Here is a 144179-nt window from a genome sequence, read left to right as displayed (position 1 = left end):
CCCTCCTTGCAGTGTTGGACCCTGAACATTAATAAGCAGCAGCAACTCAAGTGTACACCTGCGTACACCTAATAACAAAGCATGTCTCTGACTCCTCTTCCCTCCATCCGCTGCCCTTATTACCATACAATCTGAATGCTGAGAGCGGCAACAATGGTGAGGTCAGTGCCGCTGGATGGGGTCAATTCTGAGGACGGTTTGGCAACATGCTCTGTATGTGTCTTTGCATACTGTAGGAAATCTATTGCGGTGGGAAGTTAAGTGGCGGTGAATGCCAATAGTAGACCTTCCAGACTGCCTTCTTGAAAATACAAAGCATGGCCCCGCCAATGGCGTTCTGCTCCATTTTACCTTTTGAAGAGGCAATCCAAGAGTTTAACCCCCAGAATATTATCTTTCTCCCTCTTCTCCTATGAGCAGAATGGCCAGCACTCATCACTTAAAAAAAAAAAAAAAAAAAAAAAAAAATACAATTTTGTTCTGTCAGTCTGGTCCAGCCTGCGATAATCCGAATCCACTTTTAGAGTACTGATAAGACAACCTATTAAATGTAATTATAAAACGGGTGGTACAAATTGTTAGTGCTGTAGCTATCTTCAAAATGTCTTAATGTCTTGAAATGGCCCTGGCGATTTAAATCATTTTAGCATTTCCTTGCAATTAGCTTTCACATAATAATACTGAAGCTAATTTCTGCACCACGTTTGACATTATAAATGTAATTGGCTCCCATTCACATCCCCGCTGTGACACATCTATCAAGCCTCACGGGCGACATTTATGCATGTGTGTGTGTGTGTGTGTTTTGCTACCACACACACACACACACACGCACACTAACTCTTCCATGTGAGCCACTTTGCATCTACCATAAACAGTCACCTTTTTTTTTTTTCCTCCATATATTTTTTTTTTCCACCCAAATCTATCACCCCGCATCGTTATAACGACTCGCCATTGATTGCGCTCCCTCTTTCAATTTAACGCTCTCAATAAAAATAAGAATCCACATTGCATTCTAATTACACTTCTTAGGTGACCTATGTAATGACTGTTTCCCAATGAAGGCTCATTAATTGGCCTGTCACAGTTCAGTTGGAGGCTATTGTGGCACTGTCCTTTTCATAGGCATGCCGGCATGACCAGCATCACTGAATGCTCATATATAAGAGCCCCAATAACAGTTAAAATGCTATTAAAGTGGATGAGGCACAGCTATGCTGCTGCTCCCTCTAATTTGAGACACTGACTGGAGGGCTGTGTGGAAGACTCTCTGGGGAAAAACTATTCCCTACTGACTCCAACATATGTTGTGAGTGCGCACACACACACACACACAGTATACACGCACACAAGCAGACATCCTAATTGCCAGTGGAGTGTGAACTGTAGCTGATAATGTTACGGTCATAACAATCTTTCTCTTAAACAAATATTCCCAAGCGTTTGCACGCTCTCATGTGTACATGTAAACACAGTGTGTATAGAAGCAAAGCATTTTGTTTCAAACTCTCTCAAAACAGCACAACAGCAGATTCATATATTATATTAATAAAGGACACGCTGAAAGAGGTGAATAGACTTACGAGTGTATTCATATACAGTAGCTTTTGTTATGTGTTGATAGGCGGCCATTAATGGTTCAGGGACGGCACAAATTATGGGCTTCTCGTGAGTAAATAAGTGATTTTGCTCCACACTTTCAGCAATTTTTATATCTTCCAGTTTATTATTCTAAAGAAATGAATGGTCAAATAATGCAGGCAAATTTGAATACAAGACAAGGTAAGCCTTTGATACAAGGTAGAGCTCTCTGAAAAGCTCTTGATGGATTATTTGGTAATTTCAGACCACTGTGTTGATAGAAGCTAGCCTTGCGAGAGATAACAAAGCGGCGCTTTTGGCATATGAAAATTATTCAGTTTAAGGGCAATCTGTGACCAAGTTCTCGAATAAAAAAGAATAAGAGAACAGAAGGTTGTTTCTCTTGGATAGTTTTTCCAGTTTTCAAGAAGCACTCCTTGCTTACCAAAGTGCCATTCTGAAAGAATCGTCCTTTATTTGTCATTTGAATGAAGCTCAATGGGTGGACGTCAACCAATTGATTTTAACCAAAGTCCATACATAACTTGCTGCATACAGAATGACAAGGAGAAGAAGTTGTAAATGGGGGGGAAAAAAACATGAATAAATTTACAGTTTGTGATAATAAACATTAAAATCCAACCATAGTCACACTCATATTTCTCTCTCAAAACACACAGAACAAACTAATTATTTTTAATGTGTATATGCTTGGTCTCATTTCAGTATCATCTTTTAATAACACAGATTTAATGGACTGGTATTTAGAAAAAAAAAAAGGCTACTCCATACATACTTAATACCATTACTGACCAAATTAACCTTGAGTAGATCTTAATTACATTTAGTTCCATTTGGTTGGTCATGCAATGCACATAGCCCGGGATGTTACAAATGGACACGGAGACGGGTTGTTTTTTCTTCTTGTTGTTCCCCACAAAGTTTACTTTCTACTCATTCTATTGTGAATTTCACACGGAAAAAAAAACATGTCTTTAAGGGTAAAGTCTGGTCAATATTTCTCTTAGTCAACAAATCCCATGAGCAGACTCAACACACACATCAATGAGCGCGCACACACCGTCATTTATTTAGACTCAATCCCACACACACATACTCAATAGAGCACCAAACGTGGATTAATCCACCACTGAAAATAGTCCCCAGCCAAAGCACCTTTTCCATTTTAAGTAATGTTTGAAAGACTAAAGTGTCCAGGAAATTATTTTAATTAAACTATATATTTGTGACCCATAGGGTTGCTATCTATTTTAAATAGCTTGGAGTAGTTGGAGAATTAATTGTTAGTGGGACTCTGAAACTTGTAGTAAATACAGAATAAACCAAGGCTAGACACACACCTGTGGGATTTGAACACACATGCAGACTTGTTTTTTAATTTTTATTCTTTACTTTTGATAAATTCAAATTTGAACAATGCAAAAAAAAAATCAATTTATATGCAAAAACGCTGATTATGAGAGACTTGTAGCTGGCGAACCTCCCTTTGGAAATATGACGTTATGAAAATGAACTTAACCAAAGCCACAGTCAGATAACATATCTTGCACAGTGCTAGGTCAGCGATCGCTATCGGTGCGTCAAGAGTCTCACTTGGCAATAAATGGAATGGAACCTTAGTTGATGTCTAATGGTTGCATCCTCTGTAGGAACTGTTGGGTACATTTAGGATTTCTTAGCAATAATGACAGAATAATGGCAGTCCTTTCTTTTTTTAAAGGGTACTTAAAGAGTAGAGGAGGTTTCGTGAACCTCATTAATGTGCCGTAAACTCCTTCTAAAGATTATCAGACAAAACAGGAACACGCAGTTTCAGTGGTCTGATACGGACATCAATTTCTGCCTGACAGCGTCCCCTCGTTTGATTAAAATTCACTCCATGACGAGCTCTCGACTGCCACTCACCCAGTCATCTGTCAGCGTGATTCACTACTATACGATATTATTCAAAAGCATACTTGAATCCTAATGAGAATCCCATTGACAACTTATTGCCAGAGCCGCTGATGAACATTGATTGAAAAAGGGGGTCCGGTTTGGAGTGGAGCCCCCCTCCGGGTCTATAACCTGAACTCGAAACAACAAGCGCGGAGCGGGCGACGCCGATTGTCTGAGGGCAAAAAAGAACAGCCATCGCTATGATGAGTGCATCAGAAATCCTCTCTGTGTGAGAACCGGGGCTTGATGGGATCAATGGTCTGTCCACCTTGTAACATTTACAGATTCAATACTGCTGTGGTGCTCACTGTTCTTCCCCTTCATTAACTTCCATTCAGGCTCGTTATGCATGAGGAAAAAACTTAATTGCTTAACTTTCTTAATCCAAAAGTATCTTAGTGTCACATGTCTGCATCTGTCTCACTCCGCCTGTGTATTTGCTTATAGCTTGTTTATCTGCCCACCAGAACAGGGTGTGTTCTCATACTTATGGCCCCTCAAAGTCCAAGGCTGGCGTGCAATAACGAAGACAGCACTTTCAATAACCTTGACAGACAGATTAAAACGAGGATTCAATAGCTACTCTTCCCCATGAGCACTCCATCACAGAGGCCGCTATCCTTTAACGCCGCTCCTCTCTCCCTTTATCGTCAGCTCCTGTCAATCATTCGGTGGCTTGGCAAAATGGCCTCTGCTACTCCTGAGGAGCCGCTACTGTGTTCTCTCTTATCCACTAGGTTGTGGGTTAGAGAGGCACAGCAACAGCACGATGAGCCTTATCGTTGAACTGAAGGGTTGGCGGCGTGTTGCACGCCAGGATATCACTCCACTTACCACACACTAGGGGGGTCTGATGATGTTTCTATGAAGAGGTCTCACATTGGTGCACATCATGTCCTTACCCCGTGTAAAACGTTCCCGTCTGTCCCAGCAGACCGTCCTTCCCTCACGTGGGTGGCCTTGTCAATCCCCATTGCTACCCGCATTTTTTTTTTCCACGGTTTCTAAAGAACCACAGCCTCCGCCCATCCACCATCCCCTTTCAGCCGCAGAGCTCCCAAGCTCGCAGGCTTAAACCCCCCCTCCCTCCACCTCCTCCAAGTTTTTTCGCCGCAGCTTTACTCACAAGCCTTTGAAAGTTCACAGCCTGGCTCGGAGGCAAAGAGAGGAAAATCAAACTGCTCAAGGCGGGCTTGGATCACAGGTGAAACCCGGGGAAGAGAAAAAAAAAGAGAGAAAATCCTGATGTAAATTCAGGAGACACATTGCCTGAAGATGGGGCACGGAGTTGAAGAGTCTCTCTCAATGCCAGGCATCGTCTCCGAGGTTCGATTACTTATTTGTTATTTTCCTCCATCATAATTTCTAACAGTGTTATGTCATTTTTGTTCAGCTTTCTGGGCTGGCGGAGTTAAACAGTGGCTGGCATTTATTAGCTAAACCTAATAGGGATATGATGAGGAGGGAAGATTGTTCAGAGGTTATTTCTAACCTTATAGTACACAGTCAATAGTGTAAGTGATATATCAGCTAATTAATGGTTCCAACTGCTTCCTAATTGCTGTGCCCCCTGACCTAGTGTTACCTCCTAGGAGCTGGTCTCCGCCCCAAGGGCATCGGAGATGCCTGTGCTTACGCACACACTCCCAGACACACATCCACGCGCACAGCGAGCTACCCCTGTGATCCCTGAATGTCAGGCTAAGGGCATCCAGAGGCCAGCAGTCCTCTCAGCCGAGCATACCAGGAGTTGATAAAGAGCATGAAAACACACAGTGGGCAGTTTAGCCACTATAATCTTGGGGATTACAGGTCAAAACGATTCCAGACACAAGAAAAAAAACAGATTTGAGACACCCTTCACTACAGAGAATGAATATAATGTGTGCCGCCACATACTTCATCCCCATCAGCGGTTATTACTCACCAAAGCTGTTCTTCATGATCAAGTCAGACCTGCAAATGGATGACAACAGAATATGTGCCCTTGGTGATGCATTTAGTGTTTGTTTTTTTTGAACAATGGATCAGATGATTATGTGTAATGTGAAAGGTGTCGCCGGCAGCTGTACCGTTCTGCTTTTCGGTCTCGGCACTCTCATCAGCCCCCCATGTCCACCAGCAGCAGTCAGCTGTTTCCAGCAAATAAACCCACTGTACACAACCGGCCCGGCACCACATACCAGACAAAGTCAGCAATCAGCTTGAGATCATCGTAAAAACATTGAACTGCTAAATGAAGCCAATATCTTTTTCAGGAGTTGCTAGATTGAAGAACAGAGCTTGAGTGAGAATGGACGCTGGACATTTGTTGTGTTGGCAGAACACCGAACGAATTCTAATGCCGTGCTACTGTGTCTGCTGAATGTGTAAATAGGCGACGCATTAGCCATATCAATTTCATACGGTAATGATATCTACATGTTATGCTCATCTCATTGTGCCGTGCCAAGTAGCCAATAAAGAAATATACAGTATATCAGGTAGCGTGGCTAGTTGTAGCTAGCTGGCTTCGTCTGTCTGCTATTCTAAAGCTTTTTGAAGTTGTTGCACATTATTTAACTGTAAATTTGATCTTTTATATACCTTTTTTTTTTATAAATATATATATATCTAATTAGCTATATATCTTATTATTCTATATTATATATAATATATATATATATATAATATATATAATATATTATATATATATAGTAGATGTTGTGTGTTTTGTATATGTATGTATGTATGTATATATGTGTGTATGTATGTATGTATGGTATGTATGTTGTATGTATGTATGTAGGTATTGTATATGTATTGTATATATATGTGTTGTGTGTTGTGTGTGTGTTGTTGTTATGTATGTATGTATGTAGTATGTATGTATTGTATGTATGTAGTATGTAGTGTATGTATGTAGGTATGTATATATATATTTATATTTGTTCTTAATAGATGGTTACTTGTTTACATATGATGTTTTTGTTTGTTATAATTTGTATAATTTCCCCCTGGGATTTTAAAGTATTTCTGATTCTGATTAACAATAAACATGTTTCCTCTATGTCATTCTCCTCTGTAAAAATAAGACTTCAGGAATTTAATATTATAATATTTCCTGACGTCTTATTTTTATTATTATTATATATATATATTATATCTTATATATATAGTGTGTTAATTACAGTGCTGTTAAATCTGTACCCTTGGATTGAACCAGGCTAGCTGTTTCCCTCTGTTCCCAGTCTTTATGCTAAGCTAAGCATGCTAGCTACGGTTTCATATTTAGCACAGACATAAGAGTGATGTGGATAACTCTCTGCAACAAAGTGACTTTCTTTATTATTTCATTATTTCTTTAATGTCTATTAATAAACTGGAGGACAAAGTGCATTTCTTTTTTTGCATTAAGGCACACTATTATCACCAATTTACTAAAACAACAAGCAGTCCAGCTGAAGTACATCAAGACATTTAGTGCAGTGTTTAAGATTAGGCTCCTGGCGTTGAAAATGTAGATGTCTGTGTCTATTTTCAACCCCATTAGATATCACCGACTGATTATATTCTGCTGTTTATTAGAGCATTCATGGGATTCAATGCATTAAACCATCCCTTCAAAACTTAATCTATCGCTTAATTAAAGTTGTCCAATATGAAAACAGAACCAGCCTACTAAGAATTAACTTCAACCCCCCATTGTCCCTCCATCTAAGCCGCAGACACTTGTGAACCGGCTAATGAAGATGTGTAAAGATACAGATTCGTGTCCATTTGCATGCAATTACAGCACGTCGCTTAAACGCCAGAGCTGTCAGCATCCATGCTTCCGCGTATCCTGCATATGCAGTTCTCTGGAGAATTACGAACTACCCCTCTTTGCCGTTTCGCCAAAGTCATTGCTCTGCCTCTGCAGTTTTGTGGCAAATGGCTGTAGTCCATTCAAACGTGTGAAATTGCAATCATAGCTGTCTCTAGATGGGTGTAATTAATGTGCTCTATCACAGAGATTTTGATGGCCAGTGTGGAGTATGTGGGGAGCCAAGCCAGCGAAGGACATCGGCTAAATGATGTGCTATTATATGGAGTGTTTGGTCATTTGTAATAGCATGCGGTGTGGAATGCATGATGAGCAAAGAGGAATGTCCTCCTGGTGCTATCATCATTGTGTTCATTAATTGCATTGTTGATGGTAGTTGGTAACACAGCAGGTTGGATGCGATGAGTGTTTATGCGACGGAAATACCTCACATTGTGGCAAATTTGGTGTTGCTACAAACTGAGAGTGGTATTTGTGGAGGATGTCTGGTGGGAAATTTACCTGCTATGTTTTCTAACAACTTCAGAATTTTACTTTTATTGCTCAACATCTCCCTGGGTGTCTGCGCTGCCCGCGGATTGATTGATTTTACAACACAGTCATTAGTTGAACAGATATTAGAGGATGTTGTTTTTAACTGATGGTGTCACTAAACAAGAGGCTGACGCCGAGATAAGAAACAGCAAACGAGAGAGCCGGAGGAAGACTGATAGGGCGACATGCGTACAGCGGCGTATCCCATCAGTCTGTGTGTCGGAAGCGTCTCCGCTCAGACAAATTAGGATTTGGGATGTGGGGTGGGCACCCTGAGACAGAATAAATATATCTCCTCCTTTGTGATGGATACATCACCCACGGGTGTACACACAACGAGGGAGCATTAGTGTCATGAGCGCTAAAGTGGGGATAAAGAAGGGAAGGAGTGATGGAGGATGGTGTTCAGCTGTACTGTGCATGTGCTGGTGGCAGTACCCTTTAATAGGCTATTCCTGATATGCTACAATAGATGTTGAGACTAAGTATAAATTGATTCCTGATTGGAGATTAGAGAGTTTACAGTTATACAGGGTTAAAATATATTAATATATTTTTCCAGTTAGTAGTGTTATAGGAGTTGTTGTCTGGTTATTTCTAGTAGACAGGGTGGCAAATATACAGTTAAAACATTTTTAAAGGCTACACAGGGTGCCTTAGATATTAAAGTGCCAGGCACGAACCACAGTGTCCACAGTTTGCTCTTAAACAAAGTTAATAGAAGGCCCTAGATGGCTGAGCACTGTAGCTTTTATCAAACATTGCTAACACAAGAGAAAATACTGCATTTGTTGGGGACTATTTTTAGCGGTGGATGGATCCACATTTGGTGTTCTAGGGTGGTATACGTGAGGTTGAAATAAACTACAGTTTGTTGTACTGGTGACATGAACACACAGTGTGACTCACTGGTGTGATGTGTGCTTTAGGATTCTGTCTGCACATTGGATTTGTTGAAAGAAAGAAAAAAATCTTCGTGTTTCTGTAGCTGATGATTTGAACCATCAACACATCATCCCCTATAAGGACACACTGAGCGCAGCAACCTGTTATGAGAAATAAACAATAAATGAATCATTCAAAATAAAAATTTCATCACTAATCCAGGGATGTCCATACAAAATGCCCCAGATAAAAATCATTTTATTCTTTCAGACATTCACAACTCTGCTCCAAAGTTCAATTCGAGTTGACTTAGAAGTTTAGATGTAGCAATAGTGATGTCACCGTAGGGCTGCGTAGCTACTTTTTCTCAGCTTTCCCCGCCAATTCAACTTCAGTTATTGATTTCCTACATTTCCCCGGATGATTTTCAGCAGCACTGCTGTGCTCGAGCTGTGAACATACCCACAGGTGCAGAGCACAACAGCGTTTAGTTATCACGATTGCAGCAGCAGCAGCAGAGCAAGAAGTCCTCTAGTCCAGTTCAGTCTCAGAACATGTCTCAGGGCTGTGTTGCATGCTACATCACAGCGGCTGCACTCTGTGGAAACATTTCATCTCTGCCTCCTCTCTGATGTATTCCTCACTGTGTAATTGTCCAATGCTTGTGCAATGAAAGCCACAAGTCTTTGATTCTGAAGGACTGATACCCAAACCTGACATTTACTGTTGATGTCAAGATTGATGCAACGTTATAAACCGTAGCAGCGCTGGAAATATCTCAAGGTCTGCGTTTGGTCGGGTGTCTGCAGGTCGAAGAAAAATACAAATGTGAAATAGCAGCGGTAAAAATACAACTGACCAAAAACACCTGTCATCTCTGCTGTCCACTGAAACCTCCGGAAGAAGAACTTCATCCTTTCATTCAATAAAAATGACCAATACAGGAATGTAAAAAATAAAGGTCCTGAAATCAGTATCCTATTAGAGTTAAGGTGCTTGTTTGGCAGTAAAATGTCTCCTGTGACTGACTGTATAGGACATATTATATTTCAAGTACTGGTGCATACAATTTAAGCAGTATTTTACTGTTGTAGCAACTCGTGGTGGAGCTAGTTTGAACTCCTAACTTAACTTTACATAAAGTCCAGTGCTTCCCAGTCCAAGGGCCCTTTCAAAGGGTCACAACATACATTTGAGGGATGGCGAGATGATTAATGGTAGAGGAAAGAAGTTGGGGGAAAAAGTCCTGCCACAAAACTGTGTTCAATTTTTTTTTTAGCTATTTCCTTTGCTTTTTGTGAAATTCTGGACAATTTGACCTCTTTGAGCATCAAACGGTGATTGAAATGAAACCATGTGAGAAGTTTAGAGGGAAAATGTCTCTTTGGTGGAACTGCTAACAACTGAAACGTGACAAACCTACCCATATACTCACCTGAAAACACAACACACAAATACACTAGGGAGAAAGTAGTAGTAGTAACAGTCTTAGTTATCAAACTACAAGCTCCCCTTGCATCTCATTGTGGGTACCCATGACCACAGAGACAATGACTCATGCAATATGAATGCATTCAAGTGTTTTTGCTTCTAGAAACAAATATTACAAAACAGTCGGTATCGATGGTACCAAATTGGTATTGACATTTCAGTCATTACTATTCCACACTGAACTGTTTGCGATCTATCCGAGCACCTTAACAACAGGCTGAACTGTGTTCCACTGCCCTCACTGACTCAAAGTTTGGAGTCTGTTTCACCTCCGACCACATCTACACCTGATTTGTTTGCACCTGTACCAACACCTAGCAGTGATGTCACAGCGTCTTGGAGTCTCTTTCCACTGCATACTCAGGTATTTATGTACTATGTTTTTATGTGATTCTGTTTTGATATTTTCTGTGTCTGTGTCCTTACCTCTGGAATGCTGAACGTACCCTTGGTTATTAATATAGAACCTTATTGAGGCTTGGACACTCAAGGACAAAATATTGTATGACTTAAATTAAAGTAGTGGACTATATGGACCAAAGCAAATCCTTTTCTGACCACCCAAAGAGAAGAAACTAAGGTGAACTCTTTCCTCAACAGTTTTAGCTCCTGCAGTAACAAGTGACACGTATATGGCAAAGGCAATTAGGATACCTGATCTCAATTCCGCTAATAAAGACGGTCTGCAGAGGGTATTTAGACGTCAGTGGGATTAGGGAGATCTTTGTCATGTAGATCTCCAGAATGCCCCTGGCGTCCGAGATAAAATGAAGACGAATCCTTAGTAGAGGAAGAAGAATAAAACAGAGGGAAGGGAGTGGAGGACACAGAGCTCTCAGCTAATGACAGGGCTACTCTGCATCACTGCACTGACTAATGAGCACTCCAACAAGGGTGAGCTTAAAGACCAGTGCATGTGTGTGCGCAGGAATGGCGTGGTGATACGTATGTGCAGTCGTACAGGGCATAGAGTATGGGTAAGGATTGTGTGTTCATGTGATGGTAAAATAGGGGGACTTACACGAGGAAATGAAGGAAGGAAGCAAAAAAAAAGGGAAGGAGGGAGTGTATCTCACCAAGCTTGGGCTCCGTGGTGCGTGACAACGGAGGAAGCTCTTAATAATTCACATGATATTGATTTAGTTACCTTACTTCCTACTTCACTCCCATGCCCTGGGAGAGAAAGCCCACCTGTAGGTTCCCCGCTCCCCCCCCCCCCACTGATGCGAGACTGAGAGCATATCCACCATAATGAACAGGAGAGACAAAGAGACTGCAATCAGCTTGATGACCTCGGACGACTACGAGGATTCTTCAAATTGCACCTGTTTGGGTACCGCCGTGTAAGAAAATGACAGAATAAGTGGATCATTCCAAACCATCATTAGGGTGATGATAATTATGTGTACCGTGGTAGTAATCATTTAACGTGTCACTTATGAGATTAAAAAAAAGAAGGTTTAATGACATCTTTTGGTGTGAGAGTGTGATTTAAATAGGTTGTGGTTTAAAAACAAAGCAAAGCGGCGTCAAATCTCAACTCTGTAAACTCTCCTGGTTAAATATTCATCATCTGATCTTCTTCCTGTTTTATAATTCAGATGAAGCCACAGTTGAATTAGTTCCCCCCCCTCTCTATGAACGCGTCTCTCTTCACACCCGATACAGTTTAAAGAGGACTTAAAAAAGGTATCATTTAATTCAAGCATTAACAGCTACTTATTACATCCACTCCTTAATCACACAGGAAGAGATCAGGCATGGGTTTTATACTTGAAAACATCTTTTATCATTCTGTTTCTCACATGTAAGAGAAATGAAGCAGCTTCACTCATGGTGGCGGTGTGGACTGTTTCCTGATATCTATCGCCACCTTGAGGGCATGCCAGGTAAGACTTTATAGCTTTATAGAAAAAGGCCTTTTCACACTAGAAAAATCAATTCACACGGATTCATGCAGTGTTACACGGCCGTGTTTCTCTGAAAGCGACTCTGAGATTCAAACTGACAATTTGAACGTCTTCAAAATGTTACACGACGTTGACTATTGATGCTCTTCACTGCAGACAAAGCCGCAGTGATCTTTGTTTGCAGAGGCGTCAATAACACTCTGCTCCATGGACAATTAAAGGACTATTATGTACATTTGGATCAGGGAAGCTGAAGTAAAGTCCTCTAACACACTGTCCTGAGAGTTAGATGACAAGCTAGAAAGCAAATTTTAGTGTGCATTATTAAAGGGTTAGTAACAGAGAGAGCGAGAGAGAGAAAAGATTCAGTTTGTTAATAATGCAACAGCAAAAGTAACTATTTGTTTAATGTGTTTGATGTGGAAACTGCATAATATGTATATTTAATAAACTGATAATGGTTATGATACAATTTATTTATTGCAATTATTATTTCTTTTATATAGAAAACAGTTGCCACTAAACTCAGTATAACAATTTTAATAACATAACATTTGTATAATAACTTGTACATTATGTAAAGAAAGTTATATTATATATAATACTGTTATTGTTTATTACATTATTGGGGGAATATTACATGGTCAGTTTTTTTTCTTTACATTCTGCACACTTATTACACTATCTGTAGTTATTACATGATTTTCTGCAGATGCCTGTAAAGAAGTGTTTCCAAATGAGCTGTCATTAGATATTTAAAAACGTCTGTATTCTATTTATTTAGGTGAGCTGGTTGTGTTTCTGTGCATGCTGTCTCACTGTTATAGCATATACAGTATGAAATGATCAATTTTAAAACTTGATTCAAAAAATATGCAAACTTTATGAGATGGAGCAAATAACATGTGCACTAAAGCTCTAAAACCTCATGTTATTTTTATTATTTTCTTCATTAGAAAGAGTCCTGTAATAAAATTGCTAATGCAATAAAGTCCTTCAATGTATTGCATACTTTCTTAAAGTAGTTATTATATCTTGTCACATCTTGTGAATGGTTATGTATTTATAGTTTATACCTACAGCTGCATTTAAATGTATTAAGTCAGCCTGATATTTATTCACTTCATTAGATGATATGGAGTTTTCTTTTTGTTTGTTTGTTTTGGTCCATCATGATATTCCCGAAGATCACAATGTGATTGAAACATATAGACTCAGAAAATATGGAAATACTTCTGAGAAAAAAGCAAATCACACATGCACCCACACCCAAAAACCTGAATGTATTAATAGGTCTAATGTATCTATATAACCTGCTATATCTTTTTTTAAATTATTATTATTATTATTATTATTATTGTGTTTTAGTGTCACTTCACGTAAGGTATCTTCAAGGTCTCTCTTCCACTCCAAAATCTGTTTCTTGTTCTTTCACTGTGACGTTTGACCTTCACTGCGCAGACTGATGTATGTGCGGAGTTTGTTTTCACATTCATCTGATGGAGGAGGAAAGTTTCTCTGCACTCACCATAAATCTGTTTAACACGCGGACGTACCACCAGGATTATGTCACATCACAGCTTTGATTTATTTGATTCCTAAAGTCGGTGGACAGGGGGCGATGAAAGAACAAAAAGAAATTCATCATCAACAACACCAAGATCACTAAATACACAAATGCTGCTACAGGATTGAAGGACTGACCTCTTCTTTAGTTGAATGTAATCTTTACACTTTGTGTCAGTTGTCAGTTAGGTCATAATTCTTGTGTGTCTTCTCTCCCAGTTAAATATCTTTTTGGTCAGTCTTTATCAAACAATCCTCCAGAACAAAACAAATGCACCATAAGAAAGCACCTCTGGATGGTCCAGACGTGTGTGTGGGATGCTTGAAACCAGCGCACAGATGCTGAAGATGGATGTTTAAGTGAAGCAGGAGACATCTTGCGTCCAGCTGTTAAACTTTTAAAAATGAACAACATCTGCATAATCACAATTTCTGGATTGCAGAGAGTGCATGTCAATTTAAACAGTTTATTAAACTTTATTTTGTGAAAAAGAACAAGGCCATCAAGTATTTTGTGAGGATTTTCATAAGCAGTGTTTTGGTGTCTGAAGTAGTCCGTTACAAGATGGCATCGTCGATTCTTTATCATTAATGCAAAAGGAGTGCCACCTGCTGGTACTGAATGCAATGGACACTGTAAAAACAAGTGCCAATCATCTCACACTTTCTATCTATACTTATCTACACTACACTTTTACTTTATGGCAATCCATTTAAATCATCATATTCATGCTTTTTTATATATATAGCTTTGTGTTTATGTCTTATTGTCTAATATGCAGCTCTGAATTCATCTTCAAAATAATTTAGCCTTACCTTATATTGGCCATGCTGTAGTGATCTGTATGTGATTGCTGTAAGGGGCAAATGTTAAGACATGTGTCACGGTGTTGTGCTAATATTAGATCCACTGATGTGATGTTTTTGATCTTACCTGCGCAAAAAACAGCTCTTTGCGTTTGTTCTATTTCTGCCTTCATCGTCTTAATTCACCCTTTTTTTTTACGATCCGTGACTGTTCAGATCAACTCAAACTAAAGCAACAGCGCTGCTGTTCTTAGATGGCATCCAGGGTTTAACGGTTTGCCTGATAAAAGAATAGAGTGGATGTGACAGGCCGACTGTGGAGCTGTAAAGTGATGAATCGTGTACTGTACTCTGCCTAAGTGGGCCTTGGTAATTCGATGAATATTGGTGTTTTATTGATAAGGGAGAGGCTGAAAGGAAACTTGGTCATTCTCCCCTTATAGAGTTTCCCTGCTTGTGTAGACGCATGAATATTTAAAAAACAATGAAGCAGATGTTTTGTTTTGTTTTTTCCGTTCAGCTCTTTTCCACTTTAACGCCTGCTTTATGGAACACGGATTAACACCTACGCTCCATAAAGGTGTTGAAAGTGTTAAATGTTTGCACGGTTTGCTTCCAGTTTTTTTAATCAGACAAACAAGGAGGACTATAGAGAAGACATAGAGTTTGCACGTCCACTCATGTGTTAAAATATTGAACTGCCCCATCCCCCCCATCAGCTCAACACGCCTCTCATTAACTTTAAGTCTCATTAGGAGAATCCCAAGGAAACCCAAACAACACCACGTGATAAGCCGGAGACTGGATTGGGTTGCCTTTCACCTCCCCGTCTCCAGAGCGGGCCTCGCTCCATTTGCCTGAAAGTGACTCCTGTCACCTCAGATCAATGGAAAGAGATCGGCCCACGTGAGAGTTTGATTGACAGATGCTGCTCCAGGTCTTTAAATCGAGCCCGGGCTGAAAATAGAGATGTTACAAAGTTCAGTACAGTAAGCATTCTTCTTGAAATCTTTAACCCCCAGGGCCACTTGGACGTAGCCTAAGGGTATTAGTGTCAGTAAACTTATAGCCCATATAAGGTGATGTGGGGTGGGGGGACGGAGTCAAGCGAGCTGATCCTGGAGCACAGAGCATGCACATTCACAGTTTGTTCACTTTCCAAGTGAAAATAACTGTAACACAAGAGGAGCTCGTTCGAGCCTGTATTGTCTTTCTAACTGTCAAGACAAGAGTTTTCCGCTTCAAAGGGCATCATTACATCTTTGTGTTTTACATACAAAGAAACAAAAAGGCCTCCAGTAAAGTCACACCACATCTTTGTCTCAGTTCATGCTGCTTCACAGCTCTATTGAGCCATCTATTCTTTTAGGTCTAACTAGCAATGACTTCATGAGATTCTTTAATGATGAAATTATAACTATTAGAAACAAAATCCATCACCTCTTGCCCTCGACAGGCATTGATCCGCATTCTGATACAGCAAGTTTGGAAACAGCTGTAAAACCGGATATGTATTTAGACTGTTTCCTTCTGTCTCCCATCGACCTTCATCAAATAACTTTAATAATTTCTTAATCTAAGCCGTCAACCTGTCTCTTAGACCCCATCCCAACCAGGCTGCTCAATTATGTTTTACCCCTAATTAGTCCTTATTTATTGGATATGATTAATCTGTCTTTATTATCAGGATATGTACCACAGTCCTTAAAAGTAGCTGTAATAAACCTCTTCTTAAAAAGCCCACTCTAGACCCAGAGGTTTTAGCCAATTACAGACCGATCGATCTCAGTTTGTTCACATCGATGATGAATCCTCCATGCATACCAAAGTTTGTCACGGAGTCCCACAAGGTTCTGTACTAGGACCACTTCTATTCAGTTTATATATGTATCCTCTAGGGAACATTATTTGGAATCACTCCATTTATTTTCATTGTTATTCTGACGACACCCAATTATATTTATCGATCATCTGATGAAACCAATCAACTCCAAGCATGCCTTAGAGTGAGCTCAAAGCAATAAGCTCAACAAGCAGCAGCGAGTGGTGTGGCGAGCGCTTTGCGTACTTGGACTTGCCCCGCGCTTCGCCTCTTGGGCTACTTACAGGTTGTTAAACTTAAAAAACGAAATGCAACCATGCTGGAACCAGCTAGTGCATTAATCAGGCCCCGTGCATTAAATATATAAATCATAAATCACCGCTGTGACTCACACAAGCCTGTTTTTTTTTTTTTTTTTTTGGTTGTTGTTCACTCTTTGCAGTGTCTGGGTTCTGTTGTATCTGCCACAACAAATCATTATTTTAGCTGAAGTAAATACTAGAGAACTAAATGTGTATTCATCCACAGCTCAAAATAGTCCCCAAACAAATGCACTATTTAATCCTGTTTTTAAAAACATTAGCTAAAAGCTACAGGGCCCCCATGTTTAGGAAAACGACTAAGCATTTTTTGAGAAATGAAAATATATAGTACATAGTCATCAAACTGTTTATTGAGAGTCACAGACGCACTAACACATTGTTAGTAACCACAGAATTTTTCCAGCCTTTTTGGCTTTTAACTCGAGTTTGAACATATGGGAATATGGCACGCTTATAAAAGGTCTGCTGAGTGAGGCTGAGAAAATAAAAAGCCATTAATAGCTCAACAACTGCAGACTGTGTCTATAAAGCCATTCTTTAAGAGGAGGTAGATGGCCTGTAACAGGCGTTGATACCTGTAAAGCTCCCTCAGTGTGACAAATGTGTTTTTCTGAGCTCAGCTGCTTTTTGAGAGGAGGAGAGGAAAAAAAAAAAAAAAAAAGCTGCACAGCGTCTCTTAAGAGGCTTTTGGGAATCGAGCTTGAAGGGTTGGAGATATAGTGAACTAACAGGGCACTTAGTCGCTATCTGTGGCTAAACAGGGCTATTCCAGGATCTTATTCTCAGCAGAATGCTGCGTTAGGATGTCTGAAGGGAGCTCAGACCACTGCTCATCCTCTGAGTGGTTTAGATCTCTCCAGACATGACAAGGCCTCTCATCTCAATTGGGTCCTGGTCTGGGTCTACGGTGCAAACGCACAAACACACTCAGACACGTATGTCTTCAGGCTGAGTCATGGAGAAAAAGAAGCAGGCACAGGGAGAACTGTGCGGACTGCCAGATGGGCAGGTGTATTACTCCTGGTTGGTGAAGTTCTCTCCTCCGATTTCATTCTGCTCCTGCTCTTACTTTAGTTGTTAAGTTACTGACAGCAAGCGATACTCGATACACTGGAAACAGTCCCAGGCCAACACCAGGTTTACTTAGACAAGGCGCGGTTAATGATTGATCGAGACACAAGTCATATCACGAAATCAAGCTTGCCACGAGCTGAGACCTTACAGCTGAGGTCAAGTGACACCTGTGATTGTGTATTTGTGCGAGCGTGCCCTTTCAGACAACGTGAAAGTCGTAGCTCCTCTTTCAGATGGGTCGCATAATAGCTTATTGTGTTCCCCCTTTTGAGAACAAGACTTGTAAACGATCGCAATTAATCAAATTACGCCTGTCCGGGCCGGTGAAGACCAGGGGCGGATGTGTTTGACTGCTTTCAGAACTTTTTTTTCACAGTCAGGCCAAACTGTGTGCTGAACTCAAGTCAGGTTTAAAGGCATCAAGGTGAAAAACTATGACTTCCCCCCATTGAGTTTTTTGTGTTGCCTTCGCTGGTGGAAAGTGCTTCAAGCAGTAGCTGAACCTTTTAGAGAATAACCTTATTTGCTTTCTTTCCAAGAATTAGATGAGAAGGTCGATACCACTCTTACTGCTGTACAATAAATACAAATCATGAGCCAGGAGCAGGTTATCTTAGCTTAGCATAGAGACTGGAAACAGAGGGAAACAGCTAGCCTGATCCTTCTTACAACATGTGTTTTCTATATGGTTCAACCAACTGAATACCACTCACCTCACCATCCTGTTTCAAGCATGAAGGATAAACTACAATGGCTGTGAAATTCATCTGGAGCTCTCTGTGGAAGAGAGTAATAAATACAAATAAATAAATGTAAGGTAATAAATACACAATGATTCTTATTTTCAGGTTAATATACACAAATAGAAATATAGTTATGTGTATTATATTCTGTTTCTACCAAGAGATCTCCTTAAATGTTACATACTGGACCTTTAATGGACAGAAAATTAAAGTGGTGTCATTCTTCTCATCTGACTCTTGGCAATAAAGTGAAAAGGCACACTTCCTACGAAATCTATTCTATTTTAAGTACAATTTTGAGCTTTTGAACATTGTTACTTCTGCTCTACCACCTTCTTCTGAAAGCTATTGTTCCCAGTTATATTGTAGATTTTACATACAAGTGCAGCAGTAGAAAACTGCTTACATGTTAATGCATCAATAATTACAGTGTGTTGTTGTAATACATTATATTAATTAACTAACAGAGGACATTCTGCTCCATAAAGAGTACATTCACTTTTGAGCAGGAGACATCTTGTCTAGTAGTATAAAATATTTGTACCTTCATATATTTTGGAAAAAAAGTGGATGTAATTTTAATTATTTTGAACAACGTAATCAAACTAGATGTGGAGAAAATGCATTATACACTGATTGTTATACCAAGCGGAGTGTCTTTATAAGTCGGAAAACATGTCTGGATGGGACCTTTTAAGTAAATCTGATCTGAGTACTTCTCTCACCACCTCTTGCTCGGTCATGGAACAGGATGCCATCCTGTTGGCAGGAGTCCAGTCTCTGACAGTTTACTGATTAAGTTTCAGGGTTGCTTTGCAGGAGCTGACCCTGACCTCTCACTTCCCTGTGAGGCCTCAGTGCACAGACGATAATAGATTTCTAATTTATGGATAAATAATAGATAGATAACAGATAAAATTGATAAAAAAATAATGATTGTGCCTGTCACATAATGTTATAGCAGATATATGATGGGTGTGTTTCAATAACATCGCCAACAGAGGGCGATATACACTTGTTGTTTTTCCATGAGATGAGTTAGAAATAATATGAGGAACACATTTATCACACTGAACGAAAGCAATTAAATTCCTTGTAACCATGGAGATTTAACATTTCAATTCACCGGTGACAACTGTGACTATTACTTCCACCCCTTCCAGCTGGATTCCTTCTTCAAACCAAGCCACACACATATATATAATATATATGCAGCTCCTTCATGAAATATTTAGAGTGCACCGCCATATGCATAACCACCCGGAGAGTTCTGTAAAAAACTGATTGCAGCTCACAAATCCATGAGATGCCATATAAAAACTCAAATGAATTTTTAGATTTGTATACTTGTGTAAAATCACCCAGGTGATTGTGCAGGTGACATCCTTTACCTCTACATAACTTTGTAGCTTCTAATGAGGCCAGCTGCTGTTGGAGGTGCCCTATAAGAGAAACTAAATCCTTCTGGAGCTGTTGCAGTCATTGTCTAAGTTTATAGGACGCTTCTATAGTTTCCCTTGCCCTCGATGGGCAGCAGGTGAAGGACAGGCTCCTGTTACAGCGAGGCCATATAAGGAGCACTGATGGCGTCACGGCATCAGCTGCTGACAGCTCTAATTATTTGTGTTTAATTACATCATTATAACTCGAGTAAACTAAGACTCAGTGTGAATGTCCTTGGTTACAGATTGCTGGTTGTTTTTCAGCCTTGTTTAACCGACACCAGTTTAGAGTTTACTTCGAAAACTAAGCGGAACAAACTCTCGCAGTGGCTGTATAGGGTAGAGAAAATAGTCCAGCAGTCTACAACCAGCTATGATTGGTTCATTTAGATCGGAATCAACCGACTGGACCACACATCTAGACTGACTGTGGAGTGCAGATGTTTACCTCTACTTCCAGTCTTTATGCTAAGCCAAACAACAAGCCTGGCACTGTCCAAATCTTTTTTTTAAAAACAGCATCTCTAATGCTGACTTACTTGTTGTATCTCATTTGTTTTTTCTGCCGATTTAAAAATGTCAGGTTGTGATTTTTCCCAGTGGAGTCACTTATGCTACGCTGTGCTAATTGTCTCCTGACTCTCACTTCGTACTTGGCAGACAGATGCGAGAGTGGTACCCACATTCTAGTTATTCTAACTCTCAGCAGGAGAAGCGAATCGGCGTATGTCCCAAAATATCAAACTACTCTGTAATTAGTGTTGATTTTCAGTGATGGTGTTTTGACTGGTGAGTTGTTTGTGCACTCACAGGGCCGATTAACTCTGATGGATTTGGACTTATACTTGGCTGAGTTGATATTTGCCTTCTCGGTATCGAACACTGACAAATAATCATTCCAGTCTTGCATCTATGGGCCCTGAGAAACAGAACCTGAGGCAGTCAGGAGGTTAACAATTCACTCAAGGACACATTTTCCTAACATTTGGAAACTTCCTTCTCTTCGTACACTCATATCTGTTTTCAGCTTGGTATATCAGCCCAGTGTTAGAAGAAATTCAATGTAATGTTATTCATATAGTGCTGTATCATAACCGAAGTTTTCTCATGAAACTTTCCATACAGAGCAGGTCCAGATTGTACTTTTTATGATATTATTTACAGAGACTCAACAGTTCCAACCATGAACAAGCTTTTCGGAACAGGGTGGTGGATGGGTCAACTTTCATGCAGGACACTACAGTTCATAAAATCATGAACCAGCTGTGAGCTGGTGAACTCCAAAGAGTAAAACAAGTGACAATACTCATATGTTAGCTTTCCTTTTGACTGTCCCTTAATTAGCATATAACCCTAATCCCATATCTGGAATGTTCAATGTTGTACTTAAAAACACTTGGAGTTGGATGCCAGGTCACTGAGGTGAAGGACCCTCTCCTTCCTCACTTCCCGGGATGGTGACAGTCAATCCCTTCAAGCGGGTGCTGCTGAAGACACTAAAGCACATTCTATATTCAGCCCTTTGTACTGTCAATTAGCTGGCAGGTAGCTTTACTGTCCGAGAAAATGATTCTCAGTCAGCTATCCGTCACTCGATACAGCGTGTCAATAAGCTAAATGTAGGAGCTTTTTGCAGTCATCTCTCAATGTCATTAGCCATAAATCAATGGAGGACATTGATCAGTGAGCAACTTCACCTTGTATGACATCTTTTAAATGGATTGTCCTGTCAAGATATTAGGCAGGGTCGATGATGTATGCATGTGTGTAGTAATGTGCACTGGCAGATTAGAGTTTGGGTTATTCAAAGAGTTTTCAGACGTGAGGAAACGTTTCTAGATTTAGCAAGTTTTCAGGCACCTCAGGGGACTTGATTTGTCAGGAGCAACCAGACACAAATTTAGCTGTTTTATTTGGACTGTGGAGAGCAATGTGTCAACTCCCAAAGCTTGTGGTGGTAAATTGGTGCAGCTGATGCCAGTGCACACACACACTCTGCAGTTGTGTCGTGTCTAATCTAAAGTGATGTGGTGATCACAGTGTTTTTAATACTCTAGTGTAGGCAGGTCTGTCCTCTGAGAGCTGGGCGCTGCAGAAGAATGTATTCATGTGAAAATGAATAACATCATCTGGCGACTTATCGCAACTCTTTGATCAGCCAAGAGATGCTCTCTTTAAAGCCTGGCAGCACTGGTTTGGAGGCAGAAGGAGACAGATTTTGGACTGCAGGTAGCAAACTTGAATTGCCATTAAAGGACAAAGGTTAATGTAAAAATCAATCACAATTCTGTGTACACTTTTTTATTAGTGGCTCTAAAAGGATGGCAATATTGATCAGTTGGTCCACCATTTCAGTCCAGACTAAAATACCTCACAAACTATTGGAAGAAAGGGTAACACAGTAATTCATTGTCCCCACAGGATGAATCCTACAAACTTTTTTATTGGTCCCCTAACTTCTTTTGGCAAAACAAGCAGGTCAAATATACCACAAAATCACAATAAAATATCTCAACATCTACTCAATCGATTGCCACAAAATTTGACAAAGTCTTTCATGACCCCCAGGAGACGAACCCGACTGACTTTACTGGTCCTCTATCTTCTTTTGGCAACAGCAACAGGTCAAATATTCCACGCACTATCACAGTGAAATATCGCAACATCTACTCAATCAACTAACACAAAATTTGGCAGACTCTCCTTGTTCCCAGAGGATGTGACCTAATGCCTGTGGCGACTTTTGGTTCCACTAGCACCACCAAGAGGTTGACATTGTGGGTTTGAACCGAATGTCTTACCAACTATTGGATGGACATTCCCCCTGGCCTCAAATGTACTTGCTGATTAGCAACTACAATAGTGAACATGGTCAAGATTATACGTGTTAAATAACATGTTAGCATTGTCATAGGTAGAATAGCAGTGCTTCTAGCATGACTGTAACCCCCCATCCATTCATCTGTGCCAGCTGTCTACTAAATTAGATTAGATACAGTTACTGTTTGGCAGTATGGCAGCTTGTACTTGGACTTGCTAATTATAAGCTGCAGGTAGTAGTTTCATAACATCAGCTACAGTACCTAACCCTTTCCCTTTTCAGCAGCCTTCACTGCAGTCTAATGTTGTTTTTCTGAAGGTTTAACTGATCCAGTGAGATTAGTTCTGTCTCTGGTGCAGCTCTCTCTCTCTGAGATGTCTAAAACTTTTATTTGTGTATGTGTGGACGGGTTTTTTATCTGCACGTAAAGCAGTACCCTTGCACGCGCCTGCTCGTGCATGGATGCACATGCAGCATTCACCTGTCAGAGATCCACAGATATCAACCCTCTCTCTACATCTTGGACAGTTTTAGATATCTATTTCTTGCCTGGAGAATCCAATCCCTGCCAAACACTGCCTTGCCAGTGGAGGAAGCATGATAGGAAATCCCACAAAGGCATGGCTCACTCTGGACCCCCACTTAAACAAGCCACAGCTGCCGTACAAAGCGTCATCTCCCCAACCCTGCTCACTTAGGGAAACAGAGATAAAGAAAGAAATGAGACAACAAAAACAAAGAAGAATCAAGAACTCTTTTCTTTTAGAGCAAAAGGCTGTGCGTGCATTGTGTGGAGAGTTTGAGGTGGTGAACGAACACAATCTAGGGATGATCTATCCAGCAATAGGGATAGGACAAGTTGCCACGGCAACCCTGGCTCCTGATCCCCAAGACCGGCTGGAGCTGGCACAGAATGAGAGCAGGCGAGCAAGAGAGAGACAGACCGGAGGAGAGGGGAAGGGGGGAGGCAAGATGGCTTTGGTGGGCTGGATTGCTGCCAGAGGTTTTGACAACAGTGCGGTAATGAACAGGAGGGATGGAGCCTCGCATTGGAAGTCTCCCGAGGTCTAACCTCTTAATAGTTAGGCCATCTGAAACCATCAGCCTTTCATGAACTGACAAGACTGTGCACACACACACGCACACCTGCAGGTACACGTATGAATAACATTCAAATTCCCAGTGGACACAGTGTGGAAGAACATTCTAGTTTTAAAACATCGAACATGCAGGCAATCAGCTGTAGGTGTGTGTGTCACACGCAGAGATATACACACAGATAATACACACAGAGGACACACACACACTCGCAGCAAATTAGATGGGCTGAGGTTGGTATCTGTTAACTCACATATTGCATCTTTGTTCGGGCAGCCACTTATTAAAAGGAACACTTTAACATTTTGGGAAATTAACTTTCTTGCCAAGAGTGAGATGAAAAGATTGATACCAGTCTCAGATCTGCACGTTATATATGAAACGACAGTCAGCAGACTGTTAGCTTAGCATTAAGGCTGCAAACCAGTGTAAAAACAACAGGCCGTGGCATTACAAAATTCAGAACTGTTCTCATCTTGTATTTTCCATTTTCTATTTTGTTTCTTCTTCGGTCAAACACTCAAAAGAAAAAAACTTTCAGCAGTGAGCATGTGTCTTCTGCAAATGCAGCCTTCTCTAGATATACATTTGTGTTGTGTTACTGTTACAAATAAACTCTGTAATTTACACACTAAAAAATGTCTGTAGATTTGATGGTAAAAATATTCAAAACCTTTATTCATGCACACTTTTCAGGGAATTTATACAGAATAAAACAGTATTATTTTATATTAGAGATTGTTAATTGTACAGTAAAACGCTGTAATAGTTATTGGCATATTTTACTTGCAGTCTTTTACTGTCACGGTTTGGCAGTTTTTCACTGTAGATTCTACAGATATTTTAAAATATGAAACAAAACGCCAACCATATACTTGAATTTAACAGTACTACTATCCTTCTACTGTAATATTAGAAAAGGTTATACCATATTAATTACAGTAAAATTCTGTCAACCACAGCTGCAAGTTTTTTACCTTTTAAAAACAACAGTTTCTTTTTTTACAGTGTAAGGCCCAGAGCTATATTTGGAGGTAATATTAGTGAATCCCATAGGGGTGTGAAGACAAATACGAGAAGTCACAAAACTATTATTTTTCATTATACTTTCACTTATTCTTAAAATGTGGTCATAAATATACTTTGCATCATTGTTTGGTATCACAAGTCTTGAAACTATCACTAGTACCTATGTTTCTAATGGATATTTGTTTGATTTGTATGCAATGTTAACCAAAATCAATGTCTGACCTTCAGAATAAAGTAAGTATTTCATCAGTAAAGAGTCATACCCTACATAACTACAGGGTGTAGCTATTATTAAATATGCAGTGTAACCATAACAGCTTTAAATTTCAGGGGCAGGATTTGGATCAACTACTGTACTCCATACCAATCATCAGGGGAAATACAAGGGATTACCAGGATAGTGAGTAATTCAATAGGCAAACAAAATCTAAAAATACCTCAGTCGCTGTGTGCTCTGTCAACACTGGGCTCAATGCATCATAATGTAGTGTAATCATGTCTGCGTGCAGTGTGCATTGCACCAATTTGATCTTCATTTTGATCTCTGACTCAGTCATGTACTGTTGACTGTTGTATATTTTACAAATGTCTTGAGGCGATGACGGTAACATCTAATCCTCCGGATAAACTGTTTCCAAGGTGAGCAGAGCTCACATTCTTCACTACAGTGACTACACAGTGGAACAAAGGGTGTGAACATTGCACACATTGCTTCACATTACAACTCTATATATATATGCACTTGTTTGATTATGTAGAAAGTCGTCTATATTTGATATTTCATGTTGCCCAGAGTAGTTTTGCTGCCAAGTGAGTGATATTTTTACAAGGCTTTGTTCCAATATCACTCCTTAGATTCAAACGCCAACTCACCATTGGTGCCAGAAGATGATTCATGTGACTTGTTTGTAATTCGGTAGCTGGGGAATATCCAGCTGCTCTCATAAACAGATGCAATTGTCACCATCTGTAATAGCAATCACTGCTTCATTTAATTACACACATAGGTGTATGATGAGTGCAAATCTCAGGTGTTAACACGTGTTTACAAGACAAGCTGTGTATGAGGAGGAGACTGAGTGAGGAGCTCTGTAACACTGGAGCCTGGCACCACCGCTGCACTTTCAGAAGTGACAAAGAATTTCATTGAGGTCTCTCGACAGGAGTCATTTTAGGGCAAAGTAATGCTAAATGCAGAAACAGGACTGAGCTCTGTGCTATGCTCATGGGTTTGGTGGTAGGAACTGGCACAAGAATCTGATCTGAGACCTGGCTTGGGATTTGTGTTAATGATGGACTGAAAAGCAACCGTGCACTTTATAAACCCATTAGAATTTGGACTTGCAAGGCATGTTGTGTGTTTTTCAGCAAGATTTCTCACACATATGGTGACGAAAATTCATATTTGGGAGCTAAACAGTTAGCAACTAAGATTCCTCTTAGTAGTAATTCATGATGGTGATGCTAAAGTATTTAATGGAAGGCTAAAATCGGCCTGATATAAAATTTAGTGTCAGCCTAACTTTAAGTTGAACTTTAATTCCCAACAAGACTAAGAATGCTGATGTTCAGTAGGCAGTCCCAGAATGCATCGACTATCATAGAAGCCTCCGGGGGCAATGGACAATGTTTCTACAATTGTTGCTTCAATGTTTCCAGTGTAGCCAGTAGATATCTAGAAATGGACAACGAATATCCAATCCAATACTGCCTACACATGAGAATGATGATAAAGACACCTTTTTTTCTAATCTCTATAAGCATGAATGCAGTAACAGACAATAGCTCATGTGTTCTCTGTTTTGTTCTCCTGTTGCAACCAAAGCTCACTTAAACACGATGGCCAATAATACCCTGACTACAAACTGAAACATTTCTGGTGCCAAAATCTTGGTCCCTTGCCTACAGATTCTACATTCATCTGTTGATATCACTTTATAGAGATCATTTAGCAGATAATAATAATAGGTTTTATGCAATGTGTAATCATGTTTATCCATCTTCGTTTAGCGTGTTAGAATACTAACGTTTGCTTACTACATGGGTAGGCTATAACTGCTTTACTACCTACAAGTATTTGTTCATAAATCAAACAATCGGACCAATTAAATGTTGCCCTGATGGTGGATGGACATCAATGTGGTGATGACTTCATGCAACAGTTGCTTTACTCATAAATGTAGTCCTGGCTTTAGACGAAAAGTCATCACCAAAGTCATGAGAATGCATCTTCTGGGAATCATTAATGTACACATTTCTAGCACATGTAGCAGATGCCAAGCTATTAAATCCGACAAGTTTCTGACCTGCTGGTGGTGCTAGATGAAAAGTCGGACAAAATCAAACAAGAATCGAGTCAAACATTATAATATCAACTAGACACTAGTTAGAACTCCTGTCCTGACAGGGTCCTTGTCCTTGTTATTATGTTTTATGTTTTTTATCCTCACACGGTGAATTCTATTAAATACACCGTTTCATTGAATTGCCTCCATCAAACTGAAACACAATACAATTGAGACCATGGTGACCTGGGTGCAGTGTGCACTGTACTTCATGGAGAGTTGGAAGTGTGATGGGCCAAACAGCTGATTTCTGCCCTGGGGCGCTGACCATGGTTACAGCTCCATGAAGAAGTGGGAACAGGCCAAAATGACCTCACTTTACCAAAATGGCCTCCGTCCAGTGGGCTGAAACTCAAATCTGTTCTCACAAGGGCACCCACACGTATACACACACAAAACAGATATGCACACACGCATATACACACTATCCTGAGTCAGAGTCACTCCAGTTTGGCACCTCGAGTGGACTAGCAAAGACACGGGGACATGTGCAGGGTGATACATCTCTAGGATGACACCTCTGTTTGGCGATGAGCTGTGTAGTCACAGGCATTTAGCTGTGATGGCGACACTGACAGAAGACAAAGCCACGGGTTTAGAGAGAGCCGCCGGCAGTATCTTGAAGTGACACGTGGGTTATCGTTGACATGCCAACACTGCATCCCTGCTGCGTATTTCCCATGAACTGCTGTGCTGAACTGCCCAGCTTTCGAAAGATAGCAAGACAGAAGATGAGAAAAGGTGAGACATTTATCTGTGGAAGGGGCCCGCTGTGGAAAAAGTCTGGGACAAAGTTGGAGGGGTGACTGCAGCGAAAACAAAAAGTCCAACCAGCAACATTGCATAACATTCTTGTCAGTCTAAATGAATAAATCCGTCCTACGTTTCACCTGCATCCACAATGTCGAGTTTTCTATTCTGCTTCACTTTGCCTGTAATCATTCAACTGTGATCTATCAACAGTCTTCTATTGTCTTTTCCTGGCTCTGAGCCAGAGTGGAGATCAAGGGCCAACAAAAGCAAGAACAGGCAGAAATAAACTGTGAGAGAATAGATAGACTGCAAGGGTCATTCCTGGATGTGGGCAGCCATTTGCCCTGGAGTGATCCATGGATTACGGGCCATGGCCTGGCTTCACGATCTAAATTGCTCCACATACTGAACAGATTAAGCTAAAAATGAATGGACCAACCGAGCTGGCTTACGGGGGGATATTCTCCTTTCAAAAACACTCCTAGCAGCAAGGAGGCTAAAGACCGATGTGAGATGGGAGAGAGGAATTTATTTTCTCACAGAGGAACACTGTGGCATGGGTATACCCTCATTGATGCTACTTATTTAGCAATATCATTATCAGCATCAAGATAAATAATCATTGTCAAGCTTGATGTCAATGTCATCATGATTATGCTTACCATCATTACCACTTCAATCAATATCCCCAGTTTAATTTCGTTTCACCACAACAGTGACGGCAGCTTGCAGCCATCCACCATGGCTCCATGGACAGCAACACCACTTTGTCTGTCCACAACTTTGGTCCACATTGAAACATCTATTGCAACTACAACAACTATTGCATCAGTTCCATGAAATTTTGAATAGACATTTGGCGATTCTGAGTTTTCTTTGAGTGCCACCATGAGGTTGTTTTGGTTCTCGACATCCATTTGGTACATGATGCCCAGAGGATAAATCTTACTGACTTTGGTGATCCCCTGACCTTTAAGTGCAACCAAAAGGTCAAGGTTTTCACTTATCTAGTGAAATATCTTTACATTTACATGGATTCACACAAAATATTCATGGTCCCCAGAGGACTAATCCCAGTGACTTTAGTGATCACCTGACTTTTCCTTGAGCTACCATGACAATGACATTTTAACTATTACATAGATTGGTGTCACGTTTGGCGCAAACATTCATGTTCCCATCCAAATGAACAACTAAACCATCAGGTCAAAATCAATACTTTGTTCAACCCTTTGTTTTTCGGCCATGCTAACATACTAAACTAAGATGGTAAACATTAAACCTGATAAACATCACTTTGTTGTATCCAGATGCTCCAGATACATATAAATACTCATACACACACATACACACCTACTATTTGGCCCTGTCTGTAGTCATGAATGAGCTGATGCTGAGTGGATTAGGCCGTGTGGGGTTTATTTAATGACTCCTGCACAGGATACAGTACACTGAGCCTCTCTCATGGGCTGAGGCCAGAGAAAAATGCCTCATAGTAATAGAGATCTTTTACAACCACCAGGGGAAATCACTTCTGGTTTGTTGGCAGCCCATGTAATTAACCATGTTAGCTTTTCTACACTCACAAAATCTAGAGAGTGATCCCCTTGTAGGTCCTAACCTCTAAATTCTGTGTCACATAAACTGGAGGCTATTTGACAGCGGGCAGCATCCCTAAATTCTGCATGACAAAGCCAATTTTAAATGATCTAGTGCTGTCAGTGGAGGGAGAAATGATGTGATAGTCTATTGATTGAAAAGGAAACTTCTCGTTTGGCTGAACATCTCAGGAGCATGTGGGAATTCAGTGTCTGCTCTTGTTCTAGGACAATTCAGCACGATGGATGTTTGCTGTCAAAGGAACTTGAACCCAGGTTGAAGGACAGTCTCACTTCTCACACTTTTTCTATCACTGTATCTAGCCACCACATGCAATGCATAGTCTGGACCTCTTTGCTACAAGACTGACAGCCTGTCAGGAGCTTGCGGTTTTTGGTATTAGTCTATCTAATTAGCAGGGCCCAGGGCAAGGTTACACTCTACAGTAATAACCATTTTTTCTTACTGCAATACATCATAATGATGGTGATGGTCCCAAAGGGCAGGGGAGTTGTAATCATTCACCTGCTGACTCAGCTCCAATTATAAAGTGATGGTTTTAGCTCTATCTTTTTTCAACTTAGGCATGTCCTACCAAAACCCAGAATAACATTCATCCTGGCCAAAAACAGGCCTTTGCACAAGATAAACTTTTAGTTTTTATTTCTTAAGCCACAAAAAGAAAAGAAGCATTTCAAACTACCAAATAAAAACATTTTGCTATAGGAATTCAATTAATTTTAACAGAAGTGTATCCATTAGGTTCTGTAGAATTCAACTTGGTTGCCACGCAAAATTGCACCACTGATCAATCACAAACTGTCTTAATAGTGCTGACCTTTGAGGAAATGCTGCTGCTGCTGTGCTGCTGTGGTGCATGTACTGTACTGAGGGTGAATTTACAAGTCACAATACAATACAATACAACACAAGTCACCTGTTCAAATGTTATTAAGACTTAAAGTTATGCAGAATTAACAACGTAACGTGGCTGCTTTGATTGACAGTTGGGTGCTGTTACAGGTGGCTTATTTGAGCAACCAGGCGTCATTCGGCCTGTCTCAGGTCCACAGATGAGCCACATCTTTGCCCATTTTTAGATCAACTGGGAGGCGAAATAGGCAGGACTGCCAACATGGCGGCGATCAGAGCCACATATTCTGAGCTTTAAAAGGGCTCTTTACTGTGCTGTCAGTGATGTTGGCTCGCTGGAAAGTCTCTGCTGCAATAAATAGAACTGAACGTTAATTAGCGTCATTGGAAACATCTGCTTTGACCCTACTATTTCATGTTAAAATGACTGCTGTGAAAAAGGTCTATGGAGAGCTGGAGAGTCCAAAATAGAGGAAACTATTGTAGCCTATTAGCGGTGTTGAAGCATCCATTTTTTATTTGATGTCCTCTTTCAGAGCATAAATAGCTCCACTGTTGCGGAATCATTTAAATACATGAGACAGCAGTCTCATTTGGTCCAAGTACAACATCTGAGTAGACCGTTAATGTATTGTCCTGTTAGCGAACAAGCTAAAAAGCTTTCATTGCAATGGCTTGGACGGTTTGTTGTCCCCCCTTAAATAACTTTTTATTATAAAAGATCATGCACATTTATCATGACTGACTAGAGTCGGTATTCTCCTACAGCAGCATGTTTGTGTTACTCACATTCAGAGTCTATAAGTAACTGCTTCATTATTACAGTTGCAGGCAGGACTCAATCACTAGATAGATTTCATCTGGCCATGAAATTGTTGGACAAAGTGACTTTCCTGATAGACAATATTTCCCAAGAGGGAAACGGTCTTATCATTTCAGTCTGATAGAAATGATCACTCGGTTGCACTTAATGGAATGCAGCTGAACTCATAACCACAGTAAATATCTCTTCTGAAATATTCTCAAACGCTCTAGCTTTACTTCAGGATTCCCTCATGTTTCTCCACTAAGAGCCTCATCCCTTCATGCATTGTTTAATTTCCACTTAATTATTCATCACACCTTTAAGCGCATCTTAGGGATAAAACTTAATTTCCTTCTCTTAGCATGACTCATAAACCCAGTCAGTAGGAAGTAGTCTCATAAAGAGCATAAACAGATAAGTGATGTTCCATATAAATAAAAAGTAAATATGGTTATTTATTTTGTCGAATGAAACCACTGCGCCTCCTTGCTGACAACATCTGGATAGGAAGATTCAAGAAACGTATGGATACAAGAAGTGAAAAAATATCGACTGATCATCCCAAAATGAACCTCTTATGAACTTGCACTTACCACTAAATAGTTATGATAGCTCGTTGAAACATTTTTTTTGTACATAACTAAACCTAATTGAGCCATCTCAGCCCAAAATAAATCCCCTTGATGCACTGCTGTTTTCAGAACCAGACCTTTTCATGTGGCTCGTCTCCAGGAATTTAGCAGCATAAAACCTGATCCTGGCGTGTGGCTTTTTCCATTGTTTGTTTGGATAAAATGATTATGTCAGCATCATTTTTTTGTGTTTTCAATGACAATAAGTGATGTATTAAAGCAAAACAACACATTTACTGTTACAACAGTTGTGCTGTTGCAGAACAGATGAGATCTTTATATTTCTCTTGGGGATCTTTGGCCATTTTTATTTGAACATTCATCCATTTTCCATAGCCGCTTGTACTTATCTGGGTTGCAGGGGACTGGAGCGATCCCAGTTGATACTGGGCGAGAGGTGGGGTCCACCCTGGACAAATTACTGCTTTATCACTGGGCTGACACAGAGACAAACAACCATTTACGCTCACATTCACACCTATGGGCAATTTGGAGTCCCCACAACAGAGCCGGTTGCTGTTGTTGTTCAAATCATCTTCGTGTGTTTTTCAAGTATTTTCTGACCCAATGATGGTGGCAAGGGTCACAAAAAAATGAATCTTAGAGGGTGGCATGAAGGTGTCCATCCAATCCATTCAATAGTTGTTGAGAAATTTAACTCAAAACCACAAATGTCAACTTCATAGTGGTGCTAGAGGAAATATCAGGAGATTGCCAGCGTCAGACGGATTCATCCACTGGGGATCATAAATGCCACTCATAGCATCCATCTGTTAGTTGTTGAGATATTTCAGTTTGGACCAAAATGGTGGACATCTCATGGGGCGATCATGGCTAAAATATATGTGTTGTTGAGAGTTCCCGAAAGGAGCTGACAAATGTACAAAAATAAAATGCTATCCAACTAAAGGCTTAAGTCAGAGGAGCTGTCCACTGTGCTGAAATGGATCATAACACTGTGTCTGTTTCCTCACAGCTTTTGTGTTGGGACTAATGAAATAATAAAAGTCTCTGGGTAGAACGAGATGTTAATGCAAACACACCTCTTCTAGATGAGGTTGAAATTGTGTTGTGTGTAGGTTGTGTTTATATCGAAGAGGGGGAGATTCCCATGCTGGTGTTGCATTCAAGACACTTGACTTCATCTGGTAGATGCATCCTGAATGCTAAACATGTGAGGTGTGTAAATACACTGTGTCCTCACAAGCAGGAACATTTCTACTTTACTGTACTTAAATATGATAATAAAGATTTTAATGTGTGTGTGCAGCAGCTACTTAAGTATTATGTTCTCCTCTCTGTCCATCATCACTAGCTGTCTATTCAGTGAGCATAATATGAACTAAAACACAATTAATTTATGTTGTCACTGCCTTTAATGTGAATGTGACTTAAGGGCATGCCTACCCTTTGCTGTTTCACCGCTGTGAGTTGGTGAGTCGTGCTCGCCGTGTGACAGAGACAGAGAGAGAGCAGGAAATGAGAGAGAGAGAGAGAGAGAGAGAGAGAGAGAGAGAGAGAGAGAGAGGGGAAAAAAGATTTGTGTGGTGAATTAAGTTGTTTTTTATGGATTCAAACATCATTATGGTGTTAAATGTGATGAGAAATTGGATGTGGGCAACAAAATGCAGATTGCAGCCGATAGATATGCTAAGGCAGCCAATAGAAGCCACAAGCCGCAGGGGGGGGAAAAAAAAGCTATTGTAAGAGCAGGACAGATGTTTCACTAGATGCTGGGTGTGTTTGTTTGCCTGCGTGCGTCTGAGAGCGAGACACTGAAAGAGACACATGGATGGGGGAATAAATTGAATCTGAAAGAAAAGTAGAACGAGATTGAGAGGGGAGAGAGAGTATTAAAATGTTTAAACCTCCCGTTCAGATTGCGTGTCAGAGGTTTGACATGAAAACAGGACTGTCTTTACACAAAATAAGCACTGCAAGTGTATTCTGGGAAAATATTGTACTTCGCTACATTTATCTGACAGCTATACTATTTACTATTTATGTTGCAGATTCAGACTATACATCCGAAACATAGGAGCCACGTATAAAATGATGCAGTAGATAAACTGGCTGCAACATTACAATGCATCACATATATTATAATATACTGTAAAATAAGTAAACACCCTGAAAGGATATAATCTGAATATTTAATACCTCTGCTTACTTTTACTTAAAGGACCAGTGTGTAGGATTTAGTGGCATCCAGCAACACCCTCATCTCACCCTCTCTCTTTCATATCATAAAGGAGAAACAATGGTGCCTGCAAAACGTGCAAAGAATATGAAAGGCCATAGTAAAGCCAGTGTAGAGGCTACGGTAGAAGGACCTGTGGCATCTGTAGGTATAAAATGCTTATTCTGGGGTAACAAAAACACAATAATTCTTATTTTGGGGTCATTACACTGAAATAAAATTTCAAAATGAAATGAAAACATAGTTATGCACACGGTTTAGACCAGTGGCTCTTAACCTGGGTTCGATCGAACCCTAGGGGTTCGGTGAGTCGGTCTCAGGGGTTCGGTGGAGCCTCCGCCCTGGAATTTGTTACAACATATCTTTGTGAGCAATCGTTTTCGAGGATGCTGGACATAAAAACTAAGAAAAGGAACAGACTTTGCTGTGAAAATGACATGAGACTGGCACTTGCCAAGGTGAAGCCACGCATATCTGAACTGGTCTCTCAAAGGCAACAGCAGAAGTCACACTGAGGTAAGTTGTTGTGAGTTCATGCACTGTGTTGGTTTTGTTATTTGAACAAGGTGGTGTTAATGCACGGTTCATTTTGTGCACCAGTAAAAAAAATCATATTTTATTTTTTACTAAAGAAGGGTTCGGTGAATGAGCATATGAAACTGGTGGGGTTCGGTACCTCCAACAAGGTTAAGAACCACTGGTTTAGACACAGTATATACATATTCTCACCCCCTGCATGAGACTGTGGGGTCTTAAACAGCTCCTTTAGCAACAGACTAATACTCCCACCATGTACAAAGGAGATCTACCACAGGTCCTTCATTCTTTAACACAGCATGACTTCATGACTTTCTATATATTACTTATTCATGAGTCATTTTCTATCAACCTTGTGTATATGAGCTGCTGTAACAAGTGAATTTCCAGTGTGGGATCATTAAAGTTCATCTTATCGTCCATTTCTGACTTCCTGCAAAGCCTTTAAATCTTACACACTGGACCTCTAAGGAAAGGATGTCTTCCATCATGTTCCTATAACAACAGCATCCAGTAAAATATCCTAATAATCATGGCTTTCTGCTGTAGGGTGGATTATGACCATGAAGCTTTTCATTTTGGGATTTTCTTTAAAACACTCAAACTCAGTTTACACAGTCCTGCTGAAGTGTCCTCTCACTTCTCCCTCTTTATAAGCCGCTTACAGAATGTTGTTCTGATACTCTGCTCTGAGGGGAAAGTGGAAAGCCTCGGCAGCACCATGGCCAGCGCCTGCTGCTCGTACGGCAGCGGTAGCGGCGGTGGGGCCTCGGCAGAGCCCGGAGAGGAGCTCTGTCAAACGAATCATGGCTCGGGGGCTCTCTCCTTAATGAGATAGCTGATACACCTGCTGCTCTGACGTCACTCCTCCCGCCACTGCTGCGCTCGTGACTCAGAGAAAAGTCACAGGTGAGCCAAAAGTAATCAGTCATTGGCGCCAAAAGTGATTTATTATTATTTTTTTAAAATTATTTTTATAAAATTAGGCTGCTGCTGTGCGCATAAACGAAAGTAAGTGTTTTACTAGTTAAAGTTTTAAATTTTTACCTGCTGCGCGACATAAATAGGACCGGAAATGATGGCGGGAAAGAGGTAATTTTTTCATAATTTGACTTAAAATGTCTTTACTATGTGTCGGTTAGCGACATAAAACAGGGAGAAGTGAGATAACGTCGCTGTAACGCGTTAGAGTAATCTATTACCGAGCTTCTACTACCTTTCCGTCTGCCGCTTTGTCTACGCATCCATGTGGGTTTTTCCCCCTCCGCCGTGTCGGTGTTGTGTGTTGCTCCTCTCCGGTCCGTCTCTCAGCCAATGGCCTCGGAGACCATCAGCCCCCCCCTTCCTCCCTCCTCCTTCACAACAATAGACCCCCACGCGCGCGCACACACACACACGCACGTACTCACGCACATCCACTCACGCGCCGACACAAAACGCGTACAGCGCTTTCGAGGAGCGTCGGTGAAATGTTGGTGAAACTGCGGCTTACCCACTTCCTTTCTTCACAGCTTCACGTCGGAGAGGAGCGCAGGGAAGCCTCTGCGATGCGCTCAACCGGGGACGAGTCGGAGTTGAAATAAGGGAAACACGGAGGGGAAGAGAAAAAAAAAAAAAGAAGAGGGGGGGAGATTTTCTTACGAGGATGACTGACTGGTGGTGACAAAGAAAAAAACGGGGAGCCCCCTCTCTGGCTTCGGTTGTCATCCGCTAGAACTTGACGGAAGGCGTTCTGGAGGAGACCGGCTTGCTCTTACTTGGACAGCCAAAGATTTTTTTTATCATCATTATTTTTGGAGGGGGGAACCATGCCTGTCCGGAGGGGTCATGTTGCGCCACAAAACACATTTTTGGGAGTAATTATTCGGAAATTCGATGGACAAAGTGAGTACCTTACCTAACCCTGGTGTGCTTGTCTGCCTTTTGTGTCCGTCCCTCCTGCATTTATTACAACAGTTATTAGTCGTTAGAAATAGGCCTTCTTTTATAACAAAGCATGTGATGCTGCTTACACAAAGGATTAATTCATCCAGCATGTGTCAGAGGTGCACAAAAAGTCATTCTAAGTTAATTATCCTGCTACCTTTGCGTGCACCAGGTTTGTTTTGTAGTTCTTTCTGCAGCCCCAGTGGAAATTGTAGTTTTTTTTTTTTTTTAAAGAAGCTGCACATAAGATAAAAAGGATCTCATTACTTTCCGATCCTATCCTCAGAATACCTGATTAAATCCTCCAGTCATGTTTAGTTTCCATGGATTATTTGTTTTATGTGCGCTGCGTCTTGCTTGCACACCACGCTGGAGGCCTTTTTGAATAAAACATTTCACTTGTGCCATGAATCTGTTTTCACAGCTCACAAATGTGGAAAAAAACCGGCTTTGCTCATATTCTTCTGTTTGAAATGGAACATAGTCAGTCATGGAAAGTGTAATAAAGCCTGCTTATAGAGTTTCATTTTTCATTCACCGGAACAGTTAAGCACCTATATTAAGGAATGTAATGAGGATAATCCTGTGTAAACCCATTACACCCACCCACCTACACATATTTATATTTCTGTGGAGTGTTTTTCAGATTCCTGTTCATGTATTTATGTTTTAATGTATTAATGTCTAGGTGAACTTCTGTACAAATTAACATTCCCCCCTGTCTTCCCCCTCCACAGATAAGAAATTCATCATAGCCAATGCCCGCGTGCAGAACTGCGCTATTATCTACTGTAATGACGGCTTCTGTGAGATGACGGGCTTCTCCAGGCCGGACGTCATGCAGAAGCCGTGCACTTGTGACTTCCTGCACGGCGAGTTCACCAACCGGCATGCGGTGGCCCAAGTGGCCCAGGCACTGCTGGGCTCGGAGGAGCGCAAAGTGGAGATCACCTACCACCGCAAGGACGGTGAGTGCCGAGCAGAGAACACGACATGAAGCTGTCGCAGCAGTCTCACTTTCACCCCCCTCTCTCTCCAAACATGATCATCAAACTCTCAAGATCTGTGTGACACTGTTTACACCGTACCTGAGCGCCGCACCTGCAGTGTTAATGTTCACTACGTAGATGTGGGGATAAATGTGTGAAAGGTGACTTTTACAATGTCTAACACTCTCGGTACAGCGTGGGTAATTTTTAGTTCTGAGTCGGCTCTATCTGGAGCATTTTGCAGCAGCAAATCACAGAGTGCACCCATTTAGAGCCCTGAGGGGGGGAAGAGCAGCTGTGAAGGTTTCCTTTGCTGTGAAGTCCAGTTTTGGAATGATGCAGGCGCTGAGGTGGCTGAGAAAGATGTTCATTAGCCTGCGCTGGATAGGGCACCCTGGGACGGATGTAGCTCACTTCCCCAAAGACTAATGTGGAGACAGCGAGGCGTTGCCTCATCATCTCCCAAAACAAATTAGCATAGTTACTGTACAATACAGTGTACACAGATGTCACTCTACATTGATTCAGTTAACTTTAGCATTTTAAAATCCTGTTAGTACTCACAGAGCTGACTGTATCTGCATAGCTTTTCCATAGTCTGGATAATCTGCTGGCGTGCATACGCTGCTTATGCACACCGCATGCAGGTCATGACTCGGCATGGCAGCTGTTTTGATGAGTTACAAGGCGAGCTCCAGAGTGAAAGTTTAAAGAAGTCGCATCAGCTGTGCTGGTTCAGAGAGAGTTCATGTGCTCCTAACAATAACAGTGACCTCTACCAATGACATGTATTCAGATGATTAAGCCTCCTTGCATAATGCTTAAGGACAAATGAGGTTTCACTTTGGCACAAATGAGGATTAATAGTTTAACAGAGCTATGTGTTAGTCCGGTGGTGCTGTTTGTTGTGTTGGAGGCCTCCATTAGGTTTCATTTTGTTTTCTCCTCTGTGATTAATAATGCAACATGTGAGTTATTTTTAATCAAATAAAATCAATCAGCTGCACTTCGTCAGAGTCCATGGGGTGTAGCATTTTGTCAGAGTTTTGCAGCAGTTTCTCATCAAGTTGAACACAGAATTGAAACATTAGCTGAACTAGAAATTATACTCTTGGGGTCAATGAGTCACGGCCAGCAGCCTGAAGTGCGGGACAGAAAACCTGGACAGCTTGTAAAAGCGGTAGTACCAAAACATCCATCCATGAAAACACTGCAAACCTTTGGAACCCTCTCACATAGCATCCCTAATGTTTTTTTTTTTTTTTTTCAAAATAATTGAACAATAATTACTAAATAAACCACTTCCACAAGACTTCCCTCGAGCCTCCTTCAGGCCTGTTCCTAAAAGCTATGTAAGCAGCAGGTAGAGTGACCGAAGTGTCGCTATGTGTGAGTTAAAGAGCATCACGGCATCTGACTGAGTGAGTTAAGGAGCACAGTTTGGACTGAGAGCCGCAGGAGAAACATTAGAGTCCTGATATAGAAAGTGCTGAAATGTATCTCTGCTCACAAACAGGTGGATTTTCCCATGGATGATGAAACAAGATGCTGCCAGAGAGATTTGTTTTGACAATTCCGATGTGTGAGCTCTGGATCAGTGACTATATGGTCTCTACCTCTGTGTGTGTGTGTGTGTGTGGTTCATACTCATGCAGGTATGAGAAAACCCAGAGGGAGAGAGGTGCCATAGATTAGGTCAAAGACAGTTTGCAGAACAGTTAGAATTGATAGTATCCTTGGAGACATAGATGTGTGGGGTCAAAGGTCGACAGATAAAGTTTCAGTACAATGCTTGAGGGAATAGTCAGGGAAAGATGTCAGCTCATTTTTTGAGTGGGCTTTAGCCTGAGCCTTTTGAGACTGGCAATATGCAACCCAGAGCCTTGTTATATATCGTCTTTACCGAACTCTGACAATTCTGAAAAAGCATCAGAAGAAGCTCAGTCAGTAATACCCCAACTTCCCCGTGCTTTTCCTCCTTGTGATTGGAGATGCAGCATGTTTTTATTTGTTCGCCACAGATTTCACACCCAGAGGTGTAAATGATATTTTTTTCTGATTCATTACAAATAAATTCTCTCCAAGGAGGTTCTTTTACAAATCTGCAACTCTCCTACAACCTACCAGAACATCGCATAGCACCGTCAAGGAAATGTTCTCCAGATGTTTTGTGGAGGTGTGTTTGCAAATCAGCACACAGGAACCCTTAATGAGCTCTTCTATAAATGGATAGTACTGCATAACCATGAGAAAACATTATAGGAAACCTGGGAATATTTTTTGAACTAAAAGCAGACAAAATGTTCTTTGAAGTTTACAAAACACCCAGCGTCAGGGGGTCATGTGTTTTGATACATGATACACTTTTAGTTGAAGTACATTCACTCATATTTGTGTATTTTTTTATGTCGTGCTATTAGTGAGCTAAAGGATTAGGTACATTAAACTCAGCCATAACAGGTCTGATGCTTCTCTAGGCCGACGCATTGTCAGCCAAACCGAGCTGGGGTTCAATCTGCATCGATCCCCAGAGCAAACAGTTTTAATGAGGACACAAATACCTTCATGTTGCATTGATCTTCAAAACCGGTGCATTGGAGAGGGGAAATCAATGACGGCCGAACGCCCTCCCTCCGTTGGCCGTGGACCACAGGAGACTTGAATAAAAAGAGCTGGAGGGCTTCTGACTGTCGGACCCTGCAAAGGGGAAAAAGGCCTCATTATCATTCTGTATGCTGTGCCACTAATTACTTCAGTGTTTTCCTCTCACCTGACTCAGAGCTTCTCTTGGGAAGGTCAAACACCTGTTTCAACAAGGCAGACTGCTCTTATAATCTCCTTTATATAATATAATATCCAATTATGGCGGAACTCCTAATAAGACTGGAGATTATTCTGACATCTAAAGTTTATCTTGTTATCCACTGACAATGAAGTGTAAAATTCTTGTGGCTGTGTGGAGAGGTAGGCAGCTCCGGTGAAAAAATAGACATCGTATTAGTATATCGTTGAAAAAAACGAAAGGCAAAAAAAAAAGGAATGGACCACAATAAGACTAAAGCAGTACCATCTGTCTTATTTGGAGCAATGCTGCTATAAACAAAGCAGGAATGAATGAATGAATCGATGTAACCGCTCTCAGCTTCTTTCTTTATTTTCTCCTGTATTGGAATTCCAGGGGAAATGTCATTGCAGCAAGCCGTTTGCTCTCCTCGAGGTGGACCACTGGGGTTTCTCTAGGTCAATCTTCTTCTTTCTAATCCCGTGACCAAGGGTCTTGCATAAACGCATCGGCTGCCGTCCTTTATAGTCCGTGAAGGAGATTCTGCTCGTCAGCACAATCTTTGGCACATTCGTAATGCTTTATGATTTGTGCCATCGCAGAACCACTGATCGTTTTGCCTTCCGGTGTGCATATCTCGATGACCTCTATAGGGGAGGTAGCTGTCATTTAAGTGGATGAAATTTACTCCAGAACCCCGTGCTTGACATCTAGATGCCGAGCTGTTTACTGCACTTGTAGAGAGCTATCTCTGACACCCAGGACAGAACAGCTCTTCTCAAATTTGACTTTTGTGTCACTTAGTTTCACCTGCTTTGTTAAAGTGTTGTCCTATACTGCTATTACTCATCTTAATAATCATATTTAGGTATATTCTCTGAGCAAATATCACTTTTATAGACAGAGTGAGGTATTTTTTCATTTCTCTCTGCTGTCATTGTCCCGCATATTTCCACATTTTAGTCTCTGTTTCCATCCGTAGCCAATGGAAAAAACAAACCCGTGTCTGTGTGACGGAACAGAGGATACTGCAGTAGTCATTATGCATAATGTAGTGTGTGTAAGCTACACAGACTGGTGTATGTGAGTACACTGTGGGTGCGCTATGTGAGGTGTGTTTAAGACAGAAGAATTTCACACAGTTACCGTGACATAAAAGCAAGAACTCTCAACCGGATGCACGCTGACGTAATTGATTCATAAAGCATGAGCAAAGAAAATAGCCAGTAATTATTTCAAGGACAGACAGATTCAGATTGTACATAGTCATTTGGTGCTGAACACAGACTGGTGTTGTGGCTCTAAAAATCCATCTCCCTTTCTGTCAATTTCAATGAAGGAAAATAATTCATTTCTTATCAGTACAAAACAAAACAGCCATGAAAACTTTTGAAATAACCTTCATATTGTGCCCATAATGAAGGGAAATCACTGTTCCTGACACAGCGGGTTGGAGCTAAGGATGTCATTAAAAAAACACACAGGGATAAAGGAGGTCATTTGTTGAAACCGTAGGTGAGAGTAAACATGATCATTTTCCATTCAATTATCTCTCGAGTCGCTCCATTGTGTTACATACATATATTATAGTAAGTCATATCACGTTTGAAAGCTAATGCTTCACAGTGTATTTAGACAACGTAGTGAGAAATTGGATTTGTAAGATCAGATCTTTTCTCCTCTAAAACAAATGCAAATGATAAAGCCAAAGCTTGAAGCACAGCCCTCTTTCAGAGCTTACTGCAGTCAGCAGCTACAGTTAAACAGTTTTTAAGTCTCCAGTCTTTGTTCATTCGTTTGTTAATGAGTGCATTCAGTGCCGCAAATAAATTGCCCAAGCCACAGATTAAGCATTTAAACCTCCTCGTCTTAATGACAGCTTCAAAAATCACAACCAACGCAGCGCACATTTACTCAGCAAAAACTCTATCTGCGTCTTCATTGAGTGATTCAAATAGAATAACCTGCGCTTTGCTTTCCATCCTAAAGAGCTGGAAAGTATATCAAGAAACCCATAAGCTTATACATACTTGCATATAGCAAATGAAACTGGAAATGTCACACTATAAATAGATTAAAGTTGGTCGTGGTTCAGTGATGCTCACTGAGATTACAGTTTTTTTCCCCCCTCCTATAATACCTCACTCTGGAGACTGAGATGCTGCACTTTAAAATGAAATCACTGATTATTTTACTGATGGCTTTGTCAATTTTGCCTCCTTTGTGCACAGCTGCATAAGAAAAGTAGTAAACCCCTGCAAATGTTTCGCTTAAAGTAACTCAACTAATCAATTGGAAACTTGTTACGGCTCTCCTCTTGAGCCTGGACCGTGTTATTTACTTTACCAGTGCAATGATTTGCTTTATTTAGCCTTGTTTCAAAGGAGCACCTACACCAACTTAACACTGCACTCGTATTACACTGTAGGACTCGCAATAAACTTCCTTGTCAAATCTTGGCGCCTGCAGATATCCCTCCCTTCTCCTTACTTTGCTTTTCTTGATAAGATGATCCCACTGAATGGAAAATACTATTTAATAGAGTCATGAGGTAAGATCACCATTTAACCTAACAAAGATCCAAACCAGGCCTTGCATAGTTTAGTTAGCCTCGACTTTTTGTTAAGCCTAGACCTACTGATCGTCAGGATCACACAGTTTTTCCTCACGTCTTCCTGCCTGTATCCAGTTTTGTCTTCTTAAAGCCTCAGTGTTTCAGTTTGGCAGCTGATGAAAACTTAGTTGGGGGTTCTTTTCTCTGTTGGTAGTGCATCCCACCACATATCAGTTTTTAGGCACTTCTCTCTTGCTTGCTACCAGACAGAAGTGAAAAGGAGGCACCTTCGTGCAATACAAAGTCAATGGAGAGGGATGAATTGTTTTCCCCTGAGGTGTGGGCAGGGCTTAATTGCACTCCGTCTCTATACGCAGTGGTACTCCCTAACTCCCTGTTCATCCTAAACCAAGGAAACATATTGATGTGTGAAATTGGTGGAGTTTCTCTTCACCCTTACTTAGGTTGACAGTTCAAATTAGTGGAAGCCAGCTAAATTATTCTCGCCACGGGAAGACGATTTTCGTTCAAGCATTGAATTTAAATATATTAGACACAACAGTGATGGTATTTTTTTACACATTTTAAGCTGCTCTAAGGTACACGCATTATTCCTGCTGTGTAGATGTTGCCGATGTAACTCCACCACGTCATTTGAACTGTTCTCAAGAATAACAAGTAACTAGTGAACCAGTCTATAGCCATTAAAGTAAGCCAGACATGATGACTGATGATACCATTTAGGTCATTTGTGGCCTCAGTTTGATGGCGTGGCTCTGGAATGGAAACCATTCTCTGTTAAACCAATTCTTGCACATCCGCTGCTGTGCAAACAAGATAAGCTCTTATTCTGTTTCGCCTGCAGTCCCTTTCACATTCTCAAGTTCGAGAGCATGCTGGAGAGCTTGTCTACGAGAGACATATGCATGAAATAAAGGAGAGGAGCAGATGCGGTGGGGGAGAGAGACGGGCCAACGCCAAGACAACATTAGACACAGTGAATGAGACAGAGGGAGTGTGGAGACGTGGGAAGGAGTGCTCGTCCTAAACTAAGTTTGACGTTTTGTGTGACAGTGAGGGATGAAATGAGTGAACAGGCAAGAGTGTAAATGCAGGTGTCGGGGCGAGAGGGAAATCAGGTGAAGCTGAATATCAGATGGCTTCTTCCACTGTGGGAACGCCCTCTTGAATCCAGTCCAGCAGCCTGAGAGCTGCTTCAATTATGGATGGCCATAGCTCCGTCTCCAACACACTCTGTTTGTCTCTCAGTGGCTCTGCGGATACATAAAATTATTCTAAATCAACTACTGTAAAAACCATAGTGTCGAACACAGACTAAACCCATAGAGGTTCAAATAAATAAAGGCTTGGCAAATGGTGTGTGACTTTGAATCTGGCTGTCCAGCTCCTTCTCATCAGTCCTCATGAGCGGGAGAAAAAGCAGTGTAATGAGCAAGCCCCCCCACTCTCAATCTAACAGTGACATAGACAGATTCGTGTTGTAGCAAAAGGCTTCGATTTTCCTCTGTGTTCATGCGTCACAGTGGATATCATTTATAACGAGTCTCTTCAATGGCTTCTGCGGGCTGCCAACAAGAAGCAGAGCAGATGTGAAGTTAGTCTCCTTCGCTGATGCCATTATAGCTTGAGTGCTTTAAAACAGACAAAGTGAAGGGAGGTAACTTCACTGTCCCCACATGTACATTTAACTATTCAGATGAATTTCCTCATGTCTGTCACACCCTTATTTTCCCATCCCTATAAAAAAAAAGTCTCTGTGCAGTACAGCATAGTGTTGTCCTGGCAACTGCTGAAAGAGCCATGCTATATCATTGCAACTCATCCTGGCATGTCTGCTGATGGGGCTCAAAGCTAGAGAACAGAACAGACTACTGGGACCCAGTCACACAAGACGGAAAATGCCATCAAAAGCCGAATGTGAGAAGAACCGATGCAGAGGAATTCGACTTGGCGACGCTTGTGTGGAGCCGTACTTCACAGGTTCGTGGATACAGCCAGCAGGATCTCATACCCTGCCATGCAGAGACGATGTATAACACTCATTTAAATTCACGCCAATACACTTCGTCATGACATGATGCCGCCTCGATTCTGAAGAAGCTGGTCTCTCCGGCTCGTCTGTGCGACCTCAGCACAGTGTCACAAATACTCTATGTGCATGTGTTTGCCCTCAGTGGTCGGACGTTGTTATCTGGCTCTATAGAGGCTTCTACGTTATGTACCTATCTGTTGTGTCGAGGGAGTGACTCAGCCCTATCCTCTGACCTCGGTTACCATAGGAATGATCAGAATGACGCCTGCTTTCTTAAGCACAAGTGTACAGTTGCCCTGTGTCTCAAGGAAAGAAGCCAGTGCCCCTATAACATTTTAAGATTTAATGCTCTCTCTGCAGTGACAGTGAATGAAGCCTTGTACTTCCTTTTTAACAAGGCCATTTGGATCAATAATCCAGTCCTTTACAGGCAAGCCTCTTTCCATTGTTTTCCTGTTGGGTCATTCTTTACAGTCACAGATCTCGGCTTTTTTTTTTTAATCTCGCAGGAGGCCATTCGTTTAGGTCAAATGGACTTCAAAGCCATTATCAAGTTGTTTATGTCTTCAGAAATTCACCTCTACCCTCCAACAAAAATAGTTTAAACAAAGCTATCAGACGCTCTAACTGTAACTGTATTCATTTATTATATAGAATTACTTTATTTTAGGCTTTTAGTGCAAGCACATAAAAACAGCAAAGTCAGAGAGATTGCTGTGGACCTCATATCAGCAGCCAGACATATTACTGTCTGATATACAATATTTCACGATTGCCCGTATCAGCCACACATACCAGTTTAACCTCAGCTTGTACTATGAAATCCATTTCACAGTCACAATTTGCAGGCACAATGCCAGTGAATGAATATGGGTCATTCTGATGTTGGGTCTATGGATTAAGCCCACACACACACTGCCATTATGTGATGGTATTACCGCAAACAGACCGTAAACAGTCTGACAGCCCCCTTCCCCCAACCCCGAGCTGACTCAAACACCTCGCTTTACAGCTGCCCCCTCCCCCCCGTCTCTCCCCATTCTTTCCTTACAAGAGGGGCTAACACCCCCACGCCCTGCACAGCTGCACACCAGACAGCTAGGTGCATGGTAGATAGCACTGATCCAGCCGGGATCTGGGAGATAAAGCATGAGCTGGATTATCTCCCCCTGATTATATAGATTTTTTTTAAATGTTGTAATGTCACACGAGTGTGCTTAATAGGTTTATTGGTAAACATGTTGAATTAATCCCCCCGTCAGTGAACCACTCATATTTATGTGTATGTGATCTCTGCTTTCACTCATTCACAGATTGATATAAGCACATCTGTGAATGGGCGGCCACATGTGAATGATTTTTTCCCCCTGTCAGCCTCTTTCATTCATTAGCTCACATGCTGATCTGATTGGTTTTATTCATGTGGCCATTGTTTCACATTTGGTTGTTAAATAAAAGTACTAATAAATATATTTTCTCTCCCTAAGATACATTGCCTGGAGTGTCGTGTAGTCCTCCGGCAGACCCATTTCCTGATAGGGTCATTTATATGTTGATGTTACTACAGTATCTTCATGCTCAGCCTCTGAATCAGATGACTCAAACATTATTTCTACCAGCTGAATTGGGTGAAAGCCTACATTCATGACTTGGCCCACTGCTAAATGCCGGGCTGGGATCAGCACTCTGATCTCACTCCTCACTTTGATGGAGATTGAAACAGCAAGCCCGTACAGTCCAAAGGGGCGGCCTACGGCCACTGGCCTGTTTCATCACAGCTAGTCGTCTGCTCAACAAAACCTGACATCTGCAGATTATCAAGGCACTGGACCACGATGGTCCAGCGCTGACATTTCTGAAGCTTCTGATTTGTTCGTCTGTTTGACTCCTCACACTGTCTGTCCAGCTGAGACACACCAGGGCTCATCTTGTTTTTGTATTTCTCTCTTGCTGTGGGCAGCCAGTTATACGGCTTGCCAATTCCTTGACAATTTGACAAAAGTAAATTAGTGCTGCAGAGCAGCGATGAGACATGGGTGACAGGAACTGTGGACTGTCAAGCTTTAACACAGTTCTTTAATCGAGTTTGTTCCACATTCTGCAGGAGCACTTAAAGTATATCTCTGTAATGCTGTAATTGCGTTTGCTTGTATATATGCATGTCTTCTTGTCAGCCTGTGTTTGGGCAGTTTAAGCTCAGAAAATTACGCAGGCTTTATGTTGTTTGGTTCTAGTCTGTACTGTATTTGATTGACACCCAAAACATGCATTCGCAGCTTCATTGGCAGTGTCTTGAACCAAGTCTGACATCTTTCACAGCTAAAGTTGCAACATTATATGACTTTGTGAATGGACACCCAAGATGTTCAGGACGTTACATGGCAGTCACCTTAATCAACAGACCATTATACATCCTATATGAATAGATAGGCAGCTTAGTGTAAGGTTATTATATGTTCGAAAAGAATCCAGCCAATATCTTGGTCCAAGCCTGACCTCTGTAAGATGTTTTAACGTGTCCTGTTCAAGGTAATCTTAATAATCAACAAATCATACAGAGCAAACACAAAAGAAACACAATGAGTCAGTGAGTCAGAACTTTCCTACAATGTTATTTCTTCTCCATTTCTGCCCTGTTGTGCTTGTTTCATTTCAAACTCAGTGGGAGAATCTGTCGAGGCAAGCTAGGTCTGTTTTCACAAGGTGGGTTGAAATTAAAATGTAGAAAATGCATAAATGTAATTGGTGTCTACACAGATATTAATTCTATGTGGAGAGGACTTCAAGTTAGGATGTCTGAAAATAATTTTTAGGTTTTTTTTGTCCAGTCGTATGTAGATGACACCATGTGACCATTAAACCACCAAAACCAGACCAAACCTAAGAACATAAAGAGAAAATTGAGATGTTTAGTGTATAAACTGAGTCATTGGTTTTCAAAGAGAACAAATAGTCATATTTCTATAGAAGTCAACTTTTATTTCCAAACATGTCCAGTCCAGTCAGTTTGCTTCTTTGTGGCTTTTTGTTTGCTGCACCATCTGTCAACTCATTTTTTCCCCACATTCATAATGATCAACAGTGTATTTCTGGCACCATCGCAGCTTGCTGTTTGACGGAGTCCACAGAGCCTTCCATCACCCACCATGATCTCCCAGATAACCTTTTGCAGCGACACCGCATGGTGCCCAAAGCTTCACACAGATTATTCCTGTTAATACTGCTATGCAATGCTTTGTTGTATTCCGTGAATTGCTTAGGACTTCCTCCGTGGCCTTAGATCGTCTCCTCAGTCACCGTCACAAATCTGCCGCAGCAGGCCAACAAAAGGTACAGTTGTGTTTGCGGGGATTCCGACATCACAGCACCTTTTCTCACCAGCTGTAAAAATGAAACTACAAAGGCAAATATCATAATTTAGGAAATTATGAAAACAGTGACATTTTAAGCTGATTGAAAGATTGGAACAAAAGCTTGTAAGTGTGCAATCAAATCAAAGTGACACCACAACAGCACGAGAAATATCCAACATCCACTTTAAAGAGTGTGAGAGAGAGCGAGGCATGAATATAAACAAGAGCTCCATAATCAAGGACGAACATCAAACATGACTAAATTATTTGTATTCTGCTCTTCATTGTGACTCATCCTCTCTTTCTAAAGCACAGACTTGAGTTTGCATTTGTCTCTCCGCGTATGAAATCTCATCCTATTCCAGGACATTTGTACTCGGATACACTTTGAATTTCTGTACCGTTTCCTGTGTTTGTTTGATTTAAGGGAGACGTCAGAAAAGAGCATTAAAAAACTAATTCAGCGAAAACTACTTTTAGATGACCGATGAAATCAAAACCCGGCTGCAGATATTAAATCCCAGCCTGATTTGGAGCGCACTGGAATATCTTGTCACCTGATCATTTAGCGAACTCTTGGAGCACGCAACTTACACTCCCATAAGCACCCGTGGACGCTGGAACAGGACGTAGTGACCTTGAGGTTTGTGTTACTCAAATATGTGATCTTCTATTTAAAGGACCGTCTCCCTGAATAATAGACTCTGCCCTGTTCAAAGTCATTATGCGCTGACATATTGTGCAAAGGATTAATGCCTGGATTTTTCTCATCATGTACTTTCCACATTGATTTTGTCTATCTGCTTTTCTGGTGCAGGCAATATTGGCTTCCACCACATCCTCAAAAGGCTGCAGTGGATCACTGTATCACACCCACAGGTGCTGTCCATTTAGTCAAGGCAATTGCACAACAGCACATGGGAGTAGAGATGCAATAATATGGATTTCTTTTACCCCCTGTTCTGTAATGAATCAGTTCTTGTTTGGAATAGTTAGTATATTACAGGTTTTATATTGGGGGGGTATGTCCACGTATTTGTCCCTGTTTTCTAAAGTGCTGTGTTGTAATTGATCAGGACACTGCAGAGGTATTGAGTACATAACATATCGAGCTCTGAAGTTGCTAAATTGCTCTGCCTGAGAGCGATAACTCCTAGAGATTGAGGAGAGCGCATAGATTAAAGTGATTTTCATGTCGTTTGCAGTAAAACAATTAGTTTTCTTTTCAGCCGCCATGACTCAACACCAGAATCTTTATTTCATCTGGAGTGGTGAAGGAGGTGATTACGTTCTACAGCTTTAATATTGGCACTAATGGGGACGTTTTCACTGATACATCCATCAATGGACAAACGTGTGTGTTGCAGTGATTTTTTTTTTTTTCACATGTGGCATTTGAGGGTTACAAGAGTCTCGGACCAGCAGGCCAGCATGCTGACACTGATGATATTGTATCCCCGGGGATAAAGTAGCGCTTTCCCTCCTGGATTAGAAAGTTGGCATCCGAGTTAAACAGGTCTTAGTACAACTGAATGTTCCCGGGGGAGAAGAGGAAGGGATCACATTTCCCAAGAATGGAAGGCAAATAAAATAAGGCTTCCACTCTGTGAAAGAAGGTCAATTCTTATATTTAACTTTTTTTAATAATGTTGCGCCAGCTGTGTCAGGGTTCAGGGAATTACTGCCCCTAAACCAACATTTTATTGTAAACTTTATCTCGTTTTCCTGGATTCAACAGATGGAGTGGCTTGTTAGACATCCTGCCTTGTGCAGCTTGCGCAGCGCTCGTTTTGCTCACCTTCTGGTGTAAAGTCAAAGAGGAGACAATAATAGTGCAGCAGCCATTTACTCAGACACGTTCGCACGTGGGTCACAGGGTCAGAGAGCGACCTGGATACGTTGATTTGATGACAATTAGCGGCGTCGAGATGAAAACGCTCCCTGCTGAGATTTTGACAGAGAGAGAGAGAGGGGGAGAGAGGGAGGCCGAGGCAGGGAAACAGGGAGGAAGATGTCAGCGTAACCCCTCAAGCACCAACCAACAGCTCCCTGCTGCTGGAGGCTCAGCTCACATCAGTGTCACTCACTCTCTCTCTCTCTCTCACATACACCTAACTATATACACACATACATTCACCATGTCTATTAGGCCAGGGCAAAAAAGTACAGGCTGCAATTTAAAATGATTTTGACTGCGATATTCTTGGCAGCAGTTTCTCTAAATGAGGGCTATCAAGATTCCCATATGCCACCATCCCACGCAACTAGTCAGCTGATGTTAAACTGGTCTGTGTGTGTGTGTGTGTGCGTGAGAGAGAAAGAGAGAGTGACAGAGACGGGACTTGACGAAATGCATTTTAATCGCACTCACTGATCAACGTGCACGCGCTGCACTTTGGCTACCCTGCCACCGCGAGCGAGCGCATGCCGAGCTACATTGTCTTAATTATTGATAGTGGAAATAGAATCTAATGAAATTTCCAGCATCTTGAAACCAGAACTCCTCTCACTGCACCACAACTCTCAACAAATCCCATTTCTTCAATGATTTAGGGTTTCCTCGCAGTGAGACATGTAGTTACACGTAATAACACTGAGAGAAGTATAGATATAGCTCCGCTGTGGCGAAGTAATGGTGCAGAACTTTACTTGTACTTGTCCTCCACTGTATTTGACAGATATAGTTACTTTGATGTTACATACAAAACTTCAGCTCATGTAATATGATGGCTCTGCATATCCATACAGCTGTTGTGAGCTTCAGCAACACAACGACAAGGAGAGCCTCTGATACTCAGACAAAAATATTGCTTTTTGTTTTGCTGCACGAGATAATGAGTGTGCATAAAATTAAAAAATAATCAACTTTCAGGACCTTAAGGGCTCTGTAATCAAAACAGTACTATATTTACTTCTCATACTTAAAGTTAGGATGGCAACGCTTATTTTTAATTAATTAATCTGCCATTTCACAATAAAATATTAATTGGTTTGGTCGATAAATAATCATAATGGCCATCACATTGTTCTACAGCACAAGGTGACATCTACGAGTCTCTTGTTTGACTAACAAATGAGTTACACATGTTTCCCTTTGAGAACCTGAAACCATTAAACATTTGACATTTTTGAATTTTTCAAAAGAGAGAAGGAGGAGATGTAACTTAAGGTCCAGTGTGTCAGATTGAAGGGGGCTGTAGTTACAGAATATGGCAGAAATGTATTGTAATATTCATAACTTTGTGTTATTAGTGCATAATCACCTCGTTCATGTTTGTATTACCTTATACTGAGACTTTTACAGACAGATTTTTATATATAAAACATGTCAAAAGGGATTTTTAAGTATAGAATCTGAATACTTGCTCCACCACTGCTGGATGCTAACCCCAGGTGACAAAAGGATTGGTGAATCTGTTAACCTGTACAATACAATACAAAACTAATACAAACAAAAGAATCATTTCAAAAATGTACCTGAATCAAGTGAAATGAGAACCCCACTTTAAGAAAAGTTCAATCTAAACTTAAATAGTACAGGCTCATAAAATGGTGTGGAGGACTTTTATATTGAAAGTTGTGTTTTACCTCATTTCCATAAGAAATACACAAAAACCAAAACACTGCTTAACTATTCTGCAGAATGAAATGAAAGCGAGAAGAGGAAGAGGAGCAGTGGGCCCTCAAGCTTAAAATGAGTTTGAACTGACGTAACCTTGATGGAGTGTAATTAATATAACTTAAGGAAAAGAATGGGGATGTGGCAGGAGAGACGGGGTGAGTGAGCTGAGGTGAACAGGGAGGTGATTTCATAGTTGCGCATGTGTGTGTGGGTGTGGTGGGGGTGCAGGTGGTGTGTGTGTGTGTGTGTGTATTGGATAGCGCCGTGTAATGAAGGCACTACTCTGTGGGAACAGTTGGTGAGTGGTGTATCAGAGCAATATCAGGGCGTCCTCATCTGAACTTTGTCCTGATGTCCAACAGTGGTGCTGCTTTCGGTCCAAACTTCAAGGACAGATCTTATGCATAGAAAGACACCTTGTTATGCACAATATGAGCCTCTCTCCAGCACGCTTCGGATGAGCGGCCACATTTATTCATCTGTCTGCACAGATAATTACGTTCATTCCATGACTAATGTCTTCGGTTGGACCAGTCATCCAAGTAGTTTATTGGAGAGACACCCAGTCCAAAACAAAATGGCACGGAGGTGACTTTGTGCGATTTTAAAAAAAAAATCTTCTGGTTTATTTGAGTAAAACCTCAACCCCCATGGTACTGTAGTTGTGCTGTGTTCAAACGAGATGACATTAAACAATGCCGAGCCCGCCAGCGCACTGTGATTTGGCATATTCAGTGTACGCACTTGGTTCCACACTGTGCTGTCATCCTGCCGAGCCATCTGTGTAGCAGCAGATTACCAGGTAGCCCTATTAATCCAGGTAGGCTCCGCCGCGTCAGGAAGGAAATGAAGCCGAGTGGAAAATGTTTAAATCGATAAGAGCCACGTTTCCACTCAGGCTTAAGGCTTGACTTTGACACGGCAGGCCAGCGCAACAATGCACAAGGCAGTAGGCTTAACAGGCTGTTATAGGATTCACTGTTTTGGCTCAAGGATTCTGTGATGTTTATGTGGACGGCTGGCAGCTCTGCGTTCATCAGCTCACTTTCACCTTGCCAAAGTTCGAGATTGGTTTCCTCCTTTACAAAACCGAGTCAGCACTTCCCTCTGTCCATCATCCTCTGAGGATTAGAGACCAGAAAGAAAAGATTTAGTTTTGGTTTCAGTCCATCCATCCATGACTGTAGATTTTAGCTTGGGGAGCAGAATGCTGAGTCACTCCGTTTTTTCAAAAGAAGCAGCGATGGCACCTGATGTATCATATGAGGATACTTAACTATGTTTTGCTCTGCAGCTCCCTATGAATATTCAGGTCAGAGATACTCCCGACTAAATCTGTTTTAGTGCCTTTCAAAGGTGCGTTCTCTCATTACTCTGCACCGTGTAAACCAGCTCCATGCCTGCTTATTAGATTTAGTTGGACAGAGAACATTCTGCTAATTAATGCTGCCTGCAGGCTGTGTGTGAGCGACTGTGTGCTTGTGTGTGTGAGCCGCTGTCTGTCTGTGCTCCGCACTGTGCCGAACCGAGCTCTGCGAACCCCGTCAGTGTTCAGTGTTTGTGCGCGTGAGCTCGCCCGTCTGTCTCCACGCCAGTGTGCAGCCGAGAAACGCAAATGTTATTTCTGTTTGTGTGTGTGTGCGTGCGCGCGCACATGTGTGTGTTTGTCTTTGACCCTCCGCCGAGGCAGGATGTGCAGGCAGACGGGCAGAAATTTGCATCGGCAGTAGCACCGGGGATCTGTTTGATCTGTCCACTTATAACACGTCAGGTGGCCTTCCTGCAGAGAACCTGGGCAGCTATCTCATTTCTCAGGGAGAGAGACACACACGATAGGGGGAGAGAGAGAGAGAGGCTGAAGGGAGAGAAACAGCAACAGAAAAAGAAAACAAATGAGGACCAGGGTGGATTTAATAACAGTGAAGGAAGAAGAGAGTGACAGAGACGAGGAAAAAGCTACAGAAAGAGCAATGGAGGTAGATAGTGAGGTAAAAGTAGAGGGATGATGGGAAATGGAGTGGAAATGAAAATAAATTGTATTAACAGATTTACTTCTGTTGTGCTTCATCACACCCTGATGTCTTCGAGAGTAATGGAAAAATCAAATGAGCACTACTCCGACAGCTCAAGTAGAGATTTTTACATTGGGATGCAGATTGCAAACACAAATAGACAAAAATAAAAGTAAAGTACAGGTTAATACAGAGAACACACACACACACACACAGTGGCGCTTGCTCTCTTGTCATTTCCATATCGTCAAACCCACATACAGCTCTGTATACCCAACTTTAACTCTGTCCTCCTTGACACACACCTACACTTGACGTAAACACACAGCACAGCCCCCCCCTCTTCCCTGCACAGCCGAGGTCCAACCCTAGCTGCAAGCGTCTCACATACCAGTATGCATGATGAACGACGCACAAACGAATAGTCAATAACAGTAATGAGTCATAATGGGAACCATTAATGAATGAGTGTGCACACACACTAACACTTGACAACATAATTAGCTAATTTTAGGTGTCCTGGAGCTCATTTCTCTGACGGCTCCAAAAGTCTGAGACAAGGCAAGTTACTTCTATTTTGGATTTTTTTTTGTATTGTAACACTGGTGTTTGCTCTCCTTTTGCTTTAATGGCAGCATGCATACTCGAGCTGACATGGACGTCACACATTTGTGTGAACCTGATGACCCAGCCTAATTTGACAACGAGCTTCTTGTGATGTCACAGAATGCTTCTGGTTTCTCAGTCTCAAGTGCCTCCATAAATGTTGGGTTGAGGCCAAGTGACTGTGTTGGAAAGTCCATCAGGACTCCTCGGGCCTTCTCTCTAGTCTCCGAGTGATTCTTGCAAAGCGTTTGTTTTGGGTCATTATCCCGCTGCAGTATGAATCCTTATCCACAAAGATGCAAAGCAGAAGGTGTAGCATGTCTCTGAATAATGGAGTGCTACTTCACCTTGGTCAGGGTGGAGTCAATTCAGTATAGGTGTCTGCAAAACACCCCCAGACCACCATACACTTTTGGCTCGATACAGTGTGGTATGATTCTCTCTCCTTACATACACCCTTCTGTTTCTGTCATAAATCTCACCATAAAACGTACATTCATCAGTAAATAGACCTGTCCAGGCATTCACTGTGAAATCCTGGTGTTCCTTAGCCCACCCCACGTGTTTGGCTCATCCTCCGAGACCTCCACAGCCTTTTTCTGACAAGACCTTTGCTTGAAAGTTTACCCTTTGCTTAGAACAACAAATTTGACTTTGACACTTTCACTTGAGTTCTGAATCCACAAACTTTGTGCTGTTTTCCTGTTTATGTGAGAATGGAGGTTTTCAGTGTGATCGCAGACTTTTGGACCCTAGTGGATCTATTTTGAGCCCCATCTCCTGTCTCCTCAGAAACAAACATCGAGCCTCCTCTCATTCTAATATTGAGAAGTCCAACCATTATGTTTTCTAGAACATAATACTTAGCTCCTATGAATTATAAATGCCTATGGTTTCCAGGCGGCTTATTTTTAGAGTACACACACACACACACACACACACAGAGATTGCTTTACAAAGCTGGGGTTACGTCCCCTCCTGAGGCATACAGAGGGTACACTAAGCACTCTGTAGTGTGTATGTGTGTGTGTGTGGTGTTTTTGCTTTGGATGAATTTGTTTTGCCGATGTGTGGTTGCGCGCGCGTACACGTGCACGCGTGTTTTCAGCTGAAGCTTTTCCAGTGTTTGTTCTTTTACCTGCGAGCACCGCCGCAGGGGAAATGGCCCCCTCTGATTCCGCCGGATGACGGTGGAGCGTTTGCTGACTCCGAGTGTAACTTAACAAGATGAAAGTGTGGAGAATCTCCATTCTAAAGGGGAGATCGTTCTCCGTCCATCCGCTGACACGCGACTTCAGCAGAAGAAAGCTGATCTGGTTTTGGTTTGAGAAACATCCTGAAGTTGCTTTCGTGCCCGGAGACAAATGAAGTTTTTTTTTTTTTTTGCTTTCCTCCAGAGCGCTCACTTGTTTCCATGGAGACTCACATTGCTCGTTTGAATTTGAATTTGCAAACAAAATGAATTGTCAAGATTTTTAATTAATAGGATGTTCATCACTGTCACGGCTGCTCCTTGTGCTTAACGAGCTAAAACAGACAGGTTTAGGTTTTCATGTCTGTCGATGAAAGGTTCAACACGTGTATGTGTGTATGTGGTGTAATACAAGAATTAAATTATTTGTCAATACAAAATCTTCTGAAAAAGTTTCTTTTTTTTTTATTTTCACTGACACGTAAGGCCCTTCTCGTTGCTGCTGTAATATGTATTTCCTTCAGCCATAAGTACATCCAGTTCCTGATAACCATGAAAGCGAAGGGACACCTCCACTTGAAGTCAGGGCCTCTTTTGCATTTTGTCACTAAAGGCAGGCCAGCCATGATACTGCCTGCCCCCCCTTCCCTATCCACACTCACTCCCTCTGACTGAAATTAATGGCTCCATCCACTCACTGTGACACTGATGTACTATTAGGGGCAGGTTACTGCTTAGCCCAGCGGAATCAGTGCTCCCCAATACATAAATCAAACCACAGTCCTGTGAAGCAGTCGGTTTGCAACGCGGCCGCACAATAGGGTTTTGCAGCCTGACAATACAATACGAGAAAATAACCGGACTGACTGGTATTCTGCAATTATTTTGTTTGTGTTGGTCTGCGTGCGGCAGGCATATTCGCGAGTACACACACACACGCTCTTGTGAGCGGAGTCAGAGTTGCTTGTGCGGCAGTGTGTCTGTGTGTCTGTGTTCCCCCCAGAAAAGAAATGCTGTAGGCTGGATGCCTGCTGGGTGAGCTATAAATAGCCTCCTGGTGACAGCAGGACTTAGAGCTTAATGTGAGGGAGAGAATCTTCCAGCGATGTCCATGTTCATTATTTAAAACTTAATATACATTTAATTTTCTCCACCAGTAATCCCGGGCATGGCGTCTCTGCCTCCCATCTGGTTATTAATAAAGCCAAAGAGAGGCAGATCTAAAAGATCACCATCTTTTACTCTCCAGTGATACTTCACTTGATGCTCGGACACACCAGTTGGTATAAACAGCCTCCATCGCTGGTTAATCTGCGTTAACCTCTTCTCTGCTGTTTGATAAATTGGGAACATTTAGACGCGAGGTATTAGCAGAGAGCAGGGGATGCATTAAATTTACCTCCCAGTGCGGCACCATCGACAACTCTAATAATTAGGGTTTAAGAGCTGAGAGCGATTTCCTCCCTGAGACGGAAACATTTGTGGTTGCTGTATTTCTGAGGAAAATGCATACACCATGCACACACACACTGATATTCATGTCACATCGTAAAGACTTTGCATGTCTTGTCATCCATGGTGACACAGTATGGCAGTAATTGTGTAAAGCATTAATGTTAACTAGAGGTGGATGGATGTTTGCACTGCGTCTTACTGTAGTGAACAGACTCTGGGCACGTCTGGATATATGAAATCATTCAGCTGCAGAGGCTTTCCTCTCCGTGGACCTCTTGACCTTTCCCCCCTCATTTCTCTGCCGGGCGTCTCCGCGCACACAGCTTTATCCGGAATAAGATGTTTGAATGTCAAAGGAAGTTAATGGAAGGCTCCAGGGTCAAACTGTAGCGTATCTGGAAAGCTGGAATGTTACTTTGAGTCTCTGCTCGTTGTTGTTTTGCTATGAATTTTACAATCAGACAAGCTTTAAGATTAATGGAGCTCATCTAATGACCGCACCAAACATAAGTTTATTACTTGTTTCTAACCTTGATTTCATTTCCTGTTTAGGGTCAGACTTCCTGTGTGTCACCCACATCATCCCGGTGAAGAACGAGGAGGGCGTGGTCATGATGTTCATCCTTAATTTCGATTACATCCTGGACGAAGGCAGCAGCAACTCACTGGAGAGACTCAACCACACCTTGCTGTCCAAAGCTGACCCACGTGAGTAAAGACAGAACGGAGCATCACACCTTTATTCCCTTTTACAGTGCCGCTCTCACCGGGCTGCATGTACAGAAGGAAGAAGTTGTGAGATTGGAAGAGCGAGGAGGAGGAAAGGAGTGATAGCAATGTAATAGCCAGACGTGACCTTTTACTTGTAACCTTTTCCCACATCATTTTGTGCCTTTAACCAATCCTGCGTTTGAAGCTCTTGACATAACCCTGATATTTATGTTGCACATCCTGTCGGATGCTACGGACACATTTGTCTTGTACCTTTGTATACCCAGACATAAGTTGTGGTAATCTCCAATTTGGACTACTCGTTGGAGCAGTGCAGCGCAGGAAATCCCTGTTAGATAGCTCCGTTGGCATGTTGACACCAGCGTTTAGCAGACACTGATGTGTTAGCCTGCCATCATCTCAAAGGTCTGGCCCAATTATAGCTCATAGCCTGCCAGGATGGCCTGATGAACTACTGGAGCAGTTCTGGAGAGCACTCTGCTTCCCAGAGCTGTCGGTGTAATACTGTATAATGCCATTCCCCTGCGGTGCTCTCAAACACGCGCTTGATGCCTCCTCTCTCTTCTGCGTGTCTCTCTCTTTCGCCACTTTCTGTCGGTGACATATAAAAGCGGCGGCACGGAGGACCACAGGTCACCTCTGGATGACTGTAATTGGATGAGGCCCCTAACAGGCAGCATTGCCTCATGGGATGTGTGTGGTGGAAAGAGCGGAGATGCGTGTGTTGAGTGTATAAGTGTTGTCCGTGTGTGTTTGTGTGCACCCAGGCTCTCGCCAAAAGCATGTGTGAACGCATCCGCTTTTCAATTTGCGAGTGTGTGTTTGCACAGGCGTGCACATGTCACTGATAAAGCCTTCACTTCTCTATGGGAGCTAATTGCTTAGTCTGAACACGAGGGCAATCCCTGATGGTGCAGGCCTCTATGAATTAAAGTCTATTCATGCCTATCTGAATATCTAAGTGGGCGTCCCTGCAAATCTGGTGCTGTGGTCTAGATTTGTTTACAAGGTTGAGTCTCAGTGCTGGACACGTCTCTCTCTCTCTCTCTCTGTTTGTCTGCCTACACACAACCTCTGCCGTCGCAGGGATTACCGGAGAGAGTTGATATTTGGCCTTGGCCTCATTCATCACAACTGACTCCAGAGACCTAGTATTGCACTTTTACTAGCAGATGGACAGAGGTCACAAATTAATGAATAAACTCTGCATAATTCAAGAGGACATCACAGACGAGCAAAACGCAACAGATGTAAATTTAACTCGGCGAAAGCCACGGTGTTCCTATTCCGAGGAGCAGCTGCCTTTAGATAGTGTGAGGTGATGATCCATGTATTACATTATGGAGACTCCTTCTGGGGAACGAGCAGCCATGCATTAGGCGCTTATCGATTGCCGCTCTGTGACGATCCATCCATCCTGTAGCCATCTTGGATTTCCCCATTTCGCTTCGATGCGGCTGAGAAGGGCCACATTCAATTTCAGTTCGGTTTTATTTATAGAGCGGCAAATCACAACAGAAGTTATGCCATGACACTTTCCATATAGAGCAGCAGACTAGACAATACTCTTTAATATTTAAAGACACTCAACAATTCATCCGCACAAAAAGACAAGTGGCATTTAATGCACCGACCACAGCGGCAGACTAGTGGATTCAAATGTACTGGGATTCATATGCGTTCGGATTATTGCAAGGCAAAGTACGACATTTTGTAGGTATTCGACAGTAAATGTGGCATCAGGAGGGAAACGAGGAGCAGAATACGCCATGCACTAAAGACAGCTATTGTAAAAACATTACTGCTAGTGAAGCACACTGTGTGTTCACACCTTATGTGATAAATCTGGACAAATTTCCATTATCCCATCAATTTTCTTACCTCTTTTTGCACTACAGGAACATAAACAAGTCTTAACCTGGAGCCAACAACACAGGAATGGCTACAAATATACATTCATCGGTGCCAATAGGACTTATTGGTGGATTACTGAATTATTGCCTCAGATAGTGGCCGATCACTGCACAGCCTTCCCCGGTCATGTAGGCACATACTGAAGAGATCCGTGCCTTTAAGCACATACACCGACCAGTCAACTCAGGGTATATTTATACTGACGTTTTAAACCAGTGGAAGAGGCCCAGTCCATCCTGAGAGTGATTGTCAATTTGCTTGACACCTGGCAACATCTGGCAACAAGTTAGTTCACCTGTTCTGCAGAATCTGTTTAAGTCCATCCTCCATCCTCCATTCTGTGTGGAGCCACTATTAAACCCCCACTCCTAGGCTGGCTATTCCCTGGAGCTGACAGCAGCAGGGTTGACTGATAACTGAAATATATTTTTTGTCAAACTTTAACTCTGACTGGCACCCCGGCACCAAGTCAAACCGCTACTGTATATCACCGGTTTGTATCCCATCACATCAGGCTTCTCAACAGGAATTACTGATGTTGAGGGAAAACAACCTACCTAGATATTGTTCAGTGATCCATATTATTTATTTAATTATTTAGATGTTCACTTAAACAGTTAATCAATTTCTAATAAAGTCAAAGACTGTTTAATTAGCTATCTGCCCTTTCCTGCTCCAAACTGTCACTGTTATATCGGCATCTAAAATTCCCCTATCAGCTGATCTCAAACCTTCAGTTACGGATTGTTAAGCTCCCGTCGTGGAAAGGACTTCTGTGACCACCAGAGAGGAAAAGCAAACACACAGCCCTGATTTCCCCCCTGCAGCAGTGATGCAGCCGTGCACTGAAAATTCCCAATGACAGCCTCATGAAAGTGTTTATAATATGCATTTAGAATACAGTGAATCAGACTGATAACAATAAATAGACCAGGAGCATGCTTTAGCCTCTAAGAGGCAACACACGTCCATGAATTGTTTGCATGTTCTGGGTACCAAATGTATGCAAATCGTACCTGCATGACTGACAACCACAGAAGAAGACCATCTGTGCCTGAAATGTTGTCAGTCAAGAGTCGAGTGTACAGGTGTGTTTTCACTCAGTCAGTCTAAAATGCTCACAATGTTGTCTTCATCTCCATCCTTTCCCCCTTTGTTTACTGTCACTCTGCTGGCAACTGTCCAATGAGGGGAAAAAAACGCTATAAAAATCAGCTACTATTAATCATACTTTAATTTTCTCTCTTAATAAACGAGTGCAGAGGAAAGTGAGGACACAGCAGAATTTTTCCATGTTATTCTCTAGAGCTGGTGAGTAATAGGAGGACTGGGAGCTCAGGTAAACACCCCTTAAGGTGAAAGAACACTGCATGCAAATCAGTGTTTTTTATTTTTTTATTTTTCATTTAACGTTAACAAAATCACGAGAGCAGGAGACAGAAACAAAGGACACAAAGCTGTTTTTGTCACTCTTTTTTCCAAAGCATGAAGCTTTATTGTTCTCCTTCTACTTCTCCTCCTGACATCTGAATCATGTTCACATTACAGAAAGACATTTCACTCCCTAACACGAGGATCTGAGGGCCCAATTAATATTCAATGCAAATATTACTATCCGGTATCATAGCAACACGGGCCACTGTACGTCCAGTGGTTGTGTAAGGCCGCTGGTGAGTTTTTGCAGGCAAAAATGAGGCTCGGAGAGGGAGTGAACACACTAACACAACCCAGTAACAGCACTCAGAGGGCAGCATAATCCAGGCTCAGCCTTTTCAATATCACCATTAAACATAGCTACATACAGTGTTCTCAGAGCACATCACGGATGTGTGACTGAATTATGAGCTCATTAAGAGATTTGTGGCGTATATGTTTATCCTCCAGGCACAGTAATTAGAGCCGAAGCTCGGAGCATGTGAATGCTCGTGAGCTACCATTCATTATTTTGTTAAAGGTGTCATTTTAACAGCTGAGGCTAGTGTTTAAATCAAACTGTCGGAAATGTGAAACGCTTGAGCTGCGTGATTGAATGATGTTGTAATATCTCAGCGGTGAGATTGCAAAAAAAAGAACAATTTCCTTTTGGAGAGAAAAGCTCCAATAAAACAGTTTTTGCTGTATTGTGTGCGTCACATAAATTGGATTTGCTGGTCTGGGATCAGCTGCGGACTCAGATGGTACTTTTGATCAGCTGTCTTATCTTCCCCGTAGCGGCGGATGCAGATGAAACAAAACTTTGTAATGATTCTTTTGTAGATACAACAACACCAACTCAACTTAATTTCATCATCCTTCAGATGAGTGACTTGTTTAGTTACAGTGCACTGGAGATGTGAGCGCCGACTTCAGATCCAGCTCTGACTCACTAATTAAATGCAAATTTTCAGCGTCATCAGCATCCGGCTCAAGACATTATTTAAACACACCACACTGGCCCGAGCAGTCACGGGGCATTGTGTCTAAAATGACTTTGTTTCTCTCAGAGGGAGCACTGGCGATGATATAGCTGCATGCGGCTCCCTGCTGAGCCTCAAACAATAATTCTATTTTCTATTTTACCACCTATTGTGTCTCTGAATACATCCAGAGCTGTTAAACTCACATTCCCCTCATATTGGGGTTGAACCGGGTACGTCAAATACAATGTGCTGTAGTTCGCTCAAGCAAATATATAAAAGGGGGATAATAATGATGGTTTCATGAATTCAGGTTTGCTCATCCTTTTTTTTTCCCTTCTAATGCTTTTACGACTTTGCTTTCACTCCGCCACATTGCAGTAAGTTCAGAGGCTGAGACAGTATGTATGGCATATGTGCATGCAACTAAATGATTCACAACATGCAGGCCACGCTTTGCGGCCCATATGTGAAATCTTGCGAGCGCGACTGCCTGTCTCATGACATGTTTGCCGATATTGGTAGCTGCAACTAAATGTGCCTATTTGTGAATGGTGTGCGCGTGGGTGTGTACTGTGTGTGTATATAGCATAGCCTACATGCATTTGTTGTACGTCAGTCTTACCTGTATTCTCTGTTCTTCACCTTTCCCTCACAGAGATGAGATATACTGTTATGAGAGCAGCATCTAGAATATTACTTTGTGTTTCAGTCTGCTTCATCTCCCCAGAAGCTATCAATCACTCATTAAAATCCTGCACATAATGCTTTATTGGACTGACTCCTCAACGCACTACTGCCATTACAATATTTCAGCAAATGTCCTCCTCCATGAATTATTGAAGGAAATTGAAGATTGAACTAGCGCCCGAGGCAGAACGGGCATTTGTTTTGATCTGCCAGGGTCTTTTTAAGATAGCTGCCTTGGCAGGCTGTTCAGTGCTACTGGCAAACAAGTGCGAGATATCAGCAGGGATGTTGAAGACTGCAAGCAAGTTCTGCTGCAAACACACCATGAAAACACAACACAAGGTCAGCAGGGGTTATGTGGATCCCACTGGCTCATTAAAAAACAGCGTACATTCTGTTTTTATGCTGCTTTCGGTCACAAAGCAGTTGAATAACTCCTCACGATAATTGAGTGACTTATCTACCCAACGCCTGAGAATTTATGTTTATATGTGACACCAATTGCCTCAAGGTGCTCCATCAAGGTGTTATTGGTCTCCATAAACTGATGTCAGATGGGGGATTAGTATGGAATAATATGGCAGTAATAGTTTGAGTGTGTCACATCTTTCTCTCTCTTTTCTTCCGTCAGGGAAAGGGAGATTCTTTCGCTTCCGTTTCCCGGCCTTACCTCTCTTGGGCATAAGCAAGCAGTCTCTGCCCCAGGAAGACCCCGACGCGGTCATGGTGGACTCGCCGCGACACAGCGATGGCTCGGTGGCCACCCGCGACTACCAACTTCCCACCACCCGCGAGAGCTGCAGCCCCTCCTACGCCAACGACACCCGCGCCCTCATCGCCCCCAGCCATTGCTCCACCCCAGTGTCCGGGCCTTTGGACCACTCGTCGCCCAAGGGTCCCTGGGACCGGACATACCCAGACCAGGCTGTCGCGCAGACCCATCACCAGAGCCAGGAGGACACACTCATCGCAACTCCATCAATCCCGGGCCTCACTCCAACCGCCTCCAGAGAGAGTGTGTGCAGTATCCGCAGAGCCTCCTCCGTACATGACATCGAAGGCTTCGGGTCCAACTCCAAGATGCCGTTCAGGGACAGACATGCCAGTGAAGGTAGGAATCTCCTGCTCCACTCAGACCTTAATGTTTGCTTTGATTCATCAAACAAATACTACACCAGTGTTATCCATGTCCTGTTCTATGGTTGTAGTTTATTCATTTAGGATGCACTCATGCATGTGTTATGTCTATGTTAAGTCACTTTGCATTTGACAGTAGAAGGCTGTTTTTTACATTACATTGAATAAATAATGCTCACCTCAAGTTTCAGTTTTGGACATTCATGTGACTTTATCCCAAGTTTGATAGCCAATCAAGGATCAATACACATCTTACACATGTGTGAGGTGGAAACCTGAAGCCTTCAGTGAACATTCACAGAGAATGAATTTAACCGGGAGGTGGGGAATAATTGCATATTTATAGAGTTTTTCAATAACTGAGAAGAGTTGATGAAAATTTAAGACTCTTGAACAAAGTAATTGAGTCTTTTGGGGGGACATTTGTTCAAATCTCTGTGTTATACATAAAGGGAGTTATGGAGGAATTTATTACTCATGACAAACTTAACTATAATTTGGCTTTATTAATTACGAACTCCCTGTGGTCCCAAAATAGGAGATGCGAGATGTGGCATGCCAGTCTCTTAATCAGCATTATACTGAGTCACCATCTGTACTGCGTGCTATTGATCGTCCCTTGAGTCTAAATCACTCATTAGCCTTTTGGCCCTCATTTGGATGAGGGTAGAAGTACCCCAGATTGGCCCTGTTTCCTCCAGGCCAATCAGTCTACCCCCATCCCCTTATCTACAATCCTCATTCAAATAGCTCCCAGTGGCTGACACAGTAATATGTCTACTTCACAGTAATGAATTGTTCACGGGGGCACTAGCGGGGGTTTAATGCCAGCCGCCATTTGTCATCATAGAAAAGCTGAAATTCTTCTCTCACCTCCGCTCCCCTTTTTTCTTCCTTATCCGACGCCGTGTTGCTGCCATCACAGACAATGGTCGCAATATTAAAGGTAACAAACAGCAGCCTGCTGCATCTTGAGCTGTTAAACTGAAGCACGGATACTTTACATGCATACTGCACCCAAGCCTGCTTGCTGCATGAGTTTTCTTCTCCCACATGACTGAGGTTTATGTTAAATGCAAATGACTGACAGTGTGTTTGGACCTTCTTGGGCCGGAGCCTCGAAACACTGGCACTAAATGACTCACTCTCAGCACACACATGACCCGCTGAACCCGAGCCAGTCGCTCAGGGGAAGGCTCGGTAAGGAAAAAAAACCAAACAAAGAAAAACCACACTGACCTCTGCACGCGCTTGCATGAAGCAACACATTACATCTCTTTTCCTGCTTTTGTTCATTGAAGAAAATCAATGAAGCTTTACAAGATGATGCCTCCCACTGTCTGTAACCTCTGTTTTCTTCTATGCCACCTCTGGTCCCTTGTTGCTGTGTCTTAGTGAATGAAAAGAAACCTTGACTGTGTTTCCATTTGAAGTCTTATGCTCACCCTTGTCTTCTCCCCACAGTAAGATAAATTGCAATGAAAGCGTAGCAGTGCGTATGCTGCATGAATCTCACTCACACGGATGACTTGATGCATTAATTGTGTTTAAGATCAAATTCCCCAAAAATGAAAGTATAAACTATGTTGATGATGATGAAAAAAATGCTGAAGGTTTACGCACAGAGCTGCCAAAGTGCTCTCTCTTGATAAATGCCATAATGTGATATTTTAAGTAATGTTTCTTCTCATGACTACTGACCCTCCAATCCAACCCCCCTTTCATGTTCCCCCTTTACCCCCTGTTTCTTCTCTCTCCTGGTTTGCTAGTATCTCGCTCCTGGATGGCTGGGGGTATGGCTTCAGCTTTTTCTTGTTTAAGTTCTTCTTTTTTTTATGACTATGCAATGATGTATCCTTACTGTGGCATGTATAGAAGCTGTGCATGCAATCGCTCATCCTCAGCTGTCTGTTTCTCTGTCCTTGACTCTCAATCACTCGACTCGTATTTTGTGAAAAGGGGGGAGAGAAAACAGTGCAGCAGCGTCCCCTCTGCTGGCTCACCCAGCTGAATCAGCAAATCTCTCTTTTTCACTTGTTATCACCCTCATTGGGCCACATGTCAGTGTGTGTCACAGTGCTGTCACATATTGTTGCAGTGTTTGAATGCTCTCACAAGAAGGCAGGGAGTTAATCCCTGAGACCATGCTGTGAAGTCGTAGAGGACGTTGTGTGGTAAGACGAGGGAACATTTTGTTTGGTTTCATCCGACAGATAGACGGTTTGACTAACTGTGTGAAGTTGCATTCTTTGATTGTGCATTGAATCATTCTTTTCTTTCACCAACAGTGTTCCTCATTAGTTTTTAATGAGAAACTTTGAAAGGCCCGCTCACTCTAGACGGGTCAATCAGAGGCTGTAGAGTTTATATTTCAGTATCTGTTGTATTCTCAGTGTTGTGTTGTGGTTGAACTCACTCCAAAAGTAGGGCCCACTCCATGCTCACTACCCATGTCACAACAATCACAAATGAACACTAGACCGTTCTCTGATGTCCACAATTCAGAACTCCTTTATTAGATCAACAATAGCCCAGCCATGATACGAGATGTGGCCACTTTTAATGATGACATCCTCCCTCTGTCGCCCCTTCTCTTTCAGGGCCACTCAGCCAGATCAGATCCAGCCTGCTGGGCTCCACCTCCGACTCCAACCTCAACAAGTACAGCACCATCAACAAGATCCCCCTCATCACGCTCAACTTCTCGGAGGCCAACAACGAGAAGAAGTGCCCATCCCCTCCGTCCTCTGAGAAAACCATCATCGCCCCGAAGGTCAAAGACCGCACACACAATGTTACAGACAAGGTGACGCAGGTAAGACGCCAACACAGCGAGGGTCTCTGCGAAAAAAAAGTTTAAATAAATGACTATTATTTTTCAGAATTTGGTGGGAAAATGATTTTCCTCTCCGTCTGTCGATCACACAGCTGGATACAGAATGTTTTGGTGCTGGTGTCGGAAGTGAAAATAAGAATTTCAATTATTTCTCTAAATGAGTCTTTGAGGCATATAAACAAATTATTTTTGAAATTAGTTTCCGTGATTTAAATGACTCCGAGGACATTAATATTATATTGCTGCTGCTTTCACTCGCAGCTGCTTGTTAATGACAGATCATCATGCTGCTGCCGGCCTTGGTGTTTTCTCAGAGTTAGCGACCGCATTTAGCATCGGGTCTATTCGTCATGTACCTGGTTCTGTTTGGGATGAGATCAAAATGTATGCAGGTGGGGTTTGGGTAGGTTTTGGACTCTCTAGTACCCACATGCTCTGCTTCACTGCTGATTTCCTTCCATACAGTGTTTCTAACAGCATAAACCTTCAAGTCATTCATAAAATCGCAAATACACACATCATATATCTCCAATAGTAATTTCAGCCAGGACAGCAGTGTAGCTCCACTTCAACCAAGCAGTCTTGATCAAATCTGTTTGATCCACATTTAAAATTCATTCCCCGTTTTAATGGGAATCACTGTCTTTTATAAAAGGTAATTTTTAGCATGACTGTCAGTCATTGTATAATATCCATCATTCTTTCAATTTTTATTATTATGGGTACTTTGCCTGAGACTAAAAATAACAAATAATTTGGAGCAGTAGTGGGCAAGTATAGTTTGCTCTTGTTAATAATTCATACAACAAATTATTTGTTGACTTTCTGAGGCCTGCAGAGGAGAGCCATTGGAATTCAATGGTAATGTTCATTATAATATCATTTACTGTCATCACAAATCACACTTGCACAGATTGAGCAGCTGATGAAGTCAGCAGATTGCATCCACACACCCCGTCCCCTCCGCCCGTCCCGCTCCCTCCGTCTGTCCTCCCCCCCTGCTGGCCTCTGGGTGCCTCAGGATGATTAAATGAAACTCAAGGGGTCTGATACGTAAAACGGCAGAGGTGTCTGTCACTTGGGGAAGATAATCAGGGATACTCTTACAGCTGCCAGACAGTGTCCAGAGCTCAGGCCATATTTCTAAAGTTACAGGGTTAGAGGTCATTCTCACCTTCCCTGCCACGGTTGAGAGGCAGCAGAGTAGCAGGGAGTGTTAATGTATTCCCAGGGGTAGGTTGAAGCGCCCCCAAACCACTGATTAGGTCTCGGTTTTGCATTTTGCCCATTAATGGTGTTACGGATAGAGGGCACAGAAATTGACCCCTGTTCACGCTCAAAGGCAACTTCAGCTGAGGGCCCTCGACTGGAGCCAGAGGCGGAGACAGCAGACCACAATGCACCACAGTGACCTCTCCATCCTGCAATAAAGTCAAAGTTATTAAGCAGCAGAGAGGGCACGCTTGTTAATGTGGTTATAAATGGACTTTTGCAACATGTGGCAGACCTGCAAACAAGTTGCGTAAATTAGCACATTACTAGCCCTGGCAGGCCAACGGTCAAAGATGAAACTGTGTTAGTGTGAAGTTCAATCTTTGATTTGCCCTTTTCTGTAATATACTGTTTAAAGTGTTGTCACAATGTTATCTCCTGCTTCTTTGTGTTTTCAATTACTGCGCTGTCAAATATGTTTTCTGTTTCTGTGGAGGCACTGGTACTTATACCGGTGTGCCTTTAGCCCCCTCCCCTCCTTCTCCCTCTGTGACTGAGCATATGGTGCTCAACACAGACTGTCATTTCTGTTTTGCTTACTTAATGCTGTCAAGCATTCAAATCAGCACAGCAATAAATAGAGAAATAAGCCACGGGGGGGGGTTGCACTGTACTGTATCCCCAGTACTCCACAGTTTAGGTTTGTAAACAGTTCTCCGGACACCTGACTGCGAGGAACACAAAGCGGCAGCAGATGTCTTGAAACCAGCTCCTCTGAGTTCATCTGAAGCCACCATCAAGGCGCCTGAACAGACACGTTCTCTGCTGAGCTCGGCTGAATTCACAGCTACCACAAGCAGATGGAGGGTTCATCCAGAAAGCTGGTAAAGGAAAAGAAAAAAGACCTCTCCTGCTGTTTCTACATTTTGAACGTCTCAGTGCATGCAGTTCATGCACACACGAGTCTTAGATGGCTACCAGCTTCCCTCGAATGTCTCTTTTAAAACTTCTTTGAGTTATTTAAAGTTGAACGTGGAGTCAAATTAGTGGTATATACATCACTTTTAATGATTAAGGCCACGTGATCAACGACAGGAACGCGAAACACTCTACTCTTATAAATAATACCGCAGACCAACAAGAACTGGAGAAGGGCAGAGAGCTAATGCTCATTTGCATATCGTTTGAGGCCAAGCCAAACACACAACGAGCCTTCCATTATCCCACAAGAGAGAGTTCATTTGCGCCAAGTGCACATAGCTACAGTAGGTAGGTTAAATTATTAAGATGGGATCTTTTATTTAGAAACAGATTGGCTGCAACACGTTAATCCAGAACTGTCATTCTGCCAACCGGCCGACTCCTCCCAGGCTTCCTAGCAGGCAGAGGAGTAATGTATCCATCCATGCAGAGTGCTGTCAGTGTCGTGCACAGCTACCATCTTGTTTTTTTGGATCATCCAGTGTTGATCATAATCTGCAGGATGGCAGAACAGCATTTGTGTCAGTGTGCAAATGAAGATAAGTTGTGTAAGCAGTCTCAAAGAATGCAGAAAGCTTGCAGATACCTCACAGGAAATCAATTTAAGAACACGTTCAAGACTTTATTTTGAAAGTCATCAGCAATTAAGCATTGTGTGTACGTGCAATCAAACACCTGCTTTTAATGAAGTGGCTGCCACATTTCCTCTTTTTCTGCCTTTTGGTTTCTGATCGATTTCAAAGGTCGTCCCATATCGGGGGGTGAAAGCGTTTGACCCTCTCCATCAGAGGGGGGCGGCACATTCTAATATCCAATTCAATTGTTAACACTTCAGCCTTTTCTTCTGCTATACATCATCTTCCTGCCTCCAAAAACCTCTCCTCTCAATCACAGGGGGGTTATGAAGGTGAGATAGGGCAGAGATGAGGCGACACACAATACACGACGGACGCCGAAACCGAGCCATTTAAGGTTTTTCTTCAGTTTCATTGTTCTCTCAGCTCATTCGTGCTCAGTAATTGTCTCTCTGCCCTTGCATCTCATGTACTTTACGTGCCTCTCTCTCTCTCTTTACATTCTCTCAGTGACAATAATCAGCAGTGAAAGCCATGGCCTGAAAATGGCTAGCTATTGAAGTGTCAGACACTTAGATGAATAGATGTATCATCTGCCCGCACCTATAATTACCTGCAAGTCATTGAGACTCTTATCTGAAATGGTCCATGACGCTGCTGTAATATTGATGTTAAAAGCTATTTGGGTATATACGGTAACTGCAATAACAGAGATAATGATAGTGACATCCAAGCTCGCTGGAATGGATTATATCTCCGTCCTTGATGCAAAACACTAAGACTTTTATGCACGCAGTTTGTTTTCTGGAGACAAATCATGCAGATTTTGATGTTTGTATTTTTCCTGGAACTGTTTTATTTTCTGTTCTGATGCTAAGCTGTGCACAACTTCTCGGTTATATTTATCTCCCAAGCCATCGTGATAAAATAAATTATATTCCCACAACAGCAGCTCAAATCTTTCTCTCAAGGTTATGAATCTTAAGTTCCAAAGCAGCCCGCTCCTGTATGGATTATGTGAAATAATCTTTTATGCATAATTAAAATTTAAAATGATAGAAGCTGGGTTTTTTTTTTTTTTCATCCTTCACTTAACACATGAATGATTTATCTCAGCCTCAAGTAATCTGCTCATGCAAAGTTTTCTGTTAGTTAGGACTGCATCAGGATTATACAGTGTGTACAGTGTGTACAGTCTTAGTGCTGAAAGTTCAGCTCCTACAGCCAGATTACTCACATATCAGCAAACACGACCTTTAAGTCCACATACTGGCATGCACATTAAAGGTAAAGGAACAGAAAAGCGAATGCATGTTGGATTATGTTAAACTGTATTTACATTTTACTGAATTTAAACTATCTTCTTGAACCACGAGGCACATTTGAGGTTCCTCTGCTGTTCATCAGCAATATTACCCAAGACAAATTTCCCCTCTGGACAATACAGTATGTCTAACCATATGAAAACACATATTTCTGACACGTTTTACACTTGCAGTCTGCAGATATCTCCCTCCGTCGTGATTCCGCAGACGAGCGCTTCTTTTAATGTCTGAGTCTGGGATTTATTTTGAGCACTCAACTGCACTTTCATCTGTCGACTGTCTCTGTAGTGTTTGACATCTTCAGAAGAGGTTAGTCACGGAGGTCAGTGGACGATCTGTGACATCATTTGCAAAGTTTCTGGTCCATGTTTGACTCCATGCGACAGTAGCCGCCCCTCTCTTAGGGACAAGATCCTCATTTTGTCTCGGCTGATCCACTCTCTGCCATGTTTCTTTGTGTATGCAAATGTCCTGCCTGGATCAGAGATATGCGACCGTGTGCAACGCAGAGCATCGACTAAATGACAGAAACACAGCACATTGATATAAACGATAGAGCAGAATATTCAACAAGATATCTTTCTATTGTCGCACATATATCATTATATTGCACAGCTCTAACTCAAATTGATCTTCATGTCCAACATATGCAGCAGACACCATTAATTTTCCACTTTTCTCTGAAATATATGAACAGTTTTGGCTGAAAGCAGAGCAAAAACAGATCAAATGTCATTGGAATAAATTGGTAAATTCTCCGTCTTCTTCCTCAGGTTCTCTCTCTGGGTGCAGACGTGCTGCCTGAGTATAAGCTCCAAACACCACGCATGGACAAGTGGACCATCCTTCACTACAGTCCCTTCAAAGCGGTGTGGGACTGGCTGATCCTGCTGCTGGTCATCTACACGGCCATTTTCACCCCCTACTCTGCTGCCTTCCTCCTCAACGACATCGAGGAGCAGAGGAGACGGGAGTGTGGCTACTCCTGCTCGCCCCTCAACGTGGTGGATCTGATCGTGGACATTATGTTCATTGTGGACATCCTCATAAACTTCCGGACCACGTACGTCAACATCAACGAGGAGGTGGTCAGCCACCCGGCCAAGATCGCCATCCACTACTTTAAAGGCTGGTTCCTCATAGACATGGTGGCCGCCATCCCATTCGACCTGCTCATCTTTGGCTCAGGATCAGATGAGGTGAGTTTATGAGTCAGCATTGTCAAAGCGCCAGAACTGGGAAAGTGATCAGTTATTCTGAGCACGTCAATCAGTTTTTATTTTCTTAGACAGGAAGCTGTTATGGAGACAAACAGACACAAAGAAAGAAGTGTTACTATGCAGCAGCAGAGAAGTATTCAAATAGACAGCATCCTTTTCCTTCATGGTTTTAGAAGACCAAAAGGCTTCCTGACTATCTTATCTAGGCAGGTAAATTAGTCTGGCTTAGTTGAGCTACCAAGCACAGCTGGATTATACCGTAGCTTTTTCCTCTTTTGCCTTTTTCTCTATAATTCAGTTTCCTTCAGACTAAAAGTCTGTTTTTTAAAATTTTATTCCTTTTTAACTTTCAGGGTAAAAAAAACACCTCACAATAATTCAAACAGTATTAAAACCAAATTACAAAAGATAAAGAAATGAACAACTCTAGGACTGTTTTTTCAGTTGGTGTGCCCTGCCCAGTGCACCGTGGGCATGCAAAACACAGTTCTGGTATTTTCTTTGGCAGGCTCACCTGACATACCTGTGGTGCACATGGCTATGGGACGAGATCAGAGAGAATAGATTATTATACTGTGGGTGGGTGGTGCTAGAGGCTGTGAGACCGAGGCGAATCACATTCACTACGATTATCCCCGTTAAGCACAGGGCTCTCCTCGTCATGTCACGCTGGCAGTTTGGGAATCGGTTTTTCGTCTGAGGTGCACCAAGTACAGAGGTTGATGGAACAGATACCTGCTGCTTCAGATGGCTGTAAAGAGATCCAGCAACTTACTGTTGTGGGTCACAGAGCTCGCAGCAATCTCTCATTAATCTTTGTTCTGGTTGGTTGGCATTAATACTTTAATTGGTGTGTATAAATCATATCATGTTTACCTGGATGCATGAATCTTGATAGTACTCTTTAAGAAACCCTCTGTCACTCATGTGTCATGACGTAATGTCTCTGAGCAGCTTTCTTCAATGTTTGACTGCTAAACCAATCTGACGCTCAGAACTCCCTCAGCTCATCGGAGTCAGACTTGAAGAGCCCGAGGCAATCCAAATAAGTAAAAAAAAAACTCTGCTTGTGACAAACTATTTTGCTCATGTAGCCTCTTGCTTTTAGTTTAAAAAAGAAAAGGAGACACAATCTACTAAAGCGTTAAAATGCCAGATGACAGGGTGTGTGATGTAGCACACCCAAAAAACACGAACAAAACAAACCCCCCTGATTGATGTGTGTGCTGAGGGCAAAGCCTCGCTGATGTCAGTCCACCAGTCTGCCGAGTCATTATTTACCATTAGGTGTGTGTTCGCGTGGGAGTCGGTGGCTGGAGGCTGGCAGTGAGTGGCAGGTGGAGAAAAAAGAGCAGACAGATGAGTGACGCCGCGGCGATGTATGTCCTCATATATCGTCATACAGCTCGACGGCTGCTGCAGCGACAGATTGTGGGTTCCTGTTACAGCTCAGGTCCAAAGCACACAGTGACAGGCTCAGTACAGTGACAAAATGTCGTATTTTTAGCTCCTCCAATCACCAGAAACTGAAAATAACACATCCATGCACGGTTTTAGCTCTAGTCTTTAAGGTGTGTTATTTTAGCTCTTTTGCAGAGACAGGGACTATTTTTAGACATAATCTCATGCACCTTTGTTGCCTGGAAACCATCTGACAATATGTTAAGATTTTTTGTGTTGATTTCATTTGAGACAGCCGGGCTGAAATCTCCCCCGAGAGTTTTTCAGTGTAGGATTTCAGCTGTGCAGGCTGTCAAACGAGAAGCGCTGCGGTGCCGAATTTACCTACAGGAGTCATTTGAGCACCTCCATCATTTTCATATCAACGTCCTGTTGATGGGATTATTTGCCTATTATGTCCACATTTACATGTACAGAGTGTTCACATTTGAGGTAATTGCAAATTATGGAGTGTGAAAATCTGCTCTAAGCCAGAATTCAAATATTATTTTCCTTTAATCCTCACAGGAAGTGTGCACATAAACAGGAGCACCAAATAGCTCAGGAATAAGCAAAGACGTCTTGTCTGATTTTACTTTAAGACAAGTAGATTTCTTTTGCTTCAGTAATCTTAAAGACTCGTGAGATTCTCAGTAATAAATTAACACAAGTCCAGAGTGTCAGGCTTTTATCTCTCGTCAATGAAGCAGTTCCACAAAGTTGATCACGATAATTATTACTGATTGGATCTCTTCCTTGGGCGAGGGTTTGTTATTCTCACACACTCTCTGAGCTCTGTGAAGCACACGCACAAAGCTCTTCTATGGCAGATATTCTACGTATTGTATGTGTCCATGTAAGTATGAAATATGCATCGCCTTAAGTTACGATACAGAAATGTACCCCTGCTCGATTATTCTGCAGAAATGCCTGTGCTAAAAGCAGAACCATGAGGCAGGTTCACTGTAACCAGCAGCCCCCACAGTCTCACTTCTGCCCTGCTGGAATTGTGCAAACAGTCAGAATAGACACCGAAAGTCTGATACCATCTACTCGGACAAAAATATAGTTGTGTACATGTTTTTTTTTTAGATTAGATGAATAAACAAAGGCATATTGTTGACTTGTTCTGTGACCTGTGAAGCTCTAGTGTACAGAGGGAATATTACCACTTGGGTTGAAGGGTTAGGAATATGCTTAACACTGCAGTAATCAGTATTTTCATATAGATTACATGAGTATGCAGAGGTGAAAGCTGTCACTCACAGTGATTTATGACCAACTCTGCCGTCCATCTCAGCTTTACGGAGCTTTTCAGCAGCTTTCTTTTATGGCCCACAGTTTCACTGCTTCGGTTCTGTGTTGCTGCTCTCTTCAGCGCTGTCTTCTGCTGCAGCCGGCGCAAGCTCCAAGGAAAAAAAGCAAAATCAGCAGCAGACAGACGTAGTTAGAGACGAGCTGGTGAACACAGTGGAGCATTTAGCAGCTAAAAGAGCCTGACATCTCCCCCAGGAGTTTGTGGAGAGCAAAAACAGAGCCAGAATGAGAGTAAATATTGGATTTACATTCCAATGAATGCTAATGTTGCTCCGTAAGTGCTGCATGTGTAAATAATCAGCTGTTTGCTAAGACTGTATCAACTGGAAAAGTGATAATATTGCAGCCTTTAGGCCAAAAGCAGGTGGTAAGAGGTCCCAGTCATTAAACAAAGTGTTAATCAATCGATTCCCCAGACTTAAGGTGATTGGTAAGGAGCCTGAGAAGCAGTTCCCAACCACAGATTACAAAGAACAAATCTTTCAGGTCCCTTCACAATAATAAAAAAAAAATTGCTCCTTAATAATAAGTAATAAATGTCTCCTCAATAACTGTGTGAAGGGGGTAAAAAACAAACAAAATAAAGCCTGCGGGCAGCTCTCTGATCCATCCTGACGCAGGTAACCCAGTGGAAAGTAGTTTTTTGACTCCAGGTTTGAAAGTGCTCAAAAAGTAGCAAAGAATGAGGGAGTGCTACATAACCTTGGTTGACTCTTGGTGTTTTAAAGTGGCCAGGCGAGTCTGGAAAGCCACAGTGGCAGATGGCCAAAGGGATATTCAGCGGATATGTTTTATACAGCTGGTTGCTAATGGGAGCTTTAGTCTGTCTCCTCAGCCCCGAATGCTTCCGACTTACTGTAAGCCCCGATTTTAATCAACATTACACTGTGTGCGCCACATCATGCAGCGTGCGATGCGTCATCTGTGCAGGTCAATCAGCGGCACAACACCTAAGGCGGTGCACACTCACAGGGCGGCGTTCGCTGGATAATTTAGGGCTCATCTGTTTCTATATATGATTCATTCACTGTTCGCTCAGTTGTCAGTGAAAGGGCGCGCGGGCCGGATGCACAGCGGTGACTGATGGCTGTGATTTAGGGGTGAGATTGGGAGGACAGAGGCTTTTTAATGGACCCATCAGAAGCAGCTACAGCGCTCTTCCTCACCATGACGGAGACGTACTCTCCCTCATGAATCATCTTCCTTCAGAAAAAATAAAAAACCCTTCCAGCTTCCTAACCCATGTCATATTTACTCTCACCTGTACAAGAGGCCTAAATAAGCAAGTATAGACGTGAGGAAGCACAATTACCGCAGGAAGCTAGAGGCAGGTAATGATTTCCCCAAGGATATTAGGATAATTGTCAGCCGCGAAAGGGAGTGGTAGGACCTATTATCATTCTCTAAGTCTCACTTATTGTGTTTACAGGTTGTGCGACACTAATAGATCGAACTGGTGTCATGGCTGTACGCTGGTCCCCTGCTCCCCTTCTCCCCAGCTCCCCCTGCCATAGTCTGTGTGTTAATTTAGTCTGGCTAGAAAATTGAGACGAGAGGATTAAAGTGCTTTGAATAAACAGAACAGAAGGCAGTGAGTGTACATTGTAATGTATGCACATGAGTCTGTTTATGTCTTTGGGTGTGTGTGTGTGTGTGTGTGTGCGGGGCTGCTTAGATGTTGTTTTCTTCCCATTGACTGGCTTCAGTGCTTTGATTCCAAGCTGCTGATATTTATGTTTTTTTTTAAAGCAAATTTTGCCATCATCACACGCAGTTTCATCCTCGGCCAAATGAATAAATCACCAAATTCTCTTTCACATACGCCTATTTGCATGCCAGCCTGTTCCATTAAAAGCCACTTCCACACCGACTTTCATGATTCACAGAGCCAGAGGCAGGCAGCCGCGTCTTAGGCGCTGAAGTCGTGTTGACATTGAAGGATGCTGCTGAGACCTTGACAGATCTGTTTACAGCAGCAGGCATGATCCACTGTCTAGTCTGCGTGTCTAGTATGTGTGAATCAGATTAAGCATTCCTGAGCTACATATGTTTTTGAATCTCTAATCCCGAGATGATCGTCCTCATGACCCTGACCCCAACCCCTGGCTCGGAGGGGAGACAAACAACTTGTTCATTTTGAGAAAGCTGATATCGGTGTCAAGTGTCAAATTAGTTTTTTCATAAGCTTGAAATGAGGATGACATGCTTCATAATTTACAACATGATAGCGAGAGATATGAGATATATGATCCAGTTCCACTAAACTCAGTAATATTGTTGATGATGTGGTCCTGTAAAGTGATCGTACCTGGAATTTAAACCTGTTATTTCATGGTAGAAAAGTTACATAATGCTGCTTTAAGTACATTTTGCTGATAATACTTCTACGTGAAATTTGAATACAGGACTTTTACTTGTAACGGATTACTCTTACACTGGTGTACTGGAACTTTTAGGATTTATCCGTTGCATTTTGTAAACCCAACATTCAAAGTTCTGCCTCTCAACAACACCGTACCTTCCTCGTGGATGCATGCTGACAATCTGGCATCTACATTTTTAGTTCCACCTTCACAGCCATGCTTGATGTTATTCCCCGGGGCTGCACTCACGCTGCAAAATAAGAAAGTACAGTCAAAGCAGGGTCACACTTCTAGTGGGTTATAAGTGATGATTGAAGAAGGATTATTTTTGTATTGGTCTATACATTATTTTTTTAGGAAAATCCTACTCATTCTGCCTTTAGTAAAAGATCTGAGTGCTTTTGCCACAGCTGGAGTCAGACTGTGCAACTCTTGATTCTTTCATTGCCAAATATGAAGGCTTCAGCTGACGTTCAGGGAGAGTCCAGAAAAGAAACAAACCAAACAAACTGAAATCGAACAGCACAACATTACCTAATGTATAAATGGCTTAAAATACAAACATTCACACATTCCACCTATTTCACACATGAATAAATCCTGTATATATTTGTTTGCCATCCTAGACCACCACTCTGATCGGCCTGCTAAAGACAGCCCGTCTCCTACGGCTGGTACGAGTTGCCCGTAAGCTGGACCGCTACTCCGAGTATGGTGCTGCCGTCCTCATGCTGCTCATGTGCATCTTTGCCCTCATCGCCCATTGGCTAGCCTGCATCTGGTACGCCATTGGCAACGTGGAGAAGCCTTACCTGGAACATAAGATTGGCTGGCTGGACAACCTGGGCGTGTCGATAGGTAATCTTTCTTGTTTTGTTTTTGTTTTAATAAGAAGGATGCCAAAGTAAAATTTATAGTCACTTCTGATGATTTTCTTTATTATTCATTGTAGGAAAAAAATACAACTACAGCGACCCCAGCTCAGGCCCCTCCATCAAAGATAAGTACGTCACGGCGCTCTACTTCACCTTCAGCAGTCTGACCAGCGTGGGCTTTGGGAATGTCTCCCCCAACACCAACTCTGAGAAGATCTTCTCCATCTGCGTCATGCTCATTGGATGTGAGTGACAGCCGAGTCACAGTACATACAGTATTCCAAAGAATCCCCCTGTAAGCAGGGTCGTAGCTATTGATCTATACCCAGAGTAACCAGGCCGTATATTTCACAGATAAAGGCGGTGATACAGGCCGTTAAATATTACGATTTACTCAGTTGGCAAACACTGAATTTTAAATGTCCTGTCATCACCTTCTGGTTTAACACAGTTGTGATTGAATGCATTCCCAGTGCATAAAAGCTTTTACTTACACCAGGTAGGTCTTTCCTTGAGAAAGCACCAACACACACACAAGAAGCAGAAGTGCTTTGTTTGGAATAAACAGAAGAAGTAAGTAAGTACTGTGTATGAGCATCGTTAGCCACCGTGGCTCAACGCCTCCCCTGTATGGCTTCTCTCCCAGCTCTAATGTATGCCAGCATCTTTGGGAATGTGTCCGCCATCATCCAGAGGTTGTATTCAGGTACGGCCAGGTATCACCTCCAGATGCTACGGGTCAAAGAATTCATCCGCTTCCACCAGATCCCAAACCCACTGAGGCAGAGGCTGGAGGAGTACTTCCAACACGCCTGGACGTACACCAACGGCATCGACATGAACATGGTACGAGAGGGAGTGCAGTGTGTGTGTTCTACTTAGCTCAGACTATAACTTTAAGTTTGTTGTTGCTTTCCTCTGTTGCTTCTTCTTCTCTTCCCAACATCATTTGTGTGAGTGAACCATTCCTGCCCAGTTCCTGTCCCCCCGAATAAATGCTCTTACCACATTGTGAAGCAAACTCGCTATGTCACTGGCAGAGTATAATATTTTCATCCCGATTATACTGTTCAGTCATAGCCACAAGTGAAACGAAAGCCACAGTTACTGCTTATGCAGACGGTAACTCTGGCTTTCCTCATCATGATACTGTTCATGGTACTTATATAAGTTTGTCTTTTCCATGTCTGCCTCATGTCAAATGGAATGACCCCAACACTCTGGTAAGAGCAGGAGGTACATGTGTAACACAACTAATGTTGGTATGAATGTTCCTCGGTGGTAGAGCTTCATCTAGCTGTGTCTGATACCAGTAGTGCTGTTAGCCTTTAGTTTTCTGTCCAAATAGCGTCAAAGTTTAATATGCCATTGTGTAATGATTGTCCCAAACATGCATGTTAATGGAGGACCTGTTCCCTCAGTGTCTTATCTGTACAAACATGAACACGTACTGTAAAGAGCTGCTGTGATGCCACATCATAGATGGATTTACAGTATGCATGCCAGTTACTGCGACACACAGAGCACTGAAACTTTCTTGCAGGCCATTACCAGCAGACTTGCACGTGGCCTGCCTCAAGGTCCCTTTTTTTGCATGAAATCTGTGTATTCAAACACAACCCCATGATATTCATCTGGTACCAGAGACCGAGTGAATCACGCCTGTGAGAGTGGGCACAGCCTCGCCGGGCGCTGCCAGGTTTCCCTCCCACTGTGGGAGGCTTGGCTGCACGCTCCGCGGTGGCACCTGCGCTTGCCAAATGTTGTTCAGTCTTTCCTTTCCAAATCTACTGATCAGTTTTTGTTCCGAGCAAACAAAAAGCCCGTCAGAGCCAGAAAATCCAGTTCAGGCTACATTTCTTTTTGCTGTGCTCGTGTCATTAGCGCATTGCATTATATGTGTAAATGACAAAGATAAGAAATGTGTTTTTTCTTGTTTCTACTGTCCCTCGTGTGTCCTCAAAGTGTGTCTGTTATGGTGTTAAAGTTGAGAAATGTGCTCCTTCACAGTCAGTTGACGTTTTGTCATTGGTCACTGTATCCTTGTCTTTAAGGGGTAAGTGTAATACAGTAAGTCCATTTTTATGCATCAGAAAGTCCTCATGAACAAATGTTAAATTTAACCTTAAATATTTGTATTTGTATTTCCAACAGTCTCCCAGGCTAACTCGGATGGGTAGGAATGCTTGACCAATCAACATTTGAAACATTTCTTTAACCTCAAGCATTGAAGAATGTTTCAAAACTGAAATTATCTGGGAAAAGATTGAATATTGTTTGTGCTTGTTGTGGTTCATAGAGTGGTTCCATCATTCAGGACATGAAGGGAGTGAAACTCTTAAAAGCTTGTGCCAGAGTATCACAAACAGAGAGGAGACATGACACATATTGAACCCGTGTTTGAGTTTGTGCTGTCATTTACCTGCAGCTTCTCAGTCTCTAAATGTTCTGTCCTGTCTCTCGTCTGCTGCTGAAAGGCTCACTGAAACACTGAATTGAAGTTCTGTGTAGAAACACACTGAAGGCCATTTCTACTGCAGGGTATAATAGGTTTTGAGAAGAAGGAAAGAACACAAGTGGCAATTGTATCAAATCTCTCTGGAAATCCGCTCAATTTGACCTGCGACTTCACCCCCGAACCAAAATTCAACATACATTATAAATCTCTACACGAAACAACAACTACCTCCACATCTGACCACAATCATGTGTGCTTTGACCCGTGTTTCACACTCAGGTCCTGAAGGGTTTCCCAGAGTGCCTGCAGGCGGATATCTGCCTCCACCTCAACAAGAACCTCCTCCAGGGCTGTAAGGCGTTTCGCGGAGCCACTAAGGGCTGCCTCCGAGCTCTGGCCATGAGGTTCAAGACCACCCACGCACCCCCTGGAGACACCTTAGTCCACTGCGGAGACGTGCTCACTGCGCTCTACTTTGTCTCCCGCGGCTCCATTGAAATCCTCAAGGAAGATGTTGTTGTGGCGATCCTGGGTGGGTCTACTGAGCAAACCTTTATGCTTAACTCTGATCCTCTACTGTATTTTAAACAACTTGGTAAACACGTAGTCCAGGCCTCCCAACCCCCCCCCCTCTCTCTTTGACCTTGACACTAGACCCTGCATACATCCCTGATTGAGCTACTGTAAGCTAGGGCACTCCACATACCTTCCACTCTAACACATGCGTTTAAAAAAGCATCCATTAGCTTCCCCCGGCAGTAGCATATCAGGTCTTACAATGCAAGGAATGCCAGTGTGGATTGTGACGCAAGTGCACATGTGGAAACTCGGTGACACTATTTCAGCGTTCCTGTACACAGGACATCTGAATGTTTCTAATTAGTCCAGTCAATTCTGTTGCCGAGCCTGTATGCAGCTCAAAAACACTTCAGACCAGCCGTCTGATGGTCCAGTCATTCCAGCCTGGTTAGCACTGCCTGAACTCGCCTCCATTAGTGTAGACGCGGGTGGGCAAACTAAATGAAGACGGCACCATTGCTCTGTGATATGGCTGGGTTAGCAGCTGAGATCCCTGTTGGGTATGTTGTAATAACTTACTTCAAAGAACATTGTGATTGCTGCTGCTGCTGCCTCACAGTCGTGTCTCAGATGAAGGGAGAGGATGGGAAAGAGTGGGGGAGGACACATAGTGGGACGAGGGTAACAGAGGATCTGTGCTGATGAGAAAAAAAAATAAAAAAAAGGGAGCATGATTGCTTTCGAATAGAGATGGATGACAATAGAAGCAGGACGGGATGGAGAGCTGAGCGAGTGGGCGGGATAGGAGGGAGAGACAAGTGATGGGAGAGAAAGAAGAAAAGGGGGAAGATTGAGGAATTCAGGAGAGAAATGAAGTGCCAGAGGGAGAAAGAAAGTTAGTGTGAGTTTCATGTGGCTGTCAGCGAGGTCTGATGCAGTGCTTGATGACAGGAGCCAGTGGGACGCACGGTTTTATCGACGGCATCCGAACGTAATCACTGTAAATCTCATGTCATCTCCCTCCCTTGCACTGCTTTCGTCCCAGCAGCCAGCAGGTGTATCCTACAAAGCCTTTGTTTTTCTTTTTAATGACTGTTTTCATGCGGCCAATAAGGTCCGGAGAAAACCGGTGACACATTAAGGTCGTGATGAGCAAGAGGCATAGTTGTGGAAGTTGTAGGTTACGCACAACTCAGCACATTCACTCTACTACAGCAAGAGAACTGCTGATGACTCCATTTCCACACTGGAGTGCCTATACACCACTGTCATATAATTGTGTATTACACTACATTACACTACACATGGAAATACTACGGCTGATAGTAGATAACTCATCAGAAGGATGTGACCTTCTGCAAACACCAACAAACTGAATACACAGCAGTGTTTGAGATTTACATAATTCATAAGACCTGATTAGATTTCACTCCTGTACAGAGGCATTGCTCGTGGAAGCCCAAAGTTAAATACATTTTCCAAATAAATATGAGTTAAATGGTGGCAAATATATAAATCACCACAGTCTCACCTTTGAATTAATAGGAGCTAACTGGCTAAATCTGGTAGCAGTTGTTGAGCATAAGCCCAGTGCGTCAGATTTAGGTGGCTCTATTTACAGAATACGGCAGAAATAGAACATTAGATGCAGAACTGTTTTCGTTGGTGCCTCGGGGTGGTAGAGCAGGTGTGACGCCGGCGTGTGAATGTGTGTGTACGGCTGAGTTTGGTATCGAGCGCTTTGGATAGGAAGTGCTGTATCGCTGGCGACGAGCAGCTGGCACCTTGCAAGGCAGCCTCTGCCATCAGTGTGTGAATGTGTGTGTTCATGTGACAAGTGTTGGTGCTATATAAATACAAAGTCCAGTTAACATTTCTGATGTTACCTCAGAATGAGCCTCGGGTCCTCTTCCATGTTGAACCGCCGTGTTCCTACAGCAACCCAGAATGGACAAACTAAACACAGGCGAGATGCTTTGCATTTCTTGAATGCGTTGAACAGGATGGCATGTGGAGGGGGTTGCAGCTCCACAGCTAGATGCAATGAAATACTTTGTCTTTAAAAGACTGGAAGCATGTGACTGGCTAAAAGATGACATGTTTACATACACTTTATTGTACATTTCTTTGTTTTTATTGATGTACCATAAGTTAGGGCTCCGTAATCCCAGTCTTCAGACTGAAGTGAGCATGCAAAGCCCTGTGGCCATTCCATGTAGGTCGTTACTCACTGCACAGAGACAGGAATGTTTGGCCCGTGTGACTTCCATGCAGACTGACTGCCATTGTGTAAATCCTTTTTTAGATCACTGCGATGCCCTTTAGCCTCTTTAACATTCTCGTGCTCTTCTGCCAGGTGGCCCGTCTCTTTATAGGTCATCGCACACTGCACTACGTATACTCAATTTACATACAACTGAATTAAAGAACAGCCTCTAGTTCCTCTTCTGTGGATGAAGCCAAGAATAGATGTTATCCTTAGTTATCTAACAGGATTCCATTACATATATTTGATTGCTTGCCTTTCACCCTCCTCCTCCTCCTCCGCCTGTCTCCTCCTCAGGTAAGAACGACATTTTTGGCGAGATGATCCACCTGTTCACCAAGCCGGGGAAATCCTGCGCAGACGTGCGGGCGCTGAGCTACTGCGACCTCCACACCATTCAGAGGGAGGAGATTCTGGAGGTGCTGGACATGTATCCAGAGTTCGCCGACCACTTCCTCAAGAACCTGGAGCTGACCTTTAACCTCCGTGATGAAAGCTCCAAGGTAATCCACCAACGGAGGTGCCACCACTAATTCTTGGTGTTTCTGCTTTTCCTTACAGTGAGAAAGCTTCCAGAAGAGAGCATTATTAAACATTAACTTGCACCATATCTCTGCCATGTCCATTTGAATTGGATTTATCCATGGTTCTGGGAATGAAAGCATCAGAGCTCATTTAGACAGTTGCTGGAAGGCAAGTGAGGGATACAATCGAGAGTATTAGTCAAGCATTAAGGGTAGGGTGGGCAGAGGACATGATGTAGACTATAATTGTGATGAATTGAGTGTAGTGGAAAGAAGCATAAGGCCTGTGGCTTTATGTGAACGAAAAACCCACATCAGTCAGTTGTTGTATTTATCTTTTAACACGGCAGGAAGTGCACTTTGTCTCGGCCTTTTGTTACTTATTCAGAGAATTGGAAAGAAGAGACAGGAGAGGAGAGACACGAGAAGGTTCTGGTTGGATTACATCAAAAACTGGAGATAACAAGAGTTATCTAACAAGACCTGGAAGAGTTTTTTGTTCCTTAGTTAAAAAAGAGGTGGGATTAAATGGAGAAAGTGTGACACTGAGATTTGATCCGTGATCAAGATATGCTGACCAACTGGAGCAAAGTCAAGCTTCTCATTAAGCAGGCACACTCAATAGCTCTTTGTCTATATACCTGTGTGTGTCATGGTTCAATCTGATCATGTGTTGTCTCTTTACAGACGAGCAATGATTCCAACAATGATGACGAGTGTCCAAGACGAGTGTCCTACAAAAGGAAAGCCTCCACAGGTCAGACTACTTTAAAATCATGAAAGTGTTTACATTTTAAATTGAAGACAATGTTCCTGTTGACCGTTCTTTAAACTCTTCCTCTCCCATCATTTATCCAGCTGACTTACATCTCTCTGAACTTTCATTAGAGCCTATGGGTAAAGCTCCAGCCAGCCTCTGAGCACAGGTGTAGAACATTGACTTCATTTCAGTGGGAGTGTGTATCAGTGATTGGCCGACATGTGAATTTCATTTTCCTAACACAGAAATGCTAATTAAGAAACATTTTCTCAAATATAAATAATGTGACAGACACACTTTACTGCATAATTAGGAGTAAAACAATTATTAAGTACAGTGATGGCAGTAGCAAATAATAAAAGTAGTTTGGTGAAGTAGTTTATGCAATCAATCATCTGCTGCTGTTTCGGTCTTGACTGTTTCATGTTGTAAATGGTTATATTATCTCTTAAAATGTGACACAGCAGCCTTTACTTTATGATATATTTCAAGACTAAAACATAAACCGGTGATTTTTCTTTTTTGAAGCAGTAAAGGAGGCGGTGACGCTCAGGATTAATGAGCTGCAGTAATGCCTCCACCATAAACAGGCAGAACGGCGAGTTCTAATCGAGTGTCTGATGTGTGTAGAGGTGTGTGAGGTTATGTCATAGCAGACATTTGGAGGTCATTTAATGAACACAGTGGACGGTGTGTTGTGTGTATCAGCGTCGCTCTCTGGTGCAGCGCTTCTCCAATCAGAGGCTGCAGATTCATCAGCACACGAGTCCTGCTGCCTTCAGGTGTTTGCAGGAAGTTAATGAAGTGAAGAAGAAGCTTCATATACAGTGTGAAGCAGCTGTGGACAACAGACACTGTGAGAGTCATTTATAGATAAATTCCCTACTTTAAACACATTAAACAAATATTTTTATGCTAAATTAAAGGTATCTATTATATTTGGTTCACATGCCTGTCAGTCATTAAGAGACACTTCCACTTAAATGAGTAATTGCTCTCCACCTGTGCCTGGGTGGAGCAGAGTTAATATAAGACCTTCCTCTGTGACTCTTTAAACTGTGAAGGGCTGATGAGGGACTGTAATGTTTGTTTGCGCGTGTGTTTTGTGGCAGCGTTCATTTTAATGACATGGAAGATCCCCAGTTGTTTATTGTGTGGATATTACTTCCACATGTTCATATAATCCACATTTTACCTTCATATAGCGTTTCATTTTTCTGTTTGCCTCTAACAGGGAAATAACACCTGTTGTGTCACCTCATGACAGACACCATCTTTACTCTCTGTGCAGTACTATGATGCCTTCAGGCTATGTTTGACTTGCATAATGAAGCTATTCTCACTCATTCACTCACGCTGGCTTATTAGTTGAAGTAAAGTTACATCATAAGGCTGTTTTATAAAGCAAGATTACCAGTTAAACCAGGCTTACTTTAGGCTTATTTTCAGACAGACGTTACCATGGAAACTTTAACCTCTCTCGACCAGTTTCCAGACTTCACCACAGGCCTTAAAAATCCCGTGCCTCAGCATCTGCACAGTATTCCAGCCAACATAATGTGCTTTTAAACACGCTGCAATTTAATACCATCGCATCAAATCAAGCTGATAAACAACTTTGACCCATGGCTGTAGGCTTTAAGTGAGCAGCATTTCACCATTTGGTGGCAATTAAAAATAAAGAAGGGGGCAAAGAGCCAATCTGAAGGTGTTTAAACAACATATTCACCATATGGAAACAAAGTAATCCAACAAAGCTAATTCTCATTCCTCTGGTGACATGATAAATGACAAACTGTGGTAATAGTTTAAGCTCACTGCTGCTTTACAACATGCCCAGATTACTTCATTTGTGTTTTACTGCAGCAGTTTTGTTAATCCTGGGTTTTTTTTTAGGCTCCTTCAGTAGATTTTTCACTGATTTTCTGAGCCTCCTTTATGAAACACCCCTCAGGAACTGTGTATCCTGGTTAGGAAACGTCCTCTGCAGTCTCCCTGCTGTCACACCGGCGTAGATGACAGTACACGGTGTGTTTTGAGCAAGAGCGACCCGCACCGTGGGAACAGTTGTAATTTCCCTTCTAACAGCCCGAAGACCTCGGCACTCGGAGACGCAGCCTCAGCACAGCAGCAGTCAGCAGTTTGGCTTCGATTCAGGCAAATCTAATTGGTCGCCATGGTTACAGGCTGTCTGAATACAGTATCACCATCTCCAAATATAACACAAGTGAGGACAGAGAGTGTACCCAACAGTCCATTTCACAGTCCAGCAGCCTGCCTCCATCCATCAGGTGTGAAGATGTAGAACTCTGGTGTAAGCGAGCAGGAGCATGTTCTCATGGCATCATACTTGACTTGTAAACACACATTAGGAGTGACTTGCATAACACGATCCATCTCAAGTAGTTAAAACATAAAAGGTTTCTCCTTATCAGTGTTTGTCCTCAGTTCAACCCCAAAGCAAAACACTTGCTACCTGTTGTCAAAGATAATGAGACAACCTTGGCTCTCCCAGAGGAGGACTAAACGGAGGAGTCTGTGTTCCCCCAGCAGAGCTCCTGATTACCATTTCTCCCTGTAGGCTCCCACAACAAGGAGCCGGTGACCACCTACTGCGACACCAAAATCTACACCGAGGAGAGGAGGGAGTCCACTGAGGAGAGAGAAGACGACGACGACGAGGAGGAGGAAGAAGGCAGGGAGGAGGAGGAGGAGCAGAGGCCCTTGTGTTCTGGTGCGCTGGGCTACCCCGTAGTCAGGGACCACACCCTGGGCCTCGGGCTGAGCGGAGCTCCAGACGTACAGCCTGGAGACAGCACACGGAGCCAGGCTTATAAAGGTGACAACAGAAACATCAAGCTCATTTGTTCCTACACGTTCCTGCTTAAATGTAAACAGATTTCTATTTTTTGCCAGAAAACAAATGATCTGTCACAAGCAAATTAACACTAACGCATCTGTGTTAACAAATCACTGTCTTGTTCAAAAGGATGTGAAATTTCCCCCGAAAACCTGCAAACTTAGTTCTTCAAAGTTTTACTCCAGAGTGGAAATTGGCTCAGAAGTTAATTTAGAAAAGCCCCAAAATTCCCTGAGCCCCAGAGAAGGAATGTCACACCTATTAAGAATCCAAACAAGGATTATGTGTCATTACGGTGAAACCTAAAACCCTCTCAGTAATAAAACATAAGAGGATTATATCCAGCAACCGGTCCAGGGTCACCCCCTTTTGATCGTAGGTCATGACCAAACAAAGGATTTACAGGCAGAATCACGTTGTTGACATCACACTATCTGCTGCGTTAGGTCACATTTCACTTTTTTCTGACATAGTGGATTTCAGTGGTGTATGCAGTTAGTGTGACAATTATGGCATTATCCAGACAAAACAAGTCAAGAGAACTATAAAATCCTCTTGTGGAGCAGCGGGCTTGACTGAGCAGCTTCCACACAAAGAGCTTCATCTGGGATCGAGATCCCCGGCGAGCTCCGGGAGGAATCCTCACTTTCACCACCCACCTGCTGCTACACGTCGAGCAAACACACCAGTTTGTGTCTGCGGCCCGACCTCACATAACCTCATAGGAAGAAGCCACGCTGCTGTCGGCTTAAACCACCGTAAAATCATCCAGCGTGAACAAAAGCTCCTGCACACACACACACTCAGACATACTCCCTATATTTTAACTGCCAAGTGATTCCTCGCTGAGATATGGGGGAAACTGCTTCAGCTTGTTGATTTGATAGTATTATCCCGTAACTCAGCTGTTGCAGCCATGTAGGATCTCTGCCAGACAGTGTGATATTGATTCCTATAAACAAACGTAGAGAGAATGTGAGTTTAATCTAAAAAGAAAAGGGAACAAAAGTGCCACAGAGGGTGTGACTGTCAGCCGGGGTCAGATGTGTGTTTTCCACTGCAGGATGGATGTTAGGATTCAGGAGGCGGTAAGCTCATCAGAGCTTAGTAAAAGCTAAATGATGAGAAGGCACAATGCAGGAAGATGCTTCCCCTGAGGCACTGTTCTAATAACACAGATCATTTACCCTGTGTGTGTGTGTGTGTGTGTTCACATCTGTTTGCACACATCTCTCTCCCTCCAGAGCTCCACGCAGAGGAGTGGGTGCGTCAGCGTACCGACGACGTCGCGCAGGACTCGGCCCAGTGTCAGGAGACGCCGGGCGGGGAGGACGACAGCGACACGGACCTCACCTACGGAGAGGTGGAGCAACGGCTGGACCTGCTGCAGCAGCACCTCAACAGGTGTGCAGAGGAAGTGGCACGTCTGTCACGTGAAACCAAAAGGCTTCATTTAAAGCGGCCTTTTTGGCAGCTGCTCGAGATCACACTCAGATACTTAGACTACAATGAGAGGATGATACTTTCACATGTGATCTGTAATCCTGCTCTGGCTCTCTCTTAGATCTCATCATATCATTGTTTCAGAGGATATTATGAGGATCACGTCACATTTCAATGTGCCGTTCACACACATCCCTCTGATTTTACACATTAGACTATGTTCACAGCATACGTGCAAAAAGCTTTCAGGGAGCTGTGTAAAGTGACTCGAGTGATGTCACTTGAGTCATCGTCAGTTGGTGCTGAGGACTACAAGTTTGAAAAAGAATCAAAATAAGTGGTGAGGAGTTACAAAAATTTACCCTGAGGCTCGAAACTCGAGGCTACAAGCATAACACACATGAATCTAAGATGGAACTGTCAGGGGTCAGGTTGCTTTGTGGGTAATGTAGGCGCCAGGTTTGGATAAGGAACATATAGATCCTTTTTTTCTTTTTCTTTTAAACTGTCCACAGTGAGTCTGACAATGTTCTAGAAGTGGAGTCCTGATGAAATGAATAGAAATGAGTCTATATTATAATTTTGAACTCTGAGCTTTAGTCTCAAGTACAAAGTGTGTTCTTTCAGAGACGAGGCTCCTGACCTTTCGATAACTAAAGACACCTTTGGGATCCTGCTTGGCTCAGTTTTCCATTAAGGGCTTTTTATTTTCTTCAGCTTCATTTCCACACGGCCGTCCTCACCGTTCTGCCTTCTGTAATTGGCTAAAAAAACTTGCACAGAGAAATTTTAAGGCCAGACACCCGCTGCAGCCGCGTTAATGCAGAGAGCGGACTGTGTGAGCAGCTTCGCGTGATTCACGGCTGGTGCACCGATACAGATGAGGGGGGGAGGCAGACAGTCAGCGGCCGTCTATTTATAGCACACACCACCACGAGATGCAGACACATTGCAAAGACTCTTGACGTCATCCGCTGAGGTCGGGATGTTGGATGTCATGGTGAAGTTGCAGAGTTTCGGTGCAGTTATGGAGGACGGGGACAAGTATGTGCCTGAGGCTGGAGGCCTGGCCACTGCACCACCAACCCTCATTTTACACAAACAGGCTGCAGACAAAGTGTTTATTTGCACTCGGTGTCCTCTGAGGAGGAACAGACACCTGGCATAGCGACAGAGGCATTCCCCTCCGCCTGCTCTCTCTGTGTCTCCTTTCGTTTTTTTTTTGCTGATGGACTAAAAAAAAAAATAAAAGTAGAAAAGAGGTGATTCACAATCTCAGACTCTCCACGCCATGATGTAACTTGCTGCATTAGGTGATGACACACAGTGCAGGTGTTCGGTATTTTGGTATCCGCCATAGAGGAAGTGTCCTACAAATCTCAAGTTTATCTTCCATTCATAAGTTTACCTCTGGCACCATTTCATAAATATTACTCACGGAGTTACATAAGAGGATCACAGTAACTATTGTGAGTTAAATATATATTTAATCTGTTCTTTCTTTCTTCCACACACGTTCTAAGTATATTCCAGGTGATAAATATTACCTTTTTACTGCAGCTGCCACTTACTTTGCACATTTCATGCAGTTCAGATGAACTTCAGCTTCCTGCAGATACGCTACTTCATTTTTAATACTTACTGTGTGCTGATATTTCTTCACCTGAGATTTCAATGGAGAACTTTTACTTGTAATTGAGTATTTTTACTTAAAGGATATGAGTACGTCTCATGTCAGAATCCTCCATCCATCTTCTTGGTGAAGAAGCACTATAATCCAGTATTTCATATAATCCACCCGCAGTTGTAAGGTTTGAGTCTCCCCCTAGTGTTTGGTATTAGTATTAAGCACCCATCCACCATCCCAAAATAATAACCCTGCGTCTCACTGCTGTATATAAACATGACATTCAATATTTCGACAGATTAAATACATTTTCAGACTGTTCCCTCGTGGGCATTGACGTCTTTCAGCGCTGACATGTAAAATCTGTCCCACTGTTCATTTCTTCTTTTTTTTTTTTTTTTTTTTTTTTTTTTTTTTTTTTTGTTCCCGGGAAAAGTAGGCCGAAAGATAATAGCTGTCATCATATTAATTATAGAGCTTGACAGTGAAGCGATGTGATGATGAGATGAAATTATTGATCCCCGCGGTGAAATCAGGCCACTGCAGAAACACGACAAATAGAGTAGAAACACGAGTGCAAGCAACAACACTGCCAACATGTAATACACTGCACTGATGTGTGACATTGACAGCACCACAGCATCATAAAAATGCTTAATATGTCCATAACCACAAACTTTTATTCCATGTTTTATTTCCTCTGTCCATCAGACTGGAGTCCCAGATGACCTCAGACATCCAGGCCATCCTGCAGCTCCTCCAGAGGCAAACCACCATCGGTCCCCCCGCCTACAGCACCGTCACCTCCAACCCAGAGTACCAGAGGCCAGCCATCAGGGTCCAACCGGTGTCTGCCATCCAAACAGATCTCAGCCTCGCTCAGGCTCCGCCTCTGCCACAGGTACACTTTCCTCTGCTTCAGCACGGAGCCAGAGGAGGAGGAGGAGAGTCGAGTTCACACTGTTCTTTTTAAATTTTAGTTTACAGTATTTTATGATTACTTTGGCTCAGATTAAAATAGGTAGTTCTTCATGCAGGACACAGTGTCAGGATCTTCTCACACAGCAGCAACAGCTGAGTTTTCCGAATTGTTTTCTATTCTATCAAAAAATGCAGCCAGGCTAGTTTATAAGCACTCAGCAAGGAAACAGTGTCCAGAGAAAAAGAGGACTTTGAGCCTAAAAATACTTTGCTTGTTGTGACTCACTCTGAGGTAAAAACACACGTTTGTAGTAGCATGTTGCATTGGCTCAGTATTAGTATGAAACCTGTGAGAACTGAGCCATCATAAAATACTTTAAAGTGTGCTCAGTTTCTAGAGCGTGTCAAGAGTCGGCTTGCTTAGTTTAAACAGACATTGGTACGGTGTGTAGTCTGTTTCCTTTGATGCATCTGTCTGTAGTTTCTCTGCCAAATGGTTCATGACGCCCACTGTCTCCCTTCAGAGCCCTGGCCCAGAAAAGGCCCAGAACAAATCCAAAGAAACCTCCCCGGTCCTCCTGCACACAGAGACTCTTCCAGACGGGACGTTTGCTGGACTGCTGGAGAGCGACACGGACACAGAGCAGAGACACACACAAAACAGCGCGGACTCTCTAGAGCGACACCACCAACAGCCACCGAGGTTCCCCTCAGGCCGACAAGCCTCCCTACCTGATGTCCCCAGCAGCTCAGGAATGTTGGGACTCCACAGGCCAGTTTCTGACCCGGGGCTTCCAGGAAAGTAGGCCTCCCTCTGCACGCCGTGACATGACGGACGGTCTTCTCTCAAGCTTGACTCAGGGTCTAAGAAAGAGACTGAATATGCAAAGGAAAACAAACTGTAGACTTTCTTCCATTCCTTTTGGGAAAATCTCCCCCACCCTTCCACCTATCTGATTTCGATGTATAAAGTCCATTTATACAGAGGTATTTATACACTATATTATTAACATGTAAAGTCATCATCTACCGTGTACATACTTCAAATAGAACACTGCCAGCAACACGAGGCACCTAATGTGCTTTTTCTAAAAGAGATATGCATGTTTTTGTTTCTCATGGGTTTTTTTTTTTGGTTTTTTTTTGGTTTTCTGGTGCATGTTCCTCACACCCTGCAACTCACCAGGCAATCAGGTGTGACCTTGGCATGCTTACAGACTACTGTAGCTCTCTCAAGTCTCATTTTCTATGACTCTTCCCTCTTCCGCAGGGGACAAAAGCTACTTGAAAACTCCCTCCGAGGCATTTCTATATTCCACTCCGCAGCTTTTGAAGCTCATCTTTTATCAGCAGCTCCGAAAACGATAACGACAATAAACTGACAAAGGAGGTCTGTCTGTATATTTAGCGTGCCTACTGTACACAACGTCGATGATAACACGTCTTATTCAGCGCATAATCCAGAACACAATGTAACAATAACGCGTGAGGCAGCGTGGACATCCCATAGCACAACAAGACTATTGTCAGTCTTTGAGAGCAATAATGATGAAACGAACAGACTCTTGTATATTTCTAGAGTTTATTACGCTCTGGAGATAATTTTGTACAACCGAGCAAAGGGGAAAAAAAAAAAAAAAACACAACAGCATTTTATGTTGTGAAGTCGTTTAAGACGTACGTGGATTTAACAGCTCAACCTTCACGCAGGGCGTTTCAGCGGAAAAACTGTAAATGTTCAAGACAACACGATTAATGCTTCAACTCGTGGATTTAGTAGATTTGAAAACATAGATACCATATAACCACCTGCATCATATCAATATTACACAAGCATGGCCGTGGGGTATTTGCAGTCACAGTCAATATGTAGAGGAGTTTCCATGACGAGGCAGTGAGAGGATTTTAATGATTTCTTCTGTTCGGTGACAGAAATACTGGGAGATGTAGTTCTTTTTTTTTGTGGCCCTTGTCACTTGAATCACTCTTCTGGGCCGACTCAGCAGAGTTTAACCTAATTTGTTGTTTTGCTGCTTAGAGTTTCGGGGTAGTCTACATTTTTTATTTTCAGTGGCAAGACTTCCTCAGCTTGATTTAGCTATACCAAACTATCTCATGTGTTTAGGTTCCCTACCTCTGAGGTAATCCTACTCTATTATTCTCAGCACATACTTGTCATGGCGGTCAAATAACTCCATATTTGTTTCCTCCGACCACAAACCTCTCCTGCAGAAGGCTAAACAAACAGTCCATGTAAGTTTCATGATTTGGAAACACAGGCCTCTCACTCGCTCGACTGAGGACAGCGATTGTTCCAGCATGGCCGACATGTTTTTTGGTGACATCCAACCATGCAGACCAGTAGTCTCTCAGCAGAGGGTGAAGGTTTGAGGTTTTCTTCCAGACCCTGCTGAGCCCAGTGCTTGTAATTGTTTGCACTGGTGCTCTTGACATTTTCTATGGCGCCAATGATAAACCTTGTGGAAGTCCATTTAAAAAAAGTTGAAGGAATTATTAAAAACCCCAAACTGCCTTTACATGCCGCCCTATATGAGTATATGTAAACTTTTGACTGCAACTGTAAGACTGTCAGACAGGAAGCAACATCCTGAATCATCTTTACAGCTGGAGGGAACTCTGACTATCACACACGATAGTTTTTGGTTGCATGCTTTAGGTCTTCCATTATCTTCTTAAAGTACGATTACGTAAATAAAATAAAAAAAGATCACTCACAAAGCATCATCAGAAAAAACAAAATCTAAAAAAAAAAAATTAAAAAAAAATTTGGGCCGAGGACAGAGCTCAGCCTTGGATAGCCTTAGCTTTATAAGCCTGCTCTAGCCTTTACAAACCACATCGATCCGATGCAACAGAAACGCTTCTCCTCCACCGCCACAGATGTAAATGTACTGAAACGTTTTTAGGCTGAACTGCATGACAAAAGAAATAAAAAATGAATTAGTCATTTTAGATTCCTCACGACACAAACACCCACACGAGCTCATGTATTGCATGGAGACTGCACTCGACTAAATTATAAAAAAGGTCTCAATCAACCGTGTGTGACGTATTGATTTAAAGCTCCAGCACATAACTCACCCAGAGAGATTTAGAACGAACGACTAGACCTATTTTTCTAAAACCAAAATCTTTAATTTGCCATTATTTTTCTATGTACTTTGTTTTTCAAACCCCTGATGGTAGTTTTTAGAATGGTGTGGACTGCTGATGGGATGATGATGAATGCAATGCATAGCCTCTCAATGTAGCAAGCAAGATGTCAGTGACAGGCAACACTTAAAGCTCCGTGCTGCATTTACTGTCCGCTGTCGTTGGTTTGTCTTTGATATTGCACATCGATTTTCATATCAGTTCTACGTCGACGTTTCCCTCTGAACTCGCTCAAAACCTAAAGAGATTCATTCTGTTCCGACTCACCCGGTGGAAAGATTTGTAAGCGAGAGAGAAGTGACGACATCTTCAAGAAGAGCTGAGAAGGGGATGCATCGGCTGACGGACTTTACTTTCCAGATGTTTCCAGCAGAACGCGGGGTGTTGTTTCTTTGATTCTTTCTCGAGCACAGATGTAGAACAAAAGTTGCTAAAGCCTTTTAACTCGACATGTCCAAACGCCTGAAGGGTCGTCTGCTGAACGTTCATGGGATTTGCAAACTTTTGCACAGAGATTAGAAAAAAAAAAAACATTAAAAAAAAAAAACTTGCTGTACTGGATATAAATGTCACTTTTTAAATCTAGTGCTGTTCACAATTGTTTTTATGCATTTTTTAAATGTTTGCCACTGTATTTTATACAATGCAACACTTAACAGCTAATTTGAATGTTTCCGTTCTTAACTTATATTTAAAGAAATGAAATATATTGTGTAAATAGTCTGGGGGAAAAATGCGCAATTGTATAAATGAATAAACAGAATGCATACTGATTAAAAAGTGTTTATTGTGAGTAACAAAATATGATTTTCACGACATTGGAAAAGTTACATGTGTGGGGGAAAAAAACAAAAACCCGGCTGTGTTTGAACTGGAACATATGAACATATATGACAATACTTTAACATCCGTGTGGATTTAGAAGAGCTCACAGTCACTTTGGCTTGTTATCAAGTTAAACATCGAGCGAATATGCAGCTAGAATCTACGGTTATAAAAACAGAAGTGCACCAAAGATCTGAAAACAAATAGCGTATGTGAGAAAAAAAAATATACTAGCTCTAACAAAAGTTCAGTGTACAGGTCAAATCAACATGTTATCTTTATATGCTGACACTTATCCATCCATCATGATGCTCCCATTACTAAGTTATATCTATATAAATGATTGTAATATATTAGACCATACATTCAGAGATTATAATGGCACAATAGGTGTCTCACAGGTCAGATGATCCTATTAGTATCAGTTCATGTTCGGTTCCATTCGAACTATCAAAGCTCCCTTCCTTAAAGCCTCCATGTGTTCACAACATTCAAATGATTCAATACGCTGTCTGACTTTTATTTTGAAAGTCAGACTCCTACACATAAGAGCTTAACAGACACTGAAATCTATTATATTCTCCTCTAACGTGGATATATACTGTGATACACGTTCAGCACGTCCCCGTGTGACATACAAGACTAAAGCATTATGGCAAGCGTTACAAGCGATGAGTACTTTTCCTGTTGCGGCTCATGGCAACTCAGTCTAATATACTGGCCTCCCTTTTTGCATTTTTGTGAGGCAGCGGTCCAGAATCCACAACTGATTGGTTTGTTAACCGGCTTGACCTCGTGGTGCGGGACGCGCACGCGCGGCAGCACTTAGATGGCCATTGTGCAGAGGATGAACTGGGGGAGACGGAGAGGGAGAGCGTCAACCACAGAGTCGTTTTTCACATCAACCCACAGGAAGCTACAAGTTGTTTCACACGCTTTGTGTGTGCTGAAACACACGGCACGTTCAAGCCTGACATACAGCTGCAATCAAAATGATTCAACCCGTTTTACCAATAAACCTAATTTGCAATAGGGGGTTGAATAATTCTGATTGCAACTGTACCTCCTTAGGAAATCACTGAGGCTACATAAACTGGGACTTACGTCATCATACTGGAAGTTGACAGATCCCTGCTGCATGGTATCTCTCCGCCTGAAGTTGTCTGTAACAGGAAGAGTAAACGCTCACAGCAGTGAAGGGTCACGATTTCAATAAAGCTCATTTCACGACACCTCGTGACACAGATTTGTGCGCGGAGCCGAGCAGAATGTCACGGCTCTTCAGAGATAACAACGGGGATTACAGGCGGGATGAAACCCGAAGCAATTTCTCTGTCAGCCAACATTAAGAGCACGACTCTGCACACGAGTGGCTGCTCGCTGAACGTGTCAGGTCTTTTTTTTTTTTTTTTTGATCTAGAGCGGATCCTGGATCTGCGTTTGGGTTACCTGTGAGAGCTCGCAGTTTGACACAGCAGGCCACGTAGTCGTCAAAGAAGATCCTTCCTCCTTTGTTGTAACGCTTGATGATGGCGTTCAGAGCCTGAGGACTGACGCGGTAGCCTGATACAGAGAGAGGAGAGGAAACAAAATGTTTGAGACAGACACTGTTTCCTGTCGAAGTGGGTCAAAAGAGCAACTTCACATGACGGTAAAGCTCTAAAAATACACAAGACTGAAGGGAAGGAACAATATTACAACAGCAGTACTACAAGATGATTACATTTGGATTTGGTAACACTGGGATGGGTCCAATTTAATGACAAAGGCAAAGGTTTTGTCATTTTAAGCAGTATTTCTGCACAAACTGACATCGTGTCGAGCTCAGCTATCAGACTGGACGGACATCAACTAACAGCACACTTCTAATTATATGGAAAAAATAAATATATCTGTGGGAATTTATGGGAATAAGCCGTGAAGGTTGGCCCTTACAAGGGAACTTGTCAAAGAATTCATTGTTCAATAAAATAATTCAAACTCAAAAGGTTTAATTACAAATCTAAATAAATTGTTGAAATGTTATTTTTTTAACTTGTATTATTTTGCATGTCTGCTTATGACAAAATAAAATGTTTATATTTATGTTTTGATACGACACAGTTTGTTTAAATGACCCCCAATTTCCAGTTAACTCCCATTAATTCCCATGGCAAGTTTCTGATTTGGAATATTTCCAGCATTCCCCAGCTTAACTTCCCATGGAGGGTTTCTGGAAATGTTTCACCCCTTTGCAGCCCTGATCCCGATCACATTCCTATTCTTTTATCAAAATGTTTCTGTAAAAAAGTATCTCAAGAGACAGGGACACCTAGTGGACAGGTGGAGGCAATGCCGGGCTGTGAGGAAACGTATCGGCTGGTCTTGTTATCATATTTCTTGAGCTAAAATATTAACATCAGCCTCAAACATCCAGAGTAATTACGAAGCTGTTGTACAGTAGATGATGTGCTGAGTGAGATGTCCTCTCAGAGGATGAGGAGTCAGAGACAGATCACACCAATCAGAGTCTAATGAAGCGTCTGATTAACATTAACATCATATTAAACATCCATCAAACTCTCACCCATGGCGTTGATGGCCTGCGTCATCTCGTGAGGTTCCACGGTCCCGCTCCTGTCCTGGTCGTACATCATGAAGTTCTGCTTCCAGCCGTTCAGAGCCGTGAACAGATCCTTGAACTCGCTGAAGCCCATCTTACCTGTGAAGTCTCTCTGTTGAGGGCCTGGTTAAGCTTTAATAACTGCATGAATAATGACTGCGAGCGGCTGGTTAACCTGGTTTCACGGCTGCACCTACTGTAAACATATTTCAACAATGAGTGACGTCGAGGAGTTATTTCCAACTTCGCCCTCGTCGTACACAAAAGGATACGTCGAGCATCGCGATCATGATCCTGCACGTGTCCAGGCTGAACGCTGTGAAGGTGAAAAACATGAACAAGTAGTGAAGTTCATATCCTGGGGCACGTTAACAAAACATCATAAGACTAAAAGTTTCTCCTGACAGGCTGACGGAGTAAAAACCTTCAAAATAAGACACGTTTAATCACTAAGACCTGCTCAGAATTAACTGACTGCTGCAGACAGTGCGCATATCGCAAGATGCCACTTAAAATCAGATTTTTTTGATGGTGCATGAGTTGTTATTATTATTATTATTATTATTATTATTATTATTGACCCAAAAGAACATTTCCTTTCTCACTCAGCTTCATTTTAACACTTCGTTAGATGTACATTAGTGCAATGAATGAATAAATAAATAGAAAGAAACCGGCGTCACGTGTGGAATTACTCCTCACAGTTAATTAATGAATGAGCTCAATATCACAGCATCAACATGCAGACGGTGTTTCTACTCTGGATGAAATCTGTGACACAAGACTTTCCCTTCATCTGAACCTCTTGTATATTAATGAATATTTAATATCACATTCACACAGTACTGGTTTAACAGGTCATCGCTCACTTCCCCCTCGAGGGAATCCCCATCTGACTGCTTCCCATAAATCGCGGATGAATGTGGGAGTTCAAACATAATGGAGAGGAAACCATCTCGTGTTGCAAACAGAGCTCGAGTGTGATGCGACACACCCGAGAAAGCAGCAGCAGCAGCATCAGTTGATGTTAACAACTTAAAGAGCTTAGAGTGAGCTCTGTAAACTAACGTACACGAGAGGAACGATTCAGTCAGTCGTCCTCTTTGTGGAGGGCAGAGCGGTGAACTTACGAGAGTAGCTGCCAGTGAAACCAGCCTGGGTCAGACACCTCTGCAGCTCCTCGGCATCGATCTCGCCATCCTGCACAGAACAGGAAGTGATATTCAGTCATGTGTGACTCTCGGCGGAATAAGACAACAACATTTTGGAGGAGGCCGGTCTGCTGGTCAAGTGTGAAGCGATGAAAGCAGAGAAGGAGGAAAAAAATCTGCCGCTGCGTAAACTGTGCTGAGTGAAAGGAGAAAAAAAAAAAAAGGAGTTTCAAGCAACTCTGAAGTCAGGAAACATTTTCAGTCAAAGAAAGTGAAAGAAAAGTCAAAATGTGCTGCGGGAAGCTGCTCAAACACTCACAGGGAAGTGATGACAGCTCATTAGCCTCAGTGAGCTTACGGTAAACACTGTTTAAGCCGAGGCTAACAGATGTCGGCGAGGTTTGACAGCAGGGCTCAATGTCAGACTATAGGATGCAGCTCGTGTTGTCTCTGCTACTAATTAATGTGCATCATGTCTTACTTTGTTGAGTTTTTATTTATGTATTTATAATCTTCCACAGATTGCAAAACACTAAATCTTTCCACTGTTTTCTTCACATCTTTCACTCTAAAATCATTTGCGCTGACATTTAGTCGGATGAGTCACAAGTGAACTCAGGTTGAGACAGATCCCAGATCTCTCAGCCGTGAAGCCAGATGTAAAAAAAATCACGTGCTCTTCTGACAATTCAAGAGGAATTTGAATCTGACATTCATCCACACGTACCTGCCCTGCTATGGCCGTGAAGTAACCCCACATTGGATCATTGGCAGCTGGGGGCGCGGCACCGAACGTGCCTGGATATCCTCCTCCGTAGGGGGCATATCCTCCCTGGGGTGGCGCGCCTCCCATCGGACCACCCATGTGGCCTGGCATGGGGCCTCCCATGGGCCCACCCATTGGCCCACCCATAGGACCTCCTGGCATTCCTTGGGGCGGCATCCCCTGAGCTGGCATGCCTGGCATCGGACCCCCATACTGAGGCAGGGAAGAGAAACAAAGCAGCTCGGGGTTAGATTCAGTTTGGTACAGTAAGTGTGTTCAAATGTAAATTATCCTTTACGTGTTCAGACTCGTTCTGAGCTCCAAAATTATGGCAGAGGTTAGGACTTTATATGGAAATGTTTAGTATTCAATAACTGAACTGTCCTGTGTGTTTCAACATGTTACAGCATGTCAGTCTTTCATTCAGAGGCTTTCACCTTTGGAGTCCTGCGATATTATGATTCGGTGTTTGAAGGAGGGCATTATGGGATTGTAGTCCTTACTTTAAAAACACTGAGGAATCACTGCAGTCACAACTTAAAGGTCCAGTGTGTAGAATCTCCTCACATCTCCCTCAACTTCTTAGTGTAAAGGAGAAACAACACTTTAAAAAGGACCCTGTCTAGAGTCACTGCTTAAGCTACGTTTACACATAGCCGGGTATGTTGAGAAACGAATATTTCCTTCCCTCCGTTTTCCAAAATAACATCGTGCACATAGCATCGTTTTCAAAAAAGTTTTCGTTTACATCAACCCGCATAAAAACGCCATCAAGCGCCATCATAACTACAGATAATACAATGTGCAGGCAACTTTTTTTATGACACCGACAGGAGACCGCATGACAGTCATCTCGCCCTCGATGTAAGGACGCAGCAAGTCGGAGAGTACTAACAGTGATGACCGCGACATCCTAAAATTTTCACGCCACTCCTCCGGGACAACCAGTGGCAAAATTGCTGACCTCCGAGCCCTCATTCGTCTCTGGTCATCGACATGACGCATCAGCTGTGTATGCAAATGCAAATACATGCAAACGCAAAACCGGAGTTTTCCAGAATCCCCACTCTAGCCGGAGTTTTTAGAAAGATTCGTTTTCAGAGGCGAATTCACCGTTTGCGTGTAAAAGATAGGTACAAACAAAGGGAAATGTCTCCGTTTTTAAAAATACCCGTGTACGTGTAAACAGGGCCTTAGTTTGTCCGTTCTGGGCTACTGTAGAAACATTCAACATGGCGGCCTCGGTGTAAGAGGACCCGCTCCCACTGTAGATGTAAAAAGATATATCATATGATGATTATATTCCCTACACACTGCAGCTTTAAAGATTACACCGAAACACAGCTAAAAGTTATACTTTATATAAATATATAGCTTTATTAAAGTCTCACTTTTTCCTAACACGTCTCTGAACATTGACCGTCTTACCTTCAGCATGTGAGGAATGTAAATGACTGTGTGACAATGGGAATGGGTGTGTCTCACCCAAACACATGTAACTGTATGTTTATGACTTGCATGGAGATTATTACACTTTAAGATATGTTGTACATGTTTTAAGCTTGTCACAGCTGCTGTTCATCACTGTTGAAGTATGTTCCTCCCGGAAGACACACTTGTGTCAATGTTATGTCAAGTACTAATAAGCTGAGTGTGCAAATATGGCTTCATATATATATATATATATATATATATATAAATATATATATATATATACACACACATACATACATACTACATACAACATACAACAACACACACCACTATAGATATGATATAAGATAGTAATAATCTATCTATATATGATTATAAATCAAAATTTACACAGTTTGTATGTGTGTGTGTGTGTGTGTGTGTGTATGTATGTATGTATGTATGTATGTATGTATGTATGTATTTATATATGTGTGTGTGTGTGTGTGTGTGTGTGTGTGTGTGTGTGTGTGTGTGTTGGAACACCTCGTCTCGCGACAGATAATCGGAAACAGACAAGCGCTCGAGGCTAGCCGCTCCGCTAACCGCTGTAGCTCGCGCGTCGCGCGTGTTCTACTCACCCCGCCGTATCCTGGATACGCCATTTTGTGAAAACGGAGCAAAGAGTGAGAAGTTTAGCGTGTTTTAAAGAGTGACTGACGCCGTCCGTGTCACTCTGTCACAGGGCTGTAACTTCCGATAAGTCCCAACACTTCGCTACATCACATCCGACACGCCGGAAGTGCGTTGACTGTTTTTTCGCATGAACCAATCAGGAGATCAGGATTTAGAGCGAAGGCCCGCCTAAAGGTTATGACCTTTGCTGTGGCTTTTAGGTACCCCTCGTAAAGTCGAGTTACCCTAAAAGCGCGGTCGAAATGGATAGAAACCAAACTAATGAATACTAATAATAATAACTCAAAGATTTTCAGTTCGTGTTAAAAAACGTTCATCAAACTAACAATGAACCTTACCGAAGCTGTTGACATCTATGTCAATGAGTATAACATTCCTATCTGCCAAAAAGTTAAGAGTCTCCACTTTCCCAGTATTTCAGCGTGTCACTGAAGTATCTCCAGTGGCTTTTCCTGCCATGTTATCGGCCTTAAAATCCTATTTTTTACTATTTAATGGCGCATTTTAACTGCAATAATCCATAATATGACATGAGTGCTGCTTTCAAAAAGCTCAAAGTATAGTTGATATGTTTGTAAAACTTTTTGAATTTCAGGGGGGAAAATAAATCTACTATCCTGCGTTGCTTCTTTTCGCCACTAGATGGTGCTTTAGGAACTTTTGGTATCCCATATAAACAAACGAACATCTTTTCTATATGTTATTTATCACTTATATAACTCTATAAAGTGATATGTTTTTATAGCAACAGAAGCAGAAGCAACTCAAAGTGCTATTTATAAGGCATAGCAGCACTGTAAATGTACAAAAACACAATGCAAAAGAACATAAATTGAATTAAATTAATTAAAACAGATTTTTCAACTACACTTTCTAAGAGATATCAATCTTTTTCTTCATCTACCAGTTGTCTGTTTTATTAACCATAAAGTAAAGTAGTAAAAAAGAAAAAAGCTTGAGAAAAATCTGAAATGCTCACAAGTCAAGTGTGATTTCTCTGTCAAAGACAGTCATCTGTGATGGACATTTATCACAAGCTACAAGGTGAGAATCCCTGACAGCAATTTAGATGAGCTCCACCTGCATTGTATTTCACCCTTCAGTAAAAGCGGCAAGAAAATGTCGTGTGAGTTCAACAGAAAGGCCTCAGTGTTATATGGGAAGCAGGTGAAGTGTGCAAAGGATGCCACAGCTTCCTGTTGAGATATGTGGTGTCTCATGGCTTCAATCGAACCGAGCATCTGCGGTGAGAGGTGTCAGCTCTGTAACCACAGGAGCATGTCAACGCTCAGTGAAAGAGTGAACCTGAACATCACAATCAACTATTGCTACATTGTTTGACAAAACTATGACCACTCATGTGCACATACAAACACAGAAGAATGTTTGAGGCCAACAGGTTTGAGCATTAACAATGTAATGCTTAAAGTATTCACCTTTCAGATCAGGTTATGAATATTTAGTTTATAATAGGGGGCGGTAGTAGCTCAGTCCATTGGGACTTGGCTTGGGAACCGGAGGGTGGCTGGTTCAAGTCCCGCATGGACTAAATATGGAAGGTGGACTGGTAGATGCCAGTTCACCTGAGGTGCCCTTGAGCAAGGCACTGATCCCCCCCCCCAACTGCTCGCTGGGCGCTTCTCAGGGGTCCCATCACTCCACCATCTCTCTCCAAAATTGCATGTCTATACCTTGTACTGCATGTGTGTGTATCTGGGTTAAAATGCATGTAAAATAAATGAAGTGCAAAAAGAATTTCCCCGTTCGTGGGATTAATTAAGTATATCTTCTTCTTCTAACAAAAATATGTGGGATCTGTTTTTTAATTAAACAAATATAATAATTAAAAACACACACATTAACATTTAAAACACAGGAATTTAGTGTGGAATTATTATAAATTAATGCAAAGATGTAAACTAACGCCATCTCAAGAAGTTACAACAGTAAAATGCTGCGCATACACTGATGCATCAGAAATTAACAATCTACTGATGTCGGATAGGGTAATATATCAATATTTGATGCAATATTTGAGGTTTGAAAGCAAGTCTTTTACTTCAAATGCAGTATTGTTGCATTATTGTATGGGTACTTTAATACAAAGTCAAAGAACTGAGTACTTCTTGCAGCACAAAGTAAAATTAGTACTACCACAGTTTAAAAATACTCATACTAATCATATGAGAAAAAGCTGTGAAATGTTACAATATTTACCACAGAAATGTAGTCGAGTAGTAAGTAAATGTATTTATGTCTTCTGTTGGTTGATATATGATTCATGGCATATGTTCAACCTGAAACACACTTAAAGTATTAGTGGTGCAGGAGCAGGAGTGGTTAAAGTGTCTCTGTGCAGAGGTAGAGACAGTGTTGAGGTCAGCTGCTGCTACACTACATTAAGCCCATGAACACAGTGTTATGAGAATGTTAATAGAAGCTTCACTGACCCATTTCTAACACCAGTGATTCCATCGCAGTTATCCGAACTTCCAAACTCCAACGCTATTCACCCACAAGCCAAGAATGCAATTACAGCGTACGCCACATCTGCTGAAATCAGAACCGAGCGTCTCTGTTTATCACTGTGAATAAACACCGGACACTTCCCCGAGAGGAGCTGCTTACAGTTGGAGAGTGCTAACATCCAGCATCCATTGCAGGATGTAAACAGTATGTGCTGTTCCTATGACAAATGATTAACCTCGGTTTTATTATGTTTGTGCAACGTTTAACATCATTGTCAGAAACATATTTGGAATATGATCCTTTTACCTTTGTAACATATTAGAATTGAAACAATAAATTAGTTAACAACAATTTTCATAATTGATTGTTTCAGTCATTCGATCAAGCAAAAACTACAAATACTTTCTAGTTCCAGCTTCTGAGATGTGAATTTTGTATTGTTTTATGTAAAAATCTTTAGAATTTTGAAGACATCAGAACTTGTGATGGGCTTTTTGAAAATAAATGAACAGGTTAATCAATAATTAATTGTTAGGTTTAGGCCTACTTCATAATGTTATTATCTTTTTTAAAATTTTGGCTTTAATATTCTTTTGGTTTGTTAATTTTTTCTGTCCAAACCATATCATATTTGAAACAGTTGTACGCACTTTTAAATGGCTGTGCAGCCACTGCACTGTAGCGCACAAACGGCTGTGTCTCATTCACGCTCGCTCTGTTCTCTGTCTCCACACACGAACACTCTATCTGTCCAATAAGGCCAAATGTGTTCAAAGTGACACCTATAAACGATTTTAGTCGTCAGGTAAATGGAGGCATCCATGAAGTGACCCTCTTCAAACAAGCCGTGCTGCATTAAGGGAAACATTCACTGTCTATTTGTTTGCTGAGGATGTCCGGTGTGATGGGGAACGAGTGCAGAATATGATGTGTATTCCTCATAAAGGCACAGCTTTGTATTTGTTAAGCTTTTAACAGGCTTTTAGCATTTACCGTGACTGCTCAGCACTTACAGTATGTACAAAGGAAAACTTCCTCAGTCTGTGGCAACATGGACTAAAATTAACTTTTATTCCCTCCCTGCTCTGTTTGACGCATATCATGTAGTTCTGTCAGAAAAATCTAAGAGAGTATATATTATTCTTATATAATGTGAATAGTGTTTTTACCTTTGAAATTCTCCACCCTTGTATCCAACAGTCGCTGACATAGTTCCCAGGCCGTCTTCAGGAACTGGACTGAAACAGGAAGCCTATTAATGATTATGTAAATACAGTGTGTGCATTGCAGGGAATTTATGACCATTTATTAGCCGTTTTCAGAGCTTATCAGCCATCCAGCAGTTATGTGAAGTCACGTGAGGCTGTGGTGGACTGCTCACGCCTGGACTATGAAACATAAGGAGTGAAAAATGCAGGATATTTCAGCGATAAGTTGAAATACACAAAATGTGTTTGCATGTTGTCAAGATATTTAAATCTAGACTAAAGTGGTGGACTGACTGCTAAAAGAGTCAAGCAGTTGGAGCAGAGCATCAAATTCCTCATGTATTTTATGGATTATTAGATGACCCATATCATTAATATGTCAGTACGCTTAATTTAGAAAATACTGAGACAAATCATCTTCTCAGTAAGTACACTGATGAGGTCAATCCAAGACTATAGTCCTTAATTTTTCCTTGTAAAAACATAAGATCATGAAGGAGGAACTGAGGCTGATGAGTCGGAAAATTAAATTTAAACTAGAATCCTATTTTTACATCATGCAAAAAAAAAGGGGAAGCAGCTCAATAAAAGTAGACCTGGATGTTTTCAGCAGCAAAACTGTGTATTTAATGAGGAGCCAGGAGTGTGTTAAGCTTGAACTATAGCGTAGCTGTGGAGCTTATGTAACTTCTTGCTGAGCAGCACCCACAGGTGACAATTATTGGATAATGATAAATGTGCAAACATAGTGTAACAGCAGGGAAAGTAGAGGAGTCGTAAAGTCAGCACACTGACTCAGTCGTGTCTGTTTTACAGCAATATCTACATAAGTTTGCAAGCATTAGCCCTTATAACCTAGTGTGGCCATACCAGACTAGGTAAAGCTGCAGCAGCAAAGTATGTGTGTATGTGTGTTTTATTGCATAAGAATTTCACTTGTAAGAAGAAGAGTGTGTTGTTTCTTTGACACGGTGTCGCTTTCAAGTGAAACTAATGTAACTTTTGCTGAGCAGCAGCCACTGGATGATGATGAATGCTAAAATACAGTCTGAGAGTTGCGCAAGTAGTAGTGTAGAAGTGAGGAAACTGAGTCAGTAACTCAAGTTATACCGGAATATCAATTTTGCAACCATACATGACAAGTCATACCAAATTGAGGAAGGCAAAAAAATCCCCATTTGTAACTATGAAATGACAAATTTGCAAACTACACAATATCCCTTAATGTCTTCTGATCTATGAGAGTATTGTATAATATTATATAAATCTGTACGGGAATGTACCCTGATGTCGACCCTACATGTGATAAATGTAAAGGTGCACCTGCCTCACTCTACCACATGTATTGGACATGCCCCTCTTTAGGTAACTTTTGGTTTTTCATGCGTTATCAGAAATCCTCCATCATCGAATTGAGCCCAATCCCTTGACTGGTATTTTTGGCATTGCTCCAGATTTGAACTTACATAAAGCTATGCTCAACTTTCTTGCTTTTGCCTCTTTACTAGCCCGACGAGCTATTTCACTTAAGTGGAAGGACCCAGTTCCTCCTTCCTGTTCACATTGGCTCATGGACATGATATCCTGCATGAATCTAATGAAGATTAGATACACTATTTGGGGATCAGAAAACAAATTCTACAGAATATGGCGTCCCTTCTTGGTATTCTATAAAAAAAACCTTCAACAATAATTTCTGAGTAGCGTAAGGGATTGTGTTGCGTTATGGATGTTGTATGAAAAAAATCAAAAAACTTTCTTCCTGTGCATCTTATATGTATTTTATCATGAATAAAAAGACCATTGCAAAAACAAAAAACAAAAAAATCTGTAAAACTAAAAGGATTTTGCATTTCAAATCTGTGTTTTCTGCAACATACAAGCTTGCTTTTGTTTTGTTGATAGGTTTAGTTTTTTTCCATAGGTCCGGCTTTATGACAGTAAGCAAACATTGTTTCATGACTCTTCTCACTGTGCGTCCACACTGTCTGTTTCATGCTTTTCACTCAGTAAACAGTAACTCCACTATAGTGTGTAAACTCCCTTTGGAGCTGCGGGCAGTCTGTGTGTTGCTTAACTTATTATATATAAATTATAGTCTGTATGAAAGCCATATATATATACCCAGAGAGATGGAGGTGATTTTGCCTCGACGTCTGAATGAATGACTTGTGAGTGCTTGGAGCAGTGGACAGATTGGGGAACAGCCTGTCAAGCAGCCGCACACTTCCTCAAAACACTGGAACAGCATCAAACCTGACGAACTTTACTCCACTGGACATTTATTGTCCCACCTTTGAGACTTTGACTTGAGATAATATTTAACAGCCAGCCGCATAACTTTAGTCCTCTCCGCGCGTTGGATCGATGGAGTTGTGATTCGGACGGATATTGGTTAGACACTTCACCAAAGCGCACAGACAATGGTTAGTAGCGGTTTGTAATACTCACTTATCGATGTTTTATGTTGGCTTTGCAGCACTTGGAGCTTTTTGGAGCGGCTTTTTCTGACTTTGCTCACATGTGGACAGGTTTCCATCGCAAAGGTGCTCCTCGGAGTCTTTGGTGTGGCAGTCGTCGTCATTCTGATAGCGGTACCCACAGCTATATTCCTGAAAGGTGAGTCTTTGCTATTAAGTGATTCACATGTTGACATTAATGGATCATCTGGGATCCGACGCGCCGTTAAACAATGACAGGCGGTTTGTTACGCACGCGTCATTACGCACGATCTGTTTGGACCGTTAAATGGCACATGTTTCTGTTTATGAATAAAACAATTAAATAACATAATATTCAATTAAAACATAATTTAATATTATGATATTTAATTTAATCTGTGAATAAACAAAGGGAAGGCTACAGCATGTCTTTAAATATCTTCATGTTCACTCAGTACTCAATCAATCCACATAATTACCCAAAACACACACTGACACAAGCAACACTGCACTCATTATCAACCTTTACAGCTCCCACCTTCTTTTATGACGATGACCACGATGAATGATATCTGTAAGCCGTGACCTTCAGGACTCTGCCAGCTCCTAACTTTCTAACTTGTTCTTCAGAGAAGGAGGAGGCCAACCAGAGAACTTTCACCCTGGAGGATGTCTTCAACAGTACACTCAAACCAAAGTCCTATGGCATGAGATGGATCTCAGGTGGGAGGCAGTTTATATCATCAGAACTGAACTGTTGTTTACGGCCAGGTTCTAAACTGTAAATGTGTCACTGATGATGCTTTATTATCTATCAGCACTGTCCTTTATTCTGGTTACTAATTCACCCAGATTGATCCACTCGCTCAAGTATCTGTCAGTGTGTGTTTTATAACATTCATTATTTTCTCACCAAACTAGCTGGAATTTAGTAACACTAATATAGAAAAGGATGGATGTATCATGCTGATATTCATGATCCCCAGATGATGAATCCTTCTGCATTTGCTGATCTCCTGACCTTTTTTTTGTAGCGCCACCATGAGGTTGAAATAGCTTTTTTGTTTGTTTTTATTTTTGTTTTTTTGAGTGAAATATCTCAACAACTACGATATGGAAAGCCAGGAAATTTGGTTCAGATATTCATGGCCTCTTCAAGATGAATTGCACAATTGTCAATATTAGGAAATTAACGGTGCACATGGTAAACCTGCTAAATGTGCAACCTCTCAGAGCCACTAGTCTCTCTCATCATACTGGCAGTTTATTTTACATTTGTCTTCCTCCACAGATAGTAAGTATCTGAAGAAGTCCCAGGGCTCAGTCTTTGTCCATGACGTTCTCACATCAGAGTCTTCAGTTTTCTTGGCCAAAGAATACTTTGTAAGTCACATCTGTGGGCTTCTTTTGTGTCAGCAACATAAACCACATGATATCATCAGCATGAAAACTACATACCCGCCTCAAACAAATGCAGTGTTGTCTGCGAGGTCCTGAGTAGTGGACCAGCGAGACTCTCACAACAGTTTTCTGTTTTCCAACACAGGATGAAAAAAATGCTTATGATTACCAGCTGTCTGCTGACCACAGATATGTTGCATTCATGAGCAACCATTCCAAGGTACACCGAGCTTTTATTTAGTCTCATCCTGAACTTAGTCCTGAAGTGATCTATAGTGTTTTGTGTTTGTTTTTGTCCCATTAGCTGTGGAGGCATTCATTTACAGCTTCATACTCACTCTTTGACCGGGAAACCAAGTACGTACCATGTCTATGGAGCTTTATTTTTACGCCTACAGTACTGGTTTGTAAAGCTCACTACAGTTTTCATTTCATTTCAGTAAGTTTATAGCCCCTGACATTCCTCATGAAGTGCAGTACTTTGCCTGGGCTCCTCAAGGGAACAAACTGGTAAGCTTGGACAAACAAATGATTGGTCATATGTACATAACTTTGAGTGACAGTTCGGTTTGATAGGATGAGGTGATCATGTGCAACCTTTCCCAAACAAACAGGGGTCAAACTGGGTTTCTGAACGCACGTATTTTTGTTTTTATTGTATTTTCAGGCTTATGTATGGAAGAATAATGTGTACATAAAGACCAGCCCTGGGTCGCCGCCACAGCAAGTCACTTTCAACGGGGAGGACAATGAGATTTTTAACGGGGTTCCAGATTGGGTGTATGAGGGTGAGTTGCAGATGATGCACAATGCACACTTATGTCAAACTATAAAGCCTGTATACACCTGGTATTAATATGTGGATAACCACATCTGGTCCACAGGCCTCTGTACTTACATATGGTTGGAATAAGAGTTTTTATTAGCTCCATCCTGCCTACAATGTGAACAAACATAAACACACATAGAACATCAAGATCAACTACACCAACTTTACTGTAAAGTACTTTTACTTATACGACTAATATCCAAACATGACTTGACATAAGAGGATACAAAAACATCAGCTGTAGAAAAGAAGCACATTTCATTTAGTACTGTACTTTTTGATGTCCGGTTGGGGGTCCCTCGTCAAATTTACCCTTTAAAACCTCACAGATGCAGTCAGGGGTAGTAATGAGTTACTCTATTACATGCACTTCAGTAACTTTGTGGAGTAAATTGTACTTGTTGGAGGAATTCCACTCTCACTCCAATGCATTTGAACAGAAAAATCAGTGCAATCGTGTATTTGTGCTGCTCACATGTATTGTCTTGGTATATATGTGACTAATTTTCTATGATGATGTGACATTTAAATACAGATATACATATTATAAATGCAGGTGCTTTTATCTGAGGAAGACCTATTGTTTACTCAAGTATTTATTTCCATGACTGCTTTTACGTCTACACAGAGTACTTATTATTATAAATACCAATACTTTTCCTTGAGTACAGTTTGTGTGCTACTCTAACCACCTCTTGAGGTTGAGACTAAATGATCTAACTGTGTATAAAGAACAAGCTATAGCTGTAAAATGCAAAATGCAAAAATGTAAAATATAAGATTAGAAAGCAGGAAACCCCAGTGTTCCCTCGAGAGGATTATTTCCAGCAGCGTAATCAAAACAAATGTGTCAGATAAGAAGGAAGGAAATGTTGAGGGGGGGGGGGGGGGATTCTAGGTTTCTCCAACATGCTACATGTCAGGAAATGATAAAATAAATAAATACATTTTTTCTTGTTGACAGTGTATTTCGATGAATCATTACAAAACGCATACTTTTCATACAGACACACGTATTGCAGCTCATATGATAATCAGTGCATGCGTTTTCTTCTAGTGTTCAAGTGACGATTGAACCTAAAACCTGACCCTCATGGTGTCCTCAATCCTAACTCAACTTTCACACTTTCCCCCTTCTAGAGGAGATGTTCTCAACCAATCAGGGTCTCTGGTGGTCACCTGGAGGAAGGCACGTGGCTTATGTTGAGACCAACGACACTGAGGTCCACACCATAGAGTACTCGTGGTACGGCGATAAGCAGTACCCCAGCACTGTTTCCATTCCATACCCAAAGGTGGGACATGCATTCAGGATGGCTCAGGTTGTTCTTGGGTCAGTGTATTGTTTACCTGCTTGGAATTATCTTTATTATCTGGTGTATCTTTTTTTTTTTTTTTAATTGTACAGCCAGGTACTCCCAACCCGACTGTGAGACTGTTTGTCGTGGACACTGACAACACAACAAAAATTACTGAGGTTGTTGTTCCAGCCCCATTTGGCTCAGGGTAATGAAATGTCTACTGTTATACTGCTAAACTTTAAAAATCAGAAACACACAGGAGCTTGGAGTGCCATCCTTTATTTTCTTTCTCTCTTGCCCTCAGCGAACATTACCTGGCCTCAGTGACTTGGGTGACAGATGATCGTATTGCCGTCCAGTGGCTAAAGAGACTACAAAATGACCTTCTCCTCCAAATCTACAGATTGAATGGAGCTGCATGGGATGAAGTTGAGGTAAAACACAATGTATTATTATTTCACATTAGAATAAGTATGACATGAAATATTCCACTCGCAGAGAAACTTTACAAGCGGCTTTTAAGTACACAGGCCATTTCAACAGCAATAAAACCTTCATGCAGCAACATTTTTTACTCATGGGGATGCTAAGATAAAGGTTTTATAGACCTGTACTTTCATTCTGTCAAAACTGGCTTCAGGTCAGCTGCTAACATGACGCCAGCTGTCATGCGTGCCTAAATTTAATTTAGCCACACCTAAATGATTTTAAGTTTGTCTTAAAACAATATTCACATTCACATATGTACATTGAAAGAGTTGTTGGTAGATGTAAACAGAATGCTTCCTAACACAATGAGCTGTAGACATTGAGATATTTCACTGAATAAGTGAAAGATTGGGAATGTTGGTGGTGGTATATGGGGATCACCAGTCACATTACAAAGAGACAACTACTACTTCTACCAGGAATATAGTCGTATCTACATATAGACGACTGAATCCTGAACAGTATGGTGTCTTCCATGCTTAAACTCTTGCTTTTCACTTCACTGAAAGTCGCATCGGTTGCTGATTTTAACCTGGTTGCAAAAAACTTCCGACATTTTCAGCTTAAAGCAACAAGGTCTCATGCAGCGTTTCAGTTTACTGCAGCAGCTTTAACGATGTTCATTTGTGTATTACAGTAGCCTTGCTTATTGGATGGCATCTAAAGAGTTTCTAATTTAAATAATAGATAGATAAGGTGGATGTAATGTTATAAAATGCTTTGCCTATCTTAGTGCGTCTATAAAAAGAAATTATATTTTGTTTTACAGCGACTGTCCGAGATCAGTCCCACTGGTTGGATTGGGCGGGTATGTAACTGACTGAATAAGAATCTGGTGATATCCTATATTTTTCTCATTTAAAAACAAATTCCATGAAAAGACCCAAATCATCAATGAATGGGTGTGTGTGTATCAAACTTGTTCTTCCCAGTTCTCTCCACCAGAACCGGTTTTTGCTCCAGACAACAGTTATTACCTGATAAGGAGCGACAGCAAAGGGTACAAGCATTTACACCATGTGGTCAACGTAAGTAGAATGACATATTTTAATTAGTCGTCCAATATCCGACCAGCAAAATAACCTCTTTTTTAAGGTGTGCACATTATCAGACACGGCACAATAACATTTGTGAATATTTTTTATGTTACCACCCAAACGTGTTCTGTTTTGACTCATTCATGCAGGGCAAGCCTACACCTATCACCTCAGGAGAATGGGAGGTCATTGACATCCTGAAAGTACTTGCAGATAGTGTGTAAGTTGGAATTGCGTTACATCATCTGCATACAGATGTATAAACATGCGTAACACCCATTTTCTCTCTTGAAAAAACATGCATAATGTATATTTTTATTTTATGCACTTTTCCTAAAAAAATTGTCTGGCACATTTGCTGTCTCTGGAATCAGTGGATAGAAAACAGCCCAGTCCCATGAGCTGAATTCCTTCAAAAGTCTTCACACTTATTCATACCAATTATTCCACAGATATTATTCAAGTAACCAAGAGGGCGGCAGGCCAGGAGGAAGGAATGTCTACAAGTAAGGCTTTTTTTATTTTAAAACATAATTTTCTGATTAAAAAGCATTTCTACAGTGTTTGTGTGTTTCCTTTAGGTGGACTAAAGAAAAGGGGTCCCAATGTCTGACTTGTGGGTTACATGAAAAAAACTGTATGTATAACTCAGCCTACTTCAGCCACAATGCCTCCTTCTACCGTGCGAGCTGCAGTGGTCAGTTGTGTTTTTGTTTCTTTATTTTTTTCCCTCTCTGATTTTTGCAATATATCGCTGTCTATATAAAACACTGTGTGTCTGTGTCTGTGTGTGTGTGTACACTGTCATTTTTACACAAAGGTCCTGGCATTCCTTACCATTCTCTCTTTAACAACCAGAATAATAAAGGTAAAATTTATAATTAAATCTGGTATTATATATAATAATAATAATAATAATAACAATAATAATTATTATTATCATTATTATCATTATTATTATTATTATTATTATTATTATTATTATTATTGTTGTTGTTGTTGTTGTTGTTGTTGTTGTTGTTGTTGTTGTTATTATTATTATTATAACAAAGAGAAGAATATGTTGTTCTAATGAGCTTCTTGTATGTCTACATTATGTAACAGTGGAGGATTTGGAGGACAATAAGGCATTTAGCAACCTGATATCTGACATCCAAATGCCCACCATGGAGCGAGCCACCATCACAATCGCTGGATTCAGTAAGTCGATTCAAAAACAGTTTATATTAACCAGTGGTGGAAAGTAACTAAGTACATTTACTTAGGACTGTACACAAGGTGTTTGTACTTTATCTTTCTTTATGGTAGCTTGTAAAAAATACAATATAATGTTAAAGATTAAGCCAGTGGTTTCCAACCGTTTTAACTTATGACGTCTTGTCCTACTGGGACTCACTGTCATGTTTCTCCTCTAGACTTCTCATATGGTTTCATTTAATTAAAGGAATAGTTTGACATTTTGGAATATTTATACACTTTTTTTGCCCAGAGTTCAATGAGAAGATTGATAGTACTCATATTTGTCCACTAAATATGAAGCTGAATCATTAAAAACTATTATTAAAACAGATGGTTTTGGTCTCAAAATCCAACTACAGTACAAATTCTTTGTACTACAATCTAGTAGCCAGGTTAGCTGTCGCAATCTCTTTCCAGTCTTTCTCCTAACTAACCAGCTACTGTCGATAGCTTAATATTTATCAGAAATACATGAGAGTGGTTTTCATTTTCTCATCTAACTCTCGTTAAGTCAGTGATTAAGCATATTTTTTGACAATTTGAGGTCCAAAGAGGTCAAATGATCCAATATTTAACAAAAAGAAAACATGTCCTACTCCATTCACCCTTCACTACGAGCCCTTAGATTTATCTTAATAAGCAATTCTTCCACCACTGTTTTTAAATAACTTAACAATTCATTCATATCTTTTTATCTCTGTTCATATTTTTTGACAGAACTCTGGTACCAGATGTTTTTGCCTCCAGGATTTGATAAATCCAAGAAGTACCCTTTATTGATAGATGTGTAAGGATATCTCAAAAACAAAAAAACAATACAGTTCAATTATAACTCAGCTTTTCAAAATTCATAATGACTTTTATTTCATCTTCTAGGTATGCTGGTCCCTGCAGTCAGAAAGCAGACTATATCTACAGGGTGAGCTGGTCCACCTACCTGGCAAGCACTGAGAAAATCATCGTCGCCAGCTTTGACGGAAGAGGAAGTGGTTACCAAGGCGACAAGTTAATGCATGCAATCTACAAACGTCTGGGAACCTATGAGGTGGAAGATCAGATAACGGCAGCCAGGTAAGGAAAGAGAGGAGCAGTTTAGATGAGTCAATGCATCTCCCGCTCAAACAAACACCTTCACCCTCTGTTTCCCTGGGAAGCTTGATCAAACTGGATTTGACTCGTTTCTGCTGTCGAAATGCTTTGAGGTGTAAACAGGAAATGTCAGCATCACTGTGCTGACAGTGACAACAATGATCAGAAGGCTTTTGTCCAGTTTGAATTTACTGCCCTCAGTTGAGATCGTTTTTGTATTTTAGGGAATTCATCAAGATGGGCTTCATTGACAAAGACAGAGTGGCTATTTGGGGCTGGGTAAGTTCTCAAGATGAGTATATTTAAACAAAAATGAAACATATTGCATGTGACGTAGTGTATATAGGTCAGAGGGCAACGAATGGCTCTGAAGATAAGTTAATGTTTGACCCCGCCATCAGTGTGATTGGTCTTTACTTAAGGATTAGGGCTAAGATGAGCTACACTAATGAGTTGTTTGCCTTTCAGTCTTATGGTGGATATGTGACGTCAATGGCCTTGGGCTCTGGAAGTGGAGTTTTCAAATGTGGAATGGCGGTCGCTCCAGTCTCTAAATGGGACTATTATGGTACTCTTTTTCCTTTCGAACCAGTTCTTCATGTTAACAACCGTTCCGGATGTAGTATATTCAATGACAAAGAATATCTTTGACTGTGCGTCTGTTTATTCTAGATTCCATCTACACGGAGCGTTACATGCTGGAGCCTAAACAGAATCATGCATTCTACGCTGTAAGTTTCACACTCGCTGATTTAAAAACTCTCATCTCTTTTATCTGATTGTTACCATTAGTCATGTTTTGCCTGTGATCACCAATAACACAAATGTGATTGTGTGCAGAACTCAACAGTAACCGGCAGAGCCAAGAATTTCCATTCAGTGCAGTATCTTCTGGTTCATGGAACAGCTGACGGTGAGTTATGTAGAGCTATTTATTTATGTATTTATTTCATATTTTTGCTGCATTTCTATATGATTAAAGCAGGTTACCAAAGTGAGTGTCAACTCATTTTTGTGTAAATGTTTCTGTTTTTCAGCATTAAAACCCTCGTATTCTGGGTACCTAGAGTTTTATCAGAAACACAGAGTTAGTCTATGTGATCAAACGAGGAAAATTAAAAAAAAATATTTCAAGAATCTTACAAAGAATCTGTGGATTTTATTGTCAGTGAGTGCCCTCAGACCAAACTTCATCAAAAACAGATAGATCTCTGTCATGGACATCACCGCATGGGCTGAGGAACAGTTCCAAAAACCATCTTCTCTGAACACACTTCATCACACACTTCGTCAAACCTCTACCAGGCACATGTACTTGTAAAAAAAGTTTCACCAGATCAAAAAAAACATATTTATCTTACTAAACGAGAAATATTTTATTATTTAGTGGTCAGATTTTCATTTGCAGTGGATGCTCATGGTCTGTAGTCAAGTTCTTGGTGACCCCCTGACCTTTGTTTACAGCACCACCTTCAGACTGAATGGGTAGATTGCATTGAAAGTCTTGTTAATTCCTTTTTTTTTTGTTCCTGTTTTCTAGACAACGTTCATTTCCAGCAGGCAGCCGAGATCTCTGAAGCTCTGGTGGAGGAGCAGGTGGACTTTGAGGCGATGGTAAGTAAAGTGGAGTCGCTAGAAGACTTTGGTAAAGATTTGTTTCAATGTTATTTAGAGAAGAAGAACATTAGACCTCACTGATGACGTGTCGAATAATGTGTCTTCTTTCAGTGGTACACAGATAAGGACCACGGGCTCAGCGGCTCAGCCTATCCACACGTCTACACCCACATGAGCCACTTCCTGCTTAGGTGCTTTGCATGAAGTCCACTGGATCGCCAGGAACTCTTTGTATTGCCTCATGTGAATTAAAATAAATCTTTTTTTTTGGGAGGGGGGGATAAATGTTTAATTGTAAATAAAGGTTTGATTATTCATGCTACAAATTTCAGGAGAAAATTGTGAGAGGAAACTTAATGAGTCATTCTGTGTCTGTGAAATTGTCAGTCAGAAAAAAAAAAAACTTGACCTATACGAACATATCTGTAATAATTAGATGGTTGAAATTGAAACTGTACTGTACTTGGATATAATGAATTTTTACAGTGTTTTAATTATGAATTGCGACATAATGCACCACAGTAATTTTATACAGTTTTACAAAATCTGTGACTTGTGACTGTTCGATGTAACTGTTTTGTAAAATAATAAAGAATCAAATTTAAAAAAAAACTCTTTATATTTTTGTGCTTTATTTAGGATGAAGGGTTAATCATTGTTGAATTTTCTGTACTCTGACCATACTTTGCACAGCAGCTACATGCTAACTCCAGTATACTACAGTCATTCAATTCAGTTTCATCTACAGGGCCTTGCAAAAATATTCAACCCCCTTTGGCTTTTTACCTATTTTGTTACATTAGTTCAATGTTTTTTTAATCTGAATTGTATGTGATGGATCAGAACACAATAGTCTAAGTTGGTGAAGTGGAATGAGACAAATATATACATACAACTATTTTTTAGAAATAAAAAACTGAAAATAACTTTGTTATGAAGCCCATAAAAAGCTCTGGTGCAACCGATTACCTTCAGAAGTCTCATAATTAGTGAAATGATGTCCACCTGTGTGCAATCTAAGTGTCACATGATCTGTCAGTACATATACACCTTTTTTGAAAGGCCCCAGAGGCTGCACCACCTCTCCAAACAAGTAAGGGACAATGTTGTGGAGAAGTACAAGTCAGGGTTAGGTTATAAAAAAAAAAAATCCAAATCTTTGATGATCCCCAGGAGTACCATCAAATCTATCATAACCAAATAGAAAGCACATGGCACAACAGCAAACCTGCCAAGAGACGGCCACCCACCAAAACTGACAGGGCAAGGAGGGCATTAATCAGTGAGGCAGTACAGAGACCTGTGGTAAGGCAGAGACTGGAGTATCTGTACATAGGACGACAATAAGCCGTATGCCCTATAGAGTTGGGCTTTATGGCAGAGTGGCCAGAAGAAAGCTATTACTTTCAGCAAAAAGAAAAATGGCATGTTTTGAGTTTGCGAAAAAGCATATGGGAGTGGGAAACTGGTCAGAATTAAGGGAAAGATGGATGGTGCTAAATACAGGGATATTCTTGGGCAAAACCTGTACCACTCTGTGCGTGATTTGAGGCTGGGACGGAGGTTCACCTTCCAGCACGACAATGACCCCAAACACGCTGCTAAAGCAACACTTGAGTGGTTTAAGGGGAAACATATAAATGAGTTGGAATGGCCTAGTCAAAGCCCAGACCTCAATCCAATAGAAAATCTTTGGTCAGACTTAAAGATTGCTGTTCACAAGTGCAAACCATCCAATTTGAAGGAGCTAGAGCAGTTTTGCAAAGAGGAATGGGCAAAAATCTCAGTGGTAAGATGTGGCAAGCTCATAGAGACTTATCCAAAGTGACTTGGAGCTGTGATTGCCGCAAAAGGTGGCTCTACAAAGTATTGACTTTGATTTAAAAAAAATAAAATAAAAATGTCTTCAAAGTTGTGGGCATGTTCTGTAAATTAAATGATGCAAATCCTCAAATAATCCATGTTCAGGGCGGTCGGTAGCGTAGTGGGTTAAGCGGCCGCCCCGTGTGTGGAGGCTATAGTCCTTGCTGCAGCTGGCTCTGGTTCGAATCCCACATCGGACGGCTAATTTACTGTGTGTCACTCCCCCTCTCTCTGCCCCCTGCTTCCTGTCTATCTTCAGCTGTACTATCAATAAAGGCATAAAAGGCCAAAAAAAAAATCCATGTTCATTTCAGGTTGTGAGGCAACAAAACATTAAAAAAGCCAAGTGGGGTGAATACTTTTGCAAGGCACTGTATATAGAGCCAAATCGTAACAAAAGTTACCATGAACAAGAACTTAACTAGCTCATTGGTGGGCGGCCATCTGACACCTGACCCAAGCCAGCAGTAAATACAAAGTACAGCTGAGGCTGATGGGGAATCTCATTTAAGTTGCAGATATTTGTTCATGAGTATAATTTGCTCAAAAAGTATTGGGCAAAGTAGTGTTTATAGTTCATTCTGAAGGGAACAGGAGCTCTGTATGAAAATTGCAATAGAGGTTTGAGACATTATACTCAGAACCATGTCAACCTACAGAAAAAATCAGGGGACCACCAAAGTCACGATGATCTGGGAACCATGAATGCCTGAGAACATTTCTGGGGTCTGTTTGTTTGTGAAATATCTTTCCAACTATCAGTTGAACTGCCATGAAATCCACTGGATCAATTCTAGTGGTTTTGGTGATCCCCATTAACAGGTGGATGGATTGCATGGAACATTCACATTCAAATTCAAACTTGAATCAAGATATCAGATAAAGAAGGGCTGGAAATATGTTCGAAATGATCTACCTAAGGAAAATTACTGACTCTTTTGGGTCTATAGGAATTTCTGGAATTATTGTACTCTTTCAGCTTTGACTATGCTCTTATAGCTTTCTCTTAAACTAATCAAATACACAGGACTGTATGTGAGAGTCATATTGCCATATATGAACATTTATTTTTAGAGCACATCAATCTTTAGCGAACAGCGGCCCTTGTAAAACGGAGATAACTGCCACTGAGGCAAAAAAAAAAAACGGTCAATATTTCCCATCTCTCAAATTTGATCGGAAAGAATCCACAAATACTGACTCACACGTATCGCTTCCTATCGTGATGACACAGTAGCACATTAAAGCATCTTCCCTACTTTCTGTTAAACAGGATGAGGTGCGGTTGTTTGATCTTGACACCTAAGTACCAGCTGGCATCACGCATGAATAGCATCTTTCCTCTCTGGACAAATGCTCGGCTTGTTGATTCGGTCGATGTGACGGGGGCCCGTGTCTAATGGGTTGAGAGTAACAGGTGGACCTGGCAGGGGGGTAAAATTGGCCCACCTGAGCAGACCCATCCTCCTCTTCCTATTACAGTGTATATAAGAGCACAAAGTGAGAGAGGGGACTTAGATTCAGACTCCAGGAACAAGCAGAGGAACTAACAGCACCGTTCTTTGGGGGGGAAAAAAAGAAGAAACGGTGAGTTGGATTTCGTTGAAATGGTGAAACCACTTTAGCTTTAGCTCTCTGATCCAATATGCAAACTCTTTTTGTGTGTGTCTGTGTGTGCTGTTATGTGGTATAGGTTACAACCATGAAAAGCATCAACTTCCTGGCTGGTATCCTTCTGGTCCTTGGCTTTGTCCAGGGCAGCTGGCAGGTTCCTCTACTTGAGGCTGATGACAACTCAAGGTACAGAAATCACATCTAATAAGATTGAAAATTGTATTTAGAATATTACTTTTAGCTTCATATGAGTGTCTTCAAATATGAGACAAATCATCTGAAGTCAAACTGCAGACACATTGAAGCAAAATCTGCAAAATGAAGGGCAACAACCACTCTACTCGGACTGAAATGTTCTTACTTCACAGATCTGTCAGTGAAGTTTAAGATCTGTTCTGAAAACCAATAGATGATGGAAGAACTTGAACTGAAATAGCTTTTTTAAATATCTTCATGTGAGAAGCTGTATTTGTCTCTGGACAATTAAAACAGGGGATGATACTCCTGTCATTCACTTTCTCTTAAATAATTACAATGCTGTAAATTTAGATCATCAAATTTTGAGAATACAGAACATTTCAGGGTTTGTTTGTTTTTTGTTAACAAAAAGAACAAAATTTAGCAAAGCAAATATTGGAGATAGAATTGAGGATTGATACAGCTTCACCCCTGAGGTAAAAATAAGCTTTGAAGATATTGCTGCATTTTATTCACCCTGAATAAATCCACCAAATATCATCTGAAGTGCAAATTTAGGCCATATGCAGTATTTTGGTAATGTGAAATGTTCAGGTTATATTGTATTGCTGTTCACACGAAAATAGAAAGGGCGTATTTATGAGTTTTATTTGATTTATTTATCTTTTGCTTAAATAATACATAAAAGTAAAAGTACTCCCTTAAAGGTAAACTGAATTACTACTTTACTCTTATTTTTCCTGTTCTACCGTATTACAATTTCTACTATTAGTTTTTATTTTTAAAGTCTGCACTGTAACAATTGTTCAAACATAATGAATTGGAGGTTATGAACTGAGTCAGGACATCAAGATGAAAAAAAAGAAATTAAAAGTGTAAAATTGTGTTATGATGATCTACAATCTACAATCAAAGCGGTCCTCGTCAAACTGTTTTCCCTCCTGTGCTGTAGTTTCGAGGCAGACGACACATTAGGGGACGAGGCAAGGGAGGTGTCGAACATGAAGAGACACTCAGAGGGAACTTTCTCAAACGACTACAGCAAATACCTGGAGGACAGGAAGGCGCAGGACTTCGTTCGGTGGCTGATGAACAACAAGAGGAGCGGGTCAGTGATTTTATTTTATTTTTTATTTTTTTTTAAATGGATGAATCAAACTGTTTAAAAAGCTTCAACTTGAACATTGATTATACAAGCTCAGGTGACAAATGACATAGATATCTTACATAAATGTGCCAAAAAAACTATGTAAAAATATTTAATTACAAGTAAGTCCTGCATTCACAATCCTACTTATGATGTTAATGCTGCAACATGTGACCCAGCTAGGTGTTGCTTTGTTGTTAGGAATCATAAGCCAAACTAATTTCACCAGGAAGTTAAATATTTATGACTAAATTGGCTATTATTATTTTATTAATTATTTGAGGATTTAATGGTGAGTGTGTAGACTTGATTTGAACACCCTGTCCACAGAAAATGGCAAGAGGCTCTTATCAGACCCAGAAAGCGCATCTGAAATGTTTCAGTCATCCTCACTGAGTGTCACTGTGTTTTCAGGGCTGCAGAAAAGCGCCATGCAGACGGGACCTTCACCAGTGACGTGAGCTCCTACCTCAAGCAACAGGCAATCAAAGACTTTGTCGCCAGGCTCAAGGCTGGACAAGTCAGAAGAGAGTAGGCTGTCCCTCCTTCCTCCTCCTCCTCCTACAGTTCCAAAAACCTTTAAAGGCCTACCTACCTACCTGTGTCTGATTCCACCATGACAAGAGAGACAGAGAGCTAATCAACTTCTTCTTGTGCCACCTTTTTTTTCCTTCCTTTGCTTTTTTTTTTTTTTTCTTCTTGATGTTTCTTGTGGTTGTGCAAAAAATAAATCACCTGAACTTTTTGCACTGTGTTGATTGGTGTGTTACTACACTGTCAGATGATTGTGTTTGACACAAAGCGTGCAAGCAGATGACAAATCAGTCCTCACCGATCAAAGAAACTCAAATCATCACCGATCAGACGATGATAAAAATGATGATTTTTTTTTTCTGACGAACGCTGCACTGCAGGTCAAAATTTAGTTCAAATGGCACGTTATGTTATGCGCATGTGTACGTACTCAGATCTGAAACGGACAAGCGGGGTGCAGCGTTCAGCAGGAGGCATGTAGATGGAAGCTTCACCAGTGATGTGAACAAGGTGCTGGACTCCTTGGCTGCAAAGGAATATTTACTCTGGGTCATGACCTCCAAGCCTTCAGGGGAGAGGTAAAAGTGAGTCACATGGCTGATCTGATGCATACCTGAAATGTCCGGCTTGGTCTGATTGTGATTTTCTTTCTTTTGCAGTAAGAAGAGACAAGAAGACCAATGAGATGCTCCTCAAGGACTCCCTCTGTGTGCTCCACACAAAGCCATATACAGCAGGAATAGAAAGCCATATTGCTTTGCATGTTGTCACGTCAACACTATATTTAAACGTGTAAGTCTTTTTTTTAACTTACCGAATGTGATGCAAAGCTACAAACCACCACTCTTCCGTCGTTTTTATGGTGCACCAGAGAGAAGAAATGAAATTTTTCTACAAGTTTAAATTATTCTCTGTATTTTTAATGTGAAAACAAGAACACAAAAAGTGAAATCTCAGGTAGGCCTATAGAAAGCACATGTAGTGTCGTTGGTTTTCATTGCATAATATTAATCCGCTCTGCAAAATAAAGTTTCTCATTGTGTGTTCGTGGCATATTTATTTATTTATTTATTTTTGACAATTGCTAGATTAACAGTTTAGTTCCAACAATGTCAGAAAATAGTTCAAATTGAACATCCTAATCTAAATTACACCTTTTTAATTAAAAAGATTAATAAAGCATTATCTAGATCTGACACTTATTGGTAGTATTAATCTAATAATATTTTATCATTGTATTGTATTAATTACAATCTGAAAAGTAACTAGTGATTTAAGTTAAACATAGTGGAGTAAAAAATACAATATTGTCCTCTGAAATGTAGAGTATAAGTATAAAATAGCAGGAAATGGAAATACTTAAGTACAATTTGGAGGTTCTTGTATTGAACTCAAGTACAATTCTATCCACCACTGCATCTTTTGACCCATTTTTCATTTCTTGTAAGTAAAACTGTGAATGCAGAACTTTTACTTGTAGTGTAGTTCATACTTTTGTAGTTGTAGTTTGTTATTTATACTTTAAGTAAAGTTTCTGAATAGTTCTTCCATTACTGTCTGTCCAGAAAGACTGGACAATGCATGAGAGTTATGATTGAATGAAAATACAATACACTAAAGGTTGAAATTATGATTAAGCATTCCAGCTCATACCCAGCTTATGTTCAGTCATTTCATGTAATCCAAAACACCTCATGGGATCATGAATCAGGAAAACCCAACGCAATTCAAAACTTGCCTGCAGGAAGTGCAACAGATTCCTCCTACTGTCTCTCTGGGAGCATCATGGGTCAGAGATCCAGACCCCTCTCCTGTATCTCTACAACACGGATGTTAGAGAAGCTTTAGCCTGAGGGTACAGGGTGCTCTCTGCTCTCTATGTCCCATGAGGCCAAAGACATGGAGCTCCTGAGGTCAATGGTGGAGACAAGGAAGGCAGGAACCACACACTGTACTTAGAGAGTTGTACAGAATAACTCTGGGGAACACAGGATGGTACAATACTGAAAAAAATATCTATATAGTGCATCGAGTATGGATATGTTAGAACCCTAGATGACCTTTGACCTCCAAGTAGAGAAAATTAAAGTAGCACATCATTTCAGCAGAGTTTGTTTAACATCTTTATTTATGCTCTCACTCACTCACTCTCTCATTCTCGTGAAACAAATCACATTATAACAACAGATCTGAACTGATAGTCTTCTATACAGGTGACTTAAATTATTCAACAGAAAGTGTACAGCTATCACTACCAAATTTAAGGCAGAATTCCACACAGAAGTGGTCAAAATATGTGATATTGATATAATTTTGACCCATTAGTTAGTTTCTCTAATCAACTAAGAACCATCAATTAGACAATGGGAAAAGAACATCTACAACAAAAACCTGCCATCAACACTGAATTCATGTTAGTAATATATTAGTAACATTTTACATGAATAAAATATACTATGTATTATACATTGTTAAGACTCTTTACCGTTTATTACATGTTGCCCTTCCCAGAAAAAGGGTATTATTGCATCTCTAGAAGTAACCATGGTCCTGCAGCAAGACAGTCAAGTCTGTTTCACCGTCATGCAGGTGTTTTCTTTTTTTTAAAAACAATTAGCTTCAGATGCTAACACATTGAGGGTCATTTGGATAGGAGATCACACGTCCATGGATGACACTTACTGACGAGATGACAAAGAGTATGAAGGTGGAAAACACAGAGCTTTCTGTACAGTCACCCTAAAGTCCATGAGTTTTTAAAGAGCCAAGTCCAAGTAGCCAGAGATACTGAAGGTACCCACACTATGCCGCCATGCTAGCTTGAAAATGTGATTTTTCCGTAAACTGACCCCAAAATATCCTTATCCCATAAAGGAATTGTGTATTTTTTGCGAAATGTGCTTATGTATGCCAAAAGTTACGTAAGAAGATTAAGGCCCTGTTTACACGTACACGGGTATTTTTAAAAACGGAGACATTTCCCTTCGTTTGTACCTATCTTTTACACGCAAACGGTGAATTCGCCTCTGAAAACGAATCTTTCTAAAAACTCCGGCTAGAGTGGGGATTCTGGAAAACTCCGGTTTTGCGTTTGCGTGTAAATTGAGATAAACAGAGTTTTAGGCAGCTGATGCGCCAAAAGTGCGACCAATGTTTACTTTTTGCTATGACGATGATCGTGGAAGCAGCCGCCCATAGGCTTGGCGTAGTTATGATGGCGCTTGATGGCGTTTTTATGCGGGTTGATGTAAACGAAAACTTTTTTGAAAACGATGCTATGTGCACGATGTTATTTTGGAAAACGGAGGGAGGGAAATATTCGTTTCTCAACATACCCGGCTATGTGTAAACCTCTCATGTCTGTGCGCTAAATTTTGCGCTAATGCTAGCTAGCCAGAAAATTCTGGAGTGTGTTTTCCCATTTTTTAAAAATGTTTTATACAGATTAAACAAATGAAATATAAAGTGTTAGTTAGCTTTTAGCAGATTTTTGTTACATCTGGACACAGCCAGGCTAGCTTTTAGCAGATTTTTGTTACATCTGGACACAGCCAGGCTAGTCACGTCGCCATTTTCACTCTTTGTGCTAAGCTAAACTAGCCTGTTACTGGTACTAGCTTCGGTAGCTTCAGAGTAGTCATGAGTGGTATCAATCTGCTCGTCTAAATCTCAGCAAGAAAACAAACTAATGTATTTCTCAGAATGCCAAACTAGTCCTTTCATTCGTTTGGGGAATAATTTTAATGGAGAGACACTTAATTGTAAAATTGCAATGGAGAAGACTCTGGAGTGATATGAGCTGTCACTGTCACAAAAACATTTAGATATACAGAATATATAAAATGTATATTTAATACTTCCAAAAAATTACTAGATTTGCTATAGAGCCAACTCTTTAAGATACCAGTGAAATAGATTACTATTGGCAAATATCTACTCTTCAGGTTTTCTATTGTGAGATGCATCAAGTCGATAGCGGCAATAAATACTGCACACAAAATCCACACGCTTGCGGGTTTGCTGTGGCAGGTTTTTTAAAAGGACAACTTGCAATTGTTGTTGTTGTTGGAAAAATATAAAAACATACAAAATACAAATAAAGTAGATTTAAAAATTGTTTAAAATTTTTAATTGGCCCATTGACACAGCAGTCAGTGTTAAGTGTCATATAATTCCGGTTCCCTCTGTTGCTGGTATCACCAAACATTGATATACATAGAAAAAGAACACAAATGTGTCTCAGTTCCTCATGTTAATACTGTTTCTAACAAATTCTTCTTTGTTTTACACAACTTGCACACAGACTTACATGACAAAAACACAGTGTAGCACAATACAAAGGTGGTTGAGTGTGGCACGGTATAGTTTTTTTTGTTTTTTGATCTACTGATTGACAGCACAGTGGCACCACCAGTATGTGTCATCACAAACTTGTCTCCCTGTCCAAGCTCTTCTCATGCCTTCGACGCTTCTGTCGCTTTTCACCGCCACTGGAACTACTGCACGGGGAAAAAAATAATTAATTAAACCAAAGCATATGTATTTCGTTTTCAGAAAATCAAGTGCAGATAGCAGATGCATTGCCAGCTGGCTGACAATCAAACAATCCACATCAAACGGCATGCAATGTCTCATAAATGTCTCATAATTAATAATAGCAGTACACTAAGGTTTACTAGTGAGCATGATATAGTGCTATTGCAGCAATATTATAACTTTTACAACATGCAAAATCATCATAAAGTGTGTCCTTCAAGTAACATGCACACCCAGGCCATGCTTTGACGTCAATCCATTAATTATTGATTTATTTCTCCATTCATTGAGTCACCGAATCATAACTTGCAGAACAGACAGAACTCTTTCCATCATGCAACATTCAACACAGGACGAGACTCTCCATGCTGACAGGGACTGGGAAGACTTACCTTTGGGATATCAGCTTCTGAGAGGTTAGGAAGGGGAGCTTATGAGGTGTAGAATGGAATGAGAGAGGCAGTCAGGAGACACTATGTTAGTCTACTCTGTGGGAAATCTGCGAGGGCAGGGCCGCTCTTAGATAAACCCCTTTAATCTAAACATATGGGCTCCACAGTTTCCTGGAAAACTATAAAGAAAATGTTCCATAACTTCTTAATAATAAACACCTGCCACTGCTTGCTTTAACACCCAAAGGAAGCATTTTCACCTTGAAATTAACACCAAAAAACCCACAAATGATTTAGACTCATTAGGTCTCCATGCAGCATTTAAAATTAAAGCCCTTTGATTTATTAGAAATACTGATCTAGATATACATAGAGGCTAACCTTTTAGCGCTTGGTTCCTTCTTGGTGCTCTCAGTAGGGTTGACACTCTTCCACACATTTCCGAATGATCCTTTGGACATCTCATCAGTGATGTTCACTGTGGCTGGATCACTCCTTCAGAACACACACAGAAAGACAAAAAATATTGTTTCACTTTACATGTGAAGAAATATGCAGACATTTAGGAGAAAACAAGCAAGACTGATAACTACAGCTGCTGCATTTCATAAGGAGATAGTGTACATTGTACTCAACTACATTTATTGTGCATTTTATTTGCTTACTAGACTATAAGATATGATTGTTTAATACAATATTGTGCATTGTGATCAATTAAACTACCCATACAAGTAGCTGAAATTAGCTTCAACATAAATGCTAATGCTTTTATCATTCTTCTGCATAATAGATACTTTTACAAAGGTACTTTAAAATTGCAATAACCGATTTTTGGTGACTTTGAAATCAGGTTAATAAGCTGTGAACACTAACATCCTCATAAGAGCAACATTAGCATTTAGCATTTTAGCATTTCTGGCCAATTGATGTATGCTAGTCCAGTATTCACTTTTCTTTAAGCTCACTTTTTGTTCTCCACCAACTCTTGAGACAAACATTTGACAAACATCCATGTTTAGCAGCTACTCACTAACACAAACAGTGTGTTCATGGTTTCTTAAAATGATACAAGAGACATGAGACTAATCTGAAACAGTAAAGCTGTGGGGTGGAAAACCAAAACAATAAGCTGAAAGATACTAAAACGCTCCGTACACCTTTGGCATCATACAAATTAATTTTATCCACTGTCAATCTAAAAATATTGATTATAGAAGCGTTAAGTACATTTCAAACAGGTGCAGGCCACTTGTAACTACTTGAATATTTTTATAAGATTAGAATGACTTACTTGAAGTTTCCCTCCAGTGGCACTTGTACAATGCCTTCTTCCTCTGCGATAATACTGTGCTCCTCCTGAAGAAAGAGACACGAGAGAATCACAAACACTCCATTTGATAGCAGCTTTACTGCTACCCTGGTGGAAATTTAAAATCATTAGAAGCCTACGCTTTAGTTGATTACCTCTTGTTCTGCATCTTCCAGTTTCTTCTTCTTCCATTCTGGCATCAGGTCATCCAGCCAGCTCAGTTCTCGCTTTGTGAACATGAAGTCGAGCAGCTTACGAATGAATACCAGGGCCAAGACCTGAAACAGCAGAAAACAGATATAAACCAATCACATCCATTAAGCACAGAAGTATACGATGCATTCATAACTACAAGTCGGTTACCATCATGGGGAAGACGATGGCAGCCTTAGAGGTCTTGATGACCCAGAGCAGGACCAAACAGCTGAGCTGGACGATGGTGAAGAGGTGCACCTTCCTCAGTGGGACGTGACGAAGGTAGATGAAGTCTGGCTGATGTTTGGCCGGCATGCTGAACAGCCTTAGACGGTCAAAGAACTGTACGGATACAAACAGGCAATCCATTTTCATCCTGCATCTTTTATTGATTAGTTTTTCTAATCAAATAGCAGCAGGCCGAATCAGAGCTCACCTGAATGCCTCTGAGTGAGGAAGCTCCCATGTACAGAAAGACTCCGTACAGCACAGGCATGGGGATGAACTGGTGACAGACAGAGAAATATTCAGGATAAGATAGAAGATAGAGTCTAGTACAACTGTCCCGTATATTTTAAAACGTATCCACTGACCTTGAGCACAGAGGTCATGAAGACGGAGCAACCCATCAGGGTGAAGATCATGAGGCCGGTGAAGCGCTGCTCTCGGATGCCCAGGAACTTGGGCTGCTCTCCGGGGGCTGAGCACTCTGACTCCAGCTTCAGGCTGTTCACGTGGGAGATGGAGAGCACGGTGGCTGCCACGAACCACGGCAGGCCCATCACTGAGCACACGCCCAGCATCACCCCCACCACAAACAGGTCCAGGTGGTAGCCACAGCCTTTCTGAAGATTTAGAAGAAGATGGCAAAGAATTTGTCACATTCTCTGGCCTTCATTGTGTACAGTGCATTTGATACAGATATCTGTGCTTGGTATTTTTTGTTTCATGAAAGTTCTGAAATACCTTCAGTTTGTGCTCCTTCCTGTTAATAATGACGGCGGTGATCTGTTGGTCCATGAAGATGAGGATGGTGCAGAGCAGAGCAGGGATGAAGGTGATGATGGTGGTCCACCAGGGGTTGGGCCCCACAGGGTTTATAAGCCAGCCACGATCATCCCTGGTTGGCTGTGGAGAGTGAAGAGAAATGGAATGTGATTAAAAAGAAATTAATCAATGAACTGGTCTTCAAAGATTTAAATGACAACAAGAAAAAAAACTTCAATTCAATCAACTATGACAGATGACATAAAGAACAGTCTGCAAAACTACCTGAAGAAAACAGTGAATCATAATAACTGCTGGTTGAATATGAACATCATATCACATTTGAAAGGCCACAATCAGTTGTAATGAAGTCACTCAGATTCAAGAATAACAAAGAAAGTGAAGCTGTGACCCAGAACTTAAGAAAACATGCAACATATGTACATTATACTTAATTTATCCCACTATGTTCTTCATTCTCATGCTCATATTCATTTGATCACTGATGATTCATTCTTGATTATCTTTTGAAATCTAATTTGTTCTTTCTTTTCATATTTTCAGATCATTATTCTCTACCTGTTAGCGCTGAAATAATTGAATCCTTTACTTGTGTTATCTGGTTTTCTAATGATGTATCATCAAATGTGTGGACACCAAACTAAACACAAAATAATGAACATTGTCCAACATCAAATCTAAATAACATTCTTAGTGTGCCTATTGTTATTATGCCTTATTCTTACACCTATTCAGAAGCAAATGGCAGCTTTTTATGTTGACTTACTTTGAACTTGCTGGGAACCTGTAATTTAGGTGAAGGGATCCCCAAGGCATAATCTACAAGGACCATAGTGAGGATGGTGATGAAGACTGCAAAGTCACTGATGATGGCCCGCACCTGGAGGTAGAAAGACAAAGAGCTCTTCAGACAAAGTGGACTTTGGCTGTCAACATGCACCTTTATTTTTATTATTTGTAACAAATGTCTCTGTTAAATGAACTATACTATGAACTGTAGACATAAAAAGTCTGTCATATCAAGCTTTCTGGGAGCTTTCAGTACAGTACCACAGTGTAGCAGTCATCACCACAAGGTGGCGCCGGTATACTATAGATTAGTGTGTCAGCATCACGCCACATATTACGTTCATGAGTGTCATCTCAATGATAAATCATAGAAATTGCACACATAGAACAACCACACAGACTGCAGGATTTTTGGCTGTATCATAAAACAACCAATAGATGGCAGCATAATCTCAAAGAACACAGAGAGAAGTCAGCCAGGAAGCCAATTTCAGTGTAACTTTGTCCCATGGCAAAATGAGAAGTAAATGGAGGACTGGAAAATTAATGAGGCAGACTGAGTTCTGCAGCTTCCCTACGCTGGAAGACAGTCAAACAGCAAAATGTACTTCTAAACAGATACCCTCACTTGAAGTGTGGGGCGACTATAGTGTGATACGTGCCTTGGTGGGGAAGTAGCGGCTTGTCTTGAACTCCTTGAGGAAGGCGGACATGAAGACCGTGGAGAAGAAGAGGACCACGCACCAAAAGAGGACATCAGGGATGTAGGGGCCATGGGGGCCACAGGCGCTTCCCTCGAACTCCCCGTGAAACATCTCGCACTCCTACTGGCACCAGAGGACACGGTGGTGATGATGGTGATGAGGATGATGATGGACGACGTAAATCAGGAGGGTGAGCATGAGGAGGACAGAGATAATGAAGCCAATAAAAATGATTAGAGCGGCAGTGGAGAAGATGGTGATGATGGATGTCGGTGGTGAATTAGTGAAGTCTGAATATCAACAATCTGGTCCACTCAGCAATGATTTCTTCAACACTCTATGCTTTAAATATCTATATAGTACACGGTTCATACATGTGCATCCAATCCCAATGGCTTTCCATGACGCTGTCTAACAGGCACGTGTAGAAGTGACGCAGCGCGTTGTCACCGAGAATCCACTCTTAGCAGTTCATCTCCACGCTCGTACTGCACGGTTAAATCCTGTGAAATCCTGCCCACGCATTCTTAATCCCAGCCCAGACTTTTGACGCTTCTTGATAAAGCAAAGAGTGGGCTAAGTGAGACACAGTGCCAGAGGCTGTGAGAAATAGCCCCAACTTTCAAGGGTATTTTGTTTGTGGGTTAAGTTTGAAGGCTGGCAACTGTGATGAGATGTGCTATTTCTGTCTGTGTTCGCCTCCCCTCCGCACTTAGACTATTTCTTAGCAGCTTACAGATCTAGATCTTCTTTGGGTTCTTTATCCATCATTACAAGTTTACTTAAACCCAAGAAAGTCTGTTTCTACCTCTAGGCTATGGATAATCCTTATTTCTTGGCAACTTATGCACAGCTATTGCTTTAATTCACCCCAACTCTCAAGGGTTCCTTACCTTGACCTCCAGCATGGTCCAGTTGACCTGTGAGGCTGTGATGTTTCTCTCCTCCCAGAACTGCAGAGTCTCATTGCTGGGGTCCCTGGGCTCCACACATGCACACCTATAGAGGAAATATGAATGTTGACTGGGGGTCTTACTTTTATGGAATATAAACTTTTGGATTGCTGGTAGGACGAAACAATCAATGTGTCAATTTGACCTTTTGGAAGTTTTTCCCAATTTACTTGACATTCTTTAGACCAAACAATGAATTTAATAAAAGAGAAAATCATGCACATATTAATAAATAAGTTAAGTAATCATTAGTTGCAGGCCTGCAAAGGTCCACTCTACATGACATGTTCAGCCATCAACATGAAATGACTCTTTCTGCTGGCATTTTACAAAAATAAATGTCAGCATCCACTGCTGTCCACTACACTGGAATAGAAAGTCACAGAAGGAGCACCTGGCTCGACACAACAACCGCTAGTCAGCTTCTAGAGCTCCCGACACACACTCAACATGGGATTATTTGCCATAAAGTAAAAGCAGTTACTCAAAAATAGTCTGCTATACCGCTGTACCATCTGTCGTCTGATGATGCAGCAAAACACTTGAGCATGTGTATGCGAATGTGTTACACTGTCTTCACTGTGCAAGAAACTCAACGACAACAATGACATCAGTATAGGATGCTTAAAGGAGCATTTCCATTTGTGGATGCAAGGAATCTATTTTCTGTTGTTCAAAGGCACAGACTTTACTAACTCACATTAGTTAGTTCATAAACTTTTCATAGATAGGTGATAAGTAGGTCATTTATTGACTTCCCTGTGAATTCAAATTGTGTTCAATTGCTTCTAAAGTCCATTTTACCTCCAGATTTCTCAAAATGATTCTATTTTCATTGATTGACTGTCCAAACATATTCCAACTCTTTTGAGATGTTTCCAAAACAATGTCAACTTGAGTCCTAGTTTTTCAGCTTCAACATCTTTTTGCACTTATCCAAATTTGCAGCATTAAAAGTATGCCAAAGTAGCTATAAGTGGTTCCTATTCGCGGTGCACCATTGGATGTCCAGACTACTATCACTAACACTGGGTTACTTAAACCTGATGACTTTCAGGCAAGTTCTGAAGTTACAAGGAGCGACAGGCAGAGACAGAAAGCCAGGGTCATCATCAGACAGGGCAGGTTTGGCCACAGGCGTAGAGGCAGGTTCAGACAGCACCAAATTCAGTGTCAGACAGGGGCAGGTTGGGACACTATGCATCTCTGCAGGGATCGGGGTCAAAGAAAATGTTCAGGTTTGAGGATTCAAACTCCTCCAGTCTGTCCTCATGTGAGTAAGGTATTCGCAGGTTCATTTGTTGAACTGATTTGGGCTGAGCCTTATCAGCTCCAGTTGTTACATTTTCACACTGAGCAAACACACTAAGCAAATTAACAAAATTCTAAATAAAGATTTTGTACAACAAATAATTCTCAAATCGGCTCTTACAACCATATTTAAGGAGAGAGAGTGCTGCATAGTACACACCCTTGATGAATGAATATGACGACTATGCCATCCCCTATATCTATTTTTGATGAGCAAACTGCACAAAAACTACAAAAAAATATTTTATGTCCAAGGAATGCAGTTCTATTTATGTAATATTACATTATCAGCTGCAGTTATTACATTTCAAAGGATTTTTTTAATGCTGTGCCAATAACATAATAACCAGCCAACGTAATAACTTATTACATTAAAAAGTTATTGGCTTTGCCTCTTTACTAGCCCGACGACCCAGGACCCAGTTCCTTCTTCATGTTCACATTGGCTGAGGTACACGACATCCTGCATGGATCTAGAGAAGATTAGATACACTATCCCCCCCCCCACTCCCACTCCCTCTTCTTTTCTTTTTATTTTGTTTACTTTTATTTTTTAAATTATTATTTTCTATTTTATTTAATTGTCTATTTTTAATGTATTTCACCCCCTTTTCTTTTTTTTTCTTTTTTTTTTTTGTCAGTGGATGTTTAAGTACGTAAGGGATTGTGTTGTGTTATGGATGTTGTATGAAAAAATCCAAAAACTTTCCTGCTGTGCATTGATTGTCTTATATGTATTTTATCATGAATAAAAAGACCATTGCAAAAAAAAAAAAAGTTATTGGCAGGTATTACGTTATTGGACGTTATCACATTATCGGTTGCTACAATGTATGTCCTCAGGCAGTGTAAATCACTCTGAAGATTTGTGTTCCATGTCGGTGTGATAGGTTTTGACTGAGTTATGACTCCAAGAAGGGGTGTAGATTTTGATGCAAAATCCTGTCCCTTAGTTTGACAACCTCTTTAAAATGATAATAAATATCTTGCTTTTATCAAACAGTCTGAAACTAAAATCATAATTAAACAAACGAAGAATATAAATCAGCACTTACGAGTACTGTGTGAGCTCCTGAAGGTTGTTGTGTTTATTAATGGGGTAGTGCACCCCCAGGTGGAGCAGCTTCTCCAGAGCCTCATAAATGAAGATGATGCAGATCAGTGCAGCAAAAGCTTCCTCAGTGAAGCGTGTGATGTAGCAGACAAGCGAGCTGGCATCCGTGGCCACAAGCAGTAGACAGAAGAAGGCCGTCCACAGGCCAATACAGGCCCTCAGGGAGAGGTAGGAGAGGCCATAGTCCCTGAGAGAAACAGGACACACACACACACATGCACAGGAGTGACAGGAGTGCAATTAGACATGGCATCTCTACTCAAGCAGAAAGCACACACCCACCATCAACACTGAAATATTCTACTATAACAAAATGTGCTGTACTGTGAAAAGAAGATAACCTACTTGCAGAACTTGAAGAGGATTTTCTCAAAGACGAGAACAGGCCCCGTGCTGCCCAGGATGGTGAGGGGCTGACCGGCAAAAAGAGAGTAGGCTATCCCAGTCATGGAAGCCCCGAACAGAGACTCAATAGCACTCTGAAAACACAGGAAACGACGCACTGATTCAACTTTACAAAGTCTTTTTGACTTTTGTATTATTGCAATATCTAAAACACTGGAGCATAACCTTCACCCTAATACAGCGGCTATAATTGATGAAACCTCTCATAGCATCGTTTTCAGCTGCAGCAGGCTCCACTGCAGAGTACCTGCTCAGCAACAAATGTCAGACAGACACATTCAGCGAGTAGCTGGTGAACATAGTGGAACATTTAGCGGCTAAAGAGCCAGATTTCCCTCAGGAGATGATGAAAAGTGAGTGAATATTGGCCAAAGCACGACTCCACATGAATGTTTCTCTGTTATAAGTTTGTAATATCAGCTTAAAAGGTCAATATTTGGTCCACAACTTGTTTCCAGTGGCTTACAAATCAATTAAGACAAGATTTTTAGGTGTGATTTTAGAGTCTCTTGGGAGATGTTCTTACCACACGTCCCTCTGTGGCCTCACCCAGGAGTCCTCCAAAGGTGATGACAGGTGACATGCAGGCGCAGTAGAGGAAGAGGAAAGAGGCCAGACACTGCAGACTGATGGCATCTGTGTAGTCGGAAAGGTAGTGAGGAGCCTTTCGCTTGATGTCCAGGATTAGCCCACCAAATATCCTGTGGTGAAACAGGGATTTTATGAAGGTATCGCACATAAACATAAGATGTGCATATGTTAATATGGAACCACAGCTGTTTTATAATCAGCTTCGGCTGATGCTTTTATCCAAAGCAATTTACAAAAAGGGAAACATGGACATGTTAGTGCAGCAATAAGTACTACTCATATAGAATCATGTGACAGGTGTAGAAGGGGATAGATTTATAATGTCCAGTTGTTGGTAGTGTTAGAAGAGCTAGAGCCCTCTGATCTCCAACAGATGAGAAAAGTTTGGATTGTCCTGAGTGTACGGGTGGCAGAGCCAGTCATCGTTCAGTAGAGGAGGTAACATATGTCTGTATAAGGACATTCAAGGGTATTTGAATTTAATGGGACTGCTACAGGTAGCCAATGAAGTTCGCTGAGCAGCAGTTTGACATGTGACCATTTGTGTTGATTGAAAGACCGGACGCACCGCCACGCTCTACGTGATGTGACCCTCCAAACCTCAGACATAAATGTTAGAACTTTTTTCCAGACATGGAAAATGTGATGGTACCTGAACAGCAGCTCATTAGAGGACTCCGGAATAGCGATGTTTATGTTTCAAAACAGTCTATCAATATCAATAATGCACCATAATTGTTCTTTTGATTATTTTATTTTTTTAGCCATACAAAAAAAAGTGTCCAGACAACCAGTTGGGAATTCAGTCAAATTTTCTGAGACGCACCATATTAATTAGTAAACTTTAGAGGCGCTGGTAGGCAGATTTTGTCACCTTTAGACTGAGCCAGGTTGGCAGATTCCTCCACCTGATGCGACAACAATCATGAAAAGTGGTAAGAATCTTCTCGTCTCTGGGAAAGAACCTGAACAAAATGTGGAACTATTCCTTTAAATAAAATACTAATTCTCCCCACTGCTGAACAAATGCTTAAGCTTAGCAAAGAGCCTCCACGCTGAGCCTACTTCTGCATTGTGTGTGTGTGTGTGCTTGTATCCATGTCAGTGTGTGCACATTTGTCGACTCATGCCACGACTCTCAGCCTGAGCGAGCGGGCTCTCCTGCTGCTGCAGCGAGTCGAGGACCGCGGTGAACTAGCTGGAGGTGGTTGCCGTGGCAACGGTGGGTGGGGCATTATGCTTATTTCAGCCTGAGCAGTAGGCAGCGATGCCATGTCCCGGGAGGTGGTGGTGTAGGAGGAGATGGAGGAGGTGTAGGAGGAGATGGAGGAGGAGGAGGAGGAGGAGGGAGTCAGTTTGATAGCTGAGACTGGGCTTCCGGCCAATCTTAGCTGGGATAAGAGCCGCAGCATACCGCAGCTCAGCAGCAGCACATCACTCACTCTGCTGCTATTAAACCACAGAGACGTACACTAAACACCGCTGTGCACTTCGCTATCCTTTCACTGTTTCCCTGGGTGTCGTTAGATGATTTTTCTGTGATGACAACATGATACGTTTTCATCTTTTATCTCTTCTTTCATAACTCTATATCTGCCTTAGACGTCAGTGTCTTATGAACAGGAATAACTACAGGTACTTTGAGTTTTGACCCTTACATGCCTGGGTGTTTCCTGAGACTTCAGATACCTGTTACTGTTAAGTAGTACAGACTGGGCTACAAACAACAAGTGCAATGTGCAACTTTTTACAACAATAACCCGAACAAAACAAATTTTTTAGTTACTTTTCAATGATAAAAATGTAGCTTTTGTATTTTATTGATGTTTTTGCACATACCATATTATAACCACAAATCACTGTTTTGTGACACCAGAAACAGTTTGAGGAATAGGACACATGTGAGTACAATGGAAAGGAATTAGACAGGGTGTAATATGATCCCAACCAGACCAGAGGGCTTTAAAGAAGCCAACAGTATAATAAGGCTACAGTAATACGAAGCCTCATTATGTCTCACTTGTTATGAATTAAAGTAATGAAGTCTTGTGTTTGTTTATCACTGAAAAATATTAGAAATTCAAGTTCCGAGCAGAAATTGTCATTAGCACTGGTGACATGATTATTATAATGAGGAGAGCAGTGACTACAAATACACAACACAGTGACAACATGTGTCTTGATTACTGAGCAATGTGGAAATACTTCAATACACTCACAGTAAAGTATAATGAGTCAAGTAAAAGTACTTGTTCTGCAGTAAAATGTTTCCCCGTGACTGATATCTTATTAATATGTGACATTATTAGACCGTTTGTACTGATGCATCAATGTGGCAGCATCTTACTGCTGTAGCTGATCAAGGTGGAGCTGTTTTTATTTTATTCCAGTGGTTTTCAATCTAGTGGTTGGGCTTCTCCAAAGGACACAAGATAAAACTGAGGTGTCAGGAAAGGATTCATGAGAGGACTTTTCTGAGTTAGGGTACGGAATCCAAGACTGATCTCAATTGTTCTCTATCACGTCAAGTTTTTGAACTATAGGATCCCCGTTTTCTTAAAAAATATGAAAAATACTGTACTGAACAGATATGTGCTTGTTTTCACTAAACAAAAGTAACAGTCTGTGCAATGATCTTTTTGCTCTCGCCAAACCATGCCAACTTTTCACGCGTTCCTTTGGCCCACATCCGTAAACTCTCGACACACTGCTTGCACACTTTGTGAGGGGCCCATGGCTTTGTCTTGATCACAGAGTTTTACTTTAAAATATGCTTGTTTGACAAATGTTATGCTAGAAAAAAAAACTGACTGCAATTTTGGAATCAGCATGCCAATTTTAGTTTTAATCAGCATAAAAATATAACTCGACAGAAATCTTTTTTAAAATTGTTCCCCAGTGTAATTTGACCTCTTTGGGACTCGAACAGTTATTGACTGCCAACAACTCATAAGTCTAGTTTCCAGCAAATTTGAACCAAATCTTCCAAAAAAATCAGCACAAAAAATTGCAAGTAAATAGTACAGATTGGGCATATTCAGATAAACAGTTGATGGTGCTAATTCTCTAATCAGGTGTCATTGCACAGTTGCAGAAAAAGAGCATCAGAACTGCAAATGGTGAAACAGTATCTCCTGCTGTACCTTTCGCTGTGAAATACATTTTGCGAAGTAGAAGTTAAAAGACGCATACAATGAAAGTACTCAAGTAAGGTCCAGGTACCAGTTCATGCAGTAGGAATATTTCAAACTTGGTAAAATTACTTTCCACCACTGAGTGACTGTAATCCAGTAACAATATTGAAGAATGTGTGACTTTATCTGTGGGATAGAGTGCTGGCAAGTCTCTCAAGTCACAATGAATTCAAACTCAAACAAAAGGTCTTTGTGGAGTTGAAGTGTGAGGAATGATAATGGGCCAGTAGGGTAGTCTGCCTCTTAAGAGAGCTAAATTTACAATTTGGGGACAGCGAGGCAGCGAACAGGCGACAGGAAGACGGGGGACAAAGACGAGCTGAGAGAGCTCAAGGCTGTATGGCACAAATCATCCTGTTTCTCTCACACCTACCTCCCAGTGCGCTGGAGCTCAGGGCCACCGTGCCCTCCGTGTTCCTCCGACTCTCCAAGATCTGTCACTCCATTAGGAACAGGGGGAATCTTCCTCTTTTCCTGTGTGGTTAAGATCACTGAGTCAGATGTCCGTTACTGTTATTGTTCACCAGAGGTTATGTTCATTGTAACCTACTTTTAACCAAACTTTAGTCCCAAATAATGATCTTTTATGCATGAATCTAGCACATTCTGATACAGAGTTCATCAGCAGGATAACAATCTAATTGCACAGCGGTGAGTCATTAATTCACCTCAGGAGCCTAATGACAAAGACAAAAAGAAAAACAAGACTTTTTCAATCAGCTGGAGCTTTCTGTTAGATAACAACATTTGTTTCTCAAACAAGATGGTGGATCGCTTTTCAAAGTAGACTCAAAATAGCTTTTGGAGGAAAAATAACTAATGTTTTGGAGAGGATTGAGAGCAGAACCCGAGGGAGAGGCATCAAAGCACAGAGTACAACGCGGTTGAGATTAGAGGAGCACGCAGATGTTTAAAAATTTCTCAGCAGGCAGCACAAAGCAGAGGGGACTCACAAGTGTGGTGATGTATACAGAGACTCTGAAACTCTGAACAGTCTCTCAAATGTACTTTAGCTGAGTTCAGTGGGAGTTTACCTGAGAGGGCACGTTTTTGGGAGGCTCTATTCTGATGGAGGGGTCCCACTCTCCAGGGGGTAAGACCGTCACCTGGTCCAGAAACTCATCGATGCCTGCCACCAGATCATTCCTGTCTTTGGCCTTGTATGCAACATCATGGAAGATCTGAAAAGCAGAGCAGTTGGAGCCATAAAATATGAGTACATTGAATTTTTGTGTGTCACAATCATGATTATTATTAATTATTAGTCTGCTCTGTTCTATCATTTCTTTGTATTTATTATTATTATTATTTTTTTTTTTTGGGGGCCTTTTATGCCTTTAATAATAGGACAGCTGAAGATAGACAGGGGGTGACACGCAGTAAATGGCCGTCCGATGCGGGATTCGAACCAGGGCCAGCTGCAGTGAGGACTATAGCCTCCACACACGGGGCGGCCGCTTAACCCATAGTTTAACAGACAGAAATTCATATAAAAGCGCCATAGGTTTATTCAACAGTGGATTCTTATCTCCATAACATAACATAAACACTACAGAAGCATGAAATATTCAGAACATTAGCATACAAAGTGAATCTACAGGTGAATAACATGTTCCCTGCAGTCGTCAGTTTATTTGATGTCTCCTATTTGTCATATTCATAACCACATGGTGGCTCAAAAACAAATCATACTGATGGGTACAATCCATTCCCATATATGATGAAGTAGGATGACATCCATACGCTATTATTTTCATGCATCCCAGAGGATGACTGCCAACGGAAAAAAAAAAAGAAGAAAAAAACAACAGCATCTGGCTCTGATGATGGGCAGTCAGTAACATTAGCTCATAGCTGCACTGTGGGAAATCCTGTCACGATTTTCATGTCAAACTCAAATCCCCAAAGGCTTCTCCTGAGGCCAGAGGTCAGCTTCATTTATAGAAAAGCAACTGTAGAGCTGCTGACCTCTGATTTAAAACTCCATAAGCTGTCTTAATTCCAGATGAAACCACAAAAAAACAAACATAAAATATGATGCAGTGGGACTTGTTTGGAGTCCTGGATAAAATGAAATAAGTTCTTTAAATTCAATTACTGACAAGGTTTATGCAGACAAAACGTCATTACTAAAACTTTCTTTTGAACCAAGTCCAAAACACATCTCAAGTCTTTTAGAGTGCATAAATTAATCATCTTTATCTGACAAAACAAAAAGGAGATCTTTAAATAACTAAAAGCAGGTACTATCACATAAATAAATCATTTGTACATTAGACTCATTTTCACGGCTCCAGGGATAAAAATAACATACGAGGAGGTGAAGCTACTGAGCTTCTTATTTATGTGTATAGACTAATTAATTTTAAATGAAACAGGCTAATGTCTCTGATTTAAATTTGGAGTTTTTTCCATTTTATTTTGGCGGCAGCAGCTGTAACTGAAGGTGTCTGTTTCCTGGTTGTTATGTATTATTCATGTCAGTTTGGCAGAGCTCCAAAAGACACATTCAGTCAGGTATTTTTCAATATTTATGGTTCAACATGTCAAGTCTCCTCTCTTTGGCGTCAAGTTGCGACTCAAGTCGAGTCTTCGGGCATTAAAGATTCACAGCAGACAAGTCCTCAAGTCAGGATTTGTATTGGAGAATGTTCCACCCCTGCTATCATCATTACTACAGCCGGAATATAAAACCTGATAATACTGTACTTAGACCTCACCTCGTCAGTCATCAGGGTAGCAATAGACCGGCCAATTTCATGATACTGTGGACCTTTTCCCAGAGGGCCAAGCAGGATGAAAAGAAACCTGTGTAACACAAAGGACAGCAGTTTTTGTGTAAAAGTCAAATCCTTTTCTAATGAAGCATTCAGGGAGCTCATCTATCACAGAGGGAGAGAGAGGCAGAGACAAGCAAAGGGGCTTTTCCAGCAGCTGGCGTATAACCTGGTGGTGATGGGAACCTCAGCCAGGCCGTTGAGCAGCACAGCAGGAGCCAGGCGGATGAAGGCCACCACAGGGCGGTCTAGGAATTCAAGTTCCCCCACCAAGACATTGGATGCCTCGGCACCAGGAGGGATCTTCTTCATGAAGTGGAGGTCAATCTGTCAGACAGAAAGAAAGAATAACAACAGTACAAAAAGCTCCCATTAGAATATGTTTTGATGTAGATGATTTGTAAATGATTTTTACAGCAAAATAAAAATCCATTCAAAATCCAGATCTGATTCTGATGGTCCACACAACAAAAGAAAACATCTTTACTCTTGCTGACTTCCAGTCAGTTTCCCACAGTCTTACAGTGACCATTTCACACGTAACCCAATCTTGGTTAAACATACAATACTAGTTATGTGTCCAGCTATCAGTGGCGGTAGATAAACAGCAGGATCAGTGGTGGGTCCGGCTGCTCACCTTGCTGAAGTCAACGGCACTGTTTTCTCGGCTGACGTCCTGTTTGCCCTCATTGTTAGTTGGCTGGGACTGAGGTGAGACCGTTTGGCCTGTCAGGCAGAGCAGGAAAGCAACATCATGTCAGTTTTCACAGAGGCCCGGCCTATCACAATACTACTTTCCCACACGAAGAAGATAAAGGTCTCCAGTGAGTGAAAGGTACAGTTACATTCTCTGAAAAGTGTGATACAACAATGGATCCATTTGTTGTAGGTGCTGTACCTTTATTGACTAAAAAAGGTCCAGTCCTAGTGACAAAAGATACAATATTGTACCGTGTTTCAGAGTGTACCTGGTGAGTAAGCAAGATACTTCCAAATCAAGTGTAGTAAGAAAGTAAATGAGGTACAATCTTTAACTTCCATTTCAACTTAAATTTTTTTGAAACAAAGTCAAAGATTGTTCAGTTTCAATTTCAAGCCATTAGTGATGTGAATGCATCAGTTGCAGCTGTTTGAGCAAATCACAGCACTTTAGGGAACACAAAAATATAGCTCGCTGAAAATGTCACCTGCTTCAGTGAAGGTGTGATGCTACCACCATTAAAGGAAATGTTTCGACATTTCAGGAAATACTAATTCTTCAATTCAATCAATATTCTTAAAGTCAAACATGGAGCCTATTATTGATACAAATAAAAATGAAATATGGAGCTACAGTGAAGCCAGCAGCCGGTCAGCTTAGCCTGGCTAACTGGAAACAGGTAGCTTAGTTGTATCCAATGGTAACACATCCACCTATGAGCACCTCTAAAGCACTGATCAGATCATCCAACCCAAAATGTCAAACTATTAATTCAATGAGGAGAGACCACTCATGCCCATTCAAAATAAATGGGCCAATACCCCTTTGGCGGAACCCTAGATTTGATTTTTTACACTTACCAAACTAAACAGCTGGATGTGACATGACCATCTGACAGATCTTGTTACCCTTGGACAAAGTCAGGCTAGCTGTTTCCCTTTGTTTCCAGTCTTTACGCTACGCTAAGCTAATTGGCTTCATTTTTACCATGAAGACCATTTGAGGATGTTATAACTAACTCTCTGCAAGAAAGTGAAAGGGTATTTCCCAAAATGTTGAGCTATTTCTTTAAATTACAATCCCAAAGGCAACAAAATGAAGATTATATTTTGTGTTATTAAGTTACGCCATGAATGTAAAGTGAGGAGCTACCACTATTAGTAATTAGTGTCTCTTATGAGTGTAGAACATGAATCACAAATCTCCTATGGTTTCCAAGTGGAGAGCGTTATCATGAAAGGTTGTACACTGTGCATACCCTGCTCAGCCGCGTATATAATTCTGCAGAATTGCAGAAAGAGGACCCATAGTTTAAGATATGAATGTACAAAAAAAAACCTCTGCATACTTTAAACCATCTACTTTTCTTTGTATTGCCTCACTTTAAGGCTCAAAAATAGAACAGCTAGAGGAACATGACTGTGAGCTTTGCGTAAGAGAAAGCCGTGTGAGTTTAAAAATGCAGAGGTTTTCTTTTCTCTTCTTGCACACAACCCCTTTCTAACCTCTCATGATGGTATTCTCCC

General features: G+C 41.5%; 5 protein-coding genes across 13 annotated transcripts in view; 3 read left to right on the top strand and 2 right to left on the bottom strand.

Moving 5' to 3' along the window:
- The first annotated feature begins 36052 nt into the window (after window positions 1-36052).
- LOC104926405 (potassium channel, voltage gated eag related subfamily H, member 7) lies at window positions 36053-95587 on the top strand. 4 transcript variants are annotated; one of them, XM_019257471.2, is made up of 18 exons: window positions 36053-36521; window positions 37301-37531; window positions 57734-57889; window positions 63545-64024; window positions 64976-64996; window positions 65820-65843; window positions 66651-66865; window positions 71753-72178; window positions 77946-78177; window positions 78272-78439; window positions 78841-79040; window positions 80941-81184; window positions 83735-83940; window positions 84649-84718; window positions 87303-87560; window positions 88826-88985; window positions 91363-91552; window positions 92097-95587. In XM_019257471.2, exons 1-18 carry the CDS (start codon window positions 36446-36448, stop codon window positions 92376-92378), a joined length of 3639 nt encoding a protein of 1212 aa, XP_019113016.1. In that variant the 5' UTR covers window positions 36053-36445; the 3' UTR covers window positions 92379-95587. The 4 variants fall into 4 exon arrangements, with proteins under 4 accessions (XP_019113016.1, XP_019113015.1, XP_019113017.1 ...); XM_019257470.2 differs by having other exon boundaries at window positions 80932-81184; XM_019257472.2 differs by lacking the exon at window positions 65820-65843 and having other exon boundaries at window positions 80932-81184.
- On the bottom strand, window positions 95516-102311 carry gca (grancalcin). Its single transcript, XM_010740240.3, has 8 exons — window positions 102145-102311; window positions 100052-100303; window positions 99304-99373; window positions 98446-98489; window positions 98138-98285; window positions 97021-97134; window positions 96676-96734; window positions 95516-96423 (listed from the first exon to the last, which is right to left on the bottom strand). The coding sequence occupies exons 1-8, from the start codon at window positions 102166-102168 to the stop codon at window positions 96397-96399; spliced, it is 738 nt and encodes a 245-aa protein (XP_010738542.1). The 5' UTR covers window positions 102169-102311; the 3' UTR covers window positions 95516-96396.
- A 4075-nt stretch (window positions 102312-106386) lies between these two features.
- On the top strand, window positions 106387-122780 carry LOC104926391 (glucagon-1). 2 transcript variants are annotated; one of them, XM_027291445.1, is made up of 6 exons: window positions 106387-106392; window positions 106518-106519; window positions 120707-120769; window positions 120876-120982; window positions 121947-122102; window positions 122556-122780. In XM_027291445.1, the coding sequence occupies exons 1-6, from the start codon at window positions 106389-106391 to the stop codon at window positions 122674-122676; spliced, it is 453 nt and encodes a 150-aa protein (XP_027147246.1). In that variant the 5' UTR covers window positions 106387-106388; the 3' UTR covers window positions 122677-122780. The 2 variants fall into 2 exon arrangements, with proteins under 2 accessions (XP_027147246.1, XP_027147247.1); XM_027291446.1 differs by lacking the exons at window positions 106387-106392; window positions 106518-106519 and having other exon boundaries at window positions 120759-120771; window positions 120878-120982.
- LOC104926392 (dipeptidyl peptidase 4) lies at window positions 108089-117931 on the top strand. The gene is made up of 26 exons (XM_010740239.3): window positions 108089-108302; window positions 108408-108495; window positions 108948-109040; window positions 109609-109700; window positions 109864-109938; window positions 110023-110075; window positions 110159-110228; window positions 110386-110506; window positions 111688-111842; window positions 111956-112053; window positions 112153-112282; window positions 113107-113145; window positions 113270-113365; window positions 113524-113594; window positions 113827-113880; window positions 113956-114071; window positions 114195-114242; window positions 114479-114574; window positions 115331-115400; window positions 115490-115684; window positions 115927-115981; window positions 116171-116270; window positions 116375-116433; window positions 116543-116615; window positions 117243-117316; window positions 117431-117931. The coding sequence occupies exons 1-26, from the start codon at window positions 108300-108302 to the stop codon at window positions 117521-117523; spliced, it is 2217 nt and encodes a 738-aa protein (XP_010738541.3). The 5' UTR covers window positions 108089-108299; the 3' UTR covers window positions 117524-117931.
- A 4007-nt stretch (window positions 122781-126787) lies between the features above and the next one.
- LOC104926389 (sodium-driven chloride bicarbonate exchanger) overlaps window positions 126788-144179 on the bottom strand; it is a 42571-nt gene continuing 25179 nt past the window's right edge. For 4 of the 5 annotated variants that reach the window (XM_027291440.1, XM_027291441.1, XM_027291443.1 and 1 more), the window contains 19 exons: window positions 142591-142679; window positions 142123-142280; window positions 141897-141984; window positions 140211-140357; window positions 139550-139650; window positions 135918-136092; window positions 135332-135465; window positions 134928-135173; window positions 132502-132607; window positions 131567-131728; window positions 130882-130995; window positions 130074-130235; window positions 129701-129952; window positions 129544-129612; window positions 129276-129449; window positions 129068-129190; window positions 128895-128959; window positions 127985-128098; window positions 126788-127174 (listed from right to left, as the gene is read on the bottom strand). In XM_027291440.1, coding sequence (XP_027147241.1) covers window positions 127099-127174; window positions 127985-128098; window positions 128895-128959; window positions 129068-129190; window positions 129276-129449; window positions 129544-129612; window positions 129701-129952; window positions 130074-130235; window positions 130882-130995; window positions 131567-131728; window positions 132502-132607; window positions 134928-135173; window positions 135332-135465; window positions 135918-136092; window positions 139550-139650; window positions 140211-140357; window positions 141897-141984; window positions 142123-142280; window positions 142591-142679 — 2555 coding nt within the window. In that variant the 3' untranslated portion in view covers window positions 126788-127098. Of the gene's footprint in view, window positions 127175-127603; window positions 127642-127984; window positions 128099-128894; window positions 128960-129067; window positions 129191-129275; window positions 129450-129543; window positions 129613-129700; window positions 129953-130073; window positions 130236-130881; window positions 130996-131566; window positions 131729-132501; window positions 132608-134927; window positions 135174-135331; window positions 135466-135917; window positions 136093-139549; window positions 139651-140210; window positions 140358-141896; window positions 141985-142122; window positions 142281-142590; window positions 142680-144179 lie in introns of all 5 variants that reach the window. The other variant, XM_027291444.1, reaches the window with a different exon arrangement.

The sequence above is a fragment of the Larimichthys crocea genome, chromosome XIX (genome assembly GCF_000972845.2).
Source record: "Larimichthys crocea isolate SSNF chromosome XIX, L_crocea_2.0, whole genome shotgun sequence".
NCBI lineage: Eukaryota > Metazoa > Chordata > Actinopteri > Sciaenidae > Larimichthys > Larimichthys crocea.
Note: the sequence above shows the minus strand (reverse complement) of the source record. Positions and strands in the feature narration are given on the sequence as shown.

Coding starts and splice junctions, on each gene's coding strand:
- LOC104926405 (XM_019257470.2), top strand. CDS start 36,446: ATGCCTGTCCGGAGGGGTCATGTTGCGCCACAAAACACATTTTTGGGA. Junction 36,522..37,300: donor TCGGAAATTCGATGGACAAA/GTGAGTACCTTA, acceptor CCCCCTCCACAG/ATAAGAAATTCATCATAGCC. Junction 57,890..63,544: donor GCTGTCCAAAGCTGACCCAC/GTGAGTAAAGAC, acceptor TTCTTCCGTCAG/GGAAAGGGAGATTCTTTCGC.
- gca (XM_010740240.3), bottom strand. CDS start 102,168: ATGGCGTATCCAGGATACGGCGGG. Junction 100,304..102,144: donor CGTATCCAGGATACGGCGGG/GTGAGTAGAACA, acceptor TCCCTGCCTCAG/TATGGGGGTCCGATGCCAGG. Junction 99,374..100,051: donor TCACGGCCATAGCAGGGCAG/GTACGTGTGGAT, acceptor TGTTCTGTGCAG/GATGGCGAGATCGATGCCGA.
- LOC104926391 (XM_027291445.1), top strand. Junction 120,983..121,946: donor GAGGCTGATGACAACTCAAG/GTACAGAAATCA, acceptor CCTGTGCTGTAG/TTTCGAGGCAGACGACACAT. Junction 122,103..122,555: donor ATGAACAACAAGAGGAGCGG/GTCAGTGATTTT, acceptor CTGTGTTTTCAG/GGCTGCAGAAAAGCGCCATG.
- LOC104926392 (XM_010740239.3), top strand. Junction 109,939..110,022: donor TCATGAGCAACCATTCCAAG/GTACACCGAGCT, acceptor TTGTCCCATTAG/CTGTGGAGGCATTCATTTAC. Junction 113,146..113,269: donor CCACTGGTTGGATTGGGCGG/GTATGTAACTGA, acceptor TGTTCTTCCCAG/TTCTCTCCACCAGAACCGGT.